The 121,896-nt window shown below is 50.2% G+C and overlaps 7 protein-coding genes and 1 pseudogene across 13 annotated transcripts in view; 3 read left to right on the forward strand and 5 right to left on the reverse strand.

Moving 5' to 3' along the window:
- The window catches only part of YPEL1 (yippee like 1), a 33,072-nt gene extending 28,540 nt beyond the window's left edge, over positions 1–4,532 (forward strand). The window contains exon 6 of the transcript XR_008391492.1: positions 3,564–4,532. The gene's annotated coding sequence lies outside the window, so the exon portion shown is untranslated. The remainder of the gene's footprint in view (positions 1–3,563) is intronic.
- Positions 1–34,614, reverse strand: part of PPIL2 (peptidylprolyl isomerase like 2) — a 40,107-nt gene extending 5,493 nt beyond the window's left edge. For all 5 annotated transcript variants that reach the window (XM_053664661.1, XM_053664664.1, XM_053664649.1 and 2 more), the window contains exons 1-15: positions 34,489–34,614; positions 32,302–32,351; positions 29,919–29,964; positions 14,174–14,236; positions 12,925–12,976; positions 8,797–8,848; positions 6,199–6,290; positions 5,337–5,426; positions 4,319–4,394; positions 3,397–3,557; positions 2,011–2,086; positions 1,367–1,473; positions 886–975; positions 589–622; positions 1–44 (exon numbers count right to left, since the gene is read on the reverse strand). The exon at positions 1–44 is cut by the window's left edge and continues 74 nt beyond it. In XM_053664661.1, the coding sequence (XP_053520636.1) occupies positions 1–44; positions 589–622; positions 886–975; positions 1,367–1,473; positions 2,011–2,086; positions 3,397–3,557; positions 4,319–4,394; positions 5,337–5,426; positions 6,199–6,290; positions 8,797–8,848; positions 12,925–12,976; positions 14,174–14,236; positions 29,919–29,964; positions 32,302–32,351; positions 34,489–34,520 (1,065 nt within the window). In that variant the 5' untranslated portion in view covers positions 34,521–34,614. The remainder of the gene's footprint in view (positions 45–588; positions 623–885; positions 976–1,366; positions 1,474–2,010; positions 2,087–3,396; positions 3,558–4,318; positions 4,395–5,336; positions 5,427–6,198; positions 6,291–8,796; positions 8,849–12,924; positions 12,977–14,173; positions 14,237–29,918; positions 29,965–32,301; positions 32,352–34,488) is intronic.
- A 1,601-nt stretch (positions 34,615–36,215) lies between these two features.
- LOC119038917 (uncharacterized) lies at positions 36,216–48,280 on the reverse strand. Of its 2 annotated transcripts, XM_037131488.2 has the most exons (8): positions 48,151–48,280; positions 46,415–46,577; positions 42,616–42,899; positions 42,264–42,387; positions 40,196–40,410; positions 39,498–39,568; positions 39,132–39,236; positions 36,216–36,443 (listed from the first exon to the last, which is right to left on the reverse strand). In XM_037131488.2, exons 3-8 carry the CDS (start codon positions 42,835–42,837, stop codon positions 36,269–36,271), a joined length of 912 nt encoding a protein of 303 aa, XP_036987383.2. In that variant the 5' UTR covers positions 42,838–42,899; positions 46,415–46,577; positions 48,151–48,280; the 3' UTR covers positions 36,216–36,268. The 2 variants fall into 2 exon arrangements, with proteins under 2 accessions (XP_036987383.2, XP_053520208.1); XM_053664233.1 differs by lacking the exons at positions 46,415–46,577; positions 48,151–48,280 and adding an exon at positions 44,139–44,360 and having other exon boundaries at positions 42,144–42,387.
- Positions 48,281–51,593: 3,313 nt separating this feature from the next.
- On the reverse strand, positions 51,594–53,709 carry SDF2L1 (stromal cell derived factor 2 like 1). Its single transcript, XM_037131494.2, has 3 exons — positions 53,426–53,709; positions 52,855–53,051; positions 51,594–51,995 (listed from the first exon to the last, which is right to left on the reverse strand). Exons 1-3 carry the CDS (start codon positions 53,610–53,612, stop codon positions 51,714–51,716), a joined length of 666 nt encoding a protein of 221 aa, XP_036987389.1. The 5' UTR covers positions 53,613–53,709; the 3' UTR covers positions 51,594–51,713.
- A 3,427-nt stretch (positions 53,710–57,136) lies between these two features.
- On the reverse strand, positions 57,137–61,827 carry CCDC116 (coiled-coil domain containing 116). Its single transcript, XM_037131495.2, has 4 exons — positions 61,692–61,827; positions 59,987–60,550; positions 59,304–59,870; positions 57,137–58,134 (listed from the first exon to the last, which is right to left on the reverse strand). The coding sequence occupies exons 1-4, from the start codon at positions 61,761–61,763 to the stop codon at positions 57,439–57,441; spliced, it is 1,899 nt and encodes a 632-aa protein (XP_036987390.2). The 5' UTR covers positions 61,764–61,827; the 3' UTR covers positions 57,137–57,438.
- Positions 61,828–64,652: 2,825 nt separating this feature from the next.
- On the forward strand, positions 64,653–66,648 carry YDJC (YdjC chitooligosaccharide deacetylase homolog). Its single transcript, XM_037131485.2, has 5 exons — positions 64,653–64,837; positions 64,933–65,092; positions 65,291–65,390; positions 65,490–65,667; positions 65,886–66,648. The coding sequence occupies exons 1-5, from the start codon at positions 64,674–64,676 to the stop codon at positions 66,253–66,255; spliced, it is 972 nt and encodes a 323-aa protein (XP_036987380.2). The 5' UTR covers positions 64,653–64,673; the 3' UTR covers positions 66,256–66,648.
- Positions 66,649–69,394: 2,746 nt separating this feature from the next.
- Positions 69,395–121,613, reverse strand: UBE2L3 (ubiquitin conjugating enzyme E2 L3). Of its 2 annotated transcripts, XM_037131470.2 has the most exons (4): positions 121,510–121,613; positions 104,275–104,370; positions 78,128–78,314; positions 69,395–71,886 (listed from the first exon to the last, which is right to left on the reverse strand). In XM_037131470.2, the coding sequence occupies exons 1-4, from the start codon at positions 121,534–121,536 to the stop codon at positions 71,732–71,734; spliced, it is 465 nt and encodes a 154-aa protein (XP_036987365.2). In that variant the 5' UTR covers positions 121,537–121,613; the 3' UTR covers positions 69,395–71,731. The 2 variants fall into 2 exon arrangements, with proteins under 2 accessions (XP_036987365.2, XP_053520655.1); XM_053664680.1 differs by lacking the exon at positions 104,275–104,370 and having other exon boundaries at positions 121,510–121,551.
- LOC119038916 (39S ribosomal protein L24, mitochondrial-like) lies at positions 91,876–95,189 on the forward strand (annotated as a pseudogene).
- Positions 121,614–121,896: the final 283 nt, after the last annotated feature.

The following is a 121,896-nucleotide window of genomic DNA, read 5'->3' on the forward strand; positions in this document are numbered from 1 at the left end:
CCGGAACTCGTCTCGGAAGGGTTTTCCCCAGAACGACTCCCCACCTGGAACAGAAAGGAGTGCGGCTGGCAGCGAGGACCACCGGGCCCTAGCTGGGTGCAGGCAGCAGGGTGCCGCTGGCTCCAGAAACCTATGCTGGGTCTCAAGGGGCACTGGGCCCTTGGGGGGTGGCCCTGGCCCTGAAGACGGGGTGAAGGCCACACGTTACTGCTCACCCACGTGGGTGAGGGAGTGGGCCTGAGCCCGAGCAGCTGAGGGGGGCTTTGGGAGGCAGTGGGAGGACAGCCAGACGTCTGGCAGGGGGCGCAACCTCCCTCTGCTGTGGGCTCCCTGAAGCATCCCTTGGCCCTCTGAGCAAGGTGGGTGCCCCAGAGCCCTGTGGAGGCAACACACTCCCAATTCCACCCACCGTTCAGGCCGTGTGGCCGTTTCAGAACGAGAGAACAGGGACTTGCCTGGGGTCTCGCAGCGCCCTGCTGGCTGGTCCACGTGTCCACATCTGGAACTCAGTCCTGCCCCACCCACCTACCCCCTCTTGGCCTTTGGGGCAGCCACAGCTGCCTAGGGAGCCCCCACTCCGGTACCTACCTGTGCCCGTGCCAGTGGGGTCACCCCCCTGGATCTGCAGGAAGAACAAAGCCAGTGAGAAGTCGTGCCCTGTGACCCCTCGGCCCTGCCGGCCCTTTGGCAGCTGCCCACTGTCCACTGGCGGAAGCAGTTCCCCTCCTGCCAGATGGGCCCCAAGGGGTCTGAGCTCCTGGCCCCATCTGCACAAGCCCCGAGTGGCCAGGCAGGATACTCAAGGGGCAGGCTCCCTGCCCCATGCCCAGGGAGAAGAGGCTCCCGCCTGCGACAGAAGTCCCCTCTGGGGCCCATGCCACTCACCACAAAGTTCCTAATGGACCTATGGAAGACAGTGCCGTCGTAATACTGCTTCTTGCAGAGCCTGATGAAGTTTTCACAGGTTTTTGGTGTCTGCAAAATAGCCCAGACACTTCTGTGAGGCATGAAGCAGCCGAGGGAGGGTCACAAATGCCACCCAAGCCCCGATCGTGCAGCAGGGAGGGTCAGCTGCGCCGGGTGCCACGGTAAGCACCCATGACGCTGAACGACAAGAAACTTGTAGCCGCCACGCCCAAGAGCAAGGGCCGTGGGGCAGTGGGTGTGAGTCCAGTGTAGGTTGGCCACCCAGACTCCAGGGGAAGGAAACAGCCCGTGGCTGGCAGGGTCGCTCCTGAGGGTGAGGTGTGGGCTCCGCGCCCTCTAGAGGACATGGTGATTACTACAAGCACATCCTAAGTGCAGCTCCAAGTTTAAGGCCCTGGAAACTACACTGGGTGGAGCAGAGGACGGCGGCCACACCCACCATGTCACAGTGCAGCTCCAGGTTGAGGTCGCCCTTGCTGGTGTGCAGCCGCACGTAGCCCTTCTTCTTCACAAACTGGTACCGCAGCACGTCCTCCTCAATGGCGGCTGCGAGCAGAGGCGGAGCTCTGTGCCCTCCCTCAGCCGAAGACAGCCACACCCCCTCCCAGGAGGGTTGAACTCGGGCCCCAGCCCCAGGGGAGCCCAGGGTCCGCCCAGGCTCGGGAGCTACAGCAGGGGTGCTGGGAAGGCGCAGCCAGGGTGGGAGGGGCGTGCAGAGGGGTGGGAGCGGGGAAGGGAGTGGGGGACCTGACAGGCCTAAAACCCAAGGGCCTGAGGACGGTGACAACAGCAACCTCAGTGTAGGGCTAAGGTGCCATGGGCAGCCTGGGAGGAGGCCAGAGTGGGGGGCCCAGGAAGCAGGACGTGGCCCAGGGAGGGCCTCCTGCCCCTGGCCCAGCCCTTGCTATGGCCGCCCCACCGCAGACACGAACACAGCTCGAAAAGGACCCGTCCCCCTTGACTTTCTGAGCTGCCTAAGAGCCCACAAAGCCCAGACACGACGCATCGGTGTGAGGATGCAGGGCACCCGCCTGGGCGGCCATTAAGCAGCAGCCCTGGCGATGGAGGGGCGGAGGCAGCTACCTGCTTCATGTGTGGTCTCAGGCACCATGGCAGTGGAGGTGAAGGAGGCGCTAACCTTCCCGGTGGAGTAGTGGGCCTGCCAAGAGAACCACGTAGGCACGTCAGCAGTGCCCTGGGAGGCTAGGAGGCTGGGGACGTGGGGCCCAGCTGTCCCCATGCTCAGGCCCCTACTTGACACCTCCCATCCTTGACCACCACCCAAAGACATCACCAGGAACTTCCTTGGGGACAGGACAGCTCAGCCCAAACTGGCTTTCCCCAGGGCCCCAAGGAACGAGGGAGTCTAGTTTCTTTTTGAAAATTTTCAGTTTCTACAATTAAACACATTACATTTTTAATCATGAACGTGAGCCATAGAAATATTTCCTCATCCTTGGCAGAGGGAAAAAGAGGGGTCCCTCCCTATCAGAAGGAAGTACCCCAAAATGCTAAGAGCTCTTGTGTTAGGAGTGGTGGAGTGAAGAACAAGCACCTTTCTTCCTTTTGCAAATTTTCCTGAATCCTTTTCTAAGGGAGCCTCGGAGCCTGGCTGCCCGGCCCCACAGCCCCAGCTTGCCAGGCTGAGGTGGGGAAGGGCCAGCTCTGGGCCTGACAGACCAAGGCACGGACACAGGCGCCACCGCTGCTGACTGAGGGCACCCCCAGGGCAGTGATGGCCACCTGGACACTGCCGATGGCCAGGGATGGGTGTGGAAACAGCTCAGAGAGGGCTCCCCCTCAACGAGAGGCCCACACACCTGCAGTCTGAACCCTCTGCTGGTGCCCAGAGGACAACCCATGTAGAAACCAGGGCCTCCCCTCCCACACCCACCCACCAGTCCATTATCTGCCCCTCTTGGGGATTTCAAGAACTGGGGGGCTCAGGACTCCTCAAGGCCAACTACTGGGCACTGTGAGAAGTGAGCCTGACTGCCCAGGAGGGGCAGCCACCAAGCACCACTGTCCCCTCCCCTCAGCACCACGGCAGCCCTGAAACGCCCCACCATCTGTCCCTGGTTTTGCTCTGGGCACCACGTGACCAGCTGTGTAAGACGATGACTCCACACCCACAGGACATCCCCTCCCACAGACCTGCCAGCCTGAGGCCACTGTGTCATGCAGTACCACAAAGCCACCTGGCCGCTAGCCACCTAGGACGTCTGTCCCAGGCTCCCCAGCCTGGGCCAGAGCATTGTGCAGACCCCTCACGGCTGGGGGCCGCCTTCCTTCCCTGCGAGGACCCAGCACACCCGCGCCACCCTGGCCGCCTCGGTGCAGCTGTCCCCTGGGCCCCAAGGGCACCTCGGCTCTGGGGTCCAGCTGCTTCCCCTCCAAATGTACCCCACTCCGAGGGGCTATGACAGCGGGGTGCGTGAGCTGGCAGCTCCGTGGCCACCCCCTACTCACGGCATTCAGCTTGTCCACCTTCTTCTTCTCTGGGGCTTTCATGGTGGCCGCCAGGACCTCGTCGCCTCTGAACTCCTTGTAGAGCTCCAGCAGCGTCTCCCGGGTCTCGGTATTTGTGTTTTTCAAATAATAAGACGGGTCCTGCTTGGCCTTTTCTTCATCTGCAGAACAGCAAGGCAACCTGAGCACTGAGCTCCCAGGGATGTCCCCAGATGCACGTGACAAGGACAAGAGGCCAGAAGTGGAGGTACCGGCAGAAGCCCAGACCAGAACACAGGCTACACCTCCATCCCAGTGACACTCCAGTCGCGACAAACCCAGGAAGGCGCATACAGGGAGAGGAGGGAACAGCCCAGAAGGGCGGCAGATTGCCCACCGAGGCTTCTGCAGGAGCTGGCTTTGGTCTGTGTCCCCAGGCCGGCCTTGACCCCAACGGTGTTCAGAAACAGCCCCCGTGGTGGCGCCTGGCCAGCTGAGCAGTCTCCACACTCACCAGCCCCCACAGGACCCACAGCCTGCCTGACCCCCCCCCCCCCACAGTGACAACAGGAACAGTCTCCAGGGAGAAAAGGCAGGGCCCCATCTGGGACCTGAGGGCCTGGACACAGAAGCAGCCCCAAGGGGTCCATGGAGCAGTCTGGAGTGGGGAGGACAGGTGTCCAGGCCTGTCCCGCACAAGGCCGTGGGCACTAAGGCGTAAGGGCCCAGCTGGCACCCTCTACATCAAGCCCCCTAAGGGCAGCGTGGGCCAGGGCCATCCCACCAGTCTCTGCACAGGAGAAGCTGAACCTCAACTTGGGAAATGCCAGGCCTGTCTCGGCTTGATCGTGACTCTGGCCCCGGGGGCAGAGGCCCTGCCCAGGGAGCTCTCTCCCATTTGCCCCCAACCCCCGGCACCCAGACCACCCCTGGCTCTTCATACCTGGGTCTGTTATTTTCATGTTATTCTTAACGTGAAAGAAGTTGGAGACGTTGAATTTGTCCAAATTGGTGGGGTCCTGTGGCAAAAGGAACATGTGCAGCAGAGCGCCCAGCACTGCGCCAGGCCCCAGGCTGTGGCCCCATGGCCGCCCCTGCTGCAAAGGAGGGCTGGGTGGCACGAGGGTCCTGCGCCAGGAGGGGAGGCGCTGGGGCTGCAAGGAGACCTGGTGGGTCGAGTGTGGAACAGGGGCGCCAGGACTGGGAGACGGCTCCGCGCCAGGCAGGGCGGCGGCGGGGGTGGGGTGGAGACTGGCTCAGATGGCTGGCCGCTCACCAAACCGCAGCCGCTTCTCTGGCACACAGCTGACAGCGTCCCTTGCTGTTAGGCAGCCACAGGACAGATGGAGTCTTCCCGGGGGAACGTGGGCAGACCCCGCACACCCACCCCCAGGCCTCCTGCAGGCTGGCCCACACCCCCTCTTCGGCCTGGCAGCCAGACACGACCCCACAGGTTCTCAGGCCAGCCAGCCCACCTCCATGGGGGGAATGTATACTAACCTCCAATTAGAATGGGACAAGCCACGAAAGGACTGTCCCTGTGTAAGTTACTCTTGGATTTTCTACATACAAGCTTTTATTACCTCACCCAGGGTTCTCTGACACCTCCAGGGGTGTCCTGTGCCCAACACTGGGGTACAGAGCACACACCCGCTCCCACTCCCAAGAGGGAGGGAGGAGAGCCAGGCAGGCAAAGAGGCCACTCAGACGCCGAGATGGCTCTGGGGACGGGCCGAGGAGGAGATGCGAGGGCCAGGCTGGGGACGGGCCTGGGCGCAGGCCGGTGCGACCGAGTGGAAGGAGGCGGGAGCACTGTTGGCAGCAGCTGGGGCACCGCAACCAGACAGGTGGCAGAGAGGAAGCCCCCAAGGCTGGGTGGAGAGGTGGGGCTGGCCGAGGGAAGCAGAGCCAAGGCTCCCAGGCGGTCCCTCCTGAGAACAACAGGGGGGAGGGACACCCACCTGGAGGGTGATGATGTCCTGGCGGGAGAAGGGCTCGTCGGTCAGCAGGTCTCGGAAATTCTTGGCCTTGATATTCAGCTGCTCCACGGCCTGCAGTCGGGAGGAAGGCAGCTGTGATGGTGCTTGTCCCCAGCCCGGTGCTGGGAGCCTACAACCCGCCCAGACGATGGCACTGCTCCAGCACGAAGACAAAGGGCAGGACGACCCTGTGCCCACCTCGAGCTCACAGCCACGGCCCTGCCACCGAGGGGACGCTTGCTGAGCCCCAGAAACCCGAATTCAGCACCCCCAAGCAAGGGTCCTCACAGGGCGCTCTGTGACACACACCTCCACATCAGCAGACAGGCTCACCAAGCAGCCGTCTGTACCAAGTCCCCCACATCCATGCACACTAGGGCAAGGTGTCACCCCCAGGGACCCTAGGGCAGTGATGGCCACCTGGACACAGCCAATGGCCAGGCCCACACACCTGCAGTCTGAACCCTCTGCTGGTGCCGAGGATGACCAATGTAGAAACCAGGGCCTCGCCTCCCACCCCCACCCACCAGTCCATTATCTGCCCCTCTTGGGGATTTCAAGAACTGGGGAGCTCAGGACTCCTCTCAAAGCCCTGGAGTCTGCCCTCAGAGCACAGAGTCCCTCCCAGGGCCTGAGCCTTCCCTGAAGATGACTGTGGGGAGGACCCCTGGGTACAAAAAAACTACCCAGTTTTTGGGTCAGAGGCCATAGTAGGCCCTGCCTTTTCTGGGCTGTTCTGGCAGCCCCACAGGGACACGCTGTGCCCAGAGCGAGTCCAGAGCCCCAGGGTCCCAGGAGCACACACCTGGAGTGCCCAGACACGCCACAGTTCCTGAAAACCTACCTCATAGGCATAGACATTGCCGGTGGTCCTGACCGCCACGATGTGGCTGTTGTTGGTGAACACGGTGAACAGCACCGGGCAGTGGTACTTTCCTGGGGAGAGGCGTGCACAGGCAGACCAGTCAGAGAAAGGCGGAGGGCAGAACCGGCATCAGCACACCCAGACGGGCCCGGAGGCGCAGCCAGCCGCTCCAGCCCTTTTCCAGCGCCACCGGGAAACTCCTGTTCATCCCGCAAAGCCCAGGCCCCTCGTGCCCTTCCCCAGAGGCGTCTGCTCCACCAGCCCCCGGCCTCCTCCCCCACCTCAGGCTCCCCCCCAGTCGCTCACCCTGGCGCGGGGACACTGCGGCAAACCCCTGCTGCTCCCTGCCCGAGCCCACCGCCTCCCTACAGCCAGAGCCTGTGCAAATAAGCCCCAACGAACAAAACGCAAAGAGGGGAACACAGATTGTTAGACTGAGAGACGTCACACATTTGTGTGGACTTTTAAATCATGTTGGTTTGAAAACTACATAAAAATCATTATGAAAGCATTCTAGAAACTTGACCACTGGCTGGACAGTTAATGATATTAAGGAATGCCTGTTAATTTTTTTAGGTGTATGAGTAGGATTGTGATGATTATTTTTTAAGCCCTCACCTTTAAAAAAAATTTATTTATTTTTAGAAAGAGGGACAGAGGGAGAAAAAGAGGGAGAGAAACATGGATGTGAGAGAGAAACACCCATCAGCTGCCTCTCCTACGTGCCCCAACGGGGACCGAACCTGCAACAAAGGCATGTGCCCTGCCGGGAATCGAACTAGCAACCTTTTCCTTTGTAGGACAATGCCCGACGCACTGAGAAACACTGGTCAGGGCTAAGTCCTTACTTTTAGAGACACACACCGAAGTATTTACGATGAAATGATACAATGTCAGCATCTGCTTTAAAATCACCTAAGCTGGTCCGGAGTGGGAGCACAGATCAAACCAGACAGCTGAGTAGACAGGAACTGAAGCTGGGTGGTGGAGGCCCACACGCAACACCACCTACTCTCATGTGTCCAAAATTTTCTTTTTCTTTTTTTAAAGATTTTATTTATTTACATTTCAACAGAGGGAAGGAGAAAGAGAGAGAAACATCAATGTGTGGTTGCCTCTTGCATGCCCCCCACAGGGGACCTGGCCCACAACCCAGGCACATGCCCTGACTGGGAATCAAACCAGCGACCCTTTGGTTCACAAGCCGGCACTCCATCCAGTGAGCCACACCAACCAGGACTGAGATTGTCAATTAAAAACAAAACAAAGCAAAATACAAAAACAAAAAAAGGCGACTGCTAGGCCAAAGATGTTAATGGACAAAAATCAGGACAGATCCTGTTTCCTCTCTGGCTCCCACCCGAGCCCTCCAGGGGCCACCCAGGCCCCACGGGACTGCTCCGCACCCTGTTCCCCTGCCCCCGACCCCTCTGACTGCAGCCTCTGCTACACCCCTCAACACACTGGTCCAGCAGCACTGGACGCCTGGCTGTGCCCAGACTCGCCTCAGGGCCTTTGCACTGGCTGTACCCTCTGCCTGGAATGCTCCCTCCCTCCTTCCCATAGATTTCCACTCAAACTCTGTCCATGAGTCTTCCTATGACCTTCTCTCTCCTCACCCTGCTTTACTTTGGCCCCTGGCTGAAGCAGCATCTGCCACACTACAGTGATGTGCTGTCCAGCTTCCTCCCTGACTGTATCGTCAGCTCCTTTCATTCCAGGACAGACTTGGCCTGTTCTGCTCTCTACACGTGGCAGGCATGCAGTAGGTATTTGCTGAACGAGACAGACTGAGGGCCTCCCCAAATCAGCTGACCTCCAAACAGGGAAGCCCACAGCACTCGGCTGCCAGGGCTGGCGGAGCTCCCTGACGCCCGGGGACTGTCCCTGAAGCGTTGTGTTTCTGTCTCGACGAGGCCCGTCAGACGGGCCCCGGCCTCAGGTGCTTTGGTGTCTCCCTAGAATGCACACACCCAGTGAACATGGACACCAGCCTTGACCAGGGTCTGCACAGGCCAAGAGGACCATGCCAGGCCCACAGAGAGCTGAGAGCAAGGTCAGTGCCCCTGGGGGTTGCCTCAGCTAGGGCATCTGGCCAATGACAGGGTGTGCCGGGATATCAAGCAGAAAGACCCGGCTGGGCTCGTGCTTTACGCCCAGTGGTGTGGAGAAGCCCAGCACAAGAGTCACCCTGCCATTCCTTCAGACCCCCCACGCCCACCACCCAGCCGCCTGCCCTGGGCCTCTCAGCCTCTGCAGCTTCTGCCTCCAGCCACAAGCAGACCAGAGCCACGCAGCCGACCTGTGCTCCCACCTGTGCTCACAAAGGCCACCAGAGGTCCACATGGCCCAACCGCCTTAGTGGGAAGAAATAACCAAAACCCAAGGTTGCATCCCTCCACCTCAGCTTTAAAAACTACCCAGACCCCTCAGAAAGAATCATGTTACATCTCTGAGAAATTAAGAGCAAGAACTGGCTGACCAGAGAGGAACAACTGGTCAGCAGAGACCTGGTGAGAGGCGAGGGCTGCGCCCTGCGGGCCAGCCCGTGAGTTGGCTGTAAAAGAGATCCCTTACCTTCTTTATTCTTTGTGAAGTTCAGCTTGATCAGGGACCGCCCGTCCAGTTTCTGAAAGAAGCGGAACTCATAATTAATAATGAAGAACAGTGGCTGACACGAAGGCTGATAATGCGGCAGCGGGTGGCGCAGGCGGGAGGACCCTCGGACGGCCGAGCCTTCACCGCGGGAACGGGCCGGGTGCTGACCGGGGGCCCAGGACGCAGCACGTAAGCCAGACAGGGGGCTGCACAGCGGAACCCAGCCTCTGAGCCGGCAAACCAACCCCAAGCCCAGGGGCCGACGCCCAGCCTGGAGGCCGAGGGGGAGTTCCGTAGCAAGCACTGACTATTTCTGAAATTAAAATGCCAGTGTATTTCTTCAGCTGGGTGGTGTTCACCTTATTCTTCTGTTGTATAAACTATTTAAGAAAGACAACCCATTAAAAAAAGGGGGGGGGAATATACCCAAATGCTGGGAGAAACTGTGATGGGACCCTCTACCTCTAATGTCTCCGTGTGTGTGCGGTCTGCCTCTCCTAGAGGAAACTTCACAGTGCAACCGAGTCCGAGCAGCCAGAGGAAAGCGGCAGCCCTGGTGAGAAGGCCAGCGGCGGTGAAGGGGGCTGTGGAGAGGCCCTGGAGCAGGGAGGCAGAGCTGCCCGCCGGGAGCACCTGACTCAGGGTCCACGTCCCTGTAGCCACTGCTACTCAGGAGCCCAGCCCTACCGACCCGGAACCCAAAGGGGTCACTGGGTGGGCGTCCCGGGGCTGGGCCCCTGAGCCAAGCCCCACCCTGCATCCTCCCTCCCCTGCAGTGGCCTGCCCTCCACCCCAAACCTGGCTTCTTCATCCCTTCCTCTTCCGTTCAGCCCCTACACGTCTGTGCGGGTAAGCCTCGACCCAGGACGGACGGCGGGGCCCCTGCCCCCAGGCTGCTCCCATAAGACAGCCCTCCTCCTTCAGGCGAAGGCACCCTGGGCACAGGACCACACAGAGACACCCCACAAACACAATGTGCTTGTCCTGGGGCCCTGAGAAGTGACGTGGGGCCAAGCCAGCCAGGGGCCAGCTGCCCTTCATCATTCTGGACGCGGCAGGAGGCTGAGTCCAGGGCAACAAACACGTCTTGGAGACCCCTGAAGAGCAACTGTGGGGGAGACCCAAAATAACAAAAATGCCCCAGACACAAGCAAATGGTGGTGCTCCCTGGGGAAGAGACAGAGGACATGAGGACCGGTGTGGACAAGAAAATACAGGGGAGCCCTGGCTGGTGTACTTAGTGGACTGAGCACTGGAGATGAAGGAAGGAAGGGAGGGGAGGGGGGAGGGGAGGGAAGGAAACCTGGGGGAGCTGGGGGCGGGGTGGGGGGGGCAGAGCAGGGCCTGAAAACCACCAGAAGAAGCAAAGGACAGACCCTCGGCGGCAGAGGAGCCCCAGCCTGGACACCGGCTGCTCCAGTGGCAGGCAGGGCCTCCGTGCCTGGGAGGGCAACACGCCCTGAGAATGAGCCAATCGCCCAGGGCCCAGGGCCCAGGCCGGCAGCACGATCCCTGCTGGAGGCCCCTGGAAGGCGGCAGTGGCTCCCGGGCAGATCTCACTGATGGTCACACTTTCAGTGACAAAAATAAAAAATGAAAAAGAAGAGCACAGCAGACACAGGAAAGAAAGGGCTCTCCTTGGGAAGGAGCACCCTCCCCGACCACCCGAAAGAGAAATGCCACAGGCCTTCGGCGGCGGCTCCCAGAACACCTCCCAGCGCCCCCGACCTGACCCAAAGGGCCCTCAGAACCTACGCCTTCCCCTCCCAGAACGTCCCTGGGCCCCAGGTGTGCGGGCAGCACACAGAAAATAGGTAACAAGAGCACAGCTAGGTAAAGGCCAAACTAGGGACACTTCACCAGCCCTAGGCTGGCAAGCAGGACACTGTTCACCTCACTACCCTCCCTCCCTCCCCATCAAGCCTCACGACACCCAGTCCTCTCGGGCCTCCCTGAAGACATCTGACAATGACAACGGTGACCTCCAAGGTCTGTGTCACAGACCTCAGGCCTTACCAGGCCTCACCCAGCCCAGTGCCTTCCCGGTCAGGCCGGGGCCTCAACCTGACACACAGACTTTAATACAGCGTCCGTCCAGCCCCACGGTGCGAGTGCCCACACTGCTGGCCGTCCCCCTCCACAGGCCACGCTATAGTCAGGCTGGCCTCTCAGCCCCAAACACCGCCCTAGACACCCTGGCAGAGCCACCGTGTCCCCCAAGGCCACCCAGAAGTCCCACCCTCCCTGGGCGCCCTCCTCATCCCACCTCCAGCCCAACTGCCTGCCCCCACTCCATGCACCCACTTCCCTCGGCTCCCTGCGGCGCTGGTTCTGAGGGATCCACCTTCCTGCCACACCCCACCAGCCTGGAACCCAGGCACAAGCTGGATCACCTGGTTCCACTTGCCTGCCCCTGGTACAGGCCGTGCTAACTGACCTGGTCTTCCTAACACATGACTGCACTAAGAAGGTGCACCTGCGCTCTCCCTGGCCCAGGGAGATGCAGTGTCTCAGTGAGTCCTGTTAGTCCCGCCAGTCCAACCTCCACAGCAATCTCGGGTCCAGCCTCTCTGTTCTACTTCCCTGGCCTCCATGCTGGTCCAAGTTCACCTAGCACCTCTTGCCCAGACAAGTGCACGGCCCTCAGGCTGCTTTCTCAGCGTCCACCCTCACCTCCCCAGTCTGTTCCGCACACAGCAGCCAAAGTGAGCCTTTAAAACAAAGGCAGCCACACTGGCTGGTATGGCTCAGTGGATTGCGTGCTGGCCTATGAACCAAAAGGTTACTGGTTCGATTCCCAGTCAGGGCACACGCCTGGGTTGCAGGCCAGCTCCCCAGTGGGGACGTGCAAGAGGCAACCAGTGGATGTGTCTCTCACACAGTGATGTTTCTCTCGCTCTCCCCCTCCCTTTCCATCTCTCTAAAATAAATAAATCTTTTTGAGAAATAAATCAAGCACAGGCCAGATCACAACATATGCCTGGCTTCTAGCCCACCCAGGACAAACCCAGCTCCCTCCAAGGCCGTCGAAGTTCCCAGACGTGGGCCTATCTGCCCCCATGTCCCGTTGTCCTGGTTTAAACGGCACTGCTCCGTGCTCCGGAGACACTCCCTCCTCTCTCCCCGCCCTCCCTCCTCTCATCCCGCCCTCCCCTGCAGGCATCTGTGCCTCCCACCGCCTCTGCGCTGCTCCCAGCTCCAGCCCCGCACACGCCACGGGCTAACACCTGCTGCTAAAAGAAGGAAACTGGATAAACAAAGAAATGGGCGCCAGCTGCAGCATGGGGAATGCAAGAGATGAAGGGACCAGGAGAACAGAGAGGGTGACTGGGCCGTGGACACGGCGTGTCCTTTACATGGTAAAGGCCTGCAGTGGGTGCGGCGACAGAGAACAAGCTGGCATTGACCCTGGGGCGTCTCTTCCAGGCACACGGAATTCCTGACAGTGGGCCTGCGTACAGGACACATTAGAAGCCACCTAACCCACCTCACAATAAAAATACCAATTAAAAAGATTTTCGCCCCTATGTAGCAAAGAAGTCAAAGAAACAGATGCTATCCAACGGGAAATAGGCATTTTCTTCCCCACACTGCTGTTCGGAGTTTGAAATGGTGCAACTTCCAAAGGAAATTTGCCAGTAGCTGCCAGAACAGAAAACGCGCCCACCTGTGACCCAGCACTCCCAGCACGACGCTCGTGCGTGCCCAGAGAGGCGAGCACAAGCATGTTCCCCGACCACTGCTCCAAACAGCAGGGGACTCCAAACCCCTCCAGTGCCCCCGGGCGAGGGCACACAGCCACCGGAGGGCGAGGCTTTACGCACCGACACGCTCGGATCCCCCACACTGCAGGACGCTAAAGCAAAGTCCAGAGGAATTCCTGCACGTGATCACGCCCTCGGCCCAAGGGAAGATGCAGGCCACGCACTCGTGTGTGCACGTAAGAAACCTTTCCAGAAAGGAATGGGTGCAGAGAGAAACGGTCCCCTCACCGTGCCCCACGAATGGTCCTCTGCCACTCCTGTGTGTGCACGAAAACCACAGAACCAGAGGACAGGCAACGGGACGCACCCACCCACCTCACCCGAACTCCGGCACGAGCCCTACCTCGCCGTTGCTGGGGTTGGTCCCGTACTTCTTAAGCCAAGGGAGGATGTTCCTGAAGGGTAGAGAACAGACAGCATCAGGTGATGGGCAAGGCAGCACAGTCCCGGAGGCTGCTTCTGGGGACGGCTGGGGAGGGCGCTGCTCCACTTCGCTTCTGCGGGGAGGCCAGGAAAGGCGCGCCTCACCTCATCAAAGGAAGCGGAGGGCATTTCTGGAAGCATGGTTTCAAAGTATGTTCGGGTTTTTATTACAGTTACATATAAATAACACAAGCTAGCAAAATAAGATGTACACAAATGTTGATATATCCATAAAATGAGATAATGGACCAACATCAAACTTTTAACCTCCAGAGAATTTTGAATTACATGGGGGGAAAAGCTCTCATCATGGCTGAATAAAGAATGGATCCCACCTGGCTGGTGTGGCTCAGTGAATTGAAGCGGGGCTGTGAGCCAAAGGGTCACAGGTGCGATTCCCAGTCAGGGCACCTGCCTGGGTTGCGGGCCAGGTCCCCAGTAGGGGGCGCATGAGAGGCAACCACACATGGATGTTTCCCTCCCTCTCATTCTCCCTTTCTCTCTAAAAATAAATAAATAAAATCTTTAAAAATAGAAAAGAAAGAATGTATCCAGAGTTATCTTCATGGCATTAACTCAACCATGTTACCACCAATAAACTCACAGAAAAAGGTTAAGTATAAATACTGGAGTGGTTATCCCAGATAGTGTGATTACGGTAAATTTTCCCTTTGAGATATTTTCCAATTTTTCTAAAATAAGTCTGAAACGTGAGATAATTATATAAGCTGGCTTATGTTGGAACACAAAACAGAGCATCATGCTTCAAAATACAGCACCAGAAAAGTATGCACCCTAATTATGACTCATTAAGTGAAAAATATCTAGTTCACTAACATTCCAAAACAAGAACACAAGTGCCAATTAGAACACTAGGGCCCACCTGGGGGAAAGTCAGTACCACTCCAAAAAGAAACACTAGCACCTGCTAGCAAAGCTGCCTGCCAGGGGACACAGCAGCCCTGTGGCTTCATCTCTAAGGCCCTGACAGTCCCTCCTGGGTCCCCAAGAGGCCCCCCCAGGGCTCCCGAGGCTGCCAGGACCTCAGCGTGGCCTGGCCTGGCATTGCCTGGAACCATAAACCCTCCAGCTGGTTCCACATCCCCTTCCTGAGTAGATGTCACCGATCTCACCCTGATTGTTAGCTCAAAAGTCGAGAGAGAACTCACAGCAAGTCGAAGACGACGCCTTCAGGGGTGCAGACTGGGTAGCTGAAGGGCTGCAGGGAGAGACTGAGAAAGGCCATGGTCACTCCGGGTCATGCAGTGGACTAGCCAGGCCACTGCCACGTGCCTCCTGTGATTTGTCCCTCTGCCCCTCCCTCCTCCAGCCAGTCCTCCAACAAATCCCTGCACAGCCTGGGTTGGGTGCCAACAGAGAGGGGACCCCCACATCCCTGCCCCTCAGCAGCACCCAGCACAAACCAGTAAGTACAAGGCAAGGGTCCCAGGAGGTGGTGAGGGGGCTTAGGAACAACCGCAGCCTGATCCTCTCCACACCCTGCGCTGTGATATACAATGCACAGGGGATCATGGTCAGTCCCCAGAGAGGACCCCAGAGGTGGCCTGGGACAGGTAGGACTGGAGAAGACCCTCTGACACCTCACACGGCAAGCACAGGCAGGCCAGTTTTGTGCTAAGAACTGCCCTCGCCCATCCCAAGAAACTCTGGTGGGGCTTCTGCCCACAGTCCTCCCCACACGTCCCAGGGGCAGACACATGACTCAGGCAAGACCTGAGGGCCCAGGAGCCCGGGATAAATTCTAACACATGGGTGTGGGGGCACAGGGACCTACAGAGGCCCAGACTACCACAGGTCATTCGCCTCCTCATGAAGGGTCTCCTTAAGAAAAGCAGAGAACTTCCGCCAAGATGGAGGCATAGGTGGATAAGCCGTACCTTCTCACACAACCAAGTTTAGAGACGACTAAATATTAGCAACAGAAAACACAGCCAGAACACAGAAAATTGAACTTTTCGGAAGCCCGTTAACAACAAATTCTTCAGCCTGACCGGTAAGGGGCGAAACCAGCGGCTGGTGAAGCGGGATTGCACAGGAGGACTCGGTCAGCCGGACTCAGGCGCGGAATCCAGACGCGCGGAATCCAGGCGCAGGGTTGGACCTGGTGAGCAACCGAGCAAGCCACCAGGCGAGCGACCGCGGGGGAGACAGCGGGGGTGCGGTGCTGCGTGTTGACTGTGGTCGCGCATTTGTGCGCGGGCGGACAGGCGAGGGAGTGGGCGGTTGGACCGGAGCCCGGTGGGTCCCCGCGGCAAGCGGCAGTGGAGGGCGCTGCCATTTCCCTGCTCTGACCCCACCTCCACATACAGCATCATAACCCAGCGACTCTGAGTGGCCCAGCCCTGGTGAACCACCTAAGCCTCTGCTCCTCACCCAGCTGCGAGAAACAGCAGAGGGGGTCGCCATTTTCCCGCTCTGACCACGCCCCCACATACAGCGTCACAACCTAGCGACCTGGGAGTCCAAGGCGCCGCTTCTCACACTTAAAGGGCCAGAACAGACCAAAAATGTCGCAAGAAGATCTCAAAGCCCAAGAGCCCATAGATCTAAGCGATGAAGAAATAGCAAAACTCTCAGACGCACAGTTTAAAACACTGGTCATCAGGATCCTCACAGAACTGGTTGATTATACTGACAAATTAGACAAATATATGAAGGCGAAACTAATTGAAATGAATGGAATTGCACAGGACACCAACAGCAATGAAAAGGAAACTGGGACTCAAATCAATGGAGTGGACCAGAAGAAAGCAAATAATGGCCAAACAGAAAAGAGTCAAGAAGTAAGAATTCAAAGAAATGAGGAGAGTCTTAGGAACCTCCAGGACATCTTTAAACGCTCCAATATCCAAATTATAGGGGTACCAGAAGGGGGAAAGGCACAGCCACCAGTGGAAAACTTATTTGAACAAATAATAAAGGAGAATTTCCCCAATCTGGCAAAGGAAATAGACTTCCAGGAAATCCAGGAAGCTCAGAGAGTACCAAAGAAGTGGGACCCAAGAAGGAACACACCAAGGCACATCATCATTACATTAGCCAAAATTAAAATGAAGGAGAGAATCCTAGAAGCAGCAAGAGCTAAGGGGACAGTCACCTACAAAGGAGTCCCCATCAGACTGTCAGTGGATTTCTCAAAAGAGACCTTACAGGCCAGAAGGGGCTGGAAAGAGGTATTCCAAGTCATGAAATCCAAAGACCTACAACCAAGATTGCTCTATCCAGCAAAACTTTCATTTAGAATGGAAGGACAGATAAGGTGCTTCTCAGATAAGAACAAATTCAAGGAGTTCATCATCACCAAGCCCTTATTATATGAAATGTTAAAGGGACTTATCGAAGAAAAAGAAGTTAAAGAAACATGAACAGTGAAAGGACAACAAACTCACAGTTATTAACAACCACACGTAAAACAAAAGCAAACTAAAAGGACAGCTAGATCAGGAGTGGAAACATAGAAATGAAGATCTCAAGGAGGGTTAGCAACAGGGGAGTGGGAGGAGGAGAAGGGGGAAGAAGGTACAGAAAATAAGTAGCATAGACAGTAGATAGAAAATAGATGGGGGGGCAAGAATAGTATGGGAAATATAGAATCTAAAGGACTTGAGACACATGGTCATAAACTAAAGGGGGGGTAATGGTGGGGACGGGGAGGTAGGGTGGAGGGGAATGAAGGGGGGGAATAGAACAACTTGTAACAGCATAATCAATAAAAAAATTTAAAAGGTGCAAAAAAAAAAAAAAAAAGAAAGAGAGAAAGAGAGAAAAGAGAAAAGCAGAGCCTGCCCTGGTAGCTTATTTGGTTAGAGTGTCATCCTGATATGCCAAGGTTGTGGGTTCGATCCCTGGGCAGGGCACATACAAGTATCAACCAATGAATGCATAAATAAGTAGAGCAACAAATCAGTATTTCTCTTCTAATATCAATTAAAAAAGAAAAAGAAAAGAAAAGCAGAGCCTACAGAGGAAGGCTTCCTGGTGGACTTCTTGAACCAACCCCTTTTTTCTTGCATGGTGTTTCTGTCATTAGCCATCAAGAGCCCAGGCTGACTGGCTTGTTTATACATCGGTCACCTGTAAGTTTGGTCAGCACAGGTCAGTCCCTGGAACCTAGAAAGCCTGGCAGCATGGGGGGCACCTACCTGGATGCTGCACCAAGAAGCCCCTTCTCTGGCCCAAAAGTCGACTCTAACCCAGCGGCTCTGCTAATGCTGCTGGGGACCAACCAGAGCAGGACCCGGCACCAAATCAAGCTCCAAGCAGCAAGTTCTTACCGCCTCCCAAATGGGACCTGAAGGGCACATTGTCAAAGCACATTTTTACCCAGAACCCAATGTAGTTAAAAAATGGGTGAGAAGCAGATCAGAGACCTCTGGGAGGAACCGGGAACCAGAGGTGGAAGTACCTCCATACAATCCATTCACACCCAACCTGAGCAAGCTGTTCTCACAAGGCTGGTGACGAGACCTGGTAGGGTGGGAAGGCACCCAGCCAAAGATGCCCGGGTCTCATTTGTTCACCCCTCTGCAGCGAATGCTTCGAGCAGGGAAGGCCCTCACTCACCGCTGTAGGGAGCCTCCTGGGCGCCCCAGGCAGACCCAGTGGCCTTCCCTGCCCCTCGCCACCCTGTGGTACGTGGCTGACCTGCCTCAGCTGGTGTACCAGGGTCACCAGGAGAGTTCTGTCAGCTCTCGAGGTTCACCAGGACCTATGGAATCAGAACTAGGGGGGCGGGGAAGGATGCTGTGCAGACATGTATGTGTACGGGGCAGAGATGGCCCGGCTCAAACTCAGGAAAATCAGGCCCAAGGGGACCACCAGACCCCCGCACCCCACAGCCTCCAATGTCCTGGGGTTCAATAGTCCTAGTCCCACTTTTCTAGCAGACACAGCTTCTGTTTATACACATACCACCTGGGGGTGGGAAGAAGCATATGAGTGGCTCCAAAGTTGGGTCCCTTCCCACTCCCACAGGTGACCTGCATTCCCAGGGAAGGGGGCTCACGGCATCAGACTATGCTGCTGCTGTGACGACTTAGAGTCTGACCGAAAGTAAAGTGTGAAAGGCACCAGCCTGCAACAGACCACAGGGTTCATGCCTCAGTGGCACCACGTCCAGGATGTGAAGCAAGGGACTTCGCTTGTGTAAGCGAAGTAAAATGGCTTAACAACAGAGTCTACCTACCTTGGAAGGCAAGAAGGAGGTTAAAAAAGCAAACTTGTAGGAGACTTCCGCCAAGATGGAGGCGTAGGTAAAAATACTCTGCCTTCTCTCACAACCAAGTTTAAAAACAACAAAGTTTTAGCAACAAAAACACAGCCAAACCACAGAAAATTGAACTATATGGAAGTCTAACAACAAAGAACCCTTCAGCCAAACCGGTAAGAGGGGCAGAGCCAGCAGCAGAGCGGGGTTGGGCAGGAAAGATCTACCAGACCGACCAGGCGTGGGACCCAGGCGGGCAGGCAGTGGGCGGATCCCAGGTGTGGAAAAGCAGGTGGACCCACTGAGGGCTGACCACAGTCACACATTCACACGCGGATAAGCCTCGAAGGAGCAAGCAGTGAGACTGAGACACACCTCACAGGCCCCAGCAGCAGGAAGCAGCAGAGGGGACCGCCATTGTCCCTCTCTGACCACGCCCCCCACATACAGTGTCAGAAATCAGCAACCTGGGTAGCCCCACCCTGGTGAACACCTAAGGCTCTGCTCCTCATACTTAAAGGGCGCAAACAAAGCAAAACAATATGGCTCAAGAAGAACAGCTCAGGGACTTCCGCCAAGATGGAGGCACAGGTGGATATACTGTGCCTTCTCACACAACCAAGTTTAGAGACAACTAAATATTAGCAACAGAAAACACAGCCAGAACACAGAAAATCGAACTTTTCAGAAGTCTGTTAACAAATTCTTCGGCCTGACCGGTAAGGGGCGAAACCAGCAGCAGGTGGAGCCGGGTTGCACAGGAAAACTCGGTCAGACGGACTCAGGCGCGGAATCCAGACGCAGGGTTGGACCTACTGAGCGACAGACAGAGCGGGCGACCAAGTGAGCAACCGCGGGGAAACAGCGAGGGAGCAGAGCTGCGGGTTGACTGTGGTCGTGCATTTGTGCACGGATAGACAAGTGAGGGAGTGGGCGATTGGACCGTGACCCAGCGGGTCCTCACAGCAAGCAGTAGGGGAGGGTGCCGCCATTTCCCTGCTCTGACCCCACCTCCACATACAGCATCATAACCCAGCGACTCTGAGTGGCCCAGCCCTGGTGAACCACCTAAGCCTCTGCTCCTCACCCAGCTGCGAGAAACCGCAGAGGGGGCCACCATTTTCCCGCTCTGACCACGCCCCCACATACAGCGTCACAACCTAGCGACCTGGGAGTCCAAGGCACCACTCCTCACACTTAAAGTGCCAGAACAGACCAAAAATGGCTCAAGAAGATCTCAAAGCCCCAGAGCCTATAAATCTAGGTGATGAAGAAATAGCAAAACTCTCAGACGCACAGTTTAAAACACTGGTCATCAGGATCCTCACAGAACTGGTTGATTATACTGACAAATAGACAAATATATGAAGGCGAAACTAATTGAAATGAATGGAATTGCACAGGACACCAACAGCAATGAAAAGGAAACTGGGACTCAAATCAATGGAGTGGACCAGAAGAAAGCAAATAATGGCCAAACAGAAAAGAGTCAAGAAGTAAGAATTCAAAGAAATGAGGAGAGTCTTAGGAACCTCCAGGACATCTTTAAACGCTCCAACATCCAAATTATAGGGGTACCAGAAGGGGGAAAGGCACAGCCACCAGTGGAAAACTTATTTGAACAAATAATAAAGGAGAATTTCCCCAATCTGGCAAAGGAAATAGACTTCCAGGAAATCCAGGAAGCTCAGAGAGTACCAAAGAAGTTGGACCCAAGAAGGAACACACCAAGGCACATCATCATTACATTAGCCAAAATTAAAATGAAGGAGAGAATCCTAGAAGCAGCAAGAGCTAAGGGGACAGTCACCTACAAAGGAGTCCCCATCAGACTGTCAGTGGATTTCTCAAAAGAGACCTTACAGGCCAGAAGGGGCTGGAAAGAGGTATTCCAAGTCATGAAATCCAAAGACCTACAACCAAGATTGCTCTATCCAGCAAAACTTTCATTTAGAATGGAAGGACAGATAAGGTGCTTCTCAGATAAGAACAAATTCAAGGAGTTCATCATCACCAAGCCCTTATTATATGAAATGTTAAAGGGACTTATCGAAGAAAAAGAAGTTAAAGAAACATGAACAGTGAAAGGACAACAAACTCACAGTTATTAACAACCACACGTAAAACAAAAGCAAACTAAAAGGACAGCTAGATCAGGAGTGGAAACATAGAAATGAAGATCTCAAGGAGGGTTAGCAACAGGGGAGTGGGAGGAGGAGAAGGGGGGAAGAAGGAACAGAAAATAAGTAGCATAGACAGTAGATAGAAAATAGATGGGGGGGGCAAGAATAGTATGGGAAATATAGAATCTAAAGGACTTGAGACACATGGTCATAAACTAAAGGGGGGGTAATGGTGGGGACGGGGAGGTAGGGTGGAGGGGAATGAAGGGGGGGAATAGAACAACTTGTAACAGCATAATCAATAAAAAAAATTTAAAAGGTGCAAAAAAAAAAAAAAAAAAGAAAGAAAGAAAGAGAGAAAAGAGAAAAGCAGAGCCTGCCCTGGTAGCTTATTTGGTTAGAGTGTCATCCTGATATGCCAAGGTTGTGGGTTCGATCCCTGGGCAGGGCACATACAAGTATCAACCAATGAATGCATAAATAAGTAGAGCAACAAATCAGTATTTCTCTTCTAATATCAATTAAAAAAGAAAAAGAAAAGAAAAGCAGAGCCTACAGAGGAAGGCTTCCTGGTGGACTTCTTGAACCAACCCCTTTTTTCTTGCATGGTGTTTCTGTCATTAGCCATCAAGAGCCCAGGCTGACTGGCTTGTTTATACATCGGTCACCTGTAAGTTTGGTCAGCACAGGTCAGTCCCTGGAACCTAGAAAGCCTGGCAGCATGGGGGGCACCTACCTGGATGCTGCACCAAGAAGCCCCTTCTCTGGCCCAAAAGTCGACTCTAACCCAGCGGCTCTGCTAATGCTGCTGGGGACCAACCAGAGCAGGACCCGGCACCAAATCAAGCTCCAAGCAGCAAGTTCTTACCGCCTCCCAAATGGGACCTGAAGGGCACATTGTCAAAGCACATTTTTACCCAGAACCCAATGTAGTTAAAAAATGGGTGAGAAGCAGATCAGAGACCTCTGGGAGGAACCGGGAACCAGAGGTGGAAGTACCTCCATACAATCCATTCACACCCAACCTGAGCAAGCTGTTCTCACAAGGCTGGTGACGAGACCTGGTAGGGTGGGAAGGCACCCAGCCAAAGATGCCCGGGTCTCATTTGTTCACCCCTCTGCAGCGAATGCTTCGAGCAGGGAAGGCCCTCACTCACCGCTGTAGGGAGCCTCCTGGGCGCCCCAGGCAGACCCAGTGGCCTTCCCTGCCCCTCGCCACCCTGTGGTACGTGGCTGACCTGCCTCAGCTGGTGTACCAGGGTCACCAGGAGAGTTCTGTCAGCTCTCGAGGTTCACCAGGACCTATGGAATCAGAACTAGGGGGCGGGGAAGGATGCTGTGCAGACATGTATGTGTACGGGGCAGAGATGGCCCGGCTCAAACTCAGGAAAATCAGGCCCAAGGGGACCACCAGACCCCCGCACCCCACAGCCTCCAATGTCCTGGGGTTCAATAGTCCTAGTCCCACTTTTCTAGCAGACACAGCTTCTGTTTATACACATACCACCTGGGGTGGGAAGAAGCATATGAGTGGCTCCAAAGTTGGGTCCCTTCCCACTCCCACAGGTGACCTGCATTCCCAGGGAAGGGGGCTCACGGCATCAGACTATGCTGCTGCTGTGACGACTTAGAGTCTGACCGAAAGTAAAGTGTGAAAGGCACCAGCCTGCAACAGACCACAGGGTTCATGCCTCAGTGGCACCACGTCCAGGATGTGAAGCAAGGGACTTCGCTTGTGTAAGCGAAGTAAAATGGCTTAACAACAGAGTCTACCTACCTTGGAAGGCAAGAAGGAGGTTAAAAAAGCAAACTTGTAGGAGACTTCCGCCAAGATGGAGGCGTAGGTAAAAATACTCTGCCTTCTCTCACAACCAAGTTTAAAAACAACAAAGTTTTAGCAACAAAAACACAGCCAAACCACAGAAAATTGAACTATATGGAAGTCTAACAACAAAGAACCCTTCAGCCAAACCGGTAAGAGGGGCAGAGCCAGCAGCAGAGCGGGGTTGGGCAGGAAAGATCTACCAGACCGACCAGGCGTGGGACCCAGGCGGGCAGGCAGTGGGCGGATCCCAGGTGTGGAAAAGCAGGTGGACCCACTGAGGGCTGACCACAGTCACACATTCACACGCGGATAAGCCTCGAAGGAGCAAGCAGTGAGACTGAGACACACCTCACAGGCCCCAGCAGCAGGAAGCAGCAGAGGGGACCGCCATTGTCCCTCTCTGACCACGCCCCCCACATACAGTGTCAGAAATCAGCAACCTGGGTAGCCCCACCCTGGTGAACACCTAAGGCTCTGCTCCTCATACTTAAAGGGCGCAAACAAAGCAAAACAATATGGCTCAAGAAGAACAGCTCAGGGACTTCCGCCAAGATGGAGGCACAGGTGGATATACTGTGCCTTCTCACACAACCAAGTTTAGAGACAACTAAATATTAGCAACAGAAAACACAGCCAGAACACAGAAAATCGAACTTTTCAGAAGTCTGTTAACAAATTCTTCGGCCTGACCGGTAAGGGGCGAAACCAGCAGCAGGTGGAGCCGGGTTGCACAGGAAAACTCGGTCAGACGGACTCAGGCGCGGAATCCAGACGCAGGGTTGGACCTACTGAGCGACAGACAGAGCGGGCGACCAAGTGAGCAACCGCGGGGAAACAGCGAGGGAGCAGAGCTGCGGGTTGACTGTGGTCGTGCATTTGTGCACGGATAGACAAGTGAGGGAGTGGGCGATTGGACCGTGACCCAGCGGGTCCTCACAGCAAGCAGTAGGGAGGGCGCCGCCATTTCCCTGCTCTGACCCCACCTCCACATACAGCATCATAACCCAGCGACTCTGAGTGGCCCAGCCCTGGTGAACCACCTAAGCCTCTGCTCCTCACCCAGCTGCGAGAAACCGCAGAGGGGGCCACCATTTTCCCGCTCTGACCACGCCCCCACATACAGCGTCACAACCTAGCGACCTGGGAGTCCAAGGCACCACTCCTCACACTTAAAGTGCCAGAACAGACCAAAAATGGCTCAAGAAGATCTCAAAGCCCCAGAGCCTATAAATCTAGGTGATGAAGAAATAGCAAAACTCTCAGACGCACAGTTTAAAACACTGGTCATCAGGATCCTCACAGAACTGGTTGATTATACTGACAAATAGACAAATATATGAAGGCGAAACTAATTGAAATGAATGGAATTGCACAGGACACCAACAGCAATGAAAAGGAAACTGGGACTCAAATCAATGGAGTGGACCAGAAGAAAGCAAATAATGGCCAAACAGAAAAGAGTCAAGAAGTAAGAATTCAAAGAAATGAGGAGAGTCTTAGGAACCTCCAGGACATCTTTAAACGCTCCAACATCCAAATTATAGGGGTACCAGAAGGGGGAAAGGCACAGCCACCAGTGGAAAACTTATTTGAACAAATAATAAAGGAGAATTTCCCCAATCTGGCAAAGGAAATAGACTTCCAGGAAATCCAGGAAGCTCAGAGAGTACCAAAGAAGTTGGACCCAAGAAGGAACACACCAAGGCACATCATCATTACATTAGCCAAAATTAAAATGAAGGAGAGAATCCTAGAAGCAGCAAGAGCTAAGGGGACAGTCACCTACAAAGGAGTCCCCATCAGACTGTCAGTGGATTTCTCAAAAGAGACCTTACAGGCCAGAAGGGGCTGGAAAGAGGTATTCCAAGTCATGAAATCCAAAGACCTACAACCAAGATTGCTCTATCCAGCAAAACTTTCATTTAGAATGGAAGGACAGATAAGGTGCTTCTCAGATAAGAACAAATTCAAGGAGTTCATCATCACCAAGCCCTTATTATATGAAATGTTAAAGGGACTTATCGAAGAAAAAGAAGTTAAAGAAACATGAACAGTGAAAGGACAACAAACTCACAGTTATTAACAACCACACGTAAAACAAAAGCAAACTAAAAGGACAGCTAGATCAGGAGTGGAAACATAGAAATGAAGATCTCAAGGAGGGTTAGCAACAGGGGAGTGGGAGGAGGAGAAGGGGGGAAGAAGGTACAGAAAATAAGTAGCATAGACAGTAGATAGAAAATAGATGGGGGGGGCAAGAATAGTATGGGAAATATAGAATCTAAAGGACTTGAGACACATGGTCATAAACTAAAGGGGGGGTAATGGTGGGGACGGGGAGGTAGGGTGGAGGGGAATGAAGGGGGGGAATAGAACAACTTGTAACAGCATAATCAATAAAAAAATTTAAAAGGTGCAAAAAAAAAAAAAAAAGAAAGAAAGAAAGAGAGAAAAGAGAAAAGCAGAGCCTGCCCTGGTAGCTTATTTGGTTAGAGTGTCATCCTGACATGCCAAGGTTGTGGGTTCGATCCCTGGGCAGGGCACATACAAGTATCAACCAATGAATGCATAAATAAGTAGAGCAACAAATCAGTATTTCTCTTCTAATATCAATTAAAAAAGAAAAAGAAAAGAAAAGCAGAGCCTACAGAGGAAGGCTTCCTGGTGGACTTCTTGAACCAACCCCTTTTTTCTTGCATGGTGTTTCTGTCATTAGCCATCAAGAGCCCAGGCTGACTGGCTTGTTTATACATCGGTCACCTGTAAGTTTGGTCAGCACAGGTCAGTCCCTGGAACCTAGAAAGCCTGGCAGCATGGGGGGCACCTACCTGGATGCTGCACCAAGAAGCCCCTTCTCTGGCCCAAAAGTCGACTCTAACCCAGCGGCTCTGCTAATGCTGCTGGGGACCAACCAGAGCAGGACCCGGCACCAAATCAAGCTCCAAGCAGCAAGTTCTTACCGCCTCCCAAATGGGACCTGAAGGGCACATTGTCAAAGCACATTTTTACCCAGAACCCAATGTAGTTAAAAAATGGGTGAGAAGCAGATCAGAGACCTCTGGGAGGAACCGGGAACCAGAGGTGGAAGTACCTCCATACAATCCATTCACACCCAACCTGAGCAAGCTGTTCTCACAAGGCTGGTGACGAGACCTGGTAGGGTGGGAAGGCACCCAGCCAAAGATGCCCGGGTCTCATTTGTTCACCCCTCTGCAGCGAATGCTTCGAGCAGGGAAGGCCCTCACTCACCGCTGTAGGGAGCCTCCTGGGCGCCCCAGGCAGACCCAGTGGCCTTCCCTGCCCCTCGCCACCCTGTGGTACGTGGCTGACCTGCCTCAGCTGGTGTACCAGGGTCACCAGGAGAGTTCTGTCAGCTCTCGAGGTTCACCAGGACCTATGGAATCAGAACTAGGGGGGCGGGGAAGGATGCTGTGCAGACATGTATGTGTACGGGGCAGAGATGGCCCGGCTCAAACTCAGGAAAATCAGGCCCAAGGGGACCACCAGACCCCCGCACCCCACAGCCTCCAATGTCCTGGGGTTCAATAGTCCTAGTCCCACTTTTCTAGCAGACACAGCTTCTGTTTATACACATACCACCTGGGGTGGGAAGAAGCATATGAGTGGCTCCAAAGTTGGGTCCCTTCCCACTCCCACAGGTGACCTGCATTCCCAGGGAAGGGGGCTCACGGCATCAGACTATGCTGCTGCTGTGACGACTTAGAGTCTGACCGAAAGTAAAGTGTGAAAGGCACCAGCCTGCAACAGACCACAGGGTTCATGCCTCAGTGGCACCACGTCCAGGATGTGAAGCAAGGGACTTCGCTTGTGTAAGCGAAGTAAAATGGCTTAACAACAGAGTCTACCTACCTTGGAAGGCAAGAAGGAGGTTAAAAAAGCAAACTTGTAGGAGACTTCCGCCAAGATGGAGGCGTAGGTAAAAATACTCTGCCTTCTCTCACAACCAAGTTTAAAAACAACAAAGTTTTAGCAACAAAAACACAGCCAAACCACAGAAAATTGAACTATATGGAAGTCTAACAACAAAGAACCCTTCAGCCAAACCGGTAAGAGGGGCAGAGCCAGCAGCAGAGCGGGGTTGGGCAGGAAAGATCTACCAGACCGACCAGGCGTGGGACCCAGGCGGGCAGGCAGTGGGCGGATCCCAGGTGTGGAAAAGCAGGTGGACCCACTGAGGGCTGACCACAGTCACACATTCACACGCGGATAAGCCTCGAAGGAGCAAGCAGTGAGACTGAGACACACCTCACAGGCCCCAGCAGCAGGAAGCAGCAGAGGGGACCGCCATTGTCCCTCTCTGACCACGCCCCCCACATACAGTGTCAGAAATCAGCAACCTGGGTAGCCCCACCCTGGTGAACACCTAAGGCTCTGCTCCTCATACTTAAAGGGCGCAAACAAAGCAAAACAATATGGCTCAAGAAGAACAGCTCAGGGACTTCCGCCAAGATGGAGGCACAGGTGGATATACTGTGCCTTCTCACACAACCAAGTTTAGAGACAACTAAATATTAGCAACAGAAAACACAGCCAGAACACAGAAAATCGAACTTTTCAGAAGTCTGTTAACAAATTCTTCGGCCTGACCGGTAAGGGGCGAAACCAGCAGCAGGTGGAGCCGGGTTGCACAGGAAAACTCGGTCAGACGGACTCAGGCGCGGAATCCAGACGCAGGGTTGGACCTACTGAGCGACAGACAGAGCGGGCGACCAAGTGAGCAACCGCGGGGAAACAGCGAGGGAGCAGAGCTGCGGGTTGACTGTGGTCGTGCATTTGTGCACGGATAGACAAGTGAGGGAGTGGGCGATTGGACCGTGACCCAGCGGGTCCTCACAGCAAGCAGTAGGGAGGGTGCCGCCATTTCCCTGCTCTGACCCCACCTCCACATACAGCATCATAACCCAGCGACTCTGAGTGGCCCAGCCCTGGTGAACCACCTAAGCCTCTGCTCCTCACCCAGCTGCGAGAAACCGCAGAGGGGGCCACCATTTTCCCGCTCTGACCACGCCCCCACATACAGCGTCACAACCTAGCGACCTGGGAGTCCAAGGCACCACTCCTCACACTTAAAGTGCCAGAACAGACCAAAAATGGCTCAAGAAGATCTCAAAGCCCCAGAGCCTATAAATCTAGGTGATGAAGAAATAGCAAAACTCTCAGACGCACAGTTTAAAACACTGGTCATCAGGATCCTCACAGAACTGGTTGATTATACTGACAAATAGACAAATATATGAAGGCGAAACTAATTGAAATGAATGGAATTGCACAGGACACCAACAGCAATGAAAAGGAAACTGGGACTCAAATCAATGGAGTGGACCAGAAGAAAGCAAATAATGGCCAAACAGAAAAGAGTCAAGAAGTAAGAATTCAAAGAAATGAGGAGAGTCTTAGGAACCTCCAGGACATCTTTAAACGCTCCAACATCCAAATTATAGGGGTACCAGAAGGGGGAAAGGCACAGCCACCAGTGGAAAACTTATTTGAACAAATAATAAAGGAGAATTTCCCCAATCTGGCAAAGGAAATAGACTTCCAGGAAATCCAGGAAGCTCAGAGAGTACCAAAGAAGTTGGACCCAAGAAGGAACACACCAAGGCACATCATCATTACATTAGCCAAAATTAAAATGAAGGAGAGAATCCTAGAAGCAGCAAGAGCTAAGGGGACAGTCACCTACAAAGGAGTCCCCATCAGACTGTCAGTGGATTTCTCAAAAGAGACCTTACAGGCCAGAAGGGGCTGGAAAGAGGTATTCCAAGTCATGAAATCCAAAGACCTACAACCAAGATTGCTCTATCCAGCAAAACTTTCATTTAGAATGGAAGGACAGATAAAGTGCTTCTCAGATAAGATCAAATTCAAGGAGTTCATCATCACCAAGCCCTTATTATATGAAATGTTAAAGGGACTTATCGAAGAAAAAGAAGTTAAAGAAGGACAACAAACTCACAGTTATTAACAACCACACGTAAAACAAAAGCAAACTAAAGGACAGCTAGATCAGGAGTGGAAACATAGAAATGAAGATCTCAAGGAGGGTTAGCAACAGGGGAGTGGGAGGAGGAGAAGGGGGGAGAAGGTACAGAAAATAAGTAGCATAGATAGTAGATAGAAAATAGATGGGGGGGGGGCAAGAATAGCATGGGAAATATAGAATCCAAAGAACTTGAGATACATGGTCATAAACTAAAGGGGGGGTAATGGTGGGGACGGGGGGGTAGGGTAGAGGGGAATGAAGGGGGGAATAGAACAACTGTAACAGCATAATCAATAAAAAAAATTAAAAAAAAAAAAAAAAAAAAAAAAAAGAACAGCTCAAAGCCCCAGAGCCAATAACTCTAAGGGATGAAGAAATAGCCAAACTCTCAGATGCACATAACACTGGTCATCAGGATGCTCACAGAACTGGTTGATTTTAGCCACAAATTAGAGGAACATATGAAGGCTAAACTAATTGAAATTAAGGGAAATGCACAGGAAACCAATAGTGATGGAAAGGAATCTGGGACGCAGATCAATGGAGTGGACCAGAACGAAGGAAAAAAATGACCAAACAGAAAAATATGAAGAAACAAGAACTCAAAAAAATGAGGAGAGGCTTAGGAACCTCCAGGACATCTTTAACCACTCCAACATCCGAATTATAGGGATAGCAGAAGGGGAAGAGGAACAGCCACCAGTGGAAAATTTATTTGAACAAATAATTAACGAGAAATTCCCCAATCTGGCAAAGGAAATAGACTTCCAGGAAATCCAGGAAGCTCAGAGAGTCCCAAAGAAGTTGGACCCAAGAAGGAACACACCACGGCACATCATAATTACATTAGCCAAAATTAAAATGAAGGAGAGAATTCTAGAAGCAGTCAGAGATAAGGGGACAGTCACCTACAAAGGAGTTCCCATCAGACTGTCAGCTGATTTCTCAAAAGAGACCTTGCGGGCAAAAAGGGGCTGGAAAGAAGTATTCCAAGTCATGAAAGACAAGGACCTACAGCCAAGATTGCTCTACCCAGCAAAGCTTTCATTTAGAATGGAAGGGCAGAAAAAGTGCTTCTCAGATAAGATCAAATTCAAGGAGTTCATCATCACCAAGCCCTTACATATGAAATGTTAAAGGGACTTATCTAAGAAAAAGAAGATAAAAAATATGAACAGTGAAAGAACAGCAAACTCACAGTGATTAACAACCACACCTAAAACAAAAGCAAACTAAAAGGACAGCTAGATCAGGAGCAGAACCATAGAAATAAAGATCACATGGAGGTTTAGCAACAGGGGAGTGGGAGAAGGAGAAGGGGAGAGAAGGAGGTACAGAAAATAAGTAGTGTAGATGGTAGGTAGAAAATAGATGGGGGGAGGGCAAGAATAGTAGGGGAAATATAGAATCTAAAGAACTTGAGACATGTGGTCATAAACTAAAGGGGGGGAATGGTGGTGAAGGGGGTGCAGGGTGGAGGGGAATGAAAGGGGGGAAATAGAACAACTGTAATGGCATAATCAATAAAATATATATTAAAAAAAGCAAACCTGTAAACACAGACACAGAATAAGAAGAAAATAATCATTGGTTCTCCTCTCCCACGTCCAGAGAGATCTGGGTGCAGGAACACACATAGATGCCTCTCTGCATCTCCAAGGATCAGACTCACTATCAAATAATTGCGTATCAGAGAACAATTACTACAGGAAAATTAAACCCTTGAAACTCTTACCTGCAATGGTCAAAAGGTAAACGACGAAAATTTGTTTGTGGGATATCTGTTTAAAACAAAAATAAGAGACAGAAAATTGTTTTTGTAAAAAATTTCATGTATGTATTGCTACCAACAATTCAATTACATTTTAAGAAAAAGTTCATGTGCCCTGGCTGGTGTGGCTCAGTGGACTGAGTGCTGGCCTGTGAACCTAAAAGTCACCAGTTCGATTCCCAGCCAGGGCACATATCTGGGTTGTGGGCCAGGCCCCCAGATGGGGGCCTGGGAGAGGCAATCGATCAATGTATTTCTTGCACACAGATGTTTCTCTCCCTCTCTTTCTCCATCCCTTCCCCTTCTCTAAAAATAAATAAATAACATCTTTAAGAAAATAACATTAACTCCATTGTACATCTCCATCAGAACAGATTCATCAGCCCAATGAATCTGGGTAACCAGACTTATTATCAATGAATAGTAATATTTTGAAAGGATTTTCTTTTTCTGAGCAGCGGATCACAACAGTGGACTTTAAAGAGTCAGTACACCATGATGTAAAGAGATGTGATGTCATCCAGGCTCCACTGTGCCATTTATGAGCACAGGCAGAGTAACTGTAACATAATTCTTAAGGACCCTCACCGGCCTCAACTTCAAGTCACCAGCTGCATTAGTCCCTAACAACAGAGTCGGCCCATCCTTTGAAGCGCTGAAGGCGGCATCAATTTCTCCTCTCTAGTTATGAAAATCCTAGATGGCACCTTTCCCCAATATAAGCCTGTTTCATCTACATCAAAAATCTTTTGTTTATGGTTGCTACCCTCATTATCTGAGCTAGACTTTCTGAATATTCTGCTGCAGCTTCTACATCAGCAATTGCTGCTTTACGTTGCACTTCTATGTCATGAAGATGGCTTCTTTCCTTAAATCTCATGAACCGCTACCTTCAAACTTTTCTTCTGTAGCCTCCTCACTCCTCCCAGCCTTCATAGCATTGAATAGAGTTAGGGCCTTGCTCTACATTAGGCTTTGGCTTAAGTAATGTTGTGGCTGGTTTGATCTTCTAGCCACACCACTGAAACTTTCTCCGTATCAGCGATAGGCTGTTTTGTTTTCATATAATTTGTGTTCATTGGAGTAGCACTTTTAATTTCCTTCAAGAACTTTTTGCTGCATTCACAACTTGGCTAACTGGTGCAAGAGGTCTACCTAGCTTTCAGCCCAGCTCTGCTTTCCACGTGCCTTTCTAATTTAATCATGTCTAGATTTTGACTTAAAGTGCAAGACTGGCAGCTCTTCCTTTCGCTTGAACTGTGCAGTTATTAATTGGCCTAATTTCAATATTATTGAATCTCAGGAAATAGGGAGGCCCAAGGAGAGGGAGAAAGATAGGGACTAGCCAACCAATGGAGTAGCCAGAATACACATTTATTGATTGTGTAGGCTGTTTTATCTGGGCATGGTTCATGATGCCTCAGAAAATTACAATAGTAGCATCAAAGACAACACACAGATCACCAAACAAATACAATAACGAAAAAGCCCAAAATGCTGTGAGAATTACTAGAATGTGACAGAGACACAAAGTGAGCAAATGCTGTTGGAAAAATCATGCCTAGGCTTGCTCAAAACACAACGTCTGCAAAGCACAATAAAGCAAAGCGCAATAAAGCAAAGTGCAACAAAATGAGGTATGCCTGCCTCTACTAACTTGATAGAAAAAAGAATGTTATTTTAACCTCCATTTAAAAAAATATCCAGAGCCCTGGCTAGTGTAGCTCAGTGGATTGAGCACGGGCCTGCGAACCAGACAATCACGGTTCGATTCCCAATCAGGGCACATACTGGGGTTGTAGGCCAGTTCCCTGCAGGCCAGTTCCCAGCAGGGGATGCACGAAAGGCAACTGTACATTGATGTTTCTCTCCCTCTCTCCTTCCCTTCCCCTCTAAAAATAAATAAATAAAATCTTAAAAAAAATAAAAATAAATAAAATAAAAAATAAAAAAATATCCAAGACTAAACATTTTCTCATATTTTTAGTCTACCTTTTCTTTTCTGAATTGTCTGTCCTCAGCCCATTTGTCTACTATAGTTTCCATGTTCTTGTTCATTGCTAATTTTTAAAATCTTTATTTATTGATTTTTAGAGAGAGAGAGGAAGGAGGGGAGACAGAGAGAGAAACAATGATTTGTTGATTCACTTATCTGTGCATTTATCGATCGATTCTTGTGTGTGCCCTGACTGGGAATCAAACCCACAACCTTGGCATAACAGGACCCAACTGAGCTCTCCAACCAGGGCTAACTGTTCATTTTTACAGGCTCGTTGCATAGTGAAGACATCATCCCTTAATTACACCCCACACATACCAAGGGGAACAAAAGAACTTCATGCCTTACCTGGTTTCTTGCCACCATAGAAGTGCGTGTACTCTGCACACGTAATGTACCTGAAAGAGACAGAGAGGATCTTACTTCCATGCCCTTTGTAAAGAGGGCAAAGTCTCCAGAAGTAATGAGTGACTGAATCATTTCACTCATTCAGCGAATGTGTATTAAACACCTACTATGTGACGATCACATAATGATAAACACAACAGGCATGCGATAGACAAACAAGTAATCAAATGCAAACAGTCTGGCTCTGATCTGGAAAAAATGAACTGAATTTAACAGAAGGCTTGATGACGAGCAGGAGCTTGCCATGTGAATACCTGGGGGATGGGCTCTCTGGGCAGAAGGACCAAGCAGACATGTCATATATAGAAGCCATGAGGCAGGAAAAGCTGTTGTGTTCCCCAAAAAGGGTGAAGTCACTGATAAACAGTGTGCATGGGGGCATGTGACAGGAGAGGAAGAGACACAAACGGTGGTCAGATCATGTGAGGACTCTGGATTTGCTGTAAGCTAATGGAAAGTTGGAGGGTTTGGAGCAGAGCCCTGATGTGATCTATGTAATGTAAGTCCTCACAGAATCACTCTGGCTGCTGCGTGTAGAGGAACAAGCAAGAGAGCAGATCTCTGGCCAGTGTGGCTCAGTGGATTGAGCATCAACCTGCAAACCAAAAGGTCGCAGGTTCAGTTCCCAGTCAGGATGCATGCTGGGTTGCAGGCCAATGTTTCTCTCCCTCTCTTTCTTTCTCCCTTCCCCTCTCTCTAAAAATAAAGAAAATCTTTTAAAAATAAAATAAGAGAGGGAGCAGAAATCCAATCAGGAGATGACTACAAAGGTCCAAGAAGGAGTTAACACTAACTCTGCTTAACCCTGGCTGGTGTGGCTCAGTGGATTGAGTGCCAGCCTGAGAACCAAAGGCTCGCCAGTTCAATCCCCAGTCAGGGCACATGTCTGGGTTGCAGGCCAGGCCTCCAGTAGGGGACTCGTGAGGGGCAACCATACAGTGATATTTCTCTCCCTCTCTTTCTCTTCTTTCCCTTGTCTAAAAAAAAATTAAAAACAAAAAACAACCTCTCCCTATGTGGGAGTTGGTAGGAGAGACAGTGGTCGGTCAGTCCCTGGAAGAGTCAACGGGACTTACTGATGGAGTGGAGGAGAAGGAGGCACCAACACTACTAACTCCCAGACTTCTGACCTAAGCAAAGTGAGACAGGGAAAACGGGGTGGGGGGTGAGCGGAAGAGTAGCTCAGGCACTGGAAAACAAGGGTTCCATCTGGGGCATATCAACTTTGAGATGTCTATTGGACTTCCGAGTGGAGATGTCAATTAGGCAGATGGCTATTGCAAACAGTCACCCACAGAGAATGTAAGCGGGAGCAGAGACCGGGGATGTCAACCTACAAGGTCTGGAAGATGCAGAGGAGGACCCAACAAAGAGAGAGGCCACTGAGGTAGATGGAAAATAAAGAGCATGTGGTGTCCCAAATACCAAAGAAAGGCTTCAGAAGGAGACGTGGTCGATTGTGTCCTATGCTATTGAGAAACCCAGTGAAATGAGGACTGAGAATTGAGGCCTGAGAATTGACCACTAGATTTAGTAACAAGGAAGTTACTGACAAGCGTAGTGTTGAGGGTCAAAAACCTCACTGAAGTGCTTTCAAGGGGCAGCAGAAAACAGCAAGTACACACAGGGCTTTCACCTTAGATACACTGTGGCAACTGAAGAGGGACATGGATGAGGTTGGATTTAAACTGATTCCGTAGCATCCGTGTAGCCTGATGGGCATACACCCTTGGAGAGACAGTAGATGCAGAAGTCTGAGAGGGACTAATTCACGAGCAGAGCTCGTGAGTGGACAGTGTGGCATAATCGAAGTCGAAGGGGCTGTGTCCAGGGGGCGTTGGAGCAGTGGGAAGGCCGCGCCCAGGTGACGGCACCTAATGGTCTATTAGGGCAAACGCCTCCAAAGGCGGGATTCCGGGAGATCTCGGCAGCTGTTGGGGGAATTACACCCCCCCCCACCCGGGGAGGACGGCGGAAGTTTCTGGGAGTAAGCGACTTCTGCGAGGGGCTCTGGGGCCCAGTTCTGAAAAATGGGAAGGGAGAACGGGCAGAGTGCGGGACAGGCGGGGACTGAGGCAGGGCGGGGCTCAAGCAGAGCCAGGAGTTCCTGGCTACGGCTCAACTTACATCTTGTCCTTCTGGTGCTGTCGCTTCCCCATGGCGGCAGAGGTGGCAGTGGCAGGACTAGTGAGCGCGGAAAATCTTCAACACAGAACCTGGACCAACGCGTCTCGGCCTAAACAAGTAGCTACTTCCGGGTCCCGCCCCGGAAGCGGGCGCTGGGCATGCCGGGAACTGTGGTCTCCGGAAGCAAGCACACAGTCTGCGAGAGCAGCTAGTCCGTGGGCAGAGTTCTCAACTGGGTTCGGGTTCTGTTTGCTGAGCTGCCTCGGCCTCGAAGCCCCGTCTTCTGAGCAACTCCTCTTCCCGCTCGGCCCCGACTCAGTGCCATCCTACTCAAACCCGTCCCCGTTTTCCCCTGTGTTCTCAGATCTTTTAAATAGTCTGCCGGAAACCTAAGGTCCCACCAGCCTCTGTGCCATCTGTGCTCCTCCTCAGTGACAGATGCCTCCGAAGCGACATCCATATTTGCTGTGTACACGCTCACTTCCCATTGCCTCCACGCATTAGGTCCCCACCGCATCCCGGACCCTCCTCTGAGTGGCCTAAACCTGAAAGTCCAAAGCCCTCACTGATCCCTCTGGTCTCTTCTGACGAACCCTTCCCTGGACCAAATCACGTTCTTGTGTCCCAGCCTGAGCCCTGGACTTCGGTCAACACTCAAGCACTGGGTGATCTTGGCTTTAAGTATCACTTGTAACCCTTGACTCCCAACACTAAATTGCCAGCGCTCGACTCCTGATCTCTCCTTGGGTATCCGCTGATCTCAAGTTTAATGTGTCTCCTCAAAGCAAATTCTCCATCCCTCACCCCCTGCCCGCCTCCGCCCCACCCACCCCCCCACCGAGTCCCCACTCTCCTCCACTATACCATGATCTACCTAGTCACCCAAAGTCAGATGTCCTTGCCTTTCTCATGTCATCTCACAGCTCACTCCTTCTCATTTCTAGGTTTCAGTATAAATGTCACCTCCTCTGAGACACCTTCCCTGCCCATGCACCCACCCCATACATCTCCATTTCAGCTCCCATAGGGCTTTTCACACATCTTGTAATTCTGTATTAATTTGGGCTATATACTGGTTTACCACTCATACACACACACACACACACACATACACACACACACACACACACACACAAAGGATGGGATATAAAATCCGTAAGGCAAGGGGCCCAACTGCTTGATTTATTATCTCCAGTCTGGAGGAAATTGTAGGGCATACACAGTGGCAATGAATATCTGCTAATGTCGAGCAGTCGAGTATTTTGTGAGGACTCACATCTGACATGCAGGTTTGCTTCTAAGGTCAGCGTGTGAGGCAACTAGAGTCATTATCATTGAAATTCCTTAGGAAAATGCCAAGTTGAAAACTGACACACCAGCTCATTTTCCTTTGAGGAGGGAACAGATCACTGTAAACTTGCACCCAGATAAGGCTTGTGTTTAGGGGCTGGGTATAGAAAAAAAGGTAGCTCAGTGGGGTCAAGTAAGGGGCCACAGGGTCCCTGAAGGAAAGGGGAGCACTCTCTCCTCACTCGTTTCTCTTTCAAAGTGCACAGGGCTGGGTCCCGTGTTAGATTGCAAGGGGACTTCACAGTAGCCCTGCCCTGACCTCCTGCTATATGCAAGCTCAAGCCTCAGGGCCTCAGGATGGCCCTGGACTGACAACCTCTTTGGGCTACAAGGAACCCAGGGGATTGCACAGCCCTAGGGATCCCAGCACGAGAAAGGCATGTCTAAGAGACCTTTATTCACGCCTCCACAATGGTGTGTACAGAAGAGGTTATGGGCTCTTCTTCTGGGGCACAGACTCTGCACTGCCAGGGTCATTCTCTGAGTCATCTTTACGTCTGGGCACAGGCTGGAACTTGAGCAGGACAGGTGGAGTGAAAATGGAGGCCTTCGCAGGAGGGGCTGGCGTCTCCTCGGTGTTGCCGGGGTCACTACAGGACTCAGGCCTGTGCAGCAGACAGTCAAGACATGTCCATGAGGTCGGACACCAGCACACAGGGCCATCAGAGGTACTCATGACAAGCCTGCCCCTGGGCTGTGGGATGGCTCTAGATGCAATTTCATATTCCCAGAAATCTCCCCCAAGAAGGTTTGTTCAAGACTGCTCATTGTAGCAACATCGTGAATGTGAAAACCTGGAAACATCTCAACGTCTATCAGGAACTAAAGTGTAGCCATGCAGTGGACTGTTCTAGAATCGTTTAAGGAATGAGGTAGGCCTGTATTCCCCAACAAGTAATGAAGACACCCCGATGATACAATAGTGGAAAAAAGCAAGTCGCTGAGAGGTACATGCAATAAGATCCTGCTTTGGTTAAAAATTAACGTGTATGTGTTGTCACTCTTAGCAGCAGGGGATTTTATGTATGCATTCTTGTACTGCAAATTTTTTCCCATAAATATGTTTTGCTTTTGTAAGTTTTTAAAAACCAGTTTACAATATCCCATTTTTGGTGATACATCATGAGACAAATGTTCACTCAGAAATCAATAGGTAACAAGAGCCTGAACACTGCCCCTGTTGCCCTGACTGGCGTGGCTCAGCTGGCTGGGCATTGATTGTCCTGACAAGCGAAAGGTTAGCAGTTCAATTGTCAGTCAGGACACATGCTTGGGCTGTGGGTTTGGTACCTAGTCGGGACATGTGCGAGAGGCAACAGATGGATGTTTCTCTACCTCTCTCTTCTCCCTCCCTTCTCTTCTCTCTAAAAATGAATACATTTTTATTTTTAAAAATCGTTCCCATTAGTTAAATATTTCAACAAGCAAGAATGGTTGAGTATCCCTGGCCGGCGTGGCTAGGTAGATGGAGTGCCAGCCTGTCAACCAAAGGGTCACCAATTCGATTCCCAGTCAGGGCACATGCCTTGGTCGCAGGCCAGGCCCCTGGTTGGGAGTGAGTGAGAGGCAACCAGTTGACGCATCTCTCACACATCAATGTTTCTACCCTCCCTTCCCATCTCTCTAAAAATACATAAATAAAATCTTTTTAAAAATGGCTGAGTAAATGATGTTTCATCCATACAATGAAGCATTTTGCATCTATTATTATTGGTGAATTTAAAAGGTATATTTCATGACATGGGAGGAAACATGAGAGCTGGCTACAAAACTGCCAGACAGGATGTTCCCAATCATGTAACAAGTTACTGTAAGAATACACACTCGTGTATCCATCGGAAGCCCACACCAAAAGACAAATTATTGGCTTTTGTTATTGACAAAGTAACAGCAATTATTTCTAGTGGTGGGAATCAGAGCGATTGGTGTCTTTTTTTTTGTGCACTGTTCAAATTGTCTATTTGCCATATTCTTTTACATATGGTTTTAGAATCTGAAAAAAAGGTCATCCTTTTGAATGCTGTTCATACCCTTTCCCTTGCAATTCTACTTCAGAAACTTAATCTGAAATTCTGGAATGGCTTCGCACATAAAGATGTTCAACCCAGCGGTAACCTAGGAAACACTGGGGGCACCTTCCACATCTCCCAGTGGAGTTAAATAAGTGACGGCCCTACATGCACCAGGTGTTCATTCCACAACCAATGGAACTTGTGTTCGAAACACTGTCAGGAAGTAGAGAACTCACCAGGGCCTTCATGCCATTGGGAAAAGGCAGGAGAAATAAAAAGGCACGTCTAGTAGAATCGCAACTTTGTAAAATGATGCCTAGAGAAAGCTGGAAGACATCTTGACAGATGCCCTGATGGCAACCCAGCCCTGCTCCACTATTCTGTGAGGACCTGATGGGGCTCAGTAATGCTCTACTTTTTCATTTTGCTTTGTAACAACATGGCAACAGTGTTTGCTGACCGCTCCCTTCTCTGTGACCCCAGCAGCCAGTGCCTTGCTGCCTTCCCACCCCACCGCCTTCTGATCTGATCGGTTAGCCGATTACGTTTCCACTTAGATGTAACTCATGAATCTACATAATCAAACTGATTATAAACATTTTTAGACACAGTCAGTTTTCCCACCTACTCATCTCCTTGGGGTCAGTTTCCAGGAATGAAAAGACTAGATCAGAAAATTTGGGAACTTCTATAGCTCCTGATATATTTTAACAGAATGCTTTTTTTTTTTTTAATTTTTAGAGAGAGGGGAAGGGAGGGAGAAAGAGAGGGAGAGAAACATTGATCGGTTGCCTCTCCTACTTGCCTTGACCAGGATGGAACCTGCAACCTGCAATCCGGGCTCCTGCCCTGACCGGGAATCAAACCAGCAACCTTTCGCTTTGCAGAATAACCGAGACATGCCAGTCAAGGCAACAGGTTGCTTCTCAGAAGGACTAAACCTTAAACTCTTGTATTTAAAAGGATACCATCCAGAAAGTAAAAGACAGAATATTTTCTCACAGAATGGGAGAAAATATTTGCAAATCATATAAAGGTCTTGTGTCTACAATATATAAATGTCTTACAACTTAAAAATAAAAAAAGACAACACATAACAAACACTAGGGAATGACTTTTCCAGCCCATGACTACACAAGGGTCCTTCCTGGCAGGGGAAGGCACCATCATAAAGAACATTTGTCCAGCCCTTGGCCACAGCACCACAGTGCCGGTCAGAAGCGAAGGGTGTGCTGGGCCAGGACAGCGCCTGGCCCCAGGGAGGCTCAGAAGTACACTTACCAGGGGAAGCCGGGGCAATGGAGTTTGTGCACCCTGTTTCCAGGCAGGTATGAGAAATGGAAGCCTCCGGGGTTGAGGACCAAGGGGGTCAGATCGACCATATGGCTGCGAGACAGGGCAGAGGGGGATCATCAGCTCCAGGATCTTCCCAGGTGGGGCCTCCCCGGTCTCAGAGGGCACCGCTCTGACGTGGGGACACAGACCTTTGAGCCCAGACTCCGCCCCTGGACAATGAGAATAAGCACTCGGGACTGTGGGGAGGATTAACCAGGAGATGGGGAGGAAACAGCAGCAGAGCGGAGCACCAGGCGTGCTCCCCACAGGCTCCCCTTTCCCTTGCCTCATGCCCACAGAAATTCCTTTTACCTCTTTCGGTTTGATGACTGGCCAGTCCAGTTTATTTTCACCTCAGAACTGGAAACTTCCATTTTCTCCATCTGCAGGGAACAAATGACATCTCAGGACAAGTTTGGGGGCCTCACCATGAAAGAAAAACCACCAATACAAGGACTACGAGAACTATGTGACTTTCATTCAGTCAGCAAATACATCAGGCTCATCCTCTGTGCCCATCTTGAGCTTGGTATTAGGAGGGGACAGGGGATGGGATGGGGGCTAGGGGCCAAATGAGAAGGTCCTCACCCAGCCTGGGGGATGGGAGGCTGGCCAGAGTGAGCGTGTAGGGTGAATGGGAGTCAGGAGAGGCAGGTGGTTAGGAAGGACACTACAGGAGAATGACACCAGGGAGAGACTCGGCAAGGGGGCCTGGGGTTCTCCACCTGCCCTTTGGCGGCCCCAGGATTCTGCTGGTGCCTTGCTCAGCTGAGGCTGAGCAGGTAGAGCTCTATGCCTTCAACCCCCTCCCTGACTCTTCAATCAGAGCAGCCCCCCTTTTATCACTTTATCCATTGCTGTTCCACCCCAGACTTTGCCTGAAGTCTTAGAAAGGGCTCTGCTGCTTAAGAACAAAGTTCTCAGAGTTCCCAGGAGAGCCGCTGGCTCCCAGCAGGGTGCCAGAGGCTGCCACACCCTACGCTGCATGGAGGGACGATGCACCCACTGACCGACTTGCTAGGCAGTGGAGGAAAGGGACCAAAGACCCTTGGCATAGCATAGACGGGGGGTGATGGGGCTGTCGCAGAGGCCGTGGTGGTAGCAGGTGGTGGCATCGGTGGAGGTGGCAGCAGTGTTGGTGGCAGGCATGGGGAGGTTGACTGGTCCCGCAAGAGGATGGGTTCCGGTTTTTTCACTTTAGGCTTCCTTCTCTTCTTCTTGGCATCTGTGACGAAAGGTGCACGTGAGTGCCTACCCCTTAGCCAGAACGGGGTGGAGTGGGAGCCAAACCTGATCGCGTGGGGTAGTCGGTCTCCCCAGCACAGAAGGGAGGCAGCCCCCTCAGGCAATGCCTATAACCACGTAGCAATGCTTACAACCACCTGTCCTGTGGACAGGCACCCACACGCGCCACCTCACTGACCCCACAACCATCCCATGTGGGAAGGGTACTTTCGTCTCTGTCTTCACGAAGAACCGGAAACTCCAACTGTATAGGCACAGGCAGACTTCACAACCAGGCCGCCCGATTTCGAGGGCAGGATTCCATGGGAAGTGATCGAGTGTCACTGCCACGGAGGGGGCCGGGCTTGGCCTGGGCAGGTGGGTCTGCTGCCACCGCAGCCAAGCATCGGGGAAAGCTCTCCAACCTAGCAGCACTGTTGAGTGTCCGGGCCCTGGACAGTGAGCCCGCTGACTATCCCCAGCCCCGGGGCCATCCTAGGGCTATGCGAAGGGCCCTTCTATAAGAAAACCCACATGGAGGTGGGCTTGCACCTTCCCTCAAGGAGGGAATTTTGAGGGGAAGGACCCTGGGACCTGTCGCCTCTTCTCTCTCCACGTTAGATCTTCCTGGCTATTTGTACTGTTCAAAACTGAAGACCACCAGTAGAGAGGGCATTAACAAGCTCCTCATTCCGCCCCTCAGAACAGCTCATCTGGAGTGATGAGAACCAATGCCAGGGAGCACTGTCCCGGAGGCTGAGAGCCTGCAGCCCAGAGCAACCCCGACCTGAGCTCAACTCTGGGCCCCATCACTTACTGTGTGACCTCGGCCCCCTGGGCCTGCTCCCTCTTCTGCAAAACATGGATAAATAACATCAGTGCTACCTCAGGAGGCTGTGGTAAAAGGTACACGTGCTGTGCACCCTGCCGCCGGATGAAATGGTGACACAGGGCCCTCACGCTCAGCATCATGGGAAGTGAGACACCCAGGGGAGCTGGGGCTCCCAGTGGGAAGAAAGAAAACAGCCCCCCCACCAGCACAGTCTCCCACTGAACACCAATACATCCAATGAACTGAACCCATATCTAATCCAGGTGTTAGAGCAACTGTCCAAGAAATGGAGGCCGAGGGAGACAAACCCACACCAGTGACCGAAACAACGGAGACAGATCTGAAAAGTGGGGTGCCCCGAAGGACCATGTCGATCTTCAAAGTCCATAGCAGGGGAGGGGATAAGTAAGAGCTTCCATCTCAAAGGGGACTTGAGCAGCAGCAGTGGCCACGTGTCCTCATGCGCCATCCCTGGGCAGTCACAGTATGGCCCTCTGTCATTTCACCCTCACAAGTGCCTCAGTATAGACACAAACTATACGGCCACCCTGGCGAAAAGGCACCTGAGAGGCCTGACACCCACGCCACCGTGTGGCCTTCTTGGGCCTGACATGACGGGCAAAGGTGGCCTTTGTGACCTCCTGGGAGGTCTGACTATGGACCAAGTGTCAGCGAATGATAGGGAACTGGTGTCAATTACATCAGGTTTGACACTGTGATCATGTCAGAAACTGTTTTGGATTTTTTTAACTTTTATTAAAAAGCATTCTAAAGTATTCGGGAAGACAGTGATGTCTGAGATTTCCCTAAAGTGCCCCAGAAAAAGCAAACGGGGGTCTAGAGAGTGCAAGGAGCATGAGCAGGGCAAGATGGGGCAGTGGCGGCGGCTGAGTGATGGGTACCTAGGTGCTCACTGCAGCCTCCAGTGTTGTGCACGTTCATGTTCCTAACGCAGATTTCGGGACACGGGGTCCTGGGTTGGGTTTGCTGGGCCACTGGGCCAGGCAGAGGTGCAGCCTCACCCTGGGAGTAGAGGTGCACGCGCTGGATGCTCCTCTTCAGGCGCTGCAGGCGCTGGTGCATCTCGTGGGCGCCCATGCTGTTGCAACAGTTCAGCTCCCCCTGGACCGCACAGAAGAACTTGGCCTGCGACAACAGCCAGAGAGGTAGGTCAGGTGGAAACTGGACGGTAGGGCCCTCACCACCACACTCCCCAAGCTGGGTGGCCTCGGGCTTCTGGAAGACCCGGCCCAGCAACTCTAGCTAGTGCCTCCTCCCCATCCCCAAGCCCCGCTCCAGAGGGCAGGTGGGGGAGGTGAGAGCTCCGGCCCTTGTCATCCCCACCCCGTGCCCTGCAGCGCCGGCGGCCCGCACCCAGAGGAAGGAGAGAAGCCCGCGCTGCTCGCACTCTGCCTGCTTGCTCTTGCGCACCACCCTCTCCGCCAGCGCTGGGTTGCGGTCCAGGCTGCGGAAGAGGCGGCGCAGTGCGCGCTCTGTGTAAGTTGTCGCCTGCCTCTCGAAGTCCTCCTCGGAGATGAGCTGGCAGAAGGTCACACTCTGAGGGAACTCGTGGTCGAACTCGTCCAGGACCTCCATGCAGGTGGGGCTGCGGGGCGGGCCAGACCGCCTGCAGGGCGGAGCTGTAGGGATTAGGGCCCCTGCAAAGGCGGGTGCGCTGGTCTCAGGCAGTGGGCGTTTGTTCCCCTAGCCGCCACGCCACCGCCCCAGCGCCCCCACGGGAGGAGCCAATCCGGAGAGCCGGCCGCACGTGACAATGCCCCTGGCTCTGGGGGAGCGCTCTCTTGCCTTCAACGGGAAGGGCGAATGCCACTAGCCACTGCGCTGGGCTAGATCCCCACGGAGTGTGGCAGGGCTTTGGTCCGGGCCCAGCTTAGGGCCACACAGAGACTACGGCCAGGGCCAGAACCTTCCTACTTCCTCGAAGCCCTCATCCTTTGCCCCGCCTCCAGGCTCTCCCTATCCCTGCGGCTGTACCCCCTTCCTCATGGTCTGTACTCTCCCAGTCCTCCAGCCAGCGCCCTGCTTCTCCCACAGACAATGGCCGAAGGGCTTCACTCTGCCCAACTTTTCCAGCCTGGGACGTTTTGCCCCCTTCCTGTGTGGTATGTGAGAACCGGAGCCCATTCCCAAGCTCCAACTCCCCTTCCCATCCTGTGGGAATATGATGAAGGTAGCACTGTGAGACCTTGGGAGGTGGGCCAGCTCCCCGGTCAAGAAAGGGCCAAAGAAAAACTATTTGACACGAGCCCAAACTCTAAACAAGCGTGGAGGACAGCTAGTGTTTAGATCTCACAGTGTGCGCCCTGGCAGCCCCTCCGTCCCCCGCATGCTTGCTTGGTTTTCTGTACTTATGTAACCCCGTGTGGCAGAAAACCTCACCAGCCCGCCACCCTGGAACACAGTAAGTCCAAATAAACCCATGTCTTTCACAGCCACTATTTTGGCTTCCTCTGTTTACTTCTTTGGAATTGGGCAAGTTTTCTGAGACCTCAACTCTTTACATATACTCTCTGGCATCAAAACCGCTCTTCTCCAACCTGTCCTCTCTCCCCCTGATATAGAAGGCAGTTATGCAGACACGAGCAGAGGAGGAATGGTCGGCCAGGTACATAAGGACACCAGGGAGGAAAATCCTGGGTGCCTAGCAATAGACATCTGTGGGTGGGACCTTGCCCCCAGGTGACCTTTCCTCTGGCAGCACATTGCTGGCCCTGCAGCCGGGACCCTCCCCTGACCTTTCCTCCCCTGGCGTGTTGCTAGTCATGTGGTAGACTTTCTCGGAAGAGGAACGAGGGGGCAGGAGAATGGCCTCATTCGACCCCCATACAAGCCCTCGCATGACTACTCCTTTAAGCATCAAGCTTGCATCAAATAACCTGAGGAATAGAGCCTTGGATCTGTTGACCAGAGACAGAGTTTTGCTCAAACTAGAGACAACATCCGGGCATCAGTTGTGTTTCAGCTCCAGGCACGGAAAACCAGCAAAACCAGGTGACCGGTCAGTGGACGCCTTGATGCTGAGGAGACACACCTGGAAAGCTCATATATATATTCTATTGAGAACCTCTGCTGACCCCCAGACCCCCAGATAAAAGCTCTTTAAGACTCAGGACCCAGTGTGCACACACCCCCTCTCTAGAGCATGCCAGAGCTCTTTCCCCACTCCTACCACCCGGCGCCTTTTGCCTGCCTTTTTCCAAACCTCCAAGGGCCCTTGCGTTTGCCTCTGAAACTTGCTTCCTGAGCCCACACAGCTCAGCTGGCTCACTTCTTCCACAGCTCACTTCTTCTACCCCTGTGACTTTCTAAATAAACTCTTGCTTGTTTTTGAGTCTTGGCTCTGAATTCTTTCTTAGTGAAACTCAGCCAAGGTCTCACATCTGCTGCTGTTTTGACATTAACACCCCTTCATAACCACTTCTGTGCCATATCCTCACTGTTACTTCTCTGCATCTCGAGCTGCAACTTATGCATTGCAGAAGGGCCTGCCTCCCCCATACCATCTGGATGATCTCATTCACTTCTTGGTCACAACCCAGAACTGCCTTAGCAACCCTAACCTGCATCTCAGACTCAGGCCTTCCTTGGGCTCCAGACCCATGTCCAGCGTCTGCTGGGGACATTTCTTGGGCATCTCATGTTAAACACATCCAGATTGGCATGCAGTATTTTTTTCCCTCTCCTACTTAGTCAGTGGCCGACACCACCATCCACCCCAGCCACAAATAAGGGGCGTACATCCTGGGCTGCTGCCTCCCTGTCTCCTCCGCACATCTCCCTCCAACCTCCACTCCCAAACCAGCCCTGAAAGCCATGCAGCGCACCAGAGAAGCCTAATGAGATATTTCACCTCCTGCCTATAAAGCCCCAGCCCTCAAAGCCTCAGCTCTCCTCCTCACAGACAGCAGCACTCACTTCCTCCTGCTTTAGAGACAACCAAGGAGGGAGATCTGGCCTGTGTGTTTGCCTAGGGGTGCAGGCAGATACACCTGAGTTCAAAGATCCATTCTGCTTCCTGACCCCTGTGACTTACAAAATGAGACTTTACTTTAAAATACATAGTGTGTGTTGCCCTGGCTGGTGTGGCTCAGTGAATCAAGTACCGGTTTGATTCCCTGTCAGGGCACACACCTGGGTTTCAGGCCAGGTCCCTGGTGAGGGGCACACGGTAGGCAACTGATGGATGTTTCTCTCACATGTCAATGTTTCTCTCCCTCTCCTTCTCCCTCCCTTACCCTCTCTAAAATTAAATAACATTTAAAAAATAAAATAGCCCTGGCTGGTGTAGCTCACTGGATTGAGCGCGGGCCTGCAAACCAGACAATCGCGGTTCGATTCCCAGTCAGGGCACATACTGGGGTTGCAGGCCGGTTCCCTGCAGGCCAGTTCCCAGCAGGGGACGCAAGAAAGGCAACCATACATTGATGTTTCTCTCCCTCTCTCCTTCCCTTCCTCTCCAAAGATAAATAAATAAAATCTTTAAAAAATAATAATAATAAAATAAAATATATAGTGTGTGCCTTTTTATAAACAGAACAAGCATCCTTTAAGGGGTCAAGCAGACCACTGATTAACCTTCTGACCACGTTCTGCTATTGTCACTTCACAGTCTCTATGTTTACTCGTATTTTTAAAAGGTGTACGGGGCACTCTCTGTGCTGGGCGCTGCCAAGAGATTAAAAACAAAAAAAGAAATAAACAAAAAGAAATACATGGTCCCTGCCCTCAGGGGTTCCCAGTCTAATGAGGACTTCAGCCAGGAGGAGAATATTTCCATCTAACAGGCTCTGCTGAAGAACACTGGATGCTGTTGGAACCAGATAAGGCTTCCACTGGAAGGCAACATTTAAGCAGACCCCTGAGTCCACCAGCAAGGGCTTCTGCTGACGGGTACAGAATCTTACAGGAGTTAGTGTGGCCACCTCCAGCCATGGCTCGGTGGACAGGCCTGAGCCAGGTGGCCTTGGGATGGAGGGAGGGAAGCATGCGCCACTGCCCCTCATCCTCCCCATGAACACAGGGCTTCTACCCCCAGGGTGGAGGTGAAACTGGTATCAGCCAGGGTTAAGAGGTATAGCCAAATGCCCATCTAGAATCTGGGCTACCTCTCAAGGGGACAGGATTCCATGACTGTCATTGGGCACATAAAAACCTTGTGCATTGTGTCAGGCCCTGATGGTGGAGGTGGCCCTGCCAACATGCCTGCAAGCCAGGCTCCTTAGCAGCTCAGCTCCAATCCCCCCAATTCCAGCTGAGAGGGTGGACATGCCAGGCATCTCATAGTCCCTCCTGCAGGCTCAGGGCAGCGTATCTCTCTGTAAGAGAACAAAATGGTACAGTTGGTGGGGATCACCTGCAGGCTTCATATCCCAAGGCCACCTGCCCACCCCAAATAGTGCTGCTCCTGCTGAGAACCCAGGAAAACATTCTCTTCAGGCTCTGCAGGGCTTGGTCCAGTTCACCTCCACATGGTCAAGGGTGAGCTGGGTCTGAGCCTGCCTCAGACAGACCCTCCATGCAGAGCAGTGGGCCTCTATTTCTCCACAAGACCATGACCAAACCTGGAGTTTCCAGTCTTACCCAGGGTGCTGGTATGAAAGATCCTCTTCAAACCAGAGCTTTTCTGAATCCAGGGCCTCTGACCCCACGCTGTCCAGCCATGACCCCGATGGAAAGTTTATGGGGTCATGAACAGCTCCACACTCACCTAATTCTCTGACAGAGGGTCCAGCCCAGCTCTGCACCTGTACCTGACTGCTGGGAAGTGGAGTGAGGCAGCAAAACCTCCTCGCCCCAGGTGCTGTGTGTGGTGGGCTGGACCTGACTGATGCCCTTTCATCATTGCACTGCTTCCCAGCAGCCCACAGTAGTGCAACAGGGAAAGAGTGTCAGGCAGGCCTGCCAGTGCCCTGGTCTCCTCTCCGGTGGTCGGTGGGTGGGGATCTCAGACCAGGAATGCAGGCCTAACAGGGAGGGGCTTCTGCCTGGGGGAAGGGTACCCTCTGACCCCAGAGGCCCAGGCCTGGCCAGGATCTCAAGTTTCCATGGAGAAGAGAGCCAGCAGAGCAGGGGGGAGGGGAGAACCTGCAAGCCCAAGGGGCTCCGCCTAGGGAGGAGGAGATGAAGTGTGGGGGAGGGGGGTCCCCAAGGTTGGTCCCAGATGCTTTGACAATACCATTGCACTGCTTCTCAGAGCACAGTAGTGCAACCTCGTCAGAGCACCTGCAGCCAGCAGTGGGGGACCCCCCCCACAACAATACACATAGGGTGGGGAGCTCAGTTGTGGGTAGATGGGGCTAGAGGCCCTTGTCCTGGACATCAGGACCAAGAGGGGTGATTTCCGGGGGGAGGGGGGTCTGCAGTCCTCAGGGTCCTCGACCCCAGGGCACCCAGACCTAACTCAGCCTGCTCCAGCCAGAGGTGGACAAGAGACCCCCAAACTGAAAGGTAGTTCCAAACCAGTGGCGGGAGTGGAGGGGAGGAAGGAGCGCACACACAAAGGAGAGGGTCCCGTGCTCCACCACAGACCGACACCCACTCGAGCCTGAAGCAGGGGTGGATACGGCGCAACAACCCTATGCCCTCACCCGGCCCTGAGGCTCCCAGGAGAAGGCTGGCTCCGCTTGGGGACGACGCTCTCCTGCTAGCCCAGGCCCCCATCCCTGGCCCTGGCCCCCAACTTGGGTTCCGCGTTTTGTCCTAACAGATTTGCTGCCCGGAGGCCCAGAGCGCAGCAGAGGAACAGGACAGGGTGGGGTGGGGAGTCCCGCCCTTCTAGAGTGCCCTGCCTGGAGAGGGCTCCTGGGGTCCAGGCTGAGCCCCTCCACACAGACCTGCCAGTTAGGGCCGCCCTGCCAACTCCCAGCGACCTGCGACGCTTCTACTCACGCGGCGGGACACCCCTTCCTACTCTGGCCCGGGCATGACGAGGGCGGTTAGCAGGAGAGAGGTCCGGGCAGACGTCCGCCCCCGTAGTCTCCACCAGGACGACCCCGCACCTCGTGGCGCCCTCTTGTCCGCCGGCTCCATCTTTAACCCGCTGACAGTCGGAGGGGACGCGCCCCCAGCTCCTGAGCATAACGCCGCGTTCATTGGCCGGCACCGGAGCGGAGCTTTGCCTCCCTCACAGCGATTGGCTAAGACTGGAGCGATTTCAAAATAGCCTCCGGGCTGGGATTGGCGGTGCTGCGGCCAAGTCTAAGGCTCGGTGGTTTCAACAATGAGTTCTACGAACACTTTCTCCCCATTCATAACTTATCAAAAGAAACTTTGCCGCCTTTTCTCTGCTCCGGTGTCTGCGAATTTTCTAGCTGGGAGGACAAGAGGACTTGGAAGTCCAGTGGGGGTCCCCAGCCCAGCAGCTGAGCCCACAGAGGATGGGGTTACGACCTTTGGGAAATGCCCGAACCCATTCGGTACAGCCCGTGGTAGAGCAGAACTGCAGATCTGCTTCGTTTTCTGTCCTGATACTGCTCCCTGTACCTCACGGACGCGATATTCACCTGCGTCGGGCTTTCTGGCTGCGGTAGCCCTCACTGCCACTCTCCCACCACCCCCTCGCATCGACCGCTTCCACCCGAGTGGAATTTGCCAGAAGCCACCCGGGTAGGCCTGGGCTGTGGAGCCCTGTGGATCTGAAGGAGGTACCGGGAAGGGAGAGTCGGCTTGGATCCCTGCGTGACTGCGATCCACTTTGTGGATAAGCACGCACTAAGTGCTACCCTCAGCTGATGACCTGGAAAGATATACATCCACTGGCCCTCACATAGCTTCGGGGAGGGTGTGTGTGCCTGTGTGTGTTGGGGCGGTGGCCAGGAACGGGGTGCTTAGGGCCCTCCTGTTTCATTCTCTCAACCCAATGGCTGAAAGCAAATGTTTTTGAGGCAGGCAGAGCTAGGTTTGAATCTTTATTAACCATGGTTGCTTCCTCTGCAAAATTAAGACGGTAAGTGGACCTGCTTACAGGGTTACTGCCGGGAGCAAATGAGAGGCTGTTTAAATCGTTGGCCCAGCATCAGGCGCTTCCTGTTCAATAAAGGAGAGCTCTGTTGCTGCTGCGGTTTTAATTTTTGGTTTTGTCCTGAATTCTGCCCTGAGCCATCTTACCTGCTCCCACCTTGGTTTCCCAAAGGTTACTATAACAATACATGTATGCACTGTTTGATTCTGCTCTTAATTAACACTAAGCATTTATGGTGGTAAGGAGGTAATAGGTAGAGGGGACTCTTACAGCCAGGAGGGGCCAGGGATGGACCAGAATACCCCCTCGGATGGGCAGAGGGGTCCACATGATTGGTGTCCCGCCCACAGCCCCTTGGCAAATCAACACTACTGAAAGGATGCTCCCTGCCAGCACCTGCAGCTCTTCCTGAGGGCTTGATTCTAGCCAAAATAAAGCCTTCACTGTACACTTCCCAATGTCCAGAGTAAGTCGGAAGTGCTACAGAATAATTCCCCCACCCACCAATCAGCTCTCAGCCAATGAGGGCAGATACACTGGTTGGATAACAACCTGCCCCACCACCCCACCCCCCGCCCCGCCTTGCCCCTTGGTTGGGATAACTTGGATGCTTGTTCCACACTGGGTCCCAGAACTCCCCATGGAATTAAGCTCCAGTTTCCCACAGGGGTTACCTGCTCAACAATGCCAACTTCACCGGCTGCCTTTCCTTCCCCTCTCACAGCCCCACTCCTCTACCCCAGTGTTTTCTGGGATCATCTCCCAACATTCTGTACTCCAATCCTGTCTCAGGTCTGGTGATTGATGGGAGAGGAATGTAGACTTGTACACGAGGCCCAAGAGGTTTGGCGGTGGAGAGGTCAGGAAGAGGTCTGTGTTTGAGCGGAGCAGGAGCTCCTGGGAGAGAGGGTAGGGGGCAATGCGTCTACATAGGACCTCCCTCCCCTCAGGCCTCTAGAGCTTTTCTCCCACCCCCATAAAGTCCATTGATTTCTCAGATGTACGGTGCTCTGCCCACACTTCTCCAAGACTCCTTCCAATCAGGTGCTACCCTCAGCCTCTTCTGGGACTTTTACTGTCATTCAGAAAATGGCACCCTCTTTCCCTACCTGCAACCTTAAGCCCCTACCCTTCTACACAGCCCCACCTGGATGTTTAGAAAATCCAAGCCTGTTATCTCCTCCATGGCCTCTAGAGGTCACCACACTCAGCAGAACTGTTTACTTTCCTTTATTAGTGCCCTCCTATTATTGTTCCTGCCTTTAAATTAATGCTTTGCCTGACTAAATTGTGCCTCTTCTTCCAGGAAGCCTTCTCAGATCTCTGCAGGTAGCAGTTCTTTGAGGTCACCTTCCCATTCAATATCTTCTGAAGTTCTGTTACTTCCTTGGGACCTTGGAAAGTGTAGTCAGGCCCTGACATGCCACACGCCAGGAAAGGCTGAAGAGTGTGGGGTACCATTTACACCTTAAGGGAGGGAACCTGTGATGCTAACATCCAGCAGGTGGGCAGAGTCCTGGCCTGGTGCCTGATCAAAAACAAATGTGAAGACTTTCACAACTGCTAGGGCAGGGGTGCCAGGAAAATAGGGGGGTACCTGAAGGGGTGAGGGGTCTGGAGAGCTTGTGCTTCATCCCTGCTGAAAGAAGTGGGGCTCCCACTCATCCTGCTGAGGCCCTGGCCCCAGCCTTTAACAGGACGGTTCATGAAGCTCAGGGGTCAGAGAACTAGGCTGTTGCCATCAGACTGTCTAAGGCTGACAGGGCAGCGTTGGGATGCATGGGAAAGCATAAAAAAGGTTTGGACAGCCCTGACTGGTGTGGCTCAGTAGGTTGGGCATCCTCCCACAAACCGAAAGGCTGCTGGTTCGATTCTTGGTTAGGGCACATGCGTTGGTTGCAACCCAGGTCCCCAGTTGGGGATGTAAGAGAGGCAACTGATTGATGTTTCTCTCTCTCTCTTCCTCCCTCCCTTCCTCTTCTCTAAAAACAAACAAACAAATAAATCTTAAAAAAAAAATTTAGGTCCTAGCTGGTGTGGCTTAGTGGATTGAGTGCCAGCCTTCAGACCAAAGGGTAACGGGTTTGATTCCCAGTTGAGACACAGGCCTGGGTTGCAGGCCAGGTCCCCAGTCTGGGGTGCATGAGAGGCAACCACAAATCCATGTTTCTCTCCTTCTTTCTCCCTCCCTTTCCCTCTCTCTAAAAATATATTAATAAAATATTTTAAAAAATATTTTTAAAAATATTTGGATGAGTTCAATTGTTCAGCTGTGCGGGACATAGATAGCAACTTTGCTCCAAGGAAGAGATGGTGAACTGGGCCAGAGAGCTGGCATCTCCTGATCACCCCCAGGCTCACTCCAAAAGAATCACAGACCAGCATTCTTTAATTAACAAAGGCACTTGAGAACCCCTACAAACCCAAAGTCTCCAAGAGTGGCCATGCGGACATCCCACCCTGCCACCCTCCATCTACCCAGCCACGGCACTCAGAGTTCATCATGACCTGCAGAAGGATCCATGCCCGGCTTGATGAAGATGCCTTCCATGGCCTTCCACGTATTGTGCGTGTTGGCGCTGGGCATGCCGTGCACCTCGTGCTGCCCACGGATGGGGTTCCCATACTGCTCACCAGTGACGGACAGGAACACAGAGGTGCCCACGTGCTGGAATCGCACAGAGGCCTCCCGCTCCCAGTGCTGCCCTGAGCAGCGCACCGTCCACAGGTCGAGGTCGTCACCTTCACCATCCTCCCCAAAGGCGCTCACCTCCTGTGGGTGCAGGGAGTAGAGGGGACAGAGGGCACGCTGAGTTCCCTGTGGTGGCTTGCCTGGCAGCAGCACTCACACCTAGGGCACTGGGCCTCAGGTTTTCCCTGCATCTCTCAGCCTCAGCTTCCACAGCTGCACTCTGGGACAACACCAACCCCAGCCCCCAGTAGAGCCTCCCCAACAGAGGCTCTTCAAACGCAATGCAAACCCTATCCCACCTGAGTGGTGACCACTGGCCCCCACAGAGCCAAGGCCCCCTCCTCTCTCTTCCTCCACGTTCTTCCCATCCTAATCCCTCCGACTTTCAATATAAAGTCCAATCCCTCAGGCTGACAGTCAAGGTCTCTACTAGCTCACGCTTTTTGTTCTGACAACCCTCCAAAAGCACCCTCTGTTCCACCCCTACTCCTTCCCTAACCTCCCACCCTTCCTCCCCTATCCCGTTCCAGTGAACTCCATGCACTAGCTCTTCCCCAGGCCTGGAAAGATGCTCTCCTCCTCTCTGTGGCCTAGAGGACTCCTGCTCATTCTTCCAGACTCAGACTTAGTTCTTCTTCCCTTGCAGGTTTCCCAGGCCAAGGCCATATGGATCCCCCTCCTGGGTCCAACTCGCCCCCAGGAGTGGAGCCATCCAGCAGGCTCAGAATCCTTTTTCTTGACAGGCTTCCCGCTGGCCCCAGATAGGGACCCAGGTGAGTCACCTGTGTCTCCAGAGGGGGCCTCAGTAAACACTGAATTTAAATTCCTCTTTCACAGAGGAAGTTGAGGCTCAGAGTAGGTGAGTGGAAGGGTAGGCTCTGTCCCCAGCCCCTCACACACACACCAGAAGCCTCTCCTGGGGCGGGGGAAGGGGGCTCACCTGGTTATTGGACAGCGGAGACGGGAAATGGTGCGTGTGCAAGTTCTTGCCAGTGAGCACGTGCGTCAGCCTCACGGCCTGCCCGCAACGCACTGGGGACCCTCGCGGGCACCCGCCCTCCGAGCCGCCGCGGATACGCCAGTAGCTATTGGCGTCGTCAGACGCCTCCACGCCGGTCACAGACTGTTGGCCACTGCCTGACGGCGACACCCCACCCCCACCCCCGGGGTCACCGTCAATCCGAGAATTTGCAATCCTCGGCTTGAACACCATAAACTTCCCCCGGACAACCTCAACCCTGCGACCCCAACGGCTCCCCTCAAGCTCTCACCCGTGGCCCCCCCGCTGAACTCCAAGTCCTTTGGACCACGGCTCCCAGACGACCATACTCGCACCCGATATCCCGAATATCCCCTCCAACCTCCCATCTTTGTCCCCCTAGGTCCCCCAATAACTCCAGCCAGATAACCCTCAGACCCCTGGCCCGCAGTCGCCCAAGATCACCCAGACTTCAAACTCCTAGCCCTAAGCCCCGCCCCCTAGAGATGCCCCAGTCCTGAGCCCCGCGCACCGGATCCGTATTTGATGTCGTGCGAGTGCAGCCGCACCCTGTGCTGCGTGTTGAACAGCTTCAGGACAGACCCGCAGGTTACGAGCCCTGCGCCGGTCTTGGCGGCACCGGTGGCCGGCACCAAGAACGCCAACAGTAGCCCCAGAAGCGCCGCTTCCGCAGCTCGTCCACGGCTCGCGCTCCACATCGCCCCAGCCCGGCTCCGCCAGCTCGGTCCCTTGAGCCGCTTCCTTCTCCGCAGCCAGCCAATCCGGCTTTGACAGGGACCGGTGCGGCAGCCAGTCGCCGGTCTCTCAGCGCTCCGCCTGCCCTGCCATTCGGTCGCGGCGGAAGGGACCCTCCCCCAGCTTTCGGAGCCGCAGCTAGGGAGGGGGCTGGAGACACGAGGAGGGTTTTAATTGGTCCACGCTTCCGAGGACTCACCAATGAAAACCAAAGGGAGGTTGGTGCGGCTCCAAGCCCTGCGAGAGCAACCCGGGTGCAGCTGTAGGTTGAGGGCGCCCCACCCAGTAGCCTCTGACCCCCCTATTCATGAAGCTCCTTCATCCTAGATCCCCGAGCGCTCAATCACAGCTCCTCTCAGAGCCTGGGTCCGCCGCTGCTGAGTCTTAAGGTTGTTCGACCACTAGATTTTGTGGTCACAAAGTCGACAGATCTCAGGTCGTTCAGTTCCCAGATCCTGGGATTAAATAATCCCCTAGTCACTAGGCCATTGTCCCCTCTCTGACATTGGGTCACCTCAGGCCCTAGACCCTGGGGTTTCTGAATTCACGTAACTTCCCTACTCCCTTCATGACACTATTGCCACTGAGCAGCAGAGGGCAGCCGGGAGTTGCGGTGTTGAGGATAACGGTACGTTCTCATCGGAAAGCCCCAAAAGTGGGAAGCACCCAGTCTTAGGAAACCAGAGCCTTGGCAAACTAAGCGAGTGACGGTGGGAACCAAGACTGGGTGACTGTGTGTCCCAGGTTTCTGACAAGCACGGGCCCCGGTCTCACTGCCTTCTCATAGGGCTGTCAGTTTTGTCTTCAAGGTTGGGAAATTTACATGCCTATTTATTCATCCATTAGCGGAACGTCCTTACGTTGATTTCACTCCAGGCAGTCTGTTGAGGCCACAGGGGAACTGGCTTTAACCAATAAGTTGAATACCCATGCACTTGGGGCACCAGCAAAGCCAGGAGAACAGTTCATGGTTAATGAACTTATCCAGAATTTTGCATTCAGAAAATTCAGAACAGAACCATTTTAATTACAGCAACGTGATATCTTGGAGTTTTTGTGTTTAATACTGTTTTTACTTTGAATTACATATGGGATAGGGCACCTTGATCTTTCCAGGACTTAGAGTGTCTAAATTGCTAACGGTCTGCCCTGGATTTGAGGAATCTTACATTTGAGGGGCCTCCAGCCCAGGGTAGAGAAGCTAGGATACAGCCTGGAAAGCAATGGATGTTTCCATTGGACATACCAACAAACATCTCAAACTTAATGTGTCCAAAGCAGAATTCCTGCTCCCCTCCCTCAAAATGCTCTCGCCACCACCCACCCCCAGGTTTCCACATCCCAGTAATGTCACCTCCGGTGGCCATTTGCCAAAGCCAAGAACTTGGGATTCATCTTTGATTCCTCTCTTTACCTCACATCTAACCCAACACTGTGACTCCAAAACAAATTGCAAGTCATCTCTCCTTCGTACCTCCTCCCCACCCTAAGCCAAGCCACCCCGTCTCCCCTCCAGGTATCTGCCACTGCAGCCTAACTGATTTTCCTGCTTCTGGGGGTTTTGCAGTGTCTCACAAACAAAGAGGACTCTGGTTCTTTTACTGAATGAGCTTATAATAAATATCCCATTCTAGAAATGGATTATAAAATAAGAAAATAAAGCCAACGCCCTGCTGGTCCCCAACACACCCACCTTCCCTCCTCCTTCCTTTCCCCTCTAAAGATAAATAAATAAAATCTTAAAAAAAAAAAAAAAGCCAGCATCATGCCCTGGCTGATGTAGCTCAGTGGATTGAGCACGGGTCTGTGGAGCAGAGGGTTGACGGTTCGATTCCCAGTCAGGGCACATCCCTGGGTTGCAGACCGGGTCCCCAGTGGGGGACACATGAGAGGCAACCACACATTGGTGTTTCTCTCCCACTCTTTCTCCTTTCCGTCCCCTCTCTCTAAAAATAAATATTAAAAAAACAAAGCCAGCATGATGACAAATGGTTTGGAGCCACCTGAGTCTCAGAGTGGTTTCTTACACAGCGACACCTGAAACAGGAGCTGAAGCTCAGGTGTCTCTAGTACCATGTGCCTCTGAGGCTGGGGTGAGAATATAGTCGGTCCTCCCCGAGGACTTGGGAAGTCCTCCCAGTGGGCCCTGGGAAGCTGGTGGGTATCGCAGCAGCTGCTGTCTCTCAGAATCTTGGGACTCCCCTTCTTAGCTGCCTCTCGCCACCAGGATTTCTGGTCTCTCTGAAGGTGGAAGGTGGGAGGTGGCTGCTCTTCACCATCCACACCGTCAGTGCAAACTGAACCCAACTGTGCATCCCAATTGCAGGCTCCTGGGACAGAACCCGACTGGCTTAGCTGGGACTGGGGATGTGCCAGTATGGCCAAGCAACTATGGCCAAATGGTACGACAACAGGGAATGAAAATGGCTGTCGTGGCCCCCACACTATGGTGGTGGTAGCAGTGGGTGGCCTCAGGGAGTGGGTCTTACGGGCTGAGCATGTTCTTTAAAAGATCCTTACCAAAAAAGCTCTGTGGAGAAAAATTAGTCCCTGACCCCCCACCTTGAGACTCTGGTTCCTCTGATGTGCAGCAGAGCAAGTCCTCTGCCCTGAATCACAGGGCTGGGTGTTATGCGGAAGGTCCTCCCTGCCTGGCTCCAGAGGAAGCTCTACAGTTGCTGTGTCCATAGGCATGGACCACAAAGCCTGCTCAGGCTGGGTTAAGCAGTCCTGGGCTCTCTGCTCCCGGCAGGCTCGGTCAGGAGGCATGAGAGACCTACCTTCTATGTGGTGAGTCACTGTAGAACATTTCCACATGTTCTCTCAGCCACGGGAGAAGGGAGGTGAGGGGGGAAGGTGAGCTGGTCCCTGGGCAAAGATGCCTTATCAGGGAGAAAACAGACTCCCCTGGGAGGCCAGAGAGGAGGAGAGTGCTGACCTGTGGCACGGAAAGGCCAGAAGGCCCAGGAGAACCTTGGAGATAATACCTGCGGTGCCCACAGACTCTTCTGGAGAGAATAGGGTGGTCCCGTCCGGGGCCACTGCAAAAACGGTAGTCATGTGACCAACCCGGGGCAGCCAATCCCGTGCTTGACCAACCAGCAGCCCCCATGTGGCTTGGCATGGAACCTTCAGCTTCAGAAGTTAGAGGTGAGAAATACAAATTAGGAAGACAGGTAGTTGTAGGAGCAGCAGGAAAGTGTGTGTCAGAACGTGAGGTGTGGCATGTCAGAGGGAGGGAGTCACCCTGGCAGAGGAGGAGCCCTGTGGAAGCAGGAGCCATGATGCACAGGGGCTGTGATGGAGGGGAACCAGGAACCCTGATGGCTCAAAGAGCCAGGAAGATGCAGTAGACAGAAGTAGAGAAAAGCCCTGAACAGGGATTTGTGTTCAACAGAGCATGTGAGGTCATGGGGTCCAGAGGACTGCCAGCTGTCATGAAGGCCAGCTGCAGCCAGACCTGGCCACTGGAGGTGCTATTCGAGGGCAGGTAAGCAGGCGCGTGCAAGGGAGGCTGAAAGTGCCGGTCAAGAAAACTGTGCTCCATCGACAGAAGCTTTATTTTCCCCGTTGGCTCTCTTGAGAGGCTGAGCAGAGTTCCTTGTGGGCATTTAGCCCATTCTGACCTCAGCTCAGGGCAGGGGCTGGCAGGGCGGGCAGCGTTTCCCTGAAGCAGGAGGAAGGGAGGAAGAGCAGGAAATCTAGAACTCGGTTCAGCTTAGCGGGACCTGGGGGGATCTCTAGGGCCATCTGTGGAGTGGCTGATCTTGGCCTCTGCTCGAGGGCTCTCTAGGTCTCGCTCTCATCACCCCCAAATTTATAGTTCTTGTCTTCCTCCTTCTCCTCACTGCTCTGGCTCTCCCCCGTGGCCACCACTTGCTCATACGGGTCGGAGACCACTCCAGCACCATAAGACACGGAGAGCTGGGGCTCCGAGAGGTTCCTGGGTTCTTGCTCCTCAGCCGTATTGTTCTCCTGAGGGGTGAGCAGCTGGGGGACCAACAACTCAGTGTGGAGCTGCTCCCCCTTGGCCACCCCCTGATCCGTGACAGCTGGCTTGGGCAAGGAGGAGCAGGACTCTTCGCTGCGTTGGGAAGTGCTCCTGTGAGAGGCAGTGTGATGGGAGGTGTCGTGCTGAGATGCCTGCTGGGGCGCCTGCTGGGGCGCCTGCTGGTCCCACTGGGCCTCCTCCAGCTTTCGCAGCAGGCAGGTCCAGTCGACCGCCGAAGACAGGCAGATGTGGGAGCCTTTCACCTTCTTGAAGCCCAGCAAGAGGTCCATGAGTGTTTCAGTGATGGGAAAGGAGATGAAGCCCAGCTGCTTGGCGAGGTTCGTCTCAAACTTGTACTTGCAAACAAGCAAGGAGACAGCCTGCTCCGTCAGATAGTTGACAAGCTCCTCGTGGCAGGGGTTGGACAGGTGGGCTGTGGACTTGGATGAGATGGAGGGCAGTCTCGTCTTCTTCGTGAACTCGTAGTTGGGGCTCTGTGCGGCAGCCAGGGAGGGAAAGGGAGACACGTCATGCCATTCTCGCTGCCCTGCAATGCCCCTCACACCCAGAGCGCCCTTCATGTCACCCACATGGACACCATGTCCATCCCACTAAAGGTATGGCCTCGTCGCATCTGCTCTGCTGTCCCCCTAAACGGCTGAGCACAGGTCAGCCAACCCTCACACTTAACCACACTCTCACCACCACACTGGCCACACCAGTCAGGCCCAAGGCTGGTAACCTCCTCACAGTGTCAGCCAAACTGAAGCTGGACAATCTAGGTTCCAGCAGGTTCTTGCCCGGCCCAGGCCTGGTTCAGAGAAGGGAAGTAAGTGTACCTGTGCCTTGTTGGGTGAGAAGAGGGTCGGGGGCTGTGCTGGCCCCCCACCAGGGTGAAGCCACCTACATCTCTTCTGTGCCCTTCCTGGCCAACTCCCTGTCATCAGGCCAGATACACTGGAGTGCTGTCCAAGGCAGCAGGGTCAGAGGGTCCTGGACCCAAGATGCCGGGCCGCACTCTGGGCTGCTGTCTGCAAGGGACAGGACTCTTCCCCCATGGGGAAGTCTCCAGGACTCACGTGCAAATGTTAAAAAAATTACCCAGAATTAACAGTAGCCTTTATTTATCTTCGATAACACCCAGCAGTAACTAGGCCAGGGTTCCTGGGCCCCGTCAGCTTGTCCCTTGCTCAGGTGGTTTCCACAGTGCAGGGCAAGAGACCTGAACCATGGGTACCTGCCAATGACAGTGGCTACAAAGAATGGTGGCTGAAGGGGCCCTTCTCTGGCATCCCCGCCCTTAACCCCCCCAGTCCCACTCATGAGGATGTCGTCTGCGGTGACAGTGAAGTGAGTGATGGGGAGAAGCTTCTTTCCAAGGAGGTGAGTGGCGAGAACAGGGGGAGGTAGTGGACGGTGAGATGTAGTGGGAGGAGAGAGGGCAGGGGGAGGTGGGCGGAGCTTCGACCTGGGTGAGGTGGGCCTGGCTGGGCACCTCCACCTTGGTCCCCGGGCCGGGAAGGGTGAGGTGCAGCCTCCGCCAGGGCTGGGCCCTTTGGTTGGTTCCTGGGCCCCCCCTCAGGGGCCCAGAAGCGAACATGGGTTGTCTCTGTTCTTTGGGGCCCTGGTCAGGTGCCTCCTGCCTGGGGTGGGGTGAGCAGACCTTGGTCTCTTCTGTGGGTATCACTTGGAGCCTGAATTTGGTGACCCCTTGGGCGCTAGCCATAGGAGAACCACATTCCTTCAGCTTGCCCCGTCCTCTAGACTTGCTGCCTTTTTTTCGAGCCATCTTGTAGCTGCAGGCTGTGGTGGGGGGAGAATCATAGGGCTCCTCCTCCCCTTCGGTGGGTATGGCCTCCTTGGAAGTTTCCAAATTGGGCTCTGTGCTGGGCTCCCATTCTGACGGGAAGAGAGGGCAGCCGTTGTGGCGGCGGGCGCCACTGAGCTTGTCCACAGCCTGGTTGATCACACTCTGCAGGGCAGGGAAGAGGTGGTGCTTGGCCAGGAAGTCCAGGGTCAGATGGGGCTCACGGAGGGCAGAGTAGCCAGGCACGCTGAAGGACTCTGGCTGGCTCAGCAAGGACTTGATCTCCTTGTTGAACTCTCTCTGGAGGGAGACCGGCTTTCTCTCTCCAGGACCCGGCTCTGACGCTGCGAGAATGCCCGAACTTGAGCCCAACGAGTCCCATAGCAGAGAGTCCCCCTGGGAGCAGGACTGCCCCAGGCTTTTCTGGAGAGAGAGGTCGGACTCTCAGAGGTGTCCAGGACCAGCCAAGCCAGGCCTGAACCAGACTCTGGGGTGGACTCCATCCTACCTCCCCCCCGGGCCAAGGCGCCATCGCTCACCCCTCTGTTCTCCAGCTGCAGCAGCCGTTTGAGACTCTTCTCCTCCAAAAGTCTGTCCCTCAAGGGTGGCAGTGGGCCCACGCCATGGCAGCTCAGGTTGCTGCCTTGACTGTGGGAACCCAAATAGTCAGCTGTGACGCTGCTATGTGAGTCAGACATGGAACTGGAGCAGGATGGGTAGTTGTTGGGGTGCCCAGTGCAGAGGCTGGGCTTGACTCGGTGCCGGTGCACGGTGCTGTGGCTGGGCCGGGAACGCACCCGCCGCCCACCCGTGGGCACCTCTACTGGGTCCTGCACCTCCACCAGCGGCATCCCAGTCTCCGTCTTCATGGCAGCCATGCGCTCAGCTGCTTCCTCCACCACCCTCTGCAAGCTGTCCAACACCTGGCCCTCAACAAGGAAATCCAGGAAGCTGCCAAAGGGCCGAGGGCCCCTCAACTTTTGACGGTGGCTGCGAAGCCCTGAACTACCTGAGCGGCCACACATCTCAGGTGGGCGTGGGATGTGGCCCAGCCTGGAGGTCTGCCCCATTTTCGGGAATGCCGGCTTCTTAGGTGGCGGCACCTGAAAAGACAGGGAAGTCACAGTGGGCAGGAATGCCCCAGAGGGGGGTGGGTCCTCTGGGGTTCTAAAGCACCAGGAGCTGGGTGGCGAGTGGGAGGTGGAAGGAAATGTGTTTTGGAGTCAGGCAGCCCTGTGTTTGGACCCTGGTTCTGCCAGCCATGTGACTGTGGGCACGATGGCCCATCCTGAGGTCCAGTTTGCTGGTCTGCAGAGTGGGAGTTCACTTAGGGTTGCTCTGAAGCTTCCCTGATATGTACATTTCACAGACGCAAGTCTTGGCCTGGGAGCCTGAAAGCCCACTTCCGTCCTCACACAGGGTGTGAGTAGGTAATCGCAAAACCCCTCTGGATCCTACTTGGGCTCCTCATCTGTCTGGAGAGCAGGCCAGGGCTGTTACGCTGCTGGGCTGCACGAACCACCTGTGGTCCGGAGCTCTGCACACTCCACGGCCACTTCTGTGATTTCAGTCCCAAGCCCTGAGTAGACTCCTTGATCCCACTTGGGAGCCCAGTCCATGAAGCCCCTCCCAGGCCACTTGTAGTCAGGGGACACTGGATGAAATTGAGCATGTCTAGGGCCCAAGGGGGTCAGAGCAGTAGTCACTCCTGAGGGTCATTCCTTAAGGACATCAGTAAGAGGCCCAGAGGGGAAATCAATAGGAAGTGAGAAAGTGATGTTAAAAAGAGAAAGGAAGCCCTGGCTGGCATAGCTCAGTGGATTGAGCTCGGGCCTGTGATCCAGAGTATCGAGGTTCGATTCCCAGTCAGAGCACATGCCTGGGTTGCAGGCCAGTTTCCAGCAGGGGACACATGAGAGGCAACCATACATTGATATTTCTCTCCCACTCTTTCTCCTTCCCTTCCCCTCTCTCGAAAAATAAATAAATAAAATATTCTTAAAAAAAGAGGAAGGGGAGGGGAGGGGAGGGGGAGGGGGAGGGGGAGGGGAGGGGGGGGGAGGGGAGGGGAGGGGAGGGGAGGGGAGGGGAGGGGAGGGGAGGGGAGGGGAGGGGAGGGAGGGGAGGGGAGGGGAGGGGAGGGAGGGGAGGGGAGGAGGATGGTTGTGATCTGGGGCACCAGAGCTGGTGAGGAACATGATGGGGTTGGTCGGGCCCCAGAGTCAGGCTCTGTTGGGCACATACCCGGGACAGGTATGGGGTGTGGCCGGCCTCATCATCTGCCAGGTATCCTGAATGGTGGCGACAGCTGGTCATGATGTGGGTACCCAGGGTCCACTGCCAGCCTCCTCTCTCTTCAGTTCTGTGTGCAGCTGCGGATTCCTTTCTGCACCGGGCGAGGACATGGAGTGAGAGTTTCCCTAGTGTTCAACACTCCATCTGCCTGTTGGACACTGTGCCAGGGGCCCAGGGGTCCCCAGGTTCCTTGCTCTCCCCATTCCATACACCTCATGCGGCTGACCCTTTTTCTGCTCGAGTCCTCTGGACATCTACCCATACATCTGTGCCGAGTTGTAGGGGTGAGATGCCCGAGGACGTCTGCGTCCTGTCTCTGACCCTCTCAGACCTTCTCCTTTTCTAGACCCCGGTCATCCTGGCATCTGTCCCTGGACCAGAGCCCACCCGCTCACGAGAGTCTGCACATCACTCGACACCAGCCAGTGCGATCTGCGCCCTCCAGGGGGCAGGGACACTTTGCCTTGGGGTCACCCCAAATCCTCCCGGCGTGCTTATTTGCATGCGGTACGCTGATTGGCTCTCAACGGGAGCTCATTCTCTAGCGCTCCCCCCGACACAAAGGTGATGGGCGGGGCCCACATTGGCTCCTCCCTCATTTCTTCAGCCTCGCAACATTCAGAGCCCAGAGAGAGAGGTTCTGATTCTCATTCCACATTTGCTCTGAGGGGGGGCCTAAAGGACAAAAACCAGTCCCTGTAGAGACACAGGCATCTTCTTCAGCTTCTCTCCGGTCCCTGCATTGTCCTGGGCCTCTTGCTTTCCAGTATCCTCCCCTCACCCAATGTGGACAACGCCCGGGTCTGTCTTGAGCCCTCCCCATTCTGCATTCTCCCTGAGCTCAGTGGAAAGAGTCCTGCCTCTAAACCACAGACCTACCTTAAATTCCTAGCTCTTCTGTTCCCCTCCTGTGTGACTCAACCTCTCTAATCCTCTCCTCCTCCTCTGTAAATGGAGCTGAATGTCCTTCCACATGGTAGTATGAAGATTACATTTTCACACCGCACCCCACTATGTCCCTGCATAGCTTTATATCCTCTCCCCCTCTGACCGGTAAACTCCTCATGCAGTCCCCCTCCCAGATACCACCTCTTTAGAGAAGCCTTCCCAAAAGGTTCACCCTTCCTTGGCATACACAATGACCGCAAATCCCATCCCAGATTCTGCCACACGCTTGTTGTTACTTATTTGTCCACCAGATGGAGCTCCTTGGGGGTGGGAACCGAAGCACTCACCCCTAATCTCTAATATTTCTAATACCACTAATAGTATTAGAATAGATACTCAATAAATGTTAACTTTCTCCTTCCAATCTTCAGACACTCAGGACCTTTGAAAGCCTTTCCAGGATCATCTTCCTAACAAAGAGTGATGGTTGATTGAAGTCCGATGATGTAACAATCACATTTGATTGGCACAATCACAACAGTTCTTATGCCAAGAGCTTGGTGAACCCTTTGAGGTCTCCAATTCTTACACTGCCCTCATAGGAGTTGCTATTATTTGTTATCCTCAAACTTGGCTTTGTCATCTCTGCCCCTGACCCAGGGGGGCAGCCAGGGCCTGCAGGACCAGAGCAGACCCACATGCAGCCTCAGAGCTTTGGATCTAGTCCCAGCTCCACTACTTCTGGCAGGGTCACTTTGGGCAAGAAACTTCCCTTCTCTAGCTTAGTTTTTATCTGTAAAACAAATTGGTAAACAGAAATGATATCACTGATGTCATAGGCTGAACGCAAATACTGCATGCCCCTTGGGACATTCAGGACAGCTACATCATGTCAACCATGTGACATGATTGTATTTGTATAGTCATGGGTAGGGAAAGCTTCTCTGGCCCACAGAGAAAAAGAGCAGTCTGAATGTAAAAATTAAGAGGTGGAAGCAGGGGTTAGTGCTTTTGCAAATGAAGTGATTGGCATTACATGTTTTCTTTCATTTTCTTATTGTTTAGAGCTTTTACAAACCACAAAAAAAGACTCCTCTTAGAAAAATCCATAAAAGACAGCCCTGGCTGGTCTGGTTCAGTGGATTGAGTGCCTGCCTGTGAACCAAAGGGTCACAAGCTCGATTCCCAGTTAGAGCACATGCCTGGGTTGTGGGCCTGGTCCCCACGAGGGGACACATGAGCGGCACCACACACTGATGATTCTCTCCCTCTCTCCCTCCCTTCCTCTCTCTCTAAAAATAACATCTTTTAAAAAATTAAAAAGAAAGAAAAATCAGTAAAGACAAATGGGCAATTTGAAAAAAGAAACATAAAGAGCTAATAAAACCCTGACTAGTGTGGCTCAGTTTGTTGGAGCATCCGGCAGCCAAAAGTTTGAGGGTTTGATTTGGGCCACTCCACGTGCCTGGGTGGAGGGTTCAATCCCCAGTCAGGGCATATGGGAGGCAACCAATCCATGTTTCTCTCTCTTCCTCTTTCTCTAAAAGTAATGAAAAAAAAAAAGTCCTTGAGTGAGGACAAAAAAAAAAAGCTAATAAAAGCATTAAAAAGTTCATAGTCACTATAAAAAAATGAAACAACACAAGAATTAGGTAACACTGATTCAATTACTATTTCTCAAAAATTGGGAGAAGAGGAATTGGGTGTGTCTGTTTGCTTAGAATACTGGAAGGACACTACACCCAGAAAGTTAACAGCACTAATCTCTGGAAAGGTTGAGATTTCTTTCTTCAAGTTATCTTTCCTGTGTTTTTCATAATAAGTCTGCAGTCTCTGGAAGTTTCTCTTTGCAATAGCCCTGGTCAACTTAGGTTGGATCCAGCACGCTGGGTGGAGGTGGGAGGTCGTTGCAGGGCTACCGCGGACCGCTAGGTGGCAAGAACAAAGGTGAAGTGCGGGCGGGACTCGTGTGAGCGTATAGGGGCGGGGCCTGGACTGTTTAGTCCACTCCCCTCACGTCCCAGCCTCAGGCGGAGGAAAAGGATGTCTTGGCCTCGCGTGCAGCTGGTGGTCACCGCGGACGACTTTGGTTACTGCCCGCGGCGGGATGAGGGCATCGTAGAGGCTTTTCTCTCCGGGGCTGTGACCAGTGTGTCTCTACTGGTCAACGGCGCGGCGGCGGAGAGTGCTGCGGAGCTGTCTCGCAGGTGAGGAGGGTCCCCCTACAGAGCCTTAGGGAGGGCTTCGGTCATCGCCACTCCGCTCCGTGGCCGCCAGTACTCCCGCCGCTTTCTGCCCTCAGGCATCAAATCCCCATCGGACTCCACGCCAACCTGTCCGAGGGCCGCCCGGTGGGCCCGGCTCGCCGCGGTGCCTCCTCGCTGCTCGGGCCCGAAGGCTTCTTCCTTGGCAAGATGGGATTTCGGGAGGCCTTAGCGGCCGGAGATGTGGCCTTGTCCCAGGTGCGGAGGCGCGGCTGCGGGAGGAGGACCCCTCCCACCAAGGCTCCACCCCGAGGGCTCCCTGACGCAAACGGGTGGGAGCCGAGGCTGGGTGCTTGCGGATTCCAACTCTGGAGCGGTCACACGCTGACTTAGGGAGGGGTTCTCTTCAGTAGCTGCTTCCGGACGTTTAAGGTGCCAATTGCCCTCACCTTCCAGGTGCGGGAAGAGCTGGAGGCCCAGCTGTGCCGCTTCCAGGAATTACTGGGCAGGAAACCCACTCATGTGGACGGGCATCAGCACGTTCACGTGCTCCCAGGTTGGTGGTCCCAGGCAGGGGGCTGTGTGCCCAGGTGAGGTGGGAGGTGCTCCCAAGCAGGGAGACGCGCTCCGCCCTGACCACGGCACCCGCCCGCAGGCGTGTGTCAGGTGTTTGCAGAGGCACTGCAGGCCCACGGGGTGCTCTTCACTCGGCTGCCTCTGGAGCGCGGACTGGGCAGCTGTACTTGGCTCGAGGCGCCGGCGCGTGCCTTTGCCTGCGCGGTGGAGCGTGACGCCCGGGCAGCTGTGGGTCCCTTTTCCCGCAGAGGCCTAAGGTGAGCCTCCCCTCCCCCACAGCGGTGCCGTTCCCTGCCTGGCCCAGGTCCCAGTGGGTCCAGCTGGCTGTGCAAAAGGCCAGCTGAGTCCGCTTCTCAACATCGAAGGGAGTCAGGCTTCCATCAACAGTGGCTCCACCTCTGATCCGTCTGTCCTCAGCCTAGCCCTACCCATCGCTGTCCTGCTGGTCCCTGCTCTGATGCCTGGGTATCCACAGGTGGACCGATATCTTCGTGGGCCTGAGCACCTGCGGCCGGCATATGTCAGCTCATCGAGTGTCAGGGGCCCTGGCTCGGGCCCTGGAAGGTACACCCACAGGCCACTGCCTGACCGCCGAGCTGATGACCCACCCAGGCTACCCCAGTGTGCCGCCAGCTGGAGGATGCGGTGAGGGCCCTGATGCCTTTTCCTGCTCTTGGGAGCGGCTGCATGAGCTGCGTATCCTCACGGAACCCACACTGCAGACCCGGCTTGCCCAGGATGGTGTGCAGGTCTGTGCCCTCCATGACCTAGACTCCAAGAGACCCAGGGAAGGGGTCCCTGGCGAAGCCACTCTGGAAACCTTCCTGGAGTCCTCTCAGCTGTGATGCTGACAGCCAAGAACTAACGCCCCAGCACTCAGGAAGGGGGCAAGAGCTGAGCTTTGGCACAGCCCAGAATTAAGCCCTAGAGTGGGCCCTGGCTTCCCTGGGCAGAATGATGCCATCTCTATGCCCAGGTCCTCATGACTTGTAGAGTGTAGCCACAGCTTCCGGAAGCGCTCTTGGCTGCAGGAGATTGGGCCTGTGACATCTTGGCCTGGGGCTTGCCAAGCATTTTGGGCTCTTCACATTTCCATGTAAACATTTTTTTTAGGTATAGTGGTGAGAGATTACTACTGCCCAGAAAACCTTCACAGACACACAAACTGACAAAAACAACTTCAGGGTGCAAACCTGGTCACTATTCCAGAGAAGATATATAAAATAAAACAAACTCTACTGTCTCATTTTGCTCATGCTTATGTTTTATTCTTCTTTGGGGAGTGTAGGGGGAGGAGAATATCTCATCTGGCTATTTTTATTTTTTAAATATTTTTATTTATTTATCTTTAGAGGGGAAGGGAAGGAGAGAGGGAGAGAAATATCAATGTATGGTTGCCTCTCATGTGTCCCCTGCTGGGAACTAGCCTGCAACCCAGGTATGTGCCCTGACTGGGAATCAAACCGCGATACTCTGGTTCGCAGGCTCGCACTCAATCCACCGAGCTACACCAGCCAGGGCTCGTCTGGCTGTTTTTAGAGAGGTGCATTATCTCAATATTTATTTAGGAGGCCGGATTCCCAATGGGCCCTGGTGCTGTGTGGATGCCCTGAGCCTGGACCAGATGTGGGGAGCGGAGCAGTTGGGGAAGGGGAAGAAGTTCTTGGAAGCACAGGGAGTCCTGACCTGCTCTGGGGGATGGAAAGGCAGATGGAACATCATGTGACCCTCCTTGTCTCATGTGAAACTGCTTATGTGCAGGCACTAATGTCCCTACTTAACAGACCTAATAATGGTGGGAGTGGTAGAACAGGGGTTTGAAGCTACCTGTTCATGTATTTGCCATGCACTATGTCAGGCATGGAATCAGGTGCCAACAGAGCCTTCTCCTGGCCTAGGCAGCCTTGATGGCCATTCAGCTTTCTCAAGGTGGGGAATCTCCACCCTTTCTGCCTCCATCCACCCGTGACCCCATCCCGGATTATGGCTTCAGCCCCCCTTTCTGGTTCCATCTTCCATCTTAACCTTCCCTAGACCTTGACTCTTCTAGGTACAGCCCCTTTCCTCCTACCTTTCATTCACGGCTATAAACTGGTCACTGGGAGTTTGGTCCCTCCTGTTGCCTTGCCTTCACCTCTTTGCCTCAGTCCACTGGGGTCTGACCACACTCCTGCAGGCTGTTGGCTGGAGCTAGCAGGGGTGACCTGCAGGTAGCCTGCTGGCACAGGAGCACCTTCCTCGAGGGGGATTCTGCTGTTCTAAGAGGAGGCAGCTGGCTGTGTGGCTCTCAGGCTCAGGGCAGATGTGGGTGGGCAGGAGGGACACTTGGAAATCTGTAGACGCTAGATGAAACTGTGGGAGGGAGAGGCGCATGAGCAGAGATGAGGGCCCAGCCCAGTGTTTTAGAATCCCCTTCCAGGACCTTGGTTATGGCTTCCGCAGTAGTGGGTAGTATGTTTTAGTCTGACTGTCTTGAGAACCACATGGTACCCCCAGGAGCATAGTCTGCAAGCAAAACACTTCCAGCCCTGGCTGGTGTGGCTCACTGGACTGAGCTCCGGCCTGTGAACCAAAGGGTCGTTGGTTCGATTCCCAGCCAGGGTACATGTCTGGGTTGCAGGCCAGGTCTCCAGTGTGGGGGCATGCAAGAGGCAACCACACAATGATGTTTCTCTCCCTCTCTTCCCCTAATGTCTAAAAATAAACAAATAAAATCTTTTTTAAAAAACCATCCAAGACATCTTTAAAACAAACAAAAAACCACTTCTAACCACCCAGGATTGGCTGTTACCGAGTACTGCCTGGGCCAGGCACTGTGCTGAAGTCCCTGCTTCAGCTCCGGCCCTCAGGTAGCTGCCACCCCTCCTTGTTGCATGAAGGATCGAGAAGCCAATTTGGATGGGCAGGAAGAACTCCCTCAAGCTCTGGCTTTGCCTCCCACCGGGTCAGGTGGCTGCCCTGCGGGGTGGGGCATGCAGGTGCTGCCAAGTGTAGAAAGAACAGGGCCGAGGCCACCAGCCTATGGACCTGACCCTGAGGAAATCCTGAGGCCCTCGGGGCTAGAGGGTGACAGAAGCCAGGCTGCAATGGGCACTAGAGTGATGAAGTAGGTGCATATTTCAAGCTGAACAATTAAAACTGCAGGCAAGAAAATGGCAGCTTCAAGGTTCAGGAAGCTGAGGGGTCTTGCAGGCCTCTGGCTTCGGGGAGGGGTGGAATGTGGCTGTGCCTGGGCTCAGAGGGACGTACGGTGGAGCGCAGCAGGAGCCAGACTGTAAAACCACAGGCCACGCACCCTGGCAGTCGCGGAGGCCCAGTTCCCCATTCTGTAAAAATAGGAATAATGGTGTCCACAGGGCCGTCCTGAGCTTACAGAGGGTAGTGCTGGGAGAAGGAAGAGCACCGGCCTACTCCTTGCTTCCCTGTAACGTTGACACCCCAGGTAAAATCTTCCCTCCCAGAAACCCGCCAACTTGGCTGACAGGGCAGGCCTGGTCTCCACTGGTTGCATTTACAGGCAAGGAACTTGGCTGATCAAAAAATAGTGTCACGGCCCTGGGCTGAATCAGTGCCTCAGCAACCCACTGTCCTGGGCACTCATGGGGTTTCTGCGTGGAACCCTTTCAGAAAATGGCCTAGTGACACCCTCATTATTTCCGGGACCAGCCAGCCTGCTTGCTTCTCCCAGTGTGGACAATCCCACTCTGCTGGAGCCGACAGGACTGAAGTGATGCACACACCTACAGGGGCTGTCCCCTTCTGAGACACCCAAGGGGTCCCTCTGAAGACCCCAATATTCTGGACCTTAAGCCTTTCCTGCTCCCTTCCGGGAAGGCCTCTGAGCCTCTTTCAGTGGCTGGGCTTGCGGAGAGAGAAGCAGGCAGAAACTGGGAGACCAGAGGCCCCCGCCCCCCTCCCACACCTCCGAGAACACGGGCCCCTGGCACTGCCACTGCCAGTAAGGAAGAAACCCACACAACCAAGTCCGTGTTGGAGAGCGTGTTTATTAAGGGCAGCAGAACGGGATCGCAGCATCTTAGAAAGCCTATTCTCTGCCATAGGGGGCAGGGAGGAGGGTGAGGACCCGGCCCATTTTGGTTCCGTTCAGGCAGGAGTAAATTCCTGAGTGGGCTCAGGTCAGTGGTGACAGCCCTCCCCTTCCCCAGAGGACCCAGCTGTTTGGCTGTGGTGCTGCCAGGGCACCAGCGTGCTCAAAGCCTGCCCCGAGGGCTTGGCGACCACCGAACTGCTCCAGGTTGGATGGAGCAAGCCACTCAGGCCTTAGGAAGGGACCACCTATGGCCTTGCTCTCCCTCCCACGGCCAGGCCTGTCCCAACCGGGGCAAATGGTGGGGTACAATGCCAGGGCTGAGAGTACCCTGAAGGGCTGCCAGTTTGACAAAGGTACCTCCGGCAGTGAACAGAGAAGTGAGGGGTGACAGGCAGGCAGAACTATGCTTGTAGAAACACGAAGCAGTGGGACTGTTGCCAAGAGTGACAATAATTCTGGATTCAGAGAAGCAATGATGGTGGCTTATATGGACAGCTTCTGAAAGAATTGGCATTTTATTACAAATCTGTGTGTGAGGGAAATAAAGTCCATCGTCACCTTTCTGCTAATGAAGAGACACGTGGAAATGCTGGCCCCGCTCTCCTGCGCCTACAGGAGTCGCCAGAACCTATCCCATGAGTATGGAGGACTAGAGAAGCTGAATCACGGACAAACCCGGACGACTACACAGCATCGCGCTGCCAAACCTCCTGTTGCTCCCGTTTCTGCACACTAAACCAAGCTGTCTCCCAGGCCATAAGCCCTGGAAAGATCTCAAGTTTTAGAACTAAAATTAAAACAGAGCAAAGTTGGTTTAAGCCATTTCTCCACTGAATCTAGTGCCCTGGAGAGCCAAGAAGTGAAGCCACCAGTGGCCGAAACGGAGCTGGTGACTCCCTCTGGGTGTCAGCTACATGTGTTCTCCACTAGTTCAGGGACAATCCCACTTCCTTTGAAAAAGACATTAACATTCAAATCCTGACAAGTTCATCTGAGGATAAATTCTAAGGTCAATTTTTATTTCTACAAAAAAAGGCAGTCAAAACAATATAAAACACATGTAAAGGATATTACTGAGTGAGCTTCAAGTGGAGCTTGACTCTGCAAAGGCTGTGAGTCCGGAGGGAGAGGGAAGGCCGTCCTGTTCCCAGGCTGGGCGGGGTTGGCCCTGCCCGCTGCTCTGAAAGAGGCCAGCGGGGCTCCAGGGACCCCAGACTGGTGCTGGCTACAGTCGCGTCCTGCCAGTTCCAACCCTGCGGAGTCCAGCCATGCTGAGGGCGGGCCGAGCTGGGGCTGCTGCACTGAGGAGTTGGAGAGCGAGCTCTGTGGCACATTCGGATGGAGCCTGCTGACAGCTGACCATGCGATTGCAAATGACCTTCTGGCTTTAGCGTTGTCTGCAATGACCAACACATCTTCTAAAATGGCTGCAAGGAGGAGCGCCAATCTTCGACCTCAGGAGCCTCTCTGATGAGAAATTCCTTGCACAAGTGCAGTGTCCTCTGGCTGGCAGGCCCTCCCCTGGGGTGGCGGCAGACCTGATGTTGCAGGGTTTTCCCAGGCAGGCCGGGCCAGGCTGGAGTTCAGTCACACACACAGACATGGGTTGCCACTTAATCCACGTTATTGTGGTAACATTGGCCAGGTTTTTACATAAGAGCTGGGCCTCCCTTTTCACAGCTTTTTTGGGGGGTGGTGGTGATAGTTTGCTTGTTTTTAAATTTTTAAAAAAGGATGTTATAAATTGGAACTAGCAGAATTTGAACAAACTCCCACACTGGGCAGTGCAACATAGAAGAGAAGCCACCAGACTGGACAGAACTGCCTCTTCCCCTTTGTGGAGGAGACAGGGCCTGGGTCTGGGGAGGGAATAAGTGAAACATAAACTGAAGGCGAGAAAGTGAGAGTTGCAAGGGCAGGGACAGAAAGGGAACCACAACATTTCATGTTAAACCTTAAGGTCTAAATGTAAATTGAAGATTTTGGATAAATTTGGACCAAGAAAAGAAACACCATTCTTTTAGAGTAGATTGAAGCAGTGATTTTTAAAACAAAGAGAGCAGAACTAGAACATCTTAAATTTTTAATCCTTTCTTTACAGGTTACCTATATCACTTTTGATTAAGAAAACTGTAGAAAGTTAGTAACTGCCACAAGCGAACGCCAGGCGGTGGCACGTGTCAATTTCCCACAGAGTCCTGCTTTGCAAGGTGTCTGAATGCACTGCTCGGGTCTCTGCTCACACTCGCTGGGATCAATCGCGGCAGATTTTAGTCCACAGGTCGCTTTTCCCCATATTTCTTTGTAAACTCTTCAGCGTTCTTACAGAATTTTTTACGGTCCTTAGAGTATTCTTCAGCTAGGTCAGCCCGAAGAGGATGCTCGGGCTGGGGGTCGTTCACCAGTGCTATGAGGGACTGGATTACTGCCAAGAAAAGGAGAAGGCACTGCTGGTTACAATGGTCTCAGAGAGCGCCCAGGCAAGACAGGCACTGACTCTAACACTGATTTACAGCTATGTGCTTCAAAGACAAAGCAGCCTCCGATGCATCCAAAATTCCAACCAGCAGCACTTATAATTAGGAGAAGGGGACAGACAACAAACAGTCAACAGTGGGTACATGCTCAGAGTGACTGATGCCTCTTCCCCCTCCTCTGGGGACCTTCCCGAATTAATACCCGGGGGAGCCCCAGGCCCCAGTCTCCCCCCTCCCTCTCCCAAACTTTGGAGACTTCAAGCCTGACACACGCAGTCCCTCTTCTCTCTCACACATGCGTGCACAAATCTTCCCCAGGGCAAGGGCTGAGTGGTGTGTTCCAGAACTGTGCTCAGTTCAGGGTAGTTTCAACGAGTTTGACAATGAAGGGTGCACGACAGGCCTGCATTGCCTAAGTGCATAGTGAGTCCACCCTGGAAGACCCCAAGGAGCTTCTGAACCAGCTGAGAAAGGTTCATTTGACCCCCCTGTCTAACCACTGGGGGTTCAACCCCCCCCCCCCAGTGGCATCACGCTGTCCATCCAGAGGCAGAGGTCACAACAAATTTCCCTGATGGCTTGGGATGGGTTCTACAATGATCTTCTGAAGAGCAGTAAGCCCTAGATGCACTGAAAGGTGAGCCCTGGGACAGAAGAACCTCGAGGGAACTGAAGGTGCTGGAGGGAGACTGAGGGAAGTAGGGAAGGTCCCAGAGCACAGGCCCCCTCAGAAGTGGGGTGCATGCAGCCAACACACCTTCTCACACACACTTCCTCTTATCCCCTGGCCCCATCAGGACCAGTACCTCTAGAATGCTGCGCTCCATCACTGGCACATTCCTAGCACAAAGGCATCTCTCCTCTGGACTGCCAATGCCACAGATTCCTTTATCAGGGAACCATGCTTTCCAGGCCAACATTATAAGGAATGGATTTAAATGCTAGTGTTGGCTCAGTCACGGACAAAGACAAAAGCAGTCAACAGCACCATGCTGAGTGAGGGGAACGGCACAAAGTGCTCCTGTCCAGGTGGCCAAACGCCACGTGCCACTCACCTGGCCTACTGATGTTACCAGGTGAGACAGAGGCAATCAAGGGTTCTTGTGACCACAGTGGGCACAGGTGAGGCAATGGGGTAAAAGCAAGGAAGGGTGGCTCCACAGGGCTGAGTAAGGAGGAAGGATGGCTGGGCAAGGAGGGTGGACTATGAGTAGCAAGCAGGGGTGAAAGGCCTAGAAGTGACTCTGTAGGCCAGGGCCACCCGCAATCTCTCTGCTAACCTCCACCGCCGCCCCCCTGCCCCCAGCATGCTATCTGTATTATCTCTAAGAAAAAGCACACTGTGGAAGTATTTTTGTCTCTTTTATTGCAAAATGTACCCTCCTATATTTCATTCTTACATACCTGAGAAAAAGCAATAATAAAGCTGTTTTGCTTATTCCTATTTCCTCAACTTCAACCACTGGTATTCCACTGTTTGCCATATATCCACATATAGCCAAAACGATAACTTACTTAATATATTTTTAAGATTTCACTTTTTTGTATATATTTTAGAGGAAAGTAAACATTAGTAACTCAACTGGAAAATACTTGCCATAAACAGAAGGCAAGCATCAACAGGACAAGGCATTCCTGGTTGGATGGTCTCAGACAAACATTACAATAAGCACCTCAGGCCTCCTCCTGCCCAGCCTGGGGAAGAAACCACACCTGACCAGACACTATTCCCAGCGGCACCTTCACCGCTGCTCTAACGCACAGCCCTCAGCTCCCTGGCCACACTGCTTTAGTGCACACCAAGATTCTCCACTCCTCATTCAGACGTAAGACTGCTCCACTTTCCTTATGTGCTACTTATAGCATTAAAGAATAGAGTGAAGAAATAATATGGAGTCACTGTGTTCATGTTGCTAAATTATTAAAGTATGCTGAGGTATGAGGCTCGCCTTAACCAGTCTTAAACTTCTGCACTTATGCCAACACCTGGATGCCCATCAATCGCTGTGTCAACGCCTGGAGGTACATCAAACCTTCAGGTGACATCCCAAATAACTTCCAGAAGAAGTTGTTCCACTGTCCGGAGCATCGGGCATCTAACAATCACCTTTCTGGACCAATCTTTACCCTAAGATGCAGGACTGATTCTTCTCAGAAATGAACTCTTTACTCTAAGAAACCCTGCTTTTTCTCTCTCCTCCGAAACACACCTGTCTGTTGCCCGGCTGTTTCCAGTCTGCACACTGTAAGGAGCTTGATCACATCCTCCGGCAAAGATCTTTCCTCTTTTGGGGTTTGAGAACATAAATAGGTGGCTTCTGATCTTTTTCCAAGATCAGAAATGGTTCTGTAGCAGAACTGCTACTTCATTAGCGTTTCAGGACCCCCACAGGATTGAATGCTGTGGGGCAGATGCGGGGGCCGGGCCCTGATGAGTTTTCAAGTTTTCCTGCTCACTCTCTGTTAGGGATACTCAGGCTTTCGGTTTCTTACTATGGAGATATTACTACCCAATGTATTAGTATAAAAACCATTTAATAATTGTTAAGACATGTCTTTAAAAAGATATTCACTTTGCAAGTTTGCTGTTTGTTCATCTAATTCTTTCCTGAGAACTTACTTTTACTTATTTGATCAAGTTTAAGTATTTTCAAATTTATTTAGTAGTTCTGATGAGTATTTCATTCTTTTTCTGTTCCTTTGGATGCACTTCTGTCTCCTCAGTTAAACTGTAATACAACCCAAGTGCAGACACTAAGAGCTACAAGTGCTTGCCAAGCTACAACTCTGGCCCCGTCCCATCAGTTTTTATATCAAGAACGGCACACTCATTTTATTTTATAAATGTCTGGCTCTGGTTTCTTGACCCAAATGCTCCTCAGAAGTACTTTTTATCTCCAAAAATAGGGGCTAAAATACAACCAAAATTTACCTCCTCCTATGCTCTCATTGTACAAAAGCAGGTTTATAGTTGTGTGTAAAACAGATTATTTTTGTATTATTTATTAATTCCTGTATTATTTTCCATACAAACTGTACACCCACTTTCGCCCCACTCTGCAAAAGGTCACAGAATAATAAAGCCTACAAAACTTCCTCATTTTTGTTCTTGACTGTGTTTGTAATTGAGGACGCTGTCTGCAATTCCCCCGTTCACGGGGACCCGGGATGGTCCCCTCTCTCAGAGCACAATACGAATGGCGGCTTCCATGGAGGCATTATAAAAATGTGAAGCTAATCTTTCCCTGTTTGCTATATTTCTTGAGTCCTTTTTATAAATCTCATCTACATGATTTGGTATAATAGTGTAGGGGAGATATTTGTTTTATTCTATTTTTTAAAAAATATTTTATTTATTTATCTTTAGAGGGGAAGGGAAGGAGAGAGGGAGAGAAATATCAATGTATGGTTGCCTCTCGTGCGTCCCCTGCTGGGAACTGGCCTGCAACCCAGGCATGCGCCCTGACTGGGAATCAAACCGTAATCCTTTGGTTCACAGGCCCACGCTCAATCCACTGAGCTACGCCAGCCAGGGCTGTTTTATTTTTCTCCATATAATTTTGTTGTTACGTTATGTTGTTTAATACATACAGAATTGGTATTATGCTGGCTTTGTTACTGGCTGTTATTTTATTTTTAAAAATATTTTTATTTATTTTTAGAGAGAGGGGAAGGGAAGGAGAAAGAGTGGAAGAGAAACATCAGTGCGTGGTTGCCTCTCACACGTTCCCCACTGGGAACGCCAGGCTCCCCAGGCACTTGCCCCGACCAGGAACCAAGCCAGCGACCCCTGCTTCACAGGCCCGTGCTCAATGCACTGAGTCACACCAGCCAGGGCTGAGTGGCTGTATTTTATACGACAAATCGCATTAAACCACAAAACTAAGATCTAGCTCTGCTGCTAAAATATCTACTAGAACCACATACACGGCTGAACAACTTTATGATCATATTCTTCTGGTAATATTATTGCCAACTCCTACGACCTTTCTGTTTGATACAATTTTGCCTTGTTTCTTGACTTTTCACGCTATTTTTAGTCAACTTTTTAAAAAAGATTTTATTTACTTATTTTTAGAGAGAGGGAAGAAGGGAGAAAGAGAGGAAGAGAGGAAGAGAAACAACAATGTGTGGTTGCCTCTCGAGTACCCCCTACCAGGGACCTGGCCCACAACCCAGGTATGTGCCCTGACTGGGAGTTGAACCGGTGACCCTTTGGTTGGAAGGCCAGCACTCGGTCCAGGGAGCCACACCAGCCAGGGCTTTAGTAAATTTTTAATGCTTTTCTACCTTCTTTTTAAAAATTGAGGTGTAAGTTACATACCAAAAAAATACACTGTGTCACGCTTGGTCACATCACGACACCCTGTGCAGCCCCCCCCCCCCCCCCCCCCCCCCCCCCGCCCTCACTGCCAGAGTCCTCGGGGAGGAAGGAGCCCTGCGATCCCTGGGGCCGGGCAGTCTGCAGGGCGGGGTCTGCCCAGACAGCCTGGCCTGGAAGGACCCCGCCCCCAGACATGCTGTTTAATACACACAGTGTGGCAAGAGCTCCTGGAGCTGCGTGAGGGGCTGACAAGGCGTTTCCGAACACAGAGCTACGAATCTATAGGAAAAACCCAAATTCGGCATGTGCACTTTGTCAGCCCTGGCTGGGTAGCTCAGTCAGAGTGTCGTCCCAATATGCCAAGTTGGAGATTCAATCCCCCGACAGGGCACACAGAAGAATCAACCAATGAATGCATAAGTAAGTGGAAGAAGAGAGCGATGTTTCTCTTTCCCTTCCTCCTTTAAAAACATACAAAAACAAAAAACCCCAAACAAACAAACTCTGTCAAGCTTTTATAAACATAAACTTGTACACAACCAAGTGCCAAGTCCACTGGAGATCTTTCTATTTTGACTCAGCATTTGGTACTGACTCCCTGCTATTACTCAGCTGTGTTGAGTCTGAGGCTGAACATTCAATGTGAACATCTTTCAGCTCCATCTTCCAGGGGTTCCAATGAAAAATTACTATTTACATCATTCACCTGCTGCTTCACAAAGTCCAGCCTTAATCATTATCTTTAATCTAAAAAGACTTTAAGGGGGGTGGGGGTATAAGGGGAGTAAATGGTAATGGAAAAAATATAACAAAGACTAAATTAAAATAAAATAAGTAAAATAAATAAAATAAAATAAAATAGACCTTATAGTGTTCAGCTGGTTACTTATTAAGAAAGCCACCCAAAATATGAGATATGAGGACTTCAAAAGAAAGTTCTGAAATTAGGAAATAAAAACTATACAAAATCAGTCCTGGCTGGTGTCACTCAGTGGATTGACTGCCAGCCTGTGAACTTAAAGGTCACTGGTTCAATTCCCAGTAAGGGCACATGCCTGGGTTTACAGGCCAAGTCCCCAGTTGGGTGTGTGAAAAAAGCAACCAATCAATGTTTCTCTCACACATCAATGTTTCTCTCCCTCTCTTTCTCCTTTCCATCCCCTCTGTCTTAAAAAAAAAAAAAAGGAAATCTAGAAAAATCTAGTATATTCTAGGGGACAAAAGGGAGGCCAACGACAATATTAAAATTAAGCCCCCCCCTCAGCTAAATGAGCATGTATGTGTTTACACAGAGACACCCAGACACATGGACACACCAGGCAGTATCCAATTCCTGGCAGTTCCAGGCCCACTAAAGCCAACTAAACTTTCATTCAGGCACAGCCCTTGAGTCCGACTGTACGCCCCGCCCACACCACCCACTCTGAGCCACTGGCTTTCTGCTGATGCCCACCAAGATTTGGCTCATGCCCTTCTTTTAGTCTGTAAGGCCCTCTCCAACCGCTCTTCTAGCTTCATATCTGAGTACACATGCTAACTGCTGTGCTGAGTGAGGGACCTTAAACACCACTCTCCCTCCCCCTTGAGGCAACCCCATAGTCCTTCATGAAAGCTGCCGTGGGCGGTGCCTACCTCCCCCACTGCATAGGCAGGGCCTCCTCGAATAGCCACGCAGGTCAACTGTTTGGCAGAGATGTGCCATGCCCACAGGCCTGGTGGGACCTCAGCTGTACCTGAGTGTGTACCGGAGCTAGTAAGGTAAGATGTCTCTGGACTGTGTGTGACATGGTATTAGAAGGCACTGTGGAACCCCTGTCCCACAGCAGCAGCACCACTAGAGAAGGACACACAGGAGCATGCCTTACCTTGGTCGGTTTTGGTTGCTGGCTTCCAGTTTTCAGCACTAATTACTGGCAGACAGACCTGCCCCTTTTCATCGATGTTGGGGTGATAGATCTTTGTTTTAAATGTGATCTTCGGTGGTTTGAATGGGTACTCTGCTGGAAAGTTGATTTCGATTCTGAAGGCCCCCTTATCATAGGGAGGGTTGTCCTGCAGGGAAAGAGAAGAGATCACTGTGAACACACCATGGTAAAGCAATCTGCAGCTGAGACAGGATCATTCAGTTTACTTGAAAAGCAATTTATTTCCAAGTGGTATATGCACTGAAGCTTTGTCACTTTTAGAACAACCAACGATCCATCAGTACTTCTAGAGCAAGATGTCTGCTAAGCTGTGAAAAGGTCTGAGATTGATGTTCCAGTTCATTTTCTTTAACAGACTTTATTTTTAAGAGTAGTTTTAGTTTCACAGCAAAACTGCCCTGGCCTACACATACACAGCCTCCCTCACTATCAACATCTTGTAACAGTGTGGTATATCTGTTACAATCTGTCAACCCAGAGTAACACACTGCTATCACCCGGACTCTATAATTTGCGTTAGGGTTCACTGTTGATGTTGTACATACGGGTTTCATACGGTATCGTACACTATAATTGGTATGTACAGTATATAGCTTTTCCAGAGTGGCTTCTTTTACTTAGCTTTCAACTCCTTTGGGGTAAATACGAAGAACATGACTTTTGGATCACAGGGTAAGAGTATGTTTAGTTTTGTAATATATTGCCAACAGTCTTTCCAAGTAGCTGCACCACTTTGCATCCCCACCAGCAAAGAAAGTTGTTCATTGACACCTCCTCCCAGCATTTAGTGGTGTTAGTGTTTGAGGTTTTCCACCTTCTTTTTTTAAAATCCTTAACTGAGGACGTTTTTTCCACTGCTCTGAGAGAGAGGAAGGGGAAGAGAAACACTGATTGGCTGCTTCCTGTAAGCACCAGTATCTTAAGCACCTAGACTAAAGATTGAACCCTCAACCTTTACATTACAGGACAACACTCCAACCAAATGAGCCACATCAGCCAGGGCTGGGTTTTGCCCTTCTAAGAGGTATGTAGTGGTATCTCGTTGTTCCCTAATGACACGATGTTAAATTTCTATTCAAATGTTTATATGCCACCTGTACATCTTCTTCGGTAAGGTGGCTGTGTAGAATTTTGGGGGGTCCTATTTAAAAATCAGGGTTTCACAAACAAAATAAATAAATAAATAAAAAATAAAAATAAAAATCAGGGTTTCATGTCCTGACTGGCGTGGCTCAGTTGTTTGGGCGTCATCCACAAAGTGAAGGGTCATAGATTTGATTCCACTAGCGTTGTGGTCCTCAGTTGGGGTGTGTGTGAGAGGTATCCAATCAATACTTCTCTCTCACGTCGATGTTTAGAGAAAACCCTCTTTCCCTCCCTTCCCCTCCCTCTAAAAATAAAATAAATATAATATAAAAACCATGGTTTTGGTTTTTCATTGTTCAATTTTAAGAGTTCTTTGCGTATTCTAGCTAACAGCCTTGTATCAAATATCCTTTACATATCTCTCTCTTTTTTAAGATATGAAGAGTCATGCCAGTGGTAACTAACAACCCAACCCAAACCACACTGAGTGCTGACAGACTCCAGATCCTGGCCAGCTTGGTCCCATCAGGATGAGGCAGCTGGAGAACTGTCCCCTAGCTGGTTTCCAGTCAGGTCCAGAACCATGCCCCATCCCTCTGTCCCGAGGAGCACTCAAAGATCTAGCCCCCAGGGCCTAAACACTCTCATGGTCCAAGAGCCTCTGAGAGATGCCTCAAGAAAAAAGAGCCTCTGCAAATTAAAATCACAGTAAGATATCACCTCACACACGTCAAAATGACTACCATCAATAAATCCACAAATGACAAGTGCTGGCAAGGCTCATGCACTAATGGTGAGATTGCAAATTGGTGCAGCAACTATGGAAAACAGTACTGGGGCGTGGGTTCGAAAAAATTAAGAATAGATCTGCTTTACGATTCAGCAATTCCACTCCTGGGGATTTATCCAAATAACCCAAAACACTAATTTGAAAGAATACATGCATCCCTATGTTCACTGCAGCATTATTTACAACAGCGAAGCCATGGAAGCAACCCAAGCGACCCAAAAGACAAGTGGATAAAAAAGCTGTGGTACAGGAGAAGTGGGACTTCCGGTCAAGATGGAGGCACGGGTAAACATGGCTCACCTCCTAGCACAACCACAGCAAAAATTTATTAGACTACAAAACAAGTATCACCCAGAATCATCACAAAATAGAGTTGTATGGAAGCCCAACAGCCAAGGAATTAAAGAAGCCACATTTATCCAGGCGGGTAGGATGGGCAGAGGGAGGAGACACGCGGAGAGGTGGAACTGGTGGTCCCACACCCATGTGTGGTAGATAAAAATCAGGAAGCGAAGAATCCCACCCCCACGCCAGACACCCAGCCCAGGGTGCCAATGCCAGAAAGATACGTCCCTGTAACTTCTGGCTGTGAACACCAGTGGGGGTTGCGGTGTGGAAGAAACGGCAGGATTCTCAGGAGTCTCCTCTTAAAGGGCCTACAACAGACTTGGACTTAGGCAGACTCCCTCCCTCTGGGCTTCAGCACCGGGGTAATAGCTAGAAGAGCACAGGTGCACATGGGGAGACACTGAAGTGTCTGGCATCAGGGTGAGTGCCAGGAGACAGCTTCCTTTTGGATAAAACTACAGAGGTCAGGCCGAGGCTGCTCCTTTCTGAGGCCTCCCCCACATACAGCCACAGAGTGGTGACATGGGTGCCTGCCCTGGCGATTACCTAAGGCTCTGCTCCACCCAACTTATCGGTGCACTTTTCTACAACAGCCCATGCTACTAAGACAGGGAGTCAAAGCAGCTCTACCTAAAACACAGAAACAAACACAGGGAGGCCGCCAAAATGAGGAGACAAAGAAGAAAAAAAGAATTCAAATAAACGAAGATAGTATAAGGTGCCTCTGAAACATCTCCAAACATACTAATATCCAAATCATAGGGGTTCCAGAAGGAGAAGATCAAGAAATTGAAAACTTATTTGAAAACACAATGAAAGAAAATCTCCCTATTTTGGTAAAGAAAATAGACATACAAGTCCAGGAAGGACAGAGAGTTCCAAACAAGATATACCTAAAAAGAACCACACCAAGACACATCACAATTAAAATGCCAAAGGTTAAAGGTAAAGAATCTTAAAAGCAGTGGGAGAAAAGCAATTATCTACAAAGGAGTTCCCATAAGACCGTCGGCCGTTTTCTCAAAAGAAGCTTTGCAGGCAAGAAGGGACTGGCAAGAAGTATTCAAAGTGAGAAAAAAGCAAAGACCCACATCCAAGATGACTCTATCCAGCAAAGCTACCATTTAGAATGGAAGGGTAGACAAAGTGCATCTAAAGGAGTTCATCATCACCAAGCAATTATTACATGAAATGTTAAAGGGACATTTAAAAAAAAGATCAAAACTATGAATATTAAAATGACAATAAATTCACAACTATCAATTAAATCTAAAAAAACTAAGCCAACATGCAGAACGAGAACAGAATCATAGATATAGAGATCATTTGGAGGGTTCTCAGTTGGGAAGGGGAAGAATGGGGGGAAAGGTGCAGAGAGTAAGAAGTGCAAATTAGTAGGAACAAAATAGACGGGGGGATGTTAAGAACAGTATAGGAACTGGAGTAGCCAAAGAACTTATAAGCATGACCCATGCACATGAACTAAGGGGTAGGAAATTGCTGGAGGGAATGGGGGTACCAGCTGGAGGAGGGCAAAGGGGGAAAAACTGGGACTTCCAGCCAAGATGGAGATATAGGTGGAAACACTGTGCCTCCTCGCACAACCAAGTTGAAAGACAACAAAATTTTAGTAACAAAAACGCAACCAAAACAGACAGAAAATTGAACTGTACGGAAGTCCAACAACAACCAACCATTCAGCCAGACTGATAAGAGGAGTAGAGTCAGTGGCTGGTGGAGCGGGGTCCTGCAGGAAAAAGTGGCCAGACTGACCCAGGCGCGCAGGCGGCAGTTGGCGGATCCCAGGCGTGGGGTGGCAACAGGCGGACCCAGTGAGGGCACAAGGCAGCTGGCTGACCTGACCGTAGTTCACACATTCACACTCAGATAAACCAGGCAAAAGAGTGAGCAGTGAGACAGACTGCACAAACCAGGCCAGTGACGGGGATTAAAGCCTAAAAGCACCAATTGGAAAAACTTTCAGGGGTCAAGGTGCTAGGAGAGGCTCCCAGGCTCACAGAGAGTTCGTTGGAGAGACCCACAGGGTCCTGGAGGGTGCACAAGCCCACACACCTGGGAACCAGCACCAGAAAGGCCCAGTTTGCTTGTGGGAAGCAGCAGAGAGGACCAAAATCTGAAAGAGAGCAGAACAAACGCCATTGCCCCTCTCTGACCCTGCCCCCACATATAGCGTTACAACCCAGCGACAGGGTCGCCTGGCCCTGGTGAACACCTAAGGCTCCGCCCCTCATATGTAACAGGCAGGAACAGACCAAAACATTATGGCTCAAGAAGAAGAACAGCTCAAAGCCCCAGAGCCAATAATTCTAAGCAACCAAGAGATAGCCAACCTATCGGATGCACAGTTCAAAACACTGGTGATCAGGATGCTCACAGAACTGGTTGATTTTATAGCAAATTAGATGAACAAATGAAGGCTAAACTAAGTGAAATGAAGGTAAAAACTGGGACAACTGTAATAGCATAATCAATAACATATAGTTTTTAAAAGCTGCAGTACATACATACAATGAAGTTACTCAGCCATAAAAAAATAGAGTAACATCTTACCACTTGTGACAGCATGGACAGACCTATTACACTCAGTGAAACAAGTCCTCAAAGACAAATACCATGATTTCACTTGTATGTGAAATCTAAATAACAAAATAAATGAGTAAAATTGAAACCAACAGACAGGTACAAAGAATGAACTGATTAACTGCCAGAAAGGAAGAGGGTTGGGGGACTTAGTAAAAGAGGTAAATGCATTAAAAAGCACAAATTGGTAGTTACAAAATAGTCATAGGGATATAAACAAAACGTAGGAAATACAGTCAATAATAATATTGTGATAACTATGTATGGTGCCAATTGGGATACTGGAAATATCAAGGGAATACTATATAAAGTATATGATTTTGTAACCACTAAGCTGTACATCTGAAACCAATACAAAATAAAATTTAAAGAAAAAAAGAAAAAGAGCCTCCTCAGTCTCTCCCCCGGCTCCCCCTGACTCCAGGGCTGAGCAAGGCCTTCATCTACTGTCTTTTCCCAGTGCTCCCAACTCCCCCGGGTCCCACAGACAGACCACGCCCACCATGCCTGACCCAGAGACAACCAAGTTTAACACAGTGTCTGGGATGTTTTTGGCAGCCCCCACACCACAGCCCTTCCTCAAGCACCCGCCTAACTGCCATTCGTTCCAGCAGAGTTCTTCTGGGGAGTGAGGCTGGCACCCACCGTGGCTCCACACTCTACCGTGGCCTATTCCCACTCAGGGAAAGGGGGCAGGGGGCAGGGGCCTTAGAGGACAGGTAAGCTTAGGAAAGGCTGAGGGGTGGGAGAAGCCTGACAGGAAGGTGGGAGCAGGCAGTGTGGCTGAGGGGCAGCTGTCAGAATATTAATTTGCAGGAAAGCTCATCAAGAATGTGGATTCTGCCCTGGCTGGTGTAGCTCAGTGGATCAAGTGCTGGCCTGTGAACCAAAGGGTCACCGGTTCAACTCCCAGTCGGGGCACATGCCTGGGTTGTGGGCCAGTTCCCAGTGGGGGACCCATGAGAGGCAACCATACACTGATGTTTCTCTCCCTCTCTTCTTCCCTTCCCCTCTAAAGATAAATAAATAAAATCTTAAAAAAAAAAAAGAATGTGGATTCTGAAGGTCAGGATGAGGGTGGCGATGTTAGTAAACAGACCACGCTAGGTGTGCCTGTGTGAGGAGAGAGGACCTACACACACCTGGGAAGGCTGGGATAAGACTGGACTGGAAAACAATTCCTTACCCGTTCCCTTCTTACCAGAACACAGAACTCACCAACACCACGTAGAAGTTAAAGCAGCTGCAGCAGCATCACCCCGTGCCCCATTCTGTCTGCCTCACTACCTAGGGGAGCTAGACTCCCTGCTACCAATGAGTTAATAATGGGGGGACTCGGAGAAAACTGCTGTTGGTTTTTAAGGAGAGATTAAAACCTCTTTCCTTGAAAAATAACTAAATAAAATTAATTTTAAAAAAAGGTAAAAAAAAACCCCAACAACTTCTTTCCTGAGTAAAAACCAGTCATTTACAGTGTTTGAGCCATGTAAAAAGAACATTCCTGTATGACTTTTGGCTGGTAAAATCTGCTAAATTTGTTCATTCATCAGCCAGGACTGATCAACCCACCCCTGTGCCGGAAACTGAGAGACAAATGTGTGGTCCTAGTTGGCAGCTCTAACCTCGGATGTGCCGCTTCCTAGCAGGTAACTCTGGGAACATTCCCGAACCTCTGCAGAACGGGGTTAACAGCTGTCTGGACCCAGAGCAGTTGTGACGACGAGCTGAGCTATCAAGACCTGTATGCCTGGCCCACGGGCGGAGCGCTCCGTAAAGGCAGCTCTGTTGCTACGGGAAGTCCTCACCATCCAGGGACCTTGGCCAAGCTCGCCTTCACCTCTCCGAGCCCCTGTCCTCATCTGGGAATCCGTGGACCTGATGGCGAGGCTCAGGTGTATGCAAATCACAGACTGTCCGTCTGCCTCAATGATTTCTGTTGAAGGAGGTGTGCAAAAACTAATCACAGGCCATACCTTCTAACTAAAGGGCGGAAGGCTCCACATGCCAATTTTAGACATTTTCAAGCTAAATTTACTCTGCCGACAGGCAGCTCAATCACTCACTGTATGAGACCCCAGTGAGAAAAGTTTTGCTGTAGAAATGTTATACAACTTTTCAGCAATTTAACTAAAAAACTCAAGATCAAGCTGTGACACCACTTTGGATTTCAGCCTTTTATCTTCACATAAGGCCCTGCCCCGCGGTTTTCCGTTATTCCTTCCTTTATCTGGATGCACTGCATTCCTTTCAGCTAATATTGCTGTGACGAAAAATTTTGGAAATGTAAAATTAATTTCTGCTGATAATTTCACATGCTCTAAATTCATTCAGACTTTAAATTTTACTTTTTCTTCCCTGAAGTTGTTGCAGGCCATGAGCCCAACATGCATGTTTTATAGCCTCATCCAATCCATGCCTAAATTCCAAGACACTTTTCATCCACATTCCCTTTCTATGAGGGTGACTGGCTTAAAGGTGTGTTTTATTTATTTTATAAGCAGTATGGTTAAGATAAAAAATAATTTCTGCACCACTTTTATTCAAAGAACCCACATTTCCTTATACTTGCTCTAGCCATGCTATATATGCATGCAAGATTTGATCGTTTATCAAGCACTTACGTGCTAGATGCTTTTCTGCCTCATCTCCAGTTCATTTCCCCTGCAAGCTCTTACCACCCACGTTTGAAGAGGCATCTCTCTGGCCCCACCCTTTCCACCTGTGGGACAGGAGAGCCAGGAGAACCGATGCACGTGTGATGGCGCTCACGCTGCTTGCTGCTGTCTGTGTGCTCAACTGTTCTTCGCCTCTGCTTGCGAAGTCTCATATCTTCTCCGGCATCCAATAAACTGTGGCAAGCTACCGTGTTAGGCTTGCAAACAGGGTGAAAATCTCAAGATTCTTCAGTCTTCCTTTCTCCTTTTTTATTTACTTTAATTTATTGATTTGAGAGTAAAACATCGATTTGTTGTTGCACTTATTTATGCATTTACTGATTGATTCTTGTACGTGCCCTGCCAAGAATCGAACTTGCAACCTTGGCATATTAGGACAATGCTCTAACCCACTGAGCTACCTGGCCAGGGCAACAGTCTTGACCTCAGGCTCCCAAGGCACAAAGTCACTTTGTGGCAACTAAGACCAAAAGGAAGCCCTTCCATGTATGACATCAAACCACTTGGGGCTTTTCTAACCCTGTGGTCAAATCAAATCTTTCCTTCCCATGGCAAGTCTTGAAGAATCCAAAGACCTGCCTTGCACCTCAGGTCTTCCGTTTGTCAAGTGAGGACTCTGAGTCCTTCAAATATCCCAGAGAAGCCAGTTTTGTGTCACTGCTTTCCCTGTGACAGTGAGGACACCACATAGCTCTCCTGCAGCCACAGAATAGTCACCCCCTGACCTGGACTGCTGCCGCATGGCATGTCCCGCGGTGTGTGCACAGCTGACTGGCACCACATTCAGGACTCTTCGCTGACGATGCAGAGGCGGCTCCTGGGTGGATCCACTGAACGTGCTGTCCCTTCTTCATTCCAAGCACCAAACTGAAGGCTCTGTGCCACTTCTTTTTTCAAATCCACTACACATCTTCAACATTTTCAAATTATGAACATTAATAAATACAAAGCTCTGTCCCTGTGCCACTTCTGCCCAACTTGGTGGCAACCCCTCAGCAGCATCCTTTCCCGTGGCTAATCCTCTTTAACCCAGCAAGCTAACAAAACCCGGGCTACCACAGGCCCGGTTCAGCCGTTTCATTACAGAGGAGCAAGGGGAGGTGGCCTATTCTGTTGTCCCTGCCTGGTTTTTATGTTCTGAAACCTGCGTGGTCCACTCCAGGGTCTTGACAAAAGCCAAGACAAGCACATCAGTCTTCTGAACACAGACTGTATCTCTCACCCTTTGTAAATTGTTAAGTATTTATATAATCTATCTTTTCTGAAAGCAAGCTTCCTGGTTGCCTGAATCACAAAATCTGCTCAATTAGCAGATTCAACTTATACTAATTTTGCTTTCTGAAGATGATTTCTTTGAACTGTTTTCAATAATTTGCTTTGTAGGACTTTCCATAGTACAGTCCGTGAGTATTCCAACGTTAAGAAATTCCATCACATTCCCTTTGAAAATAAGTATTAGTAGGAGTATTTCTAGAACTGGTTTGCCAATTTTTTATGACCAAACTACTCTCTGAATTATATCTAATTTTATTTTTAACAGGATTTTATTTATTTATTTTTAGAGAGAGGGGAAGAAAGAGAGAGGGAGAGTAATATTGATTGGTTGCCTCTCACATGTACCCCAACCAGGGGCTGAACCCACAACAAAGGCATGTATCCTGACAAGGAAGTGAACCAGCTTTGCAAGACGGGACCATGCCCAACAACCAAGCTAAACGGGTCAGGGTAAATTGTATCTAATCTTAAAATCACAATCTCCATTAATTGAATTCAGTAAGGAACTTTCCCTCCTCTGAACTCACGTACTTCTCACAGCATAATTTACTTTCCCCTCAAGAACCGAAATAGCTTTACTGTTATTTTTCATAGAAATTAACATGCACACCAAAAACAGGGCCAACCCCCCCACCCCCAGGACAACGGCCCCTGCTACAGGGCCATGTGTTCTCTGTGCACACGAAGGCTTTTCGTTCTAGATGTGCATACCGTCTACATTCTTTCATAACTTTGCTCTTGCTGCTGCACATTGTCTTCCAGTCTGCAGTGCAGATGTTCCCCTCTTCTACTAGGCCACAGTGACTTGCAGCCTTTGTTCACAAAGGCTGTGCCTGGTTTGTGAAAGCTTGGCAGCCTTCCCCAATCGGAAGGCACAATCCCAGTACCCTAAGGTTAGCAGAGAATTATTTTTATATGTGGCCCTGTGTCAGAAAACAGGGCTCCCCTTACCTGGCCTCAACCATCATTACCTGACCTCAAGCATGACAGCTACAGAAAGGGAGAAGGAAGAAGCTACAGAAGAGTTAACAGAAAAGAGCAGGAAACAGGCCAGGCCAGTGTTGGGCCACAGGGAGGGATGTGGTTCCACCTTAATGCCAGAAGGGCAGTACAGAAGAAAGGAAGGAGGAGTCTGGTGAGTGAGGGTTTTAGGAGGGATGGGCTACACAAATGTGGAAGAACACAGAAAGGAAGGTGAGAGATCTGTTACAAATGTAGCTACAAAAGTTGAAAGAAGGCAATCAAACCTCAAATGCACTCCTGAAGGCTGGGTTAAAGTTGAGGCAAATCTTCTTTGCCCCCCAAAATAACCTCTAACATTGAAGGAGTTTTTATATTGTGCTTGGGACTGTGCCAGGTGCTTCTGATCAAGACCACCACACCACAACCAGAGCCGACAGAAAAGGGGGGAAGAGAACCCAAACTGCCTAACGGATATTCCAGTATCCTACTAGCTCCAGCAATTTTTCAGGTTTTGTTGCAAGTGGGAAAAAGTTTTTAAATTGTGGTGAAATTCAAACATACAATGAACTATTTTAATGTGTATAATTCAGTGGCATTTAGTGAATTCACAATGTTGTGCAACCACCTCTAATTTCAAGACTTTTTACCCCCCGTTTTATTGAGACATAACTGGCATACATCCCTGTGTAAGTTTAAGGAGTACAGCATGATGGTCTGATTTACATGTACAGTGAGATGGTGGCAAAGGTCTCTTGCTGTTCTGGTGGGATTCTTATAGCAGTCTGATGGCTGGGTTTTGATTACCTATCTTCCCCATTAGTACAGGACATGCCTGAGAGCAGGGACCTGAGGCACTCTCAAAACCAGCCCTCAAACATTTGCTAACTGAATCGCCAACCTATCAGATTTTATTAAAAATCTGTATTAAAATTTTTTTAATTATTTATTTATTTGTATTAATTATGCCATTACAGTTGTTCTATTCCCCCCCCTTCATTCCCCTCCACCCCACCCCCCCATCCCCACCATTCCCCCCCCTTTAGTTTATGACCATGTGTCTCAAGTTCTTTAGATTCTATATTTCCCATACTATTCTTGCCCCCCCCCATCTATTTTCTATCTACTGTCTATGCTACTTATTTTCTGTACCTTCTCCCCCCTTCTCCTCCTCCCACTCCCCTGTTGCTAACCCTCCTTGAGATCTTCATTTCTATGTAAAAATTGTTTTATTGATTGATTTTAGAGAGAGAGAAGCAGTGGAGGAGAAGGAGAATGAGGAAGAGGAGGAAGAGGAGGAGGAGGGGGAGGGGGAGGAGGAGAAGGAGGGAGAGGGGGACAGGGGGAAACACGGATTTGTTGTTCCACTTATGTACGCATTCATTGGTTGCTTCTTGTATGTGCCCTGACAGGGATCGAACCGCACGAAATCTTGGTTAACCAACTGAGCTACCTGGCCAGGGCCTCAGATTCTCTTCTTGATGATAAAATCATCAATACCAGTGCATATGTTATTCTTTTGAACATGACCAAGAATGTCGGCTCTCAGAATGGCTTAGCATAGCTGGGACACGGTGATCCAGAACCCAGAAGTAGACTGCAAATTGCTGCACAGAAGAAAAGACATTTCCACATCTCTGTATCCCAGTCATCAGTCACAGCTTACAGCCGCCAATAAAGCAAGAGGAATGAGAACCTCATCACCAATCTAGGAGGTGGGGACTCACTTCCACAAGAAGTGAGTTTTTTTTCATTATACAAGAAAAACTGATCTTACTGCTTTTAAAATCAAAGCTAATTACAACTTAGTAATTTAAAAAAACAATCCAGTTAAAAAATGGGCAGAGTACTTGAATAGACATTTTTCGGGGGGAAAAAATGCACAGCCCTGGCCAGTGTGGCCGAGCTAGTTGAAGCACTGTCCAATAACCAAAGATTGCTGGTTGGATTCCCAGTCAGGGCGTATGGCCGGGCTGCAGGCTCGATCCCCCGCTGGGGCATGTGCAGAATGCAGCCAATCAGTGTTTCTCACAGAGGTGTTTCTCTGTCTCCCTTCTACCACATCTCTCTCTCTCGAATGAAAATAAACCTTAAAAAAGATATACACGTGCCCAACAAGCACATGAAAAGATGTTCATCACCTTAGCTATCAAGGAAATGGAAATCAAAACCACAATGAGGAACCATTCTGTACCTAGTAGGATGGCTGCAATCAAAAAGAGGGACAATAGCAACTGTCCCCAAGGATATGAAGAAACTGGAACCCTCTCACACCAGTGGCAGAAATGTAAGTGGTATAATAGCCCGGCATTCCTCAAATGGTTAAACATAAGGTTACCATATGACCTGGCAATCCCACTCTTAAGTAAATATCCAAAAGAAATGAAAACATACATCCACATAAAAACCTGCACATGAGTGTTAATAACAGCATTATTACAACAGACAAAAAGTGGAACTAACTGAAATACCCACGAACAAAGACTGAATAAGAAAACGTGATATAGCCACTACAATGGAATATTATCTGGCAATGAAAAGGAAAAAAGTACAGCTATATGCTACAACATGGGTGAACCCCGAAAATGCTATGCTAAGCTGCCAGATACAAAAGGTCATATATTATATGATTCTATTTATATGAAATTTACAGAATAGCTAAATCTATTAAGTGTGATGGCTGAGGGCAGATTCTTTTGAGAATATTAAAAAATGTTCTGAAATTATGGTGACAGCTGAACAACTCTGAATATACTAAAAGCCACTGAACAATATACTTTAAATTTGTGAAATGCATGGTTTGTGAATTTCAATAAAACTTTAAAAAATTGAAGCTAACTCAGGAACATTGATTCTCAACCAAGGGCAGTGTCATCTCTACTTGAGAAGTTCAGAAGTACCTGAGGGTGTCCTTAGGTTGTTCCAACATCAAGGGTGGTTACTGTCATCTAGTGGACAAGAAACAGGGACAGTCCCGCACAAATAATCTGCACACACACACACCAAACTGCAGTCTGCAGTGCAATCCAATTGAGAATCACTGCTCTAGAACTACAAATTCAGTTTGTAAGCTATTTGTGGGGTACCTATCATGTGTATGTAACACAGTGCTGGGTACAGGAAGTGGGATGGAAAGAGATAAAGGCCTCTGCCTAAACCAGAACCCACTGAGATAGATATTCCATGACACAGCTGGCAAAGCAACAGTCACAGGGCTAGAACTGCCCAAATAGAGGGGACTCAATAATGCTGGGAAGGGGAATGGAGGTCCTACTTCTGCCCCGGACAGCCTGGCCTACTCGAGTCTCCTCTCCTGCAGCAGCTGACGGCAGGACAGATCCGACAGAATGGGGCTGAGCATAGGAGGACAGAGGCAGGCAGGATCTAGTAACTTTCCCTCTGCGAAGCTAAGCTGAGTTGGGAGTTTCCTCACTTGTAGTCAAGAGAGACTTCGGAGTACACAGACAGGGCACGATCCACTAAGAACGGGAATGAGGAGTGTCACCTAAGACTCAGGAGGATGGGATGGGCCCCTGAGTGGAAGGCGTACACAGGGCTTCGTGAGCAGGAAAAGGCATGACGGCCCCCGAGAAGGCACAGCTCTGACAGTGAATAAACAGGCATTTATTTCAGTAATTAGCTGGCTTTGAGTACTCCAGCTTCACACCAGCTGAGTCAACTGGTAGAGAGCACTGACCTGCAGCCCCTGGAACAAGAGAGCAGATCTCCTCCAGAGAGTCAGGCACCTGAGCCCAGGTGGGGGCACTGGGTGACGAGTCTGGGAGGTGCTGCCAAGAACCTCGGAGACAAAAAAAGCCTGTGCAGAGGCCAAAGTAGCTGCCATTTTTGAAGTGAAATGTTATTAGTGTACCCACTGCCACCCACAAAAATATTCTAAAGGGGCTCACCAGAACCTGGCATGTGGGCACTGAAGGGGGGCACCAGGGGCCAGCATGGAGGTCAGAGAAACTAGACAAGGTCAGAGACTCTACTCCATTCCCAACAGGATGAAAGGGTGAACACCAGGGAAGCACAGGCCCTTTCAGAGAACCTCCGGTCGATTTTAAAAACAATTACTGAGGCAGCTTCTAATATGCAAGGCCTGGGATACAAAGATAACCCACAAGTCTGTTCTGAAGCCCGAAGACAAAGAAACTCAGGGGCATGCTGACTATGGCATTACCTCGACCCTGGATTTGCTCTGTGCTAGGCCCAGAAGCATCATGACTCATTTAGTTCTGACCACTGCAAGAGGCAGGTACTTACTAGTTCCATTTTACAAATGAGAAACCGAGGCACAGGCAGTTGGAAGGAAGACTCGCTGTCACTGCTGGAATGTTTTCACCTGTACATATCCTACCTTCTCAAAAAAGGTAAAAGCAGCAGCAGCAAAAGTTCGAGGTGACAGTAACATAGGCCAGGAGCAGCCCGGGCAAGAAAGGAACTCAAGCTAGGATGTATTCCCCCCTTAAAGAACTAAGCATTCAAATCATGAAGTTAGAAGAGAACAAAGAAACACCAATGAAAGCAGGAGACATCAAACTCCAAGGAAAATAGAAGACAGCATATTAAAAAAGCAGAAATTATCATGAAAGCAAAAATCAGCAAATCAGAACACAGAAAGAAAATGAAATTCCTACTTCATGATACATGTAGCCAATATGACCACCTACTGAAACCCATTAACACAGAAAATACAACTCAATTTCACATATGAATATAGAGTAACATTAAAACCCACAGGCCCACAGGTCCCCAGCTGGGGATGTGCAAGAGGAAACTGAATGATGTGTCTCTCACACATCGATGTTTTTCTCCCTCTCCTTCTTCCTCCCTTTCCCCTCTCTCTTTCTCTAAAAGAGATTTTATTTTTTATTTACTTTTAGAGAGAGGGTAAAGGAGGGAGGAAGAGAGGGAGAGAAACATTGATGTGTCGGACATGGCAATGATTGCTGCACACCCCCAACTGGGGATCTGGCCTATAACCCAAGCATGTGCCCTGACTGGGAATCGAGCCAGCGACCTTTTGGTTCTAAGGCCAGCGCTCAATCCACTGAACTACACCAGCCAGGGCCAGAAATGTGCTCTTAATCTAGCAACCTGAAATTTTCTACTCAAGCATCAGTAAGGTTATCTGTTATGTGGGTCCTCTCCATTATCGCAACCCGCAAAGAAAGCACAGGCAATCTGCACGGTAAAAGCCCTTGACATTCCACTGCCCCCAAAAGATGTTCCAGTCTAAAAAATAACCCTTTCTTTTCTTTTGTTAATAGCTCCCTTGCCCAACCCCTCTTTCTATAAAGACCTTATAATCTGTATTTTGTACAAGTCTTCAGAATACCCCTTCTAGTTACTAGACTGAATGCTACCTATTCATGAATTGCTTAATAAAGACAATCATCTTCAAATTTACTCAGTTAAATTTTCTGTTTTAACACCATAAAATGTAATACAACATTTTTTAAATACAGGCATATCTCAGAGATGTTATGGGTTTTGTTCCGGACCACTGCAGTAAAACAAATATTGCAATATGGTGAGTCATCTTTTTTTTTTTTTTGATGGTGAAGGGACTTGCCTTCAACTTGTAAGACTGCACATTTGTAAACTGCAGTAAAGCGCACAGCGCAATGAAACAAGATGTGCCAATTGTCCACTGTGGTGGAGAAGGAGTTAATCCAGAAAAGAAAGATTTAATAAACAGGCCACTTAAAAAACCTGAACCCCAAGACGAAATTTATCTGCTGAAATGTACTCCCCATGGTTAAGGGAGGGCCCAAACTTCATGAATAGTAAGTTCAATGGCCATTTGCAGATAGGGGTTCTATATACATAGAAGAACCTCAGAATGATGTTACTAAGCTGTAAAAATTTTTCAGATCCATTATAATCTTAGAGATCACCATCACATTATGTGGACTGTCTGACTGAAATGTTGATACACAGGAAATGACCGTAATATGCCCTTTGATGAAATCCACTAATTCCTGATTAAGAGAAAAAAAATTAGGAAGTGACACCAGCAAAACGGCAAAGAAGGCATCTCCAAACTCCCATTCCTCCACAGAAACATTAAAAAACAGTATTTCAGAAACTGTCAGACCAACTTTATCAGAACTCTGGAAAACAGTCAAAGATTTTCAGCAACTAAATGAATACAGAATCAGGTGAAAGGCAACTAAAACACGGTAGGGAATCTTTGGCACTTTTACCACCCCCTTTCCTGGCTGGGCAGCAGACATTTTGAAGATGGTGGCATTGTCCCAGTGTGGGACCCTGGTCCTTGCTTCCAGAAAGAGCAGAGCAGGCCTCACTCACATTACTGTGCCGGTCTGTTCTAACCTCTCTGGGTACCTGAAGAACTAACACAAGGTGCTCATCCGTTCTGCCTAACTCAGGAGCCAGGCGTGGGGAAGCACAGGCACTGCTGAGAAAGACTGAATGGTCGCGGAAACCCACAGCTTGCACGGACAACAGCTGAGACACACAACACACGTTGCCTAAGGCCAAGGAGGAAGGCCAGGGAGAAACCTGAGGAGCATCAGTGTATTCAAAAGTGTCCAGGTAGCAGGGCGTGAAAAGCTGCCTAGTATTAGGGGTTTCTGGGTCTTTCACCGGCTAGGGAATTTTTCACAGCCTTCAGTCACGTGTCTCTTTGCCCGGTTGGCCTTGGCATCCAAGAACACTCTGCCACCAAACTACTGCTATGGGATGAGTTGCCCAGGCACCCAAACAAAAGGAGTAACCCTCCAGGGCCCAGGCAGTGCCTGGTGGCTGTGGGGCCCAGTTTGATGAAAACTGACGTCTGTTCTGTGGAGACAGGGTGGAGGTCCTAGAAAGCAAGTGTGCCAGGAAGCAAGGCAAAGTGGTTCAAGTTACCCAGCAACTAAGCACATGTGACCACTAGGGTACAAGACCATGGACCACCAGAGAACCACAATCCCTAGCGAGGTGCCCCTGGCACACAACCAGGGCAAATCAGTTGATCCCGTGGACAGGAAACCTCCTGAGGTGGAATGGAGATTCCCTTAGGAGGGAGGACAGGTCTGAGTCTCCATAAGATCAGAAGGAATTATTTCTAAACCTGGATTTTCTAGAGCTGCTGGCACTGTCCCTGAAACATGGACTGATGGCCCCAAAGACACAACGGTGGGCAGATGCTCTAGAAAGAACCTATGGGGCCCCTTCTGAAGACACTGAGAGAGGAACTGATGGAAGGGATGGGGACCCAGAGACTCAGAGACAGGAGAAAGTCTACTGGTACTAAACCCGGGGAGGGCAGCTTCTTTGCTCCTTGTCTTAGCCTTGAAGGCTGGAGGCCACCATTTCTTCAGACTTCAACGAACAGCCACGAGTCCTCGAAAAAGGGGGGAAGCGTTGTCCAGGTATACTGGGGAACTGAGACGTACACATGTCTCTGACAGGATTCATGCTCAGAAAAGACCTGGGAAGATCTGACTCGTTCACCAGCGGCTGGCTAGCTGTAGGCTCGCCACAAGCCAAAAGTGAGGGCTGAGGGAGAAGGACAGCAGCCCCGCTACATGTGGAAGTATTGCAGCACAGAGCCAATCTGCAAAGACTGAGGCTCTTTTTAAGTTCCTGGAATTCAAGAAAATTCCAAACAAAACACTGGTGGAACACAAGCAAAGCCTTCAACAGTCAGGAACAGCAACCCCTGGGGTAGAGGCAACCCGAACTTCTGCATTGTAACACTCAGATGTCCCGTTTTCAGTAACAACAAAAATCACAAAACATACGAAGACACACAAAAATATGACCCATGTAAAGGAAAAAAACGAATGACAAAAACCATCCAAATGACAGAAACCTGACACTCGACTTACTAGACAGAAGACAAAATGCAACTGTCATAAACATGCTCAAAGATGTAAAGAAAATCATGGACAAAGAACCAAACAAAACCAGAAAAATAATGTCTGAACAAAATGAGATATCAATAAAAAGATAGAAATTATAAAAAGGAACCAAACAAATTCTGGAGCTAAACTGTACAGTAACTGAAGTGAAAAACTCACTAGAACAATTCAGCAGTGGATTTGAGCAAGCAACAGAATGAGCAAGCCTGAAGTTAGGACAAGTAAAATGATTCCATGAAAGGAACAGAAAGAAAAAAGACTGAAGAAAAGCGATTAGAGCTTAGGAACATAGAGACACCTGGGAGCTAGCCAACAAACATTACAGCAGTCCCTGAGGAGAAGGAAAAGGGGAGAGAATATCTGAATAAATAATGACCAAAAACTTCCAAATTCCATGAAAGATATAAATCTATACAGCCAAGAAACTAGGTGAACACCCAAGAAACTCAATGAATTCCAAGCAGGATTATACCAAGACAGTCAAATCACTGAAAAACAAAGAAATAATCCTGAAAGCACTAAGAGGAGAGAAATGACTAGTCACGTAGAACGGGTCCTCAATAAGACAAACGCCTGATTTCTCACCATACCACAAAGGCCAGAAAGCAGTGGGATGACATATTCAAAGTGCTGAAAGGAAAATACTGTCAGCAAAAACTATCCTTCAAAAATGACAGACAAATTAAGACATACCCAGATAAACAAAAAAAAGGAGAGATTCTATCACTAGGACAGACTTTGTCTACAAGAAACACAAAAGGGAGTCCTTCAGGCTAAATGAAAGGATACTGCACACTAACTTGAAGCCACAGGAAGAAAGAAAGAGAAGCCCTGACTGGTGTGGCTCAGTGAATTAAGCACAAGCCTGAGAACAAAAGGGTCACCAGTTCGATTCCCATCATGGTATATGCCTGGGTTGTGTGCCAGGTCCCCGGTAGGGGGCACACAAGAGGCACCCACACATTGATGTCTCTGTCCCTCTCTCCCTCCCTTCCTTCTAAAAATAAATAAAATAATCCCTGGCTGGTGTAGCTCAATAGATTGAGTGTGGGCCTGTGAACCAGACAATTGCGGTTCGATTCCCAGTCAGGGCACATGCCTGGGTTGCAGACCAGTTCCCAGAAGGGGATGCAAAAGGGGCAACAATACATTGATATTTCTCTCCCTCTCTCCTTCCCTTTCCTTCTAAAGATAAATAAATAAAATCTTTAAAAAAATGTCTGAGGAAGAAGATGATTAAAAATAATAATTAAAAAAATAAATTAAATAAAAGCTAAAAAAAAAAGGAAATAAAAAATAGTAGTTGAAAGTAAACTACACAGGAGAATATGCAGGGCCTGGCACAAATAATACCTTTCTATTACAAAATTATAAGCATGTAATTCTGCAACATAACAGTATCTTACTTAGGTATACCATATGACACTTCACATGAAATGTTCAAATTATTAAACCCATATTATTACCCTACCAACCATGCTCAAGCAGGCATTACTTCTGCTGGACCCTAAATAAACCAGTATTATCGATTATTGTACTCTGGGTTTGTAACACCTCTTTACGACAGTAACAACATAAAAGGGGGAGTGGGTATGGGAGCAGAGTATTAGTATAATACTGAAATTAACTTGGTATTATTCCAACCAGGTAGTAGTGAGCTCGTGGTGGCGGCGACACCCGTTTTCAAGTAGAAAAAAAAAAAACAAAAAAAAATAAAAATTAAGGTATCAATTATAATCACCAAGTTTAAGAAAATAACTATTATGTATATAGAAAAAAGGAATCAAAATGATATGCGAGAAAAAAAAAATCAGCCCTGGCAGCGTGGCTTCAGTGGATTGAGTGCCAGCCTACAAAGCAAGGGATCGCTGGCTGGATTGCCAGTCAGGGCACATGCCTGGGTTGCAGGTCAGGTTCTCAGCAGGGTGCACATGGGAGGCAACCACACACTGATGTTTCTTTCTCCCTCCTTCCCTTCTAAAAAGAAATAAATAAAATGTTTTAAAACGTTTTTTTTTAAAAGCTACATACTACCCTGACTGGTGTGGCTCAATGGATTGAGCAAAAGGTCACTGGTTTGATTCCCAGTCAGGGCACATGCCTGGGTTGCAGTCCAGGTCCCCAGTAGGGGGACACATGAGAGGCAACCACACATTGATGTTTCTCTCCCACTTTCTCCTTCCCTCTCTCTAAAAATAAGTAAAATATATATATATATATATATATATATATATATAAAAGCTACATATTGTATAATGTTAACTATGACATTTTGGGATTGGCAAAACTATGAATACTGTAACAGGGTGCAGCCAAGTGGGGGGCCCCAGAAAAGGATTTAGAATGGGGTCCAGAGCTCAGGGTATCCAGGAAATATTAAGATGTCCTCATCCCCCCCAAGCGACAGATGGAGCAGGGCCATTGAAAGTTGTTTTGCATATCAACAGTTTCACAGCTAGCCTCTGGAATGGTCATTTAACATATCTATCTATAACCTTTGACTGGTTTCATAGATATGTTAAATAGCTGTAGCCAAGTTTTAAGCCAGAGAGGGCGTGGCTTCTACCCAGGATGTAACTGGGGGCTGGTCCCCCAAGTTACAGCGCCTGCGTCAGAGCTTGGAATTGATTGGCTCCACACCATGGGGCCATACCTGCCCAGACTAATGATGGCAGCTCAGTAAACTTGTAATAATACAGAAATACTGGCAGGTGTAACCGATTGTGGGAGGAGTCAGAAATGGGGCTGCAAAGGAGGATTGGAGCAGTTATTTAAACCCAGACGCGGCAGCCATTAGGAAGGAGAGCCACGAGGTTTGGGGCAGAGTGAGGACCCCTACAGTCATGTAGGGAAGAGCCACGTGGTTTTTGGTGGAGTACAGATGCCCTCTTGCCCAGGTGAAAGAGAAAACCACACACTTTGCCTGAATGGGGACCTCTGCAGCCAGATGAAGAAGAAAGCCATGCACTTTTGGTCAGAGTGCTGACCCCTGCAGCTTTGGTAGAAGAGAGGCCCACGTGGCCTTGGGAAGGTCCCTTTGGCCACATGGCCTGGGAAGCAGGAGGGACTTTGCCTAGAAAAATGGGTACAAAGAACTCTTGCCAGTGGACCATGAGAAGGTGCCACATGACTTTGGATTAACTGGAGATCCTGCCTGGATGATGACACAGCTGACGGTGCCAGCGGCCTGAAACACAGACCGCTGTGCTTCTTTCCCTAAGATACAGTACCCCGAATTAGGGCAGGGGGAGAAGGAAGCACTGTGGGCATCTGTGGTTATCCTAAAGTACTTTGATATTTTTATGGGGACATCGGGTCACTACTTCAAGTCTGTACAGCTTTAAATAAACCTTTCCTTTCCTTTTCACAAATCTCTGGCATTGAGAGCTGTCTTTCCTCTGGTGGCAGACAGATGAGTGCAGTAGGTATTAGTATACCGTCCTGGAGGGGAGGGGGCCTGTTGTTCTGTAACAGTTTTTGGCATCCCTTGGTAGGCCAAATACCCCCCCCCCACCTGGTGTTCTGTAACAATACCATAAAAAGACCTGAAGTTGCCAGAGGGTTATGGGAGTTGGGGAGGAAGAGGGGAAGGAAGGAATGAACAGGTAGAACACAGAATTTCGGGGCCATGAAAAGGCTCTGTATGAAACTAGAATAATGGATATATATCATTATACATTTGTCCAAACTCATAGAATGTACAATACCAAGAATGAATTCTGATGTAAGCTATATACTTTAGGTGACTATGATGCATCAATGTACATCCAAATATAACAAATGTACCACTCTCCAGGGAATGCTGACAAAGACTATACATGTATGTGGGCAGGGGGTATATAGAGAATCTCTGTACCTTCCTTTTAAAAAGGTTCAAGGAGCTGTGAACCTAAAGCTACTCTTTTTTTCTCCTTAATTTTATCTATTTAATTTTAGAAGGAGGGGAAGGGAAGGAGAAAGTGAGGGACAGAAACATCAGTGTGTGGTTGCCTTTCATGCACCCCCTACTAGGGACCTGGTCTGCAATCCAGGGCTGTGCCCTGACTGGGAATTGAACCAGGGACCCTTTGGTTCACAGGCTGGCACACAAACCACTCAAACCACAGAGCCACACCAGCCAGGCCTAAAGCTACTCTTAAAAAAAAACCACCCTGGCTGGTGTAGCTCAGTGGATTGAGCACAGGCCTGTGAACCAGAGGATCTTGGTTCGATTCCCAGTCAGGGCACATGCCTGGGTTGCAGGCCAGTTCCCTGCAGGCCAGTTCCCAGCAGGTGACACACTAGAGGCAACCATACATTGATGTTTTTCTCCCTCTCTTCTTCCCCTCTAAAGATAAATAAATTAAAAAAAAACCCACAACACCCCAAACCCACGGTCTTTAAAGAAAATAAAAAGAGCAAAGTACTTGAATAGACATTTCTCCAAAGACACGTGAAAAGATGTTCAACATTCTTGGTCAATAGGAAAATGCAAATCAAGACCACCAGAAGATGACAGCTCTGAGGGCGGGGCAGGGCAGGATGGAGGGGTTGAGCGAAAAGGAAAAAGGACTCATGAACAATGGTGTGGTGATTGTGGGGGTGGGAATGTAAGGGGGCCAAATGGTAATGGAAAAAATACAATAAAGTAAATAATACCGAAGGGAAAAACACCATGATACATCCAGTTCACATCGACCAGATTAGCTACAACTTTTTAAAAACAGAATATAAACACTGGTGGGGATGTGGAAAAACTGGAACCCTTGTACGCTGCAGGTAGGAATTTAAGGTAGTGCGGCCACTGTGAAAATCAGTGTGTTGGTTTCTCATAGTTGAACACAGAACTACCATACGATCCAGCGATTCTGCTCTTACATATATCTGCACCCCAAAGAACTGAAAACAGGAACTTAAGCAGATCCTTGCATGTCAATGCTCAAAAAGGCATTATTCACAATAGTCAAAAGGCAGAAACATCCCTAGTTTCCACCAACAGATGAATGGATAAGCAAAAATGCTATATACAAATAATGGAATATTATTCATCCATAAAAATGTCTGATACATGGCACAATATCGATGACCTTTGAAGAAATTATGATAAGTGAAATAAGCCAGACAAAAAAGCACAAATAGCCCTGGTTGGTATAGCTTGGTGGATTGAGCGAAGGCTGTGAACCAAAGGGTCGCTGGTTTGATTCCCAGTCAGAGCACATGCCTGGGTTGCAGGCCAGGTCCCCAGTGGGGGCCACCTGAGAGGCAAGCACACTCTGATGTTTCTCTCCCTCTTTCTCCCTCCCTTCCCCTCTCTCTAAAAATTAAAAAAAACAAAAAACAAAAAAAACCCTTAAAATAAAAAGGACAAATAGCAGATGGCTAATTTTAATAAACATATCTACAACAGGCAAAGTCATAGAGACAGAAGATTAGAGGTTACCAGGGAATGAGGCAGGGGAACGGGAAGTTATTGTTTAATGAGTATAGAGTTTCTGCTTGAGAGATTTCTTCATGAAGGGATTATGGGATTATTTTCTTCCTGAGACATCACATCTGAATTTCTAATTAAAAATTATATATAAAAACACATGGCCCTGGGTGGTGTAGCTCAGTGGATTGAGCGCGGGCCTGCAAACCAGACAATTGCGGTTCGATTCCCAGTCAGGGCACATGCCTGGATTGCAGGCCAGCTCCCAGCAGGGGATGCATGAGAGGTAACCATACATTGATATTTCTCTCCCTCTCTCCTTCCCTTCCCCTCTAAAAAGAAATAAAATCTTTTTAAAATTTTGTTTAAATAAATTAAAACATGTATTTAAAGATTAAAACCTAAACTGCCATGGTCAAAATGATGTATTTCTAAAGAGTGCCTCTCCGGCCTCACCTCCCATCTTCCCTATCGTGGGCATCTGGCTCTGCCTTCTCTCTGAACTCTGGATAGGGTATGTTTACTATGCAGCTCCCCAAGATGTAAAGGTACACTCTAGGGTGTCATGACTTTATCAGCCTGGTAGACACCAGGTGAGTCTAGGTAGAAGATTCCCCATATTGACCAGCCCCTACTGAGCAGGAAGGCCTGAGGCCCAGGTGGGAAGTACTAACGGAGACCCTGGAGGGATCAGTAGCCGACCTCATCCTTAAAACTCTTCTCACACCAACCCAGGGGCCAAGAGCAGTGATTACATGGATAAGAGGGAAAAATGGAAAGAGGCAGCATGAGCAGGGGTGAGGGCAGCCCTGGCCATCGTCTACTGTCCCTGGGCAGTGTCCCCAAATGGAAGGTGAGGCTCTGGACACTCCCCAGAGCCTCAGTTCAAGCACACTAGTTGGGATTCTACCAACTAGTCACCACCTTGGGCCTCAGCCCGATCCACAGTCTCTGCCAATGACACCAGAGTGAGGCCTTGTTGTGCATTTGGGTTAGAGCCTGCCTGACAACCATCTACTCTTAGAGCCAGCCTGCAGTCTTTCAGGCCACTGAGCACATCACACAGCCAAGCCTGACTGCCTAATGCCGTCCCATTCATTCTTATCAGTTTTCAAATGATCTGGACTACCTGTTTACTTCTTATATCAGTAGGATAAAAAAATCTCAATTAGGAAAGGGTAGAGGAAAAAGGACTCATGGAAATGAACAAGTGTGGTGATTGCCGGGGGGGAGGCAGGTATAAGGGGACTGAATGGTAATGGGAAAATAATACAATAACGATTAAATCAAAAGGGAGGGAGGGAGAAAAAACAGGCTCTATGGAAAAAAAAAAAGTTTAAAGAAAGAAAAGAGACAGGTGGTTCCTGCCCAGCATGGCTCAGTTGGTTGGGTGATGTCCGTCCCACAAAGTGAAACGTCGCCGGTTCAATTCAATCAGGACACACACCTGGGTTTTGGGTTTAGTCCTGTCAGGGCACATGTGAGAGGCAACTGATCAATGTCTCTCTCTCTCACATGTTTCTCTCCCTCTCTTTCTCCTAACCTTTCTCCCTCTCTCAAGTAAATTAATACTTCTTTTAAAAGAAGAAAAAGAAAAGGGCCAGGGAGTCAGATGGTCCTGGCCATCTGTCAAAGCTGACAGGCACCTGTGGCAGCGAAGGGCTGACCCGCCCACGCAGGGCTTCTGCACTACCCACACTCTGCGCCTTCCGCCCCTCCACGTCCAAGCCCGGAGAAATCTGAAGGACTCCATCTTCAACACCAGAGTGGACACTCCCGGACTTAAAATGTTTGAATGTTTACTGGAAGACTACGAAGTACAGCTTTCCTTAGTTATCCGAATGATTATGAAAATAAACTATAAACCCAGCATTTGCCATTCAAGTTCCAGGGACTTTAGAACAGGAAGGAAAAGAGAACACACAGAAAAAGGTCCCGGGTGTGAAACAAGAGACTAGAAGGCAGACAATGTTCAGTTAGGCCACCTCGTGGCTCTGGGGAGAAGGCAGGAATGGAGGCAGAGACAGGATTTCCTCATGTGTAGTGAACTCCCAGTAACCAAGGATGCTGGAAGAAGCAGGGATCCCAAGAAACAACACAGACCAAGAAAGAGAATTAATTAGACCCATGTCTAAGAGTTAAGAGGAAGCAGGAGGACAGGAGCAAATGACACACTGGTTACAGAACAGGAGGCTGGGACACAGCGGGCTCCAAGGGTTCAGGAGGTAAGTGAGGTGCACGGCCCCTGGGTTGCTGAGCCAGAGGTGTAAGGACTTAGTGGAGCCTCTGTGCTTGGTGTGAAGCAATTTCAGGAGGGTGGGAGAAACTGGACCACAAACTAGAGTTAGTGCAGAACAAGTCTCTTGAGGGGCGAGGAGACAAAAGGATGGAAAAGAGCAGACAGTAAGTCAAGAAGGCAGTAAGGTCACAGGAAAGTGGCTCTTAGGAGGAGGCTGGAGCCTGTCTAAAGGCATAAGTCAGTGAAACAGGGAGACAGAGGTAGAGTCGTGGGAAGCAGACACTGGAGGCACAGCTCCAGAAAAGACAGTGGGTGAAGGGAATAGGCGGCCCACGAAGCAAAGGGATTTGAGACAAATGGGAGGCACAAACTGAAGGGCACCAGGAATAAAGCCTGGAACATAGGTGTCCTGAGGGTTAGAGACACAGAGGCAAGCCCAAGTGCGACAGCAAAGAGAAGACCTAGATGGAAACACCTGCCATCTCCCTAGAGAGGTCAGAGAAGGTGGCCCCGTCCTGATACATGAGGCCAGGCCAAGAGAAGCCAGGAAAGCTAGGAGCACACACATGCCACTCCTTTCCTGGGTCAATAACAACAGACCTGGAAAGCTCAGGACCCCCCAGAATGTTACAAAACCAGCACGAAGTTGGGGTTCTACTCAGGAAACTGAGGTCATGGTCCCTACCTTATTACCCTAGAGTGACAGCTGTCTCTGTGCGTCTGGTGGTTGCCTACACGAGAAAGTCTCCTTGGGAACAGAGAGATACGCCCAACAGCACACACACACCTTGAGATGAATCTGATAAGAAGTGAAGTGTTCAATACTCACAGGAACAATAAGCCCTTGCCAAGTCAATAAATTAGCTTCATCAACCTGGATGTTACGGAAGTTTTTCATTCCACATTTGCGGATTTCTTCAAGCTCCTGTTGATTGACAAAGCATAAAGGGGTGTCAATAGGGGAAAACACCACATATTAAGATCCCTCCTGACTCCCTCAAATTAAACCAAGTGCCAACACCACTAATGGTAAAACCGCAGAGTGTGGACTAGACAATTCCTGGTCTAGGTAGAGGCCAAGAGCCACAGCAGTCCCCTTAACCCATGTCCCAGACCAAGACAGGCCCCCACCTTGGTGAACCCATGGTACTCAGCGGGGTAAACAACTTCGTAAGTGTGCTCCTGCAAAAGCACCACCTCCTCTTTGGGCTGTCACAAGAAAGGCCTGGAGATCTGACTTCTTCCAACCCAGCTTTATTAAGCACTGACTGTGTGGCAGATGGCAAAGACATAAAGATGAACAAAGTGGGACCAGGAGAACACACATACCCACACAGTTCTCTGCCCAATACTGTAAGTGTGAGTTCAGGACTCCACCAGGGCAGGGCACAGGGCACAGATCGAAGAGAACAACTATCCAGTCTGGGAAGGGAGAGGGACAGAAAACCTTCGCTGAACCTCAGCTTCCTCAGCTGCAAAGCAGGGATAGTAAGACCCAGAGCTGTAGGTAACGAGGAGGAAACCACATTGTAAGCAGCAGAACCCTTTGCAAATATGAGGGATTATCATCACACAGTCAACAGAGCAAATCCACTTCATTCAAAAAGCATGACCATCCAACCTGGCTGGTGTAGCTCAGTGGATTGAGCACAGGCCTGCGAACCAGACAATCGCGGTTCGATTCCCAGTCAGGGCACATGCCGGGGTTGCAGGCTGGTTCCCTGCAGGCCAGTTCCCAGCAGGGGACCCACGAAAGGCAACCACACATTGATGTTTCTCTCCCTCTCTCCTTCCCCTCTAAAGATAAATAAATAAATAAAAATAAAAATCTAAAAAAAAAAAAAAAAAAAAAAAAAGCATGACCATCCAGAGCATTTTAAGGTCCCACCTTAGATGTGTTTAGTCTGTCAGTTGTCTTTCAACTGTGCACCAGCCTGACACTTCTGCTGCTTTCCCAACAACTCGAGTGAACATCCAGTAGGTGTTATAGCCTAAGCCATCTTCATGTATGTGCCTGCCCACATCCCCTCCATTCTCCATCCTCAGATACCTGGAGTGACATGCTGCCCCAGTTCTCCCATCTGGCCTCTCATCCACAGCACAACAGCCGCTGCCACATCTTTTGGGTGACTTCTTTTCAGCAACCCTGGAACACCACCCAGCTAAGCCCTGCCTCCCCTGCTGGGCTGGAAGGACAGCTTCCTCACTGGCTTGGCTCCATCCTTTGTGGTCCAGCCCATGAACCACTGTAAATGGGAGGCCCCTCTTGGTTTGGTGCTCTGGCTCATAAATGGCAGAGAAGCTCTGAATCAGCCCCCACAGCAACCCCAAAAGATCTCTGTACCCCCTATTCCCATCACACAGCCAACAGTTTACAAGGCACCCTTTACAAGGGGCCACAATTCGCGAGGAAGGGGAACTGAGCCAGCGCTACAGGTTCTAGGTCGGAGGATGTGCAGTGTGCCTGGCATGGAATAGGCAGAGAAGGACAGCACATCAAATGAATATGCAAGAGGCAGTTGGGACACCTGGCACTTCATGGCAGGCAACAGGCCCAAGTTTTTTTTCCCAAGGGTCCTGCTGTTTGTTAACTCTAGCTGCCTACCACAACTGCCTAGGTCTGGGCCGCAGCCTGGGAAATTCTGGTCCAGTAACTGTGTGGTGAAGTTGAAAACAGGGTTTTTAACAAGGTACAGTACGATGAGAGAGCTGCTGCCACTGAGAGACTGAGTTCCCAGCAATGCTCGGTTTCAGTGAGGGAAGACGCCAGCAGCAATGGCTCTGACCCTTGCAGTAGGAAAACATGTGGCCCGGTCCCTCCACCTGAGCCCGAAGGAGGGAACGCATGGACCTAAGACCACTCAACCTGCTAACTGCCACCTGGTCCTCCTGCTAATGCCTGGGACTCATCAGAAACACTCACCTGGGGAGTGTGCAGTCTGGGCAGATTCTGGAAGGGGACAAGCCCTCACCCCCATACTATCGCCTTGGCCTATGAGGGCAGGTGTGAGGACACAGACCAGGAAACCTCTGAAGCTTCCGGTTGTGCTTCATCAAACACTTTCTTTTTTTCTTTTTTTAAGATTTTATTTATTTATCTTTAGAGGGGAAGGAGAGAGGAAGAGAAACATCAATATATGGTTGCCTTTCGTGCGTCCCCTGCTGGGAACTGGCCTGCAGGGAACGGGTCTGCAACCCAGGAATATGCCCTGACTGGGAATTGAACCACAATCCTCTGGTTCGCAGGCCTGTGCTCAATCCACTGAGCTACACCAGCCAGGGCTTAAACACTTTCTTAATGATGGTTAATAAGTAGATAGGAAGCTGGGGCTTGGGGAAGGAAAAGAGCTCTGGGATAGGAAACGATCTCTATGTACTTTAGTTTTCTGGTCCTTGGTTCAAGACACTAGAGTTAAGATTCCTGGCAAGAGAAGAAACAAACAATAAAAAATGAAAATAAAAAATAAAATGGAAATTATGACAAAAAAGATTTCCTCCAAAATAATTTTTTTTTTAAAGAGAGGGGGGAAAAAAGGCCTAGCTGGTATAGCTCAATGGTTTGAGCATGGGCTGCAAACCAAAGGGTCACCAGTTTAATTCCCACTCAGGGCACATGCCTGGGTTGCAGGCCACCAGGTCCCTAGTGGGAGCCACGTAAGAGGCAACCACACACTGATGTCTCTTTTTCTTTCTCCTCCCTTCCCCGCTCTCTAAAAATAAATAAATAAAATATATTTTAAAAAAAGATTCCTGGCAAGAGACACAAGAAGATACCATGTCCCTTAAGGGCCAAGTATTATCAAGTTATCAAAAATACAGACAAGGAAAAAATTCCAGATAGAACTTTGAAATTAGACAATCAAAAGAAGAAACTACAGAATATACTGAATATTCATGAGAGAAAATACATTTTAAAATAATATGAAACTATATTTTATGGCTTCAGAAATCCATATACTAACAACATGAAGTATCGGTGATAAACACAAGAAGGTATATTTCAAAAGAATTACAAAAACATGGCAAGATGGGGGGTCACCTGTAATGTGGCTGTGAAAAACTGCATCTTACATAAGACAAAGGGAGGAACAAGTGGGCACTGTGTGCAGGGAAGGGCATTTATTGGTGCTTTGATAGCGAAAGATACATGAACAAAGACAAAAACTAAACAGTGAGAGGAGGAGGCCACACCCCGCTGGCCCCAAAAAAGGGAGGGACTAATGGTGGCAGGACTGGGAGGCTCAGAAATGCAACTACCAGAAAAACTGTCAGCTTACCTTACTGTCAGGTTAAGCTCACCAAAGAGGGACGAGGCAGCCTCCTTTGCATAATTCATTCTAACCATCAAGGAAGAACTGATTGTAAGAGAGAAGTGAAAGAAATCAAGACAGACAAACAAACAAGCAAGCAAGCACGCCCATAACCTCCAGGGAATGCTGGGCAGCCCCCTAAGAGAGTGTTTCTCAATAGGGTGATGCCATCACCCAACAGGACTCCACCTGGACATCCCCAGCCCTGCCCACTAGATGCCAGGCATTGTGATACCACCCCACCCCAATTTCCCAATTTCTCAAGAGCCCAGCTGCTGAGAACCACTGGCAGTATCAAGGACCAGGAAACTAAGTTCTATACTGCACAAGACGGTCTTACAGACAAGAACTGTTCAACCGAAACTGCCAGTAACACCTCTATCAACTTTGAGAAGATGGATGGATTCAAGTCGTTCAGAGAAATCACAAGTTCATATGAAGGTATGAAACTGGAAAAGGGTACCATGACTCAAGAGGACAGGTAAACCCTCAAGCAAAATTGCACCTCTGCAACTGAGGATGATCCTGAAAATGAAGAACTGGGGAAGGAATGTTTATTTTTTATTTATTTTTTTAAAGATTTTATTTATTTATCTTTAGAGGGGAAGGGAAGGAGAGAGGGAGAGAAACATCAATGTATGGTTGCCTTTCGTGCGTCCCCTGCTGGGAACTGGCCTGCAGGGAACCTGCCCGCAACCCTGGCATGTGCCCTGACTGGGAATCGAACCGCGATTGTCTGGTTCGCAGGCCCGTGCTCAATCCACTGAGCTACACCAGCCAGGGCGGGAAGGAATGTTTAAAAAAAAAATCAATGTAAACTCAGACTTCAAATTTAAAATTTCAAATGTTGGAGAAAAACACCTGACCAAAGAAAAAAGAGAGGCTCCACTTTAGAAGAACAAGTTAGGACGGCCAAAGCCAAGACAGAAACTTACAAAATACACCCCAGAAAGGTTTGTTTCAGTTCTGCTCACAGCAAGAAGTCCTCTCTGGTCAGCTGCTCCCAGCTGATGGTGCAATGATGACAAACCAAGAAAGAAGAGATCAAAGGAAAGCAGAACCAGGCAGCTCACACGCCCCTTCTCCCAGTGGGGGAAAGCAGACTTCAGAAACACACAGGGTAAGTGTCGAGGGAGAAAGAGCAATGCCAATCACAGTGAAGTCTACTTCTGAGCCCAGGTGTGGATCTCAGTGTATTGCAGAACATGAAAGAGCCTGGGTGCGCTTCTAGGCTCTTCAAAGAAGAAAAGGCTTATTTCCCAACCTGCAGAGAGCTGGATGCCCACTCGATGCCAAAGTGTGGCATGCAGCAGAAATGAACCACTGCCTAACAGCTCCGCAGGCACTAACAGTGAGATGGCTCTGGCCGCAGCAGGAGTGCACTGCTCCAAGTCCTGCACAGAAGGCTGACCTCAACCAATGAGAGGACAGGAGACAGTTATGCATCAGAGAGTGGGCAAACTATTTAACAAAGTTTCTTTTCTTCCTCTCTAGAGGTCTATGATGGGGCCTGGAAAACTGTTCACTCTGAGTAATCACTGCACAAGGCCTGAGAGCCAGTGATTCTTTTTGTTTCTTTAAAAGATGTTATTTACTTATTAGAGAAAGGGGAAGGGAGGGACAAAGAGAGGGAGAGAAACATCCATAGGCTGCCCCTTGCACACCCCCAACAAGGGACCCAACCCACAATCCAGCCATGGTGACCAGGAAATCGAACTGGTGACCTTTCAGTTCACAACATGGTGCGCAGCCCACTGTACCTTATCAGCCAGGGCAGGATCTAGTGATTCTTAACTAACTTGCAGCCATGGTCCTTTTTAAGAAATCCAGACAAAGTAAGAGGAAAAGAGAGCAGCTGTGCAAGCCAGGGTTGCTTCAGATGTCAAATCTGGACATCTGGACCATCAAGTAGTAAGGGTGCTTGTAGTTTTCAAAAGCATATTCCATATCATCCTGCAACTTTTATTTTACTTCCCATAGCCTCTACAGAACTATGGGAAGTAAAGCTGAACACCATCTTCCTGTCTGTTGAGGCTGAGTTAGGAGAGAGCAGCTCTGTTTTAGGAGGAACCTGAAGGTCAGAGCAGGGGAGGCCCATCAGGCAACAGCAGAGGGTAACGGCTTCATGGAAGACAGGCGCTGAGACCAGCCTTGAAAGCAGAACTTCTGGAGAGAAGAGTCCATGAGTGGGAAACATAAAGACAAAGAGGAAATCACGGGGGGAGGTATTAGTAAAGCAACTGGGAACCCAGTTTGAACTAGAGTGATTAGTGATTAATTACTAAGGTTGGGGACTCCACTAGGGTCATGCGCCCAAGTCCATGGGACAGTTGTTTAACACTCACAGAGAGGTGCAGGTGGGTTGAGCAGAGGGTGGAGAAGGGGCTGAAAGACTGTCTCGTGCCCAGGTACCACGCTAGACCTGCAGAATCAGAACCTACTCAGCTCTGCTGAGCACTGGAGCCTGGGGCTGCCCAGGTGACGAGGAAGTGCACCCCTGTCCAGGAATCACCACACTCATCCAACCTGGTCCTTCCCAGCGAGGAAGACATGGAGGGCCTGAGTGATTCAGTGTCATTTCCACGGCGAGAAAAAAGGTCTAAAAGAACTAACACCTCTCACTGAACTAGGCACATGGAAGCAAAGCAAGTTCTGAACTTTTTTTTTTTAAGTGAAAGCTGATCATGGCTTATAGTGCTCATTTTCCTGTATTCTTTTTTTCGTTTTTTTTTTAGAAAGAGACATTGATTTGTTGTTCTACATATGTATACATTCATCAGTTGATTTCTGTACATGCTTCATAGGCGTATCAAACCCATAACCTTGGTGTAAGGGGACGACACTCTCACCAAGTGAGCTACCCGGCCAGAGCCTTGTTCTCTATTCTGAAGATTCTTGTAGAGACTAAGTTGGGCAACAGAATCAGCATGTTCCAATCCCCAACCATTCTCTTCAATATTTATTTTCTATATTATATATAGAAATAATATTTTGATTTGGCAAAATGATTGCTCCAACAGCTGCCAAATCCTCAGTGGACTAGAAAGAGCAAAGGCTTCTGGGTCAGAGGCCTGGGCTCAACCCTCCTGGCCCCACCCTCCACACTAACCTGAAGCTCCAAAGGAGTCTACCATCTTACCTGAGGGGGGGGAAAGAGAGAGAGAAAACCAACTTCACAGGACCCTAATGAGAATTACAAGAACTGTTATATAATGCTTAATACCTCAGTAGGTACTCAGGTAGATTATGCTAGTTTCACTTCCTTTGTATCACCACACCTCTTAATACTCAAGACAGTGTCAAGGCACCAATATATGAGGTCTGTCCAAAAAAAGTCCAACCATTGTTGATATAACAAGACGGGTTTGTTGCGTGAAATCGTGTAACCTGGCAGCCAAGGAGAGTGGATTAGAAAATGCAAGTGTGAACGATGACAACTTCACAGTACTGGTCCGTAAGGGTGGTAGATGCCGCTGAGTGAGCATGTGTACAGTGTGGCCATCGCATTCAAAATGACTGAGAAAGTAAGAGCAACAAATGTGCATCGAATTTTGCATTAAGCTTGAACATTCCTCCGTGTAAACTATTCGAATGATTCAGAAGGCTGCAGCTATGGGCAGCTGGTGATTGGCAGCTTCACTATGACAACGCATCCACTCATGCATCACGTCTCATGCAGAGTTTTTTGGCAAAATAACACATCACCCAGGAGACTAGGCCCCTCTACAGCCCAGATTTGGCGCCCTACAACTCCTGGCTTTTCCCAAAACTAAAATCACCTTTCAAAGGGAAGATATATCAGACCACTGATACTCAGAAAAATATGATGGGGCAGCTGATGGCAATTGGGAAAACTGTGTTAGGTTCCAAGGTGCCTACTTTGAAGGGGACTGAGGTGTCATCGTCCTCTGTACAATGTTTCTTGTATCTTCTTCAATGAATGTCTGGTTTTCATATTACATGGCTGGATACCTTCTGGACATGTATACCCTCTATTCTACATAATAGAGCATAGATATGGCATCAACAGCCTATGACCAGAACTCATGGGGTCTTAAATTAGAAATGAATAAGTTTATGGTAGTTTGCACAAAGCTTTGAGAAATGCCCTGACTGATCATATGTTAATTTAAAAAGAAAAGGAACAAAAAAATGTAAGGTGGAGGCTTGCTGGCGGCACATCACCATCACTCTCTCTGCAAGGCATCAGCTTAGGGTTCCAACACCTCCAAAATCCCAACAAAGGACAGAAATGGAGAGATGCAAGGGAAGGTGCATGCCTTTGGTACAAGAGGCAAACACCAAATGTAGCCGCATGAAAGCAGCAGCAAAATACCAAGAAAGAGCCCTGGCCGGGTAGCTCAGTTGGTTAAGTGCCGTGCCAATATGCTACGGTTGAGGGTTCGATCTCCAGTAAGGGCATATATAAGATCAACCAAGGAATACATTCTGCATTTTTCAGACCATAAGATGCACCTAGGTTTTAGAGGAGAAAAATGGAAAAAAAAATTTTTGAAGCAAAAAAAAAATAGTGGTAAAAGATTTAATAACATAAATAATATACTATTTCACCAATGTAACTGTAAACAGAACTCAACAGCAGCATTAACCATTATTTCTCCCAAATGGGGGGTGCGTCTTATAGCCCCCAAAATTCAGTAAATAATTGGAACAAAAATATATGTTTCTCTCTCTCTCCTGCTAAAATAAATAAAAATTTTGCCCTGCCTGGTGTGGCTCAGTGGGTTGAGTGCCAGCCTGTGAACCAAAGCACTGCTGGTTCGATTCCCTGTCAGGGCACATGTCTGGGTTGCAGGCCAGGCCGCCAGTGTGGGGGGTGGGAGGTGGATATGACAGGCAACCACACATGGATGTTTCTTTCTCTTTCGTTTCCCCCTAAAGAAAAAATAAATAAAGTCTTAAAAAATATATAACTAAATAGCCCTGGCTGGTGTAGCTCAGTGGATTGAGCGCAGGCTGCAAACCAAAGGGTCACAGTTCGATCCCCAGTCAGGGCACATGCCTGGGTTGCGGACCCGGTCCCCATTGGGGGCCATGTGAGAGGCAACCGCACATTGATGCTTCTCTCCCTCTCTCCTTCCCCTCTCCCTAAAACTAAAAAAAAAGAAATAAAATATTAAAAAATAAAAATGCCTTTCTGGGGAAAAAAATATATAACTAAATAAGAATGTTTAAAAACAACTAAGAAGAGAAAGGTGAGAAGCAGCCGCTGGCTGTGACTGGAAGCTCACGACACCTCTGAGGTGGGCAAATCAGGCACATCGGCCTCATTCTACAGGCAGAAAAGCCAAGGTTCAGAGAAGCCCCAGTCACAAACCTTGCACAGGGCAGGGCTGGATGAGAGCCAGAGCCAGAAATCCCTCCTCAGGAAACATCTTGGCCACAAGGTAGTCAGGGCAGCGACCACACCCACGGAAAACCCAGCAGAGGGGCTCCTACTTATGGAGCAGGGGCTCCTACTTCTGTAGCAAGACCCTGGGAGGGCTCGGCTTGCTCTGGAATCACACTCTCCGAAATTTATAATGACAAAAGCACGAACAGACACAGTATCTGCCCTCACCCTTCATGGCTAGTCACTAAGTGCTTCCTTTGTGTAAGGAACACTTCTAGGCTCCTTCTGGCCAGGCGCAATGCACCTGGCAGGTGGAGCCAGACGTCTGAAGGAAAAACAACAGAAATCTGTCTTAAATCTAAGCACAGGATCACTGTCAAAATACCATCTTACACAACTGGTAGGACATTAGTAATTTGCAAGAGCCACTCTGTGCTTTTGTGTGACTGTAGAAAAGTGACTAATTTTGAGAGAAATGTACTTTCCAAGCTTGCACAAAGCAACCAGTATCAATGACACTAACTTATGACTTCAAGGTAATTCAATACTGTAAATCTAAGCACCAGGCTTCAGAGCCCCCCAAAACAATTCTTCCATTCCAAGTAATACTCAGCAAAGGGGATGGGACCCATGCCAACACATTTCCCTTTCCATGGCTGATATACTAGCTAACTTTGTTATCCTCACAACTAATACACCTAATTATGCTCCTAACTCTACAGGGTTTCATTATCCCCTTTGGAGAAATCAGGACTCTCAGGCTCAAGGAGAAGACACGAACGAGTCCAAGGCAGAAATAAAGATCTGAGCTCAGGTCCCTGTTACTCAACCACAGCATGCTGCCCCAGGGAGGTAGGCTACTTGTCAAGAGGTCATTCTAAGAGAACATGACACTCAGCACAGGCTTCAAGGAACACACTGCCCACACACCTCTGGGCAAGTGCTGCCCAAGCCTCAGCCGGCAGGCTCTGAAGCCAGCTCCACAGTCAGCTTCCAGCCATCGGCCTCTCTCCTAGAATGTACTTCTGTCCCCATCTGAGCATGGGTATGCCTGGCATTCTTGACCTACATCATACGCTCTGGAGTCCTGCACCCCGCACCAGGCTGTGAGCTCCTCGGGGACTGGGACACAACCTTTCCGTGTCTGTCTACAACAGACCCAGTGGCACAGAGCCTGAAACAGGACAAGTGAGAATGGCAACTGCTTGTATAAAACACGTGGTGGATCCTTCTGTAAGTTTAGCTGACATGTGCTGATTTTTCTTAACAACCGGTACACTAGGATGAAGTAAACATTTACAGAAAGGGCTCAGGGGCTATCAACTTCTGAGTTACACCCTCTCCCTCATCCCATGACAGACTCAGGTGTCACCCCCTCTGTTTCACCCCTCTGCTGAACTATGCTCAGTAAAAAGAGGAAGCAAATCTGACAGGATAATGAGGCACAGAAAGCTGTAATTGATACAGTATCAAACTGTTAAAAATAGAACAAAAGTCTAACCACCACCTGACCCAAACGAATCCTAGTCTCCACCTTGTCCTTCCTTAAAAACCAAAGGAGCCACGTGAAGAGCAGGAGCAAGACAGAGCAGGGAGAGCTGGACAGTGAGTGTGTCTGACTCCACTGCTAGCCCGTGGGTGGCGCCCTGTAAGCCTCCTGCCTGCCAAGGGGCCTCTGGAAGCTCTGGAATTCTAAAGAGACCGTGGAGCATGGAGAGGAGAAATGGAACGGCCCCAGAAGCAACCTTTCTTAACTTTTCTGCTTCAAGGCTGAAAGAGAAGACAAAAGAACACCATTATTTCTGGGACTGCACCTAGTTATTCAGAAGTTTTCTTCAAACCCCTCAACGGCATCCCCCAGCTCAGCACCTTCTACTGCCATCCTTGGCACCTGGACTCATCTTTGGACATGGTGACTGTCACTACACAGTATGTACATTCAGAACGGGAAGAGAAAATACAAGGAGAGATCCTGAGATGCTGGAAAGACAAATTCTGAATTCCAGAGCGTTTTGATTTTGCTGGGAAAAGTAAACATTTTAAAACAAAGAAATTCACACAGCTGTCTTGATAAACTTTTCACTAACCATAAGAACAGGTTACTTCAAGAGGCAGGAGAGCACTGCGGTAAGAGAATGGGCTCTGCCTCAGTGCCCAGGTCACATCCAAGCTGGCCTGCCCCTACCTGGCCTCAGCACCACTCCTACCATTCCCCCAAACCCTTCCCTCCTGCCAGGTTGCTCTCCTCACTGCCCTGGAATGTGTCTTCCTCTCTCCCAATAATATCTACATGTGTCTCACGCTTCACACATGCCCCCACTCTTCTAAGCACTTGATATATACTAACTCATTTAACCTTCACACACCGAGGAAGTACTAATCATAGAGAGGTTAACTTGCCCAGGTTCACTCAGCTATGATGCTGCAGGCCCAGGACTCAAACTCCTGAACCTGAGCTCCCAACCAATTAGCTGTATTCTCCCTCAACAGATTTGCCCTGAATGAAAGACCTTTTCCTCCCCCTTTTTCTAATTAGGAAAAGGATTAAGATAGTCTATGCCCTTAAGAACAGGCAGGATAAGGCTGGCCAGAGGAGACACACATAGGCAAAAGTGAGAGGGCTGCCACTTCTCAAGGATGTTGCAGGAGGGGGTACACCTGATCCCTCAACAGAAAAGCTATGGGATCTCTCTGCTACCTGTCCTTGAACCCACCAGCATCTCCGTCCACGATGCTCCTTCACGGAGAGGCAGCTCTTCCAGGGGCTGGCTAGAGAAGTCAGCCCTGCCAAGGCAGAGGGAGGGAGGGCGCCTAGTTCTGGAGGGCCAAGGATGCTGGACACGTCAGCCCTGGTAAAACCAGGCCAGTTCCCCAGAGCTTCCGGAAAGCACCTCAGGGGCTGGCCTAACTAAAACCCAAGGAGGGGACAGCACAAGGTCAGAAGTATGCAGCCATATTGGGAAGCAGATAGACTGTTACTAAGGTTCCTTAGCGCATCTCTCATCACCACAGTCCACATCTATTCTGAAGGATGAAAGCTGTTCAATTTCACTGGCTGCCCAACCCCTCTCCTCTTCAACTACCAAAACCTGCTCATTCTGAAAGGCCAGACCCAGTTCCATTTCTTCCATGTCAGAGGGTCTTTCCCTCACCTGTACTCCATTATTCAGCGAGCATATGCCAGGATTTCTTTGTTCCAGGTACATGCTCTTCTCCCTTACTAAGCTCCTCAAGGACAGAGCCCACAGGTGTCCATTCTGCTGAGTCTTAACATATAAGAAGTGATAAGTCTCTTCTCACCCTGATGCAGAGAAGAGACAGCGATGCCCATCAAGAGACCTGGGTGTGCAGATCATGCCATGTGAGAGGTTTCCATGGACACACAGGGAGAGAGAAGACCGGCGAAGTCTGACCTTGAAGGAATATGGTAAGGAAGGTAGATTTTTAACTAGAGTCCTGACCTACTCAATTTGGTTCCAACCTCCGAGAGCAGGGCCTGGACATGTGCATTTGCTTCTCTCAGACAAACTGCTAGTTAGGGATCACGCAGGACTGAGGACAGACTGACTGGTGTGGAATAGAAGGAAACCATTAGGGAATCTAACACAGGTGTCCCGCCACAAATGGGGATCGCCTGACCTAAGGGAAAAGGAGTGGTAGTGGGGATGCAGACAAGACAGGCAGTGAACAGAGGTACAGTTAAGCAGAATCTGGCAAGCAGCTCGATGTGACAGGAAGGGGTGTGCAGGCTCCCCCGGGTTCTTCCTTGGGTGAATGAACAGACCAGTAGATCAATACATAAGCAAGAAAGAAGTGCAGGGCACAGGATGAGTTTATAGGTAACCACTTACAGGTCTATGTACCATTTAAAGGGAAACAATCAAGATGGTTAAATAATGAGCTCAGGATGGATGACTTCATGGCTCTCTAAGCTTGAATTCCTACCTCCCTATTGCAGCAAAGACAAGTATCTCTTGCCCTGACTGGTGTGGCTCAATAAGTTGGGTGCTGTCCCACAAATGGAAAGGCTGGGAAAGGTTGTCAAGTTCGATTCCCCATCAGAGTGCCTGCCTGGGCTACTGGCCAGGTCCCAAGGTGGGAGCTTGTGAGAGGCAACTGATTAATGGTTCTCTCGCACATGGCATTTCTCTCCCTCTCTTCTCCCTTCCTTCCCTTCTCTCTAAAAACAAATAAATCTTAAAAAAAAAAAACAACACAGATACAACAAATATCTCGAACATTCAGTGATACTTCTCAATGGAATGAGAATATTTTCAAGTGTGCCGGTACAATAAAATGTGAAATCAACAGCCTCTTTAGAGTTGTAACAAGATCAGAAAAGATCCAAGAACCAGGAGACAAATGTTTTTGTTCTAGTATAAACCTTAAAAAAAGGTTCAAATGTTGCAATAACTGAGTATATTCGTTCCCAGGGCCTGTCCGTATTATCTTCTAATAGAGAAACATTTACAAAGTGTATCTTTAAAGGAGGCGGAATTATTCCACTTTACTGGGAACATGAATTCCAGATAAAAAGTGCAATGCTTTTTTCAATTTCCCAAAACCCAGAGTGGATTCAGGACACTTACACGGACATAACACCATCTGTAAAACTCCCTTCACCTCCTGACACACACAGCATATCAGTATCAGACACACTCACTGCTCTGTTGTCAGCTACCCAATATCACAGATTATAAACCTGAACTCAAAAGCACACCAGTTTATTGCTGAATACAACTAATTCGAAGGAAGGAAGTGTATTTTAGTGACTCTTCCTCCTCATTCACAAGTGATCATGGATTGAAAGCATACCAGTATGGATGGAGTCCTGAGGAAAAATCACTTACCCAGGACTAAAACATTACTAACAAATCTCAAATACTCTTCTCAACAGTTACACCACTAGAACTAATAAAACGTCGCTCCTCTCTTAAATTCACAAATTTTCCCACTGAGAAAGCCCTTCTGGGAAGATATTCAGCTGGAGGGCCCTTAGAGGAACTGTGTGCAATTGAGGCTGAAAAGAAATTATGAGACTGCAATCAATTTCCTCAGCCACACCTTCAGGTTTCACTTTTGTAGCTATTTCCCGCCTGACTGAAGCAATGGTTACAATCTAGTTATCTCCGTTAAGGCTGAATTAGCTTCCTGAAAATTAAAACATATTTTATGTTTTGTTAACATTGTAATTTCTAAAAAGAGTTCTGAAAAAAGGCTAATCCTTTTGGCCAGCGATTTTTAGCTTTTCTTCATCTCATGGCACATATAAACTACTAAAATTCTGCAGCACAGCAAAAAATATATTTTTTGCCAATCTGACACAAAGAAAGGTATAATTTTGATTCAGTCACACCAGATGGCTATTTTGTGTTAGCGGTTGTCATTTTTTAATTTGACAATCTAAGGGAAAAGACGTTAGTGCCCCTGACTAAATAGTCAAATATTGCACGTTTTAAAAATTCTTGTGGCACACTAGTTGAAAAATCACCGCTTTGGGCAAAATTTTTTTAAATTACGACTTTATCACACTTTGCCTAAAATAACTTCTCAGCTCCACATATGCAAATTTCTCCATCTTTAACACTATCTGCAGACAGTCACTGTTACAAAGAAACCTCTGATTCTGAGTGTCCTGGAAAAGTTTTTGAGGAAACCCGAAGTTCTTTAAGATGTCCATTTGATTATTCAACATGTTTACTTTTCACCATTGAAAGTCCCTTTTGTTTCCTTCCCCAACCTGCATCATCCTTTTTTTTTAACTAACCAGACTTAAATACTAACTCTCAAACAATGATCAAAACCATGAAACCATCATTCTCCCTACTGAATTGAAAGAATTTCCATCCACAACTCCAGAAACAACACACCCCTCAATGTATCCTTGAAATAAGAAAGTGGGAGAAGGAAGGTGGAACTTGAGATTCGGAGCAAGGGAGATTTAGCATCTCCTCTCTGCCCACTCAGGTCTGCTACTCCACCTTAAGTAACACTCAACTTATATTTAAGCCTCACAATTTTCTCATTTGTAGAATAAAGAGAACAATACACTAACTTTGTTACTGAAAAGAAACTACATAAATGATCTAGCACCTAACAGGTACTCAGTGTTACATATTTTTTCTAAGCTCCAATTTGCTTACACACACACACACACACACACACACACACACACACACACACTAAAAAACACACAGTGACTCCCCTCTCACACTACTAGGAACCCAAGATTTCCAAACTGGGTCAACTGGGCTAGACTAGGGGACACCAGGATGAATTAGGTCAAGATCCCTGACCCTGAGGAAGTCAGAATCCAGTAGGAAAGACAAGTCAAACACAAATTGCATCATGGTAAACAGAAATATAAGGAAAGTACTGTAGAGTAGGAGCATTTTAGATCTTGCTTCCTGACAACTGTCAGTTTTGGCACAAGTAAACTAAAGTGCTGTAGTTTACTACAACTCATTGTTCCAAAAAAGGGAACAACTCATTCTGAAGGGGGACCATGCAGACCTCACAGGGGAGCTAGGATTGCAGTGGAACCTGGGACTTCCCTGGAAGGGGAGAGGTGGGAGGAAGGCAGCCTTTCTCAGGTAAACAGCGGGTACAAAGGGAGACCACATAACAAGTAAGAGCAGTGGCCTTTGTTGTCAGAACTGAGATCGCAGCTCACCCTCTTCCCCTAAGAGAAAAATTTGTGCAGCTCACAAATCTCTGTGTTCCATTCTCACCTACAAAACGGGAATAATACTATTTCACTAGGGATGAAACATGATCGCGAATGTGAAGTACGGAGCTAGCTAGCTGCACAGAGTAAAAACTTAAAAATAAAGTACTACTGTGAAGGTGAAAGGGTAGAGGGAAGCCAAGGGGCAGGAGGGGAGACTAAACAGTGACTTCCGGTCAACCTAAGAATGATACTTCATGCCAAGTAAGAAGTTAGGATTAACTGCTGAGGACAATAAAGCCACAGAGGTTTCTCAATAGGAGTGAAAGGATTAAACATTTGCTTTAGAAAAAGAAGGGGGGGGGAACCCAACTATCCCTGAAGGGTAATCAAAGGAAAGCACTTGGGAGGACATCTAAGAGATAAGGGCATGAATTCAAATTATTTCAGTAAGATTAGGAAGGAAAGCAGGCACTCCAGAGAAATCTTTCTACAGTATAATTCTCCAGGCTTAACCAGGTGAGCGCATCCGGGGAGCTGAGTAGGGAAATAAGTGAGTAACAGTCCTCTAATCTAGATGACTGGGTGAATGGTGGCGCGCCCACTTCCAATCGAGTTTTATTAAGTTAAACGTCGTCTCCAGCCCTTAATGAACAAAAGAAAGGAAACGTTCTCAGTGAGGGAGGGCCCAGAGGCTGTGACTCCAAATTCCATGTCCAACTCTACTAAGCACTGCTCTGCCCAGGAGGAACCCCAGATCTCCACGTCCCCTCAGGAAACTAGCTCCTGGGCCTTTTTTATTCCCAGCCCACAAACGCTGGAGAGATCTGCTCTGGAGGACGCCGGCAAACACATTTGCGAAAGAATTAAGCCAGTTTAGCATCTGTGTCTTCCCCAAAGGAGCCAATTAGCAAGGAAGCACCCCGCTGCATTCAAGATACAAAGTACCAAGTTATTTTTATAAACTTTGCTTGGTTTTGATTCGAACCACTGAAGCCGACCCCCACCCCCCAAAACGGCACTTTGCCTCATCAGGGAAAAAGATCAGAATGACTAAGTGGTGGGTAGGAAAGGAGACGGGGAAGGAGGACGGCGCCGCGGTCGGAGCCGACCTGCCCGGAGTTGGAACTTGCCAGTGTGTGACTCTGCAGTCACAAGGCGACAGTTTGCTAGAACCCGACGCAATTTCAAAAGACCCACCAAAAACTGCCCTAACTTTCGTCACCCCGCATCCTCCTTTATTCCCCAGCCTGAGCCTCCCGGCCGCCCGAGCTGCGGCCCAGATGAGCGGGCTCCGGGCCGCAGCGCCGTGGCCCAGGGCGGGGCGGCCCCGCCGCACGGGCTCCCGGCCGGGGCTCCGGGGCTCGGGCCTTACCCGCAGGCACCGGTTTGGGGCCTCCCGGCCGAACCCCCACATCAACACCGTTCCCAGTCCGGGAGGCGGCCGTCGCGAAAAGAGGCAGCCGGCTGGGCTGCGGGCGGAGGGGAGCACGGACACGCCGGGCTGGGCTGAGGGGACAGCGACGGCTCCCGGCGCGGCCTGGAGCTCCCGCCCAGGCTGAGGCCTAGGCGGCCCCGTTAGTTCCTTCAGTCCGCGCACGGCCCAGGGGGGCGGCGGGCCCACGTAAGGCGGGAGGCCAGACGGCGGCTGCCCGAAGAGCCCCGGCCGGCCACAGGGGCCCCAGGCCGGCGACGCCGCCCCCCGCCCGGCCGGCGCCGGAGAATGGCTTTTACCTTCATCAGCCTCCTGCTGGCCGCCATCTTGGATCTGGTACTGCTGCCTTCCCAGTGTGCACCACGGCCGACCGGGGTGCTGGAGCCCCCGCACTTCCTGGAGCGGGGGAGGGGCGGCGGAGGCGGGGCACCGGATGTGCAAATCGCCTACTGTGTGCAGGCCACAGCGCCAGAGGCCTGGGTGAACAGAACTAGCAGAGACCCTGTCTTCGTGGGGGTGTCCAATCCGATGGTAATTACAAACGGCGCCTGGCATACAGTAGGTGCACAGTAAATATTGGTTGCACAAAATCGTTAAAGGATTATTTCAGGCACTGCTAAGGGCTGTGAAGAAAACGAAACTGGATGACAAAAAAAAAGAAAACTGGGTGATGAGAAAGTGACTGT

Source organism: Artibeus jamaicensis, unplaced genomic scaffold (genome assembly GCF_021234435.1).
Source record: "Artibeus jamaicensis isolate MK-2021 breed Jamaican fruit bat unplaced genomic scaffold, CSHL_Jam_final contig_1128, whole genome shotgun sequence".
NCBI classification, from domain to species: Eukaryota; Metazoa; Chordata; class Mammalia; order Chiroptera; family Phyllostomidae; genus Artibeus; species Artibeus jamaicensis.

Bases quoted from the DNA above. Each gene is read 5' to 3' on its own strand.
- LOC119038917 (XM_053664233.1), bottom strand. From the start codon at position 42,837: ATGGAGGTCCTGGACGAGTTCGACCACGAGTTCCCTCAGAGTGTGACC. The intron at 42,388-42,615 runs GTGCGGGCCGCC...CTGTTGTCGCAG, and splicing joins GGCTTCTCTCCTTCCTCTGG to GCCAAGTTCTTCTGTGCGGT. The intron at 40,411-42,143 runs GTACCCATCACT...CTTTCGTCACAG, and splicing joins AGGCTGCAGTGAGCACCTAG to ATGCCAAGAAGAAGAGAAGG.
- SDF2L1 (XM_037131494.2), bottom strand. From the start codon at position 53,612: ATGTGGAGCGCGAGCCGTGGACGAGCTGCGGAAGCGGCGCTTCTGGGG. The intron at 53,052-53,425 runs GTGCGCGGGGCT...TGTCGCCGTCAG, and splicing joins CGACATCAAATACGGATCCG to GCAGTGGCCAACAGTCTGTG. The intron at 51,996-52,854 runs GTGAGCCCCCTT...CTGCACCCACAG, and splicing joins CTCCGCTGTCCAATAACCAG to GAGGTGAGCGCCTTTGGGGA.
- CCDC116 (XM_037131495.2), bottom strand. From the start codon at position 61,763: ATGACCAGCTGTCGCCACCATTCAGGATACCTGGCAGATGATGAGGCC. The intron at 60,551-61,691 runs GTATGTGCCCAA...CTGTCTTTTCAG, and splicing joins ACACCCCATACCTGTCCCGG to GTGCCGCCACCTAAGAAGCC. The intron at 59,871-59,986 runs GTGAGCGATGGC...CTCTCTCTCCAG, and splicing joins TGCAGCTGGAGAACAGAGGG to AAAAGCCTGGGGCAGTCCTG.
- YDJC (XM_037131485.2), top strand. From the start codon at position 64,674: ATGTCTTGGCCTCGCGTGCAGCTGGTGGTCACCGCGGACGACTTTGGT. The intron at 65,093-65,290 runs GTGCGGAGGCGC...CTCACCTTCCAG, and splicing joins GAGATGTGGCCTTGTCCCAG to GTGCGGGAAGAGCTGGAGGC. The intron at 65,668-65,885 runs GTGAGCCTCCCC...GGGTATCCACAG, and splicing joins TTTTCCCGCAGAGGCCTAAG to GTGGACCGATATCTTCGTGG.
- UBE2L3 (XM_037131470.2), bottom strand. From the start codon at position 121,536: ATGGCGGCCAGCAGGAGGCTGATGAAG. The intron at 104,371-121,509 runs GTAAAAGCCATT...GTCAATCAACAG, and splicing joins CCAGCAGGAGGCTGATGAAG to GAGCTTGAAGAAATCCGCAA. The intron at 78,315-104,274 runs GTGAGTATTGAA...CTTTCCCTGCAG, and splicing joins GGCAAGGGCTTATTGTTCCT to GACAACCCTCCCTATGATAA.